At 46.7% G+C, this 144,179-nt stretch overlaps 3 protein-coding genes and 1 long non-coding RNA gene across 8 annotated transcripts in view; 2 read left to right on the top strand and 2 right to left on the bottom strand.

Moving 5' to 3' along the window:
* su(f) (cleavage stimulation factor subunit su(f)) overlaps window positions 1-58,781 on the bottom strand; it is a 60,328-nt gene extending 1,547 nt beyond the window's left edge. Inside the window, exons 1-20 of one of the 4 annotated variants that reach the window (XM_089560337.1) lie at window positions 58,689-58,781; window positions 57,977-58,072; window positions 55,215-55,310; window positions 30,471-30,503; window positions 28,190-28,287; window positions 27,888-27,989; window positions 25,549-25,675; window positions 24,718-24,876; window positions 24,131-24,212; window positions 22,370-22,596; window positions 21,951-22,025; window positions 20,371-20,514; window positions 18,589-18,691; window positions 17,946-18,015; window positions 15,994-16,090; window positions 13,978-14,082; window positions 12,848-13,034; window positions 10,416-10,510; window positions 8,228-8,291; window positions 3,634-3,899 (exon numbers count right to left, since the gene is read on the bottom strand). In XM_089560337.1, the coding sequence (XP_089416463.1) occupies window positions 3,634-3,899; window positions 8,228-8,291; window positions 10,416-10,510; window positions 12,848-13,034; window positions 13,978-14,082; window positions 15,994-16,090; window positions 17,946-18,015; window positions 18,589-18,691; window positions 20,371-20,514; window positions 21,951-22,025; window positions 22,370-22,596; window positions 24,131-24,212; window positions 24,718-24,876; window positions 25,549-25,675; window positions 27,888-27,989; window positions 28,190-28,287; window positions 30,471-30,503; window positions 55,215-55,310; window positions 57,977-58,072; window positions 58,689-58,724 (2,262 nt within the window). In that variant the 5' untranslated portion in view covers window positions 58,725-58,781. Of the gene's footprint in view, window positions 1-3,633; window positions 3,900-8,227; window positions 8,292-10,415; window positions 10,511-12,847; window positions 13,035-13,977; window positions 14,083-15,993; window positions 16,091-17,945; window positions 18,016-18,588; window positions 18,692-20,370; window positions 20,515-21,950; window positions 22,026-22,369; window positions 22,597-24,130; window positions 24,213-24,717; window positions 24,877-25,548; window positions 25,676-27,887; window positions 27,990-28,189; window positions 28,288-30,470; window positions 30,504-55,214; window positions 55,311-57,976; window positions 58,073-58,448; window positions 58,607-58,688 lie in introns of those variants that run through there. The other 3 variants (XM_089560336.1, XM_089560338.1, XM_089560339.1) reach the window with 3 other exon arrangements.
* A 13,083-nt stretch (window positions 58,782-71,864) lies between these two features.
* LOC149329609 (uncharacterized) lies at window positions 71,865-83,286 on the bottom strand. Its single transcript, XR_016285589.1, has 2 exons — window positions 81,034-83,286; window positions 71,865-75,302 (listed from the first exon to the last, which is right to left on the bottom strand). It is a non-coding gene; the product is annotated as an uncharacterized LOC149329609 (long non-coding RNA).
* Window positions 76,571-107,959, top strand: LOC149329608 (wee1-like protein kinase 1-B). 2 transcript variants are annotated; one of them, XM_089560334.1, is made up of 9 exons: window positions 76,571-77,496; window positions 95,807-95,882; window positions 98,246-98,585; window positions 99,806-99,952; window positions 101,581-101,688; window positions 102,621-102,766; window positions 104,506-104,613; window positions 105,346-105,491; window positions 107,048-107,959. In XM_089560334.1, the coding sequence occupies exons 1-9, from the start codon at window positions 76,964-76,966 to the stop codon at window positions 107,205-107,207; spliced, it is 1,764 nt and encodes a 587-aa protein (XP_089416460.1). In that variant the 5' UTR covers window positions 76,571-76,963; the 3' UTR covers window positions 107,208-107,959. The 2 variants fall into 2 exon arrangements, with proteins under 2 accessions (XP_089416460.1, XP_089416461.1); XM_089560335.1 differs by having other exon boundaries at window positions 76,785-77,496; window positions 98,288-98,585.
* A 7,227-nt stretch (window positions 107,960-115,186) lies between these two features.
* On the top strand, window positions 115,187-141,588 carry LOC149329607 (uncharacterized). The gene is made up of 4 exons (XM_089558908.1): window positions 115,187-115,375; window positions 131,393-131,581; window positions 132,990-133,146; window positions 141,292-141,588. Exons 1-4 carry the CDS (start codon window positions 115,318-115,320, stop codon window positions 141,518-141,520), a joined length of 633 nt encoding a protein of 210 aa, XP_089415034.1. The 5' UTR covers window positions 115,187-115,317; the 3' UTR covers window positions 141,521-141,588.
* Window positions 141,589-144,179: the final 2,591 nt, after the last annotated feature.

Below are 144,179 nucleotides of genomic sequence, written 5' to 3'. Positions count from 1 at the left end.
CACATTACTATGTATGGTAATGTGTGAATGTATGGTAATGTGCGTTACCATGTACAACGCTTTTCCCACTTTGAGCTACAAGTCTCATACATCAGAAACATTTCCTGGCAAATCCAGCACAGAGCTCAAGTTCAGCATGCAGACAAAAGCACTTTCGCAGAAATTTCACATGCAAGAGGAGCAGTGAGAAAACAAAAATGCAAGAAACATGAAATGCGCAAAACCAAACAACTGTAAACTTCCCTGAACAATACATGAAGGAGACAAAGAGATATTAAAAGACTACTTTTACAATAAACAGAAGGGGGGCTAAAAAGGAAGAGGTTAGTAGAAGCATTAGTAAAAATGCCGCCAGCATGTAATCAGCAGCTAGGTATTTACAAAAAGTGCCAACACTGCACCTGAATAACAGGTTCTCAAGGACATCAAGGCGGCTGGCTACATGCGAACCATCATTTCAGGCACAGCAAAAGCAGTTTTACTGGCCAATGGTGAGTCACAATGGATGAAGACTTTCATGCTTCCAAGCAAAGATACTAGTTACAGTCTAAAACAATTGCACATTCATTTGTTTTGTCAATGTTAACACCACTTCATCATTTGGTTCGCGTCCTGCTCTACAGTGAAGCAAAATACAATGCGCTTATGCATCAACTCTCGGGGGCTTAAGGCGGCATCCTCCAGTTCAGCTCCTGACGTGCTCATAAGAGAAGGGACACCCAATTTCCAGGTTCTCTTTCTTTTAATCCCCTAATAACTGTAGAAGAGGAGCGAGTTTGGCAAGATGGTAGTGATCCATTATGAAAAACAACGTGGAAAAACATGAGGACCAAAAATTCAGGGGGGCGCTATGTTGACCTAAAGTGCGGTGAGGCCTTAAGCGCGGTGCTGCTGCTTGTGTCACTGATGTGTGGTTAAGATGTTAAGCTTCGCCTCTAAGAGTGGAATGCGACAGCGTCTTGCAACGCTGCCAGGGAGTCCACAGAACGCCATCGCCCGTTTGGCTGTACGCCTTGCTTGTCGGTAAATTGGTTTCTGAGGAAAGGAAATGTATCTCTCTCGCATATCTCTGTGGACACCTGAACCGGGAAGGGAGGAAGATGGGAGTGAATGATGACACCGTATTTACGCGCCTTTGTTCACTCCAAACCATCGAGCTGGCATGGCGGAGTGGTTAGCGTGCTCGTCTCGCACTCCGGAGACCCTGCTTCGATTCCCCAACTCGACCATTTTCCTACTCGATTTTAATTACTCATCTGGTCTCACTAGGAAATTAGGTCAGTTAGGCTAACTGGTTAATTAACTAAACTCAGTCCCACTAACTCGGAGCATCACTATACCATCCCTTTAATTGGTTGCATGGTTACTAGCCAAGTACGATTGGCCCCGTTTGAAATTCGCGCACTGTGACGTCACGACCATTTCAACCAATTGAAAAGCGTGACATTTCTGTCGACAACTCCTGCTTACAATGATGAGGCATTAAAGGCTTCCGCCTTAAAAGATACAAAGACAAGCAACTAGCAATCATAGTATGTCTTCGTATCTTTTGGTCTTCATGTTTTTCCGTGTTGTTTGTCATGATGGACCCAATAGCTCTGCTCAGGGCCTCAGGAACAACAGAACTGGAGAAGCGCATGCGACTTGTGGTGTCTCTGTGTACTAGCCTTCCAATGTGATATCCCATGAAAGCCAAAAGATGAAACTGTTGGCAGGGAAACAGTGCCGTAATGATTCATCTAAAGCACACTAGAGCATATCTTCTTGAGTTCTGCCATTCTTAAGGCCCTGCAAATTGTTACACAAGCAAAAAAAAAAAAAAAACAACCTGAAAACTTGATGTCCCTTATCCTTCAACACATAAAATCTACACAATGTGTGACACGCAAGACCTGGCACCATTAAAGGGCATGTTCTGTAAACGGACAGTTAGCAAGTTAGAAAGAGAGGCCGCTTCATGCAGGCAGTTAGTGTATGAGTGCCCCAGACATTAACACCCACGCAAGCATGTACCACACACACACAACTGAGATACACATCTGTGAACATGACGGTGCAAAGAATAAAATGGTGAATGTTGCCACGAAAAATTCCCACCACTGCCAACTATGTAGCATGCCCAAATCTGGCCACACTGGTTCACTGATAACTATATAGTGCCACGGATGGTTCTGTGGAGCTGTGTGAATAGTTATGCCCGCATTTTTGGTATTCACAAAATCCATCAAAAACTGCATGCGCTCGTGGAGTGGCAAATTAGCCACTATATTTTGCCTCATTACCACTTTGCGGCAATCAGATGCAGGAGCAAAGAAATAATGTAAATGTAAGTTCTCACAACTTAAGCTTTTACAAAGTCATGACACTTATAAGTTACAACACTTATAGAGCATTGGCAAACAGCTGCTTGTCACAAATTTCTGTACCACTAAGAAGTCACCGTCGTGCGCTGAAAACAGCATCCGCGGAGATGGAAGCTTTCAAGAAGTATCAAAAGATAACATGGCAAACACCTCAAAGTCTTCAGCGGGAGGCACAAGCTTGTGCTTAATCCACCCAGGTGAGAAAAAAGAAATGAAAAGTGGTTTTGAGGAAAGAAAATGATGCAGTAACTGTCTCACATATCTCAGTGGACACCTGAACCGTGCGATAAGGGAAGGTATAAAAGGCCAAAAGGGATAAAGGCCCGAGTGAAAGAAGAAAGGAAGAAAGAGTCCAACCACCTGGGGATCTTTAACATGCACTGACATTGCACAGCATACGGGTGCCTTTTGCGTTTCACTCCATTGAACACGGCCACCGCGATCGGGTTCGAACCTGGGTACTCCGGCTCGGTAGATGAGCGCTTTAACCACTGAGCCATCACGGCGGGTGCCCAGTGAACCACACATGGCCAAATTTCAGCACACCTTCCAGCCTACGTTCTCGCCAAGTAAACATGCAGACAAAAGTGAACAGAGCACACTGCAGTATTCCAACTAAGTAAAAAAATGAAAGGTTTGTCTTGCTCATGGGCGATACCATTACTGCCATGCTCTCGCATGAGCCCAAGCGGCCTTATGGTTTCTGCTAGGACGGGTATGCACCGAGTTTACTTTTGTACACTTGCATACAGCCCCAGCACGTCCATGTAGAGCACAGGAGTGGTCCACTTCCTGATTACTGTGGCAATTTTAAATTTGGAGGGGTGATACGGGATCGAGGCAGCCTCTTACCAGGCACACGCCATCGCACAACCAGTGGTTGCAGAAAGAAAGGCTGAGTTAAGACAACAACAGCGGGTTTACCACAGATACAAATTGGGAGCACACCACCCCAGCGTTTTACATGTACAGATGCGGGCGTAAGCAAACACAGCACTCTGTTGTGTTTCAACTGCAGTCACACTGGTCCCAGCAGATGTTGAGAATCATTGTGTGGCCATGAGAAACAGCACCAATCAACACTACTACCAGCCTGTACGTGCTATGCCTCCCAATTCTGTTTGGGCAAAGCGTAAATAAAGCTAGAAGGCCACAGTGCGCTCCCTTCACTCGTGTCTGCACGTGTACACACAAACAGCCATAGTACACCTCTATGCAACAAATGGTGACGATCGGCACAAACACCATGCAACCCTCGGTTTCAGCGCACCTTTTTCTGCTGCCGTGACCTGTAGATGTCGTGAGCGGGCGGTGCGAGCCCACCATCTTCCTCTTCACTTTCATCGCCGATGCCACTGCCGGGGTTGCCGCCACCGGGACCGCCGGGGCCACCCGGAATAATGCCGTCACCACGGTGCTTGCGTTTGATGCCGCCGCCTCCGCCAGGGTTGTTGCCCAACTGTGGACCACCCATCTGACTGTGCTCGAAGAGTTTGAGGTGCTCTTTGGAGACACCGTTCTCACTTGGCCTGGGTGCTGCAGGAAGAAGAGGATAGGTCATTAGGTCATGCACAGATTTACACCCGGCACCAAAAGTTTCTGGAGCAATCGAGCTAGTTGTGAAAAAAAAAAAAGTCTTATTTCACTGTAGACTGGCCAGCCAGTAAATGATCACTGAATTGCAAAATCCCTGACAGACAAAGGCCACCCATGTCAATGTCAGCCTAGGTAACGTGGCAGCAAGAATTTTTTTGTATGCGTTTGCACCTCACTTACCCTACTACACTTGGCGACAGCTTTTCTTGGCAATGAAGGGAAGGCTGGATGGATGGATGGATGGATAGGAGCGCCCCCTTTGAAACGGGGTGGTGGCAATTTCCACCATGCTCAGCTTTTCTTTCTTTATTTATTTTTTTTTTGTTTACTGTGTTGGCAATTCTCATTAAGCTATCACCTTTATCTACGGTTTCCTACAATTCTAACCTTATGCCACATCTCTGCTTTTCAGCCACCAATCCTCCAATCGCTTTTTGCTAACTTCCACTGCAGATTTATTTACATGACCATTGTTATCTTTAAACCCTAGGGCCTCAGCAAGAGTGACTGTGCCTGCATCGACATCCGGATGGATACCATCACATTTGATTATGAGGTGTTCAATTGTTTCCACAGATCTACCACACACTGCACTGCACTGCACTGCACAGGAGCAGCTGGCGCCATCTATGGAAGCTCCTCGTAACTAGACGTAGCTATGAAATTTGTTCCAATCGAGAAAACTGCTTTGTCCTTGACTTTCAACATTCAAAGTTGGCAGTTGTGTTAGAAATATACCTTAATTAATGAATACCGACAAAATACAATGTTATAAAAGAAAACGAATAACTGCAAGCAGAAACGATAATCGGCTGAGTAGGTGACAGGTGTGTTTCAGCTCCGTAGCTTCTATTCCATTGCCAGAAAAAGTTGTCGTGCCTGAACAAGCTAACACATGAAAAGGTCAAAATAAATGAGACAGCATCTCTGTCTCCATGTTAGGTGGAGTGCTTGGCATCGTAAGGACACAGGTTTTGGAGAAAAATTTTTTGGTATGAAGCAAATTATGCAGGTGGCTTCACAGCAATGATGCGCTGCAATGTCAAGTACTCGTGAGTACCAGACATTGGCATTAGTTTGCATGGTCAAAAATTTCTATTTATGACAATATTATGCCAGCTGCTTATTGAAAATCTCAAGAAAAAAGTTACCGTATTTACTCGCATAATAGGCGCACTCGCATAATAGGCGCACCCCTAGTTTGGGCGCGAAAAATTAGATTTTTTTTATTTCCGCGCATAAAAGGCGCACCCCGAACTTGGCACTGTGATCAATACTGTATTCACATGATTGCAAGCCGACACCTCGCCACCCCCCGCTCCCCAATCTTTATTTTAACAAAGTTTTTGCTGAACTGACTACTAGTCCTGCTGCGGACCCACAGCACGTACGACATCGCGTAGAACGGCCGCACACAGTTTTCAGGGATGCTCACTTTAAACATCTGTTTGGAAAGCTTCATCTCCAGCCGGAAATGTTCCCGACTTAGGCCCGCGAAAACCTCGGCGCTTGGAGTCACATACAAAAATTTAGGGACGCCGCAGTCGCAACTGCCACACTTCTCGGCCACGTCGTATTTTCCGACCTGCCGCACGCTAGCCGTGTTCAAGAGCAAACTCCCAGCCATGTAGCTGTTAAGGTGCTTGGCCGTCGAGCTAAAACAGCAACGCTCCGCGGCAAAGCCATAAACCACGATGAACTATCGCGCTACCGTAGATCCCGGCACTTGACAGCAACAAAAAAAAACAAAAAAAAAAACGAGCTGGAGATGCTGATTGCGATATGGATAGCGAAAGCTCGCGGCGGAGGAAAACGATGATGATGATAAGCTCTACCACGGGCGCCCTCCGTGGGTGGCGTCTGGAAGCTCCTGTGCACGTGTGTGGCCTTCACGATCAAGCGCCCGTTGCGCGCAGCTGGAGCCGATCGCAGAAGCCTCGGCGCGTGCATTCCGAAGGCTATTCCCGCGTGGGTCGTGGAAAGTTTCGGTGCGGCCCTTACACGGATCTTTTTTTTTAAAATATTTTCTTCGAGAAAACGGGGTGCGGCCCATACACGAGTGCGTTTACGCGGTGTGTTCAATTTTGAGAGTCGAAAAATTTCCGGAAATTTTACCCCGCGTAATAGACGCACCCCGAACTTTGAGCCGGATTTTCTGGAAAAAAAGTGCGCCTATTATGCGAGTAAATACGGTAATAAAGACAGATTTCACAGCTATGCGCTAACCCACAGCTAATAAAGGTGATGCCTTTCATAGCAGGCACAGCCAAATAGCCAAGCAGCAACGATTACTCGGCAATCTGTGACTGTTTTAGAGGGCTCCGAAAATTTCGACCGCGTGGTGTTCTTTAACGTGCACTGACATCGCACAGTACATGGGCCTCTACCATCTCGCCTCCATCGAAATGCGACCGCCGCGGCCGGCATCGAACCCGCGTCCTTCGGGTCAGCAGCAGAGCGCCATAACCACAGAGCCATCGCAACAGCTAGTAATCTGTGACTGTTTCTTGCCAGCACTAGACAAGCAAGGTATGCATCAAGCTGCAAACATTGACGGTCATGTCTGCTGATAAGTGGAAGCTATGCTGCGTAAATCTTCTCAGATGTTCAACATAACAAAGATATAATGGTATAAACATGACGTTACAGCATATGGTACAACACACTGTCACAAATAATAGGTAAAATAAACAAAAATACCATTTTATGAATAATGAATGATTTACGATAAGGGCAAATAAATAAGCATTAATGCACACGCAAACCCATGCCAAACTGCTAACTTTAGCTACAGAGATGGTTCCAAATACTTGAGTGTTGCTAGAGCTGTCAGACTACGAATGTCACAAAAATGACTGGGATTTCCTGGCAGAAAATAATTTCACCCCTGACAGGAGTGGCTCACAAATTTCTACAAGATAAAACAAAACTGGATTTTCTGCAGCCAGGACTCAAACCCCAAACTTGTTCTCAGCCGCTAAACATCACAGCCATTGAATTGTTGCTGCAAGCACATTAGAAGTTAACCGCACTTTGGATTACTGCTTACGAGTATTAGGCCCATTAGTTCCACGAGTCGGTGCAGTGAACACACTGTACAAAGGCAAGTTGTGAAGGACATTTTAATTTACCTAGCAATGCGCAGAACACAGCATAATCAGGTGAACTATCATTCATGTTCTTCATAAAAAAGATTTCTGGCATCATATATGTTCTGCATAAAAAAAAATTTCTGGGAACCTTCTTCCCCAAACAAAAAAGAAAAACCTAGAAACAAGCTAGAACCAATTAAAAAGCTGGTGCTACCAGTTACCTCTAAAATATCCAGCTTTTCATTTCTTTCAGAGCGTTCACTATAGTGGTCGTGTTTCGAGCCTCCAAGTTATGCCGATTTCGCGGATAGAATCCAAGATGGCGGCCTCCATAGCAACAACATTGTATTAGAGTGTTGCCATGGTAACCGAGGTGGCTACATAATGGAATAAAATAATAACAGGCAGAAGCGTGATGCCTGAGCACCACAACTCTGAACTAAACATTGTTGGTTGGTTGGTTGCGACTGAGAGAAGAATGAAAAGGAAAGTGCACGGGCCTGCCAACTGGCTCAAGCCGAGCCACCACCGCTGCCACATGCAGATAGAAGAGAGTTGAAAGATAAGAGGACAGAGTAAAAGAGAGAGTAAAGACGCGCCTCCCAAAAACCGTGACGGACGCTGGCTGAAAAAACAGATACACGGCCGCAGCCCAAAGGCTGCAAGTGGATCCCTACATACATCCCTGTCTGGCAGGTATAAAAGTCGGGCCACTTAGTACTGAAATTCGTGTAAAATTTGTGGGCCAAACGTTTGCCGCAGAATGTTCTGGATGGTATCATACGATTCAGCAGTTCGCGAAGCATAAACTTACTAGTTAGGTAAGAGCGCAGCTCCCGGAAAGGATTGAAACCGGTGACCTCTGTTAGAAGTGTTACGCTCGATATTCGATCGCTGCATCAGCGTCAGCTCATTTTTTTTTCTTTTCCTGCTGAGCATGCAGATCAAACTGTACAATTATATTACCTGTAGCTTCATGTACAGGAAGTAGACTAGAGCACACTGAAGAAGAAAAGGTAAGCCTAAATTTGAACATTCACGCACACAGCGAAGCAGCAGAAATCAAAACAAAATAAAGTTGTGCGTCTTATTTGAGATAACAACGCAAGAGTCACCCCAAGACCAAACTTCATGGAGAAAACGCATAGGCTGATAAATGCGGCTGAAATGACTCACGTTTCTCTGGCAGGTTCAGGTTCCTGAACAGCTCCATCATGTCATCAACCGATACAAAGGGGCCCTGTATCCCAACATAGACAAGAAAATGCAGTTAGTCCCTAAAAATTGTTAGTCCCTAAAAATTTCGACCCCCCGGTGGTTCCTTAACATCTGCTGATGTCACACAGCACACAGGTATTTCACAGTATCAAGGTCACTGATCATAGTATTATCCTTTTGGAACAAAGGTGCACTGCAGTAATTCTAACTGTTAATTGTTAATCATGCAGTAATAATTCTCCAACAACAATAACCAATACAGTACATGCATGGATGGCTATTACAGTGAAGCGTTGTAGCGAACAGGCGAAAAATCATAAAATAGTTTGATACAGCCAAAATTAGTAACGTAAAATTTAATCAGAAACTCATGCAACAACGATGTAATTTATACCCTTGTCACACCAGCAAATTTAATGTGATTTGAACCTAATGGCATTTGATGCATCGAATGTCATTTGGTCTCTTTCGGTGCTACACAGAAAAAAATAATGTCATTCGAAAATGATGGCATTGACGATCAGTTAAAAAAAAGTACAACTGAAAGACATCAGCGTGCATAAAAGATGTTTGAAATTGTTGTCCAGTGTTTCAAAAGCGGGTGAGAACACTTCTGAGCAGTATTATAAGCTTACAATATTATTTCCGGCCATTCAGCACCACTTTAGCCATCAAAAGCCAAGTCAAGTACAAAGACAACCACAAATCCGATAAATGTAAACGAACAAAATGGCTGACATGGCGGCACGCAGAAACACGCAGAGCATGGAAATGACTTCCAGAAGGTGAACTGCTCAGTTACGTCTTTAAGTACTTTCGAGCTTAACGAACATGGAACGCCAACCAGCAAGAAACATGCAACACAAAATGACCGACGGTCGCGGGAAAGACTCTGCTTCACGCTCAGATTCACACCAATCACCAGCATTAACTTTTTTTAGCAGAACTAAATAAATACACTTTCTAAGTTTGGCAGTGTGCACTTTATTTTTTCCGCATCGCTTGTTTCTGCTGCATATCTGGTGTCCACAGTACGCATTCGGTTCGAGATCGAATTCGGACAAGTTCCCCTAACTCATTCGATGGCGAAAGTCATTCGAACCTAATGACATTACATGTTCCCGTGTAGCATTCGATTAATGACATTAGGTGCTAATGTCATTCGATTAGAATGACACTAAATTTGCTAGTGTGACAGGGCTATTAGTCGTTGAAGGGATGGCAACTCAGGCTGTCCTCACTACAAAAATGGAGAGGCCTGTTCCTAGGTTTTAGAGGAGCTTCGAAGGCGCTCGTGGCAATTCCGCAAGCCGCAAAAAATTGAGGGTCAGTTAGGCTGGCTTCTCCGCACAGCACCGCAAGAACGCAACGGCGGCAGGTGAAGTGCCAACTGGATGGTTTCCCCGCATCACAGCCATGTCACATGGAATAGGTACATCAGAGCGAAAGCTTATCGCTGTTTTCACCCCATCCGTGACCACCAAAGCAAGTGCAGTATGGTAGCTGCAAGCCTACAACCACCCACGGCGCTATTTCCATGGCACTGCTAACGGGTGCAAGAGGCATGAACGTAAGCTGACTGCCGGACTACAAGCCTACATGCTGCTGTATCTTCCGTGCAGTTGTTCGCGAGTGTGCGATAAAAGCATGAACCTTGGTGTGAATGCTTGCCACACCGCTCCTGGTCACGTGTAATGCCGTCTGCCGCCCGAACGGGCACCATTGGCACCGGGGAGTTCGATGCACTCGTTTCGTGACCAACCGTTTCGATACACAAAGTAAAAATTGCACGTTTGCTGAAAATATTTACGAACAGTTAGATATGGCCAATAGTAAATGGTAACCCCAATGTTCGATATACCAAGGTTGCAGGATAGGGCAACTTGACTTCTAACCCAATGTTTCAGCTTCAACCACTGCTCTACTCTTTAATTATTATTTTGACGTCGCACAGTACCTGAAACTCAAGCCAGCTGACACACCACAATGTCCTTTCACCAGAAATTTGTCCTCAAAGACCAAACTGCCAGCGTTCTGCGGCACAGCCAGAAGTGAGGATGCAGTCAGATGTAGTTCTTGTCACTGCCCAAACTGTGTTGGCAGCACCCAACCACGCTAAGCAATCGACCAAATCAACATCACTTACCACGAAACATGTAGGTGGCGGCAACCTCATCATCAGCTCCGATGCGGCAGGAGGCGGAGGGAACACACCGCCTGGCACTAGGTGAGCCCCGGTTGCTGCAAACAAGACAGTGCCATGAATGCAACTGCTTCTGCCCTTTAATTTCAAGCGTGCTTTTACCAAGACAACTCTATCGATTATGATATACCGAAATGGTAATGAGATTATACTTCTAAGTAGCCTTCACTAGTTGGACTGTGCCATCATGGCACAGTCTTTTTAGAGCAAGAGCTCTACTACTCGGGGTACAAGTTCCGATTTCGATGTGGATGAGACAATGACCTTCAATGCCTCACAAGGTCAAACCAAACTTAACTGCGCGGTGGTATGGCCCAATCTATGGTAGTACGACCAGGTGATCATATGAATATGACCATTGGGTACCTGACCTAGACCTTGAACCCCTGACCCTGACATTTGATTTTAGACCGTGGGCACCACATCAACAATGACCTTCAATGCCTCACAAGGTCAAACCAAAACTTAACTGCTTGGTGGTGTGGCCCAATCTATGGTAGTACGACCAGGTGATCATATGAATATGACCATTGGGTACCTGACCTAGACCTTGAACCCCTGACCCTGACATTTGATTTTAGACCGTGGGCACCACATCAACAATGACCTTCAATGCCTCACAAGGTCAAACCAAACTTAACTGCGCGGTGGTGTGGCCCAATCTATGGTAGTACGACCAGGTGATCATATGAATATGACCATTGGGTACCTGACCTAGACCTTGAACCCCTGACCCTGACATTTGATTTTAGACCGTGGGCACCACATCAACAATGACCTTCAATGCCTCACAAGGTCAAACCAAAACTTAACTGCTTGGTGGTGTGGCCCAATCTATGGTAGTACGACCAGGTGATCATATGAATATGACCATTGGGTACCTGACCTAGACCTTGAACCCCTGACCCTGACATTTGATTTTAGACCGTGGGCACCACATCAACAATGACCTTCAATGCCTCACAAGGTCAAACCAAACTTAACTGCGCGGTGGTGTGGCCCAATCTATGGTAGTACGACCAGGTGATCATATGAATATGACCATTGGGTACCTGACCTAGACCTTGAACCCCTGACCCTGACATTTGATTTTAGACCATGGGCACCACATCAACAATGACCTTCAATGCCTCACAAGGTCAAACCAAAACTTAACTGCTTGGTGGTGTGGCCCAATCTATGGTAGTACGACCAGGTGATCATATGAATATGACCATTGGGTACCTGACCTAGACCTTGAACCCCTGACCCTGACATTTGATTTTAGACCGTGGGCACCACATCAACAATAACCTTCAATGCCTCACAAGGTCAAACCAAAACTTAACTGCTTGGTGGTGTGGCCCAATCTATGGTAGTACGACCAGGTGATCATATGAATATGACCATTGGGTACCTGACCTAGACCTTGAACCCCTGACCCTGACATTTGATTTTAGACCGTGGGCACCACATCAACAATGACCTTCAATGCCTCACAAGGTCAAACCAAACTTAACTGCGCGGTGGTGTGGCCCAATCTATGGTAGTACGACCAGGTGATCATATGAATATGACCATTGGGTACCTGACCTAGACCTTGAACCCCTGACCCTGACATTTGATTTTAGACCGTGGGCACCACATCAACAATGACCTTCAATGCCTCACAAGGTCAAACCAAACTTAACTGCGCGGTGGTGTGGCCCAATCTATGGTAGTACGACCAGGTGATCATATGAATATGACCATTGGGTACCTAACCTAGACCTTGAACCCCTGACCCTGACATTTGATTTTAGACCGTGGGCACCACATCAACAATGACCTTCAATGCCTCACAAGGTCAAACCAAAACTTAACTGCTTGGTGGTATGGCCCAAGCTATGGTAGTGTGACCACGTGATCATATGACTATAACCATTTGGTAACTGACCTGGACCTTTGACCGTGACATTTGATTTGAGACAGTGGACACATTAACAGTGACCTTCAATGCCTCACAAGATCAAACGGAATTTAACTGCATGGTGGTATGGCCCAAGCTTAGCATGACTACGTGATCATATGACTATGACTAGTGGATACCTGACCTTTGACCTTGACCCTTGACATCTGATTTGAGATGGTGGAGACCATGCTTAACAGAGCTTTTGCTTATATACCTAGGTTCAAGGCATGTGGAACCCCAGCAATTTTCTTTTTCTTTTTCTTTACGCTCTTGTATTATCAACCATGCCCCAAAAAGAAGGAAGAAATGACAACGCTTGCGAGAAGGAAACAATACAGAGCGTGCGAAGTCAACAAGCACAACGGGGTACCATGGGGGTATGGAGAGGAAGAGAGAGAAAAGGAAGAAAGAGAGAGAAGGTGAAGCAGGAGCAGGGGCCACTCACGGACAATCTGCTTGGGCTTGAAGGGGATCATCTGTCCCGTGTCAGGGCGCGGGTACACGACACTCTGCTGGTCGGTCGCACTCTCCTCGCGTACCTCCCGCTTTGACGCTGGCGCAGACGCTGCCACGGGAAGGCGGGCCACCTCCTGAAGGGGGGAGGAGGAGGAGGAGGAGAGGTGGGGACGCCACTGAACACCCCACCATCAAACAGAGAAGGCGTTGAAAAAGGTCCTTTTGCACTGTAGCCACCTGCACACTGCAGCTCTTGTTACGCTGCCAGTTACTTAACTTATTTATTTGTGTATATTGCCACGTAGTGGTTACTGCAGTACGGCGAACAGGAAAACGGCAAGAACGTCTTCGAAACGAAACTCTTTATTCGGGCTGACCTGCGCCCGCAAAGAACTGAATCACTCGGTGGCGGCGTAGCAACAAGCGTGCTCGGCGGTCGTCGAACAGAATGCCCGCCGCTGTCGGCCGTGCTCTCTTTAAAGCTGATAGCGAACATTCGAGATAAAGCTTGGGAAGTTACTAGAACATTCTGGCACAAACTAGAATCTAGGCGCGTCTTGCGTCACAAACAAAGCGATAAAGCGACGTGCCGGCAGCCTTGAAGCATGAACAAATAACTAAACAAACAAACCCTACAAAGATTTGAGGCAATATATTTAATATTAAATCTGCTTCTGATGAGCTGCCTTTTGAGTTCAGAATCCAGAAAGCTATACGGATACTGCAGGAAGTTATTTTTCTACTATAGGCCATTTAACCTGCCATAATGGCTCAGCTGTTGCCGTGTTCAGATGCTCAGCACAACTCCGTATGTTCAGTCCCTACAACAATGGCCACATTTCGACAGCAGCAAAACAGAAAATGCCCTGTTATTAATATTTCAGTGCACTCTTAATTCTCTTACACACACAACAGCCACAGGTTGTGCCATGTCCACGTAGCAAAGTGGTATTCTTTTCTTAAACAAAAAAAAAGGAAGTTTGCCACACAAGCATAGACAGCAGTAAGTTCCAGGAAAGGCACTCAAATGCACCACTTGTCATTCTTCCCCTGGGTCCCCCCCCATGTTTAATCCTAAAGAAGGCGACACCCGAACCGGAACAACAAACAGTGACTGACCCTGTAGCCAAGGCACTTGAGCTCCTGTGGAGTGCACGGGTAGAGGTCCATGAACCGGTACCGGTCCACAAGCAGTGCAGTCTCCTTGCCCTCAAACTCCTTCAACTGGAACACGTTGAAAAAGGTGTTACAGTCAAAAGTACTTACAGGAACAGGTAAAAAGTTGTAAAATGGTTCACTATATCCAAAATTTCATAAATATGAAATATCCAAAACTCAAAATTTCATTAAAATTCACACAAGAGTGCCACAATTTAATCACTGAAGAGAAGGCAACTCATGTGATCCTTGCTAAAGAGAGCGTGGAGACCCTCTTTGAAGTTTTAGCACCATTTTGAAGCCGCCGCTGTGATTACAAAGGCTGCAAAAACAGAGCACCAGTGGCTGGCTTCACTGCACAGCACCACCAGCCTGCGGTGATGGCAGGCCAAGCGCCAGATAAGGTGGCTTCCCCGCATTACAGCAGTGTCGCATCAAAAATGGTAGTACGTCAGAAGTACGGTACGGAAAAATGGTAGTACGTCGGTAGTACGCCACAGCACTACCAAGCAGGGTTGCCGTTGGGAATTTTTCAAAAAGAGCCAGATCTGAAGTTAAAAGTAGCCAAAAGTAGCCAAAAGTAGCCACGCCACCTTATCTTGGCGCCACATTTGTAGCCAAGTAGAAAAGAACCATTATTATAAGCAACTTTTATTAATGAACAATGAATAATATCATTTTGAATCAACACAAAAACACAGAGTAAGTAAAGAGCGCGGAATTTTGGGCCTCTTGCTCGCCCTTCAAGTATCAGGTACGTTACAAATAAATAAAAGTTCAGTCCGCGTAGTTTATCTAGAGTAGATAGTCTTCTTGCCGGAGTAATTTTGGCACATTCTATTCAACAACTCAGCAGGAACGTTAAACGATGATGCTGTTTTTTCTTGGAGTTGTAGCCCAAATTTGATTCGCAGAATCGCCATAAGCAAGTCCAGCTTCATTTTGTTACGGATCTCTGTTTTCGTCAAGTTCACGCAAGAGAACACGCGCTCTGCATCAGCATTAGAAATTGGAAGGGTCAAAATTTTCAGTGCTCCTTGCGCCAGGTGTTGAAAAGGGCATTCGCCGCAAGTGTCCTTGTACGATGCCGCTGCGTGCCAGAAAGTCAAACATGATGCGCGTTCAAGTGCACCGCTAATTCTCTGCTGCTGGCGTATTTCAGACTCCAGTTCGTTGGAGAAATACATGCGTCGAGGACGCGCGCGCGCATCAAGGCGACCGGGACAGCAATGAGGACCGCAAAGCTTGGAAATAATTGTTCTTTTCTGTTCTTGCTTGCTATTGTTTATGCAATTGCAAAAAAAAAAATGGCTAGTAAATGCGCCAAAATAGAAGTTCAAAGTAGCCAGAAAGTAGCCAAGGAGCCAGCGTGAAATTTTCATCGCCAGACGGAGTCGAAAAGTAGCCAATTTGGCGCAAAGTAGCCACCAACGGCAACCCTGCTACCAAGTCACCCGTGTAATGCGGCGACACCCTTTGATATATCCATTCCATAGCCAACCACATTCAGTGTACAAAATCAAAATTGCATGTGTTTGTTAAACATACCATGAAGAGTTCAATATTGCCAATAATATTTAAAATCCGTGTTCATTACATTGATGTTCAACTGTAGTAATAAAAGGCAGCTTCACGTTTCACACATCACAAGCTGAAGAAAATTAGAAAGAAAAAAAAACTGAAGAGCAAAGGGAGGGTTTGAGAAAGTTGTAAAAGGCAGCTATTGTTTTCTTTTATCGGTTTTTTCGCAGGGCACCAATAAATGTGTTTTCACGCAATGTAAAAAGGCCTTTCCAGAACGTCAGCATCGTGCTCCTGTACTCCACTTTTCTGTTTCTTTCTGAAAGCAGCATAACGAAAATGCGCCATTGGTACACATGTGGCATTGCAAAAGAAAGAAAAAGAAATAATTTATGCACAAGTGCCCACGTTAAAATTAGCCCTTCCCCGTGATTCCGGCGCTAAGCGCAGGCTCACCTTCTCAATGGCAGCCGCTCTCCGCTTCTCCACCTTGAGGATGCTCGAGAGGTCGCCAATGTTGGATTCGAATTCTAGGAACCGATTCCAGATCTCGCTGCATAAGAGAAAACAGTCATCAAACACAAATCTGTCATGACGTGTGACATCTGAACCTAGCATGGAATGCATGCAACTTAGGTACCGCAGGCTATCTGACAAGAAAACAGGATTGCATATTAGCAAATTATAACAGCAGGTGAGTAATGCTAAACTGACAGTGGCTTATCATGTCCTGACCACAGGTTATGGAGAAAGCATTAAGTGGCAAACTAAGAATCAGTACATACTTAGCAAGCCACTTTAGAATAGAACCCTTCAATAGTAAAGTCACTTGGACAAGTAAAAAAAATCTTTTCAGTATCAGTGTCTTTACTATGTAAGTTGCTGATGATGTCATGGCTCTGAGGATGGCGCGTGGTAATCCAACAACTCTTACTAAACACAAAGCGTTGGTATAAAGAAAGAAACGCTTAGAGCACCTTCTATCCTGCTCTTATGATCTTATTATGTGCTACTGATTTGTTTTCGATTTTGGCCCCCAAGTCTTGTGGAGGGGGCCCGAGGTTACTTCTTATATCAAAGGGCGGGGAGGGGGGGGGGGGGGGGCAGTGCATGTCCAGAAAGACCATGGCTGCACTGCTAGTGCAGTGATAATTTGTCCTTTTTTTCCTTTCCTTACTCTTCAAAGCATTTTATTGCCCTCTCTTTCTCAGCAGTTTTTTTTTTTTTTTTATGTGCACTCCGCTGTGCACTCTGCAAGGTTTTTCCTGCCGCCCCAGGGGCACTGAAAAGCTGTGGCTTCTCCTCGCAGCTCATGAACCTAGAGGGCAAGCCATCTAGTCATTTTTATCATCTTTGGTACCCATTTGCCTTCAACTGTTAGCATTGCAATTACACCCTTACATGGCAGGTGTGCTAAGATGTCCTAGACTGCGCAAATGCTGCAATGCCGCCATTGCCAAATAGCCCTTACTACAACAGCTCCTGAATTAAAAATACTTTTACTATCAATGAAAAAAAAAAATTGTAGTCATCCACAAAAGGCGAAACTCGACCACAGCGTCACTTTACAACGCGTTTTTATATGTGCAAGTTTACCAAAACGGGGTTCTACTGCATTTGCATCTAGCTGACTGCATTTATCTCAAAGACTGCACAGCTGATAAAAGCCAGCTACCACAAAACTAACATTATAATTTCCTACTGCATTAAAGCAAGACTGTGATTTCTACAAGAATACAGTACAAAAACATGTTACTGTCCCTGCCTGGGGCCAATTAATCTTTCACATAAAAAAGTTGTACAGTATGCCAGTAACGACTTCCATCCCCACTGAATGTACTCAAGCAAACCAAAATTTGTTTGCCGAAAAGTGGAAGCTTTGTGAAGTCTCATTTCTAAGCTTGACAAATTAAGGAATGCGCAACCAAACTGCTAGCATGCAAGATTAACCGCAACACTGTCGACACTATAGAGTTTCATAGTGGCTGGTGGCGGGAATTCATATGTTTATCGATTCATATTTTTCAAAATTTTACTTCGTGCAGCCTGGAGCCAACTGAAGGCCTTGTGTGAATGTTATTCCAAACCATTCACTTTTACTCATAAGTACCATATGAAAACAATGGATCCAAACACCGGAACTGAAGTGAAAATCAAAGTGCTAGCATACATAATTCGCATCTGGCCAAACTACACAAACTGACTATTTTTCTTTTTCATTGCAGATTCACTACTATTGACTACTGAAGACTGATCATCGAGTCCATTTCAGCATCCATGTCACGCGTCTCAGCTGAGCGGTGGGAAAAATGACCTATTCTTAAATCCAGCTTTTCTTTTCTTTTTTTTTTCAGCAACAACTGAGCGTGTTTTGCGGCCAAACAAGGCCACATACGATGCCAACTTACACCGACTTCTCTGGAGGCAGGGAGCCTGATGTGAGCACCCTCTCGAACAGAACCCGCGTGTTGTTGTCCTCTGTGAGGAGTGAACGAAGACGGGCACATTAATTTGGTGCGCAATCATGCAAAGCCTCAAAATGCACGTTCATGCTTGAATCGCCACAGAACACATAACCAATCAAGTCACAGGGCTCAGGTGCTTTAATATGTGAGAGATTTGCAAGAAGAAAGGTTGCCTCTGCAACCATTTAGAGTTTTACACTCTGGAGCACAGCCCAGGGGACTTAAACATTTTACTCCACACCTTTCACACAATCCAGGCCTTTCTGCACTTCCATGAGGAGCTAAGCAATGGCACACAACAACCAGACATATCAGGTGCTGGTGCCTTAGGCTCTGGCCACTGGTGCAGAAAAAGGCCTCAAACATTCAGACAAGAATCTCTCTCAAGAGGGAGATAAGTTTATTAACAACGAAAGACAGAGAGGTTGCCCTGAGTTCTGGTCCTTTCGCCTGCTACTCTGCTCTGAGAGGGGGGGGAGAAGGAGACATACAATGGCTAGCAATGGGACAGAAGAATGAATACAGGCAACAAAAGCAGGCAGACAATGGTACGCTACTGAAATGAGTAAACACGGCAGGCACCCACCATTGAGATGTGACAGGTAGTCAACGTATGCCATGATGTAGTCTGAATTGTCCCCGTATTTCTTGAGGCCCAGCTCGAAAATCTTGAAGGCCACTGTTTTCTCCTACAAAAGAAAAAAAGGAAATTGCCAGTCCAATGCTGCCAGAATATACCATATTTACACGTATATAATTTGACAATCAATATAACATAAGAGGGAAGTTTGAGACCTCGCAATGCACACACACACACACAAACACGTGCGTGCGCGGGTGCACGCACACACACGATTATAATGCGGTCCCAGCCTGTCCGAGCCAACTGTAAGTGCTGGCATGGAAAATACGGGTAATTATACAGAAGCAACAGATACACTGATATTATCTGAGGGGCAGCACCTCTGGGCAGCACCTCTCGTTATGTGCAGTTATATGCACCTATCGTTATGCACAGTAAAGCCTTCAACGCATTAACTTAGCACGCACCCTCCCACGCAAATTTGACCGCCATCACTGGCGCGCCACCACTATTTGGTATTTCATGCTGCCCTCCACTGTGCCTACTGTCTGACCTTCATCCGACAGCGAAAGATGCATTTATGACTGAAGAAATTGAATTTTAAAATTTTCCCAATTCAAACTCGAGATGACTATGCCGGAAAGGACTCCATGATTACCATTTTGAAGAGTAAGACAGTATAGCCTAGCCTCTGGGATACGCGCCCAAAGTTCGGTGTCGACGCATGCTGTTTGCTTGCGAAAATGGCCGGCAATGGCAACACCTATGTTTAGTCTCTTGATTTTTTTTCTAGCTTAAAAAAAATCAGCATTTTCGGTAAGAGTAGTCTATTTGTCGTTAGGATGCCTCAGTCTATTAATACAGGCCCACTCAAATTTGTCCTCAAAGTTTCTTTATTATTAAAGAGGATATTACCAATTCAAAATTAGAGGAAATTCCGAAAATGTGCTACGGTGACTGATATTGAATACAGTTAAAATTCGATTTAATGAAGCGGACAATCGGCAAATTTTTAAAATCGAGAAAGGCATTTTTCGGCCCTCTAAAATTTAAAATTTTAACGCAGCGGCAACCAAAAGCTAACGTGGCACTGTATTTCTCGCAGACGTGCGCCTCCACGTATGAAGAGGCAGCCCTGAAAGGCTTGTGTGTGAAAGCGTCATGTGGTATAATAGATTCAAAGACAAAGTGGGCAGCGCAGCCGACTGCCGCGTTTGTTGTTTTGTGCCGCAGCACAGTTTGCAGCGATGTCAAAAACCTATGCCCATGGCTATGGCACGTGGATGTTACAGTAAGTGAGAAATGGCACCTTTTTAACTCATTTCTTTCCGGAAAAACTTCGTAAAATCAGGCCTGGTGGTTAATACTGTCCCGTCAATTCCGGTTGATGCGAAGCAGGCACCAGCTAGAATCGAAACTCTCTAAAAGGCAGCTTTCAGCTGATCACCCGCTTCAGAAAAACTCGTTGGAAAAAGGAAGCCTGGTCTGCATCTAAACACAAGACTGGCATGAAGAAAGGTCCCCAGAAGATCCCATGTCCAACAACTGAAATCAGCTTAGCAGGTGACATTAACAATGATCATCATCACCACCAGCCTGACTACGCCTACTGCAGGGCAAAGGCCCCTCCCATGTCTCTCCAATTAACCCTGTCCTTTGCCAGTTGCGGCCACCATATCCCCACAAACTTCTTAATGCCATCCGCATCATCCACATTTATCACCCACATTTATCAACAACGATAAGTGATAGTTAAACTGAAATGATGGTGAATGGAAGACGCACCTTGCTGCAGTAGTACTCCATGAGTGCGGCTGCAACATACACCTGGTGGCCACTCCGTGAGTCTTCTCGCGCCTTCTTGAACACAATGCGAGCAGTCTTGATGCCTTCAGCCCTCCTCGCAAACTTCATGTACTGGATGTATGCCTACACACAAGAGGACCACAGAGCAGTCACCTTCCTCTCCAAGGCGTCGCAACACAGTTGAGCTGCCAGTTGAATAGGCCGTCAGTGCTTCTTCATCATTTCCCAAAGTATACAATCCCCCTAAGAGTGCACTACACAATAGTTAAGCAGCTGCTAGCTGCTCAACTGCCCATAGCTTAAACGTCATCCTTCTAGATTCTGAAAGCAGATTCCACGGAAACATTAGGTTCCTTATAATGCTTTTTGGGGTTCCCCAAGCGCATAACTCCGTGCATGTCTCAGCCTCCATCTTTCTTTTACCCATTTTAATTTGGGACTAATTATAACGCAATTGCTCGCAGTAGACTATTTCACTACAGTCGATCCTGGATACATCAAATTTGAGTTTGATATATTGATAATTAAAAAACTTGAGGGGCTTTCTGAACCACACTTAAAGAGGAAAATGTGATGGCATTTAGGTTGCCTGCCATGGTGTCTACAATATAAGTAAAATGCTCTTCTTGCGAGTTCCTGCCAAAACTCTGTTTAGAACCAGCTCCATCACATTATATGGTATTCATTAGTCATGTTCTAGAAGGTTCAAATATCTTCCATTGTATCATCATATGGGATTATACTAATCCTACCCACTAATTCACCTTTATCATTTTCTGTGGTGAGCCTACTTTCAAAATTACAGGGGTCCTCACGTTTTCAAATTTGGCGGTGCCTTATGATTGGTCCGCAGGTGGTCCCGCTGTGTTATTGACGTCACAACCCTCTCAATTGCATTCATAGATTGCGGGGGAGTCCACAGAGTTTGGGAGTTCGGTGACACATTTGCATGGGATTTTCAAGACGATATTTGAAGAGTCCAATATAAGCAATAATTAGATATATCCGGGTTCAATATATCCGGGATTGACTGTATGCAGTCAGTAATCATTAAATGAATTTGGACATCTCTGAATGGGCAATGCGTTAGTTTGCTCATTTTCGCATGTGTGTTAGGAAGGAAGAGATTTAAGTCAAGACATGGGGTACCTGGGCTAGTTGATGCAGTTTCTTCGGTAACAAGTTAAGGCAACATAAAAGAACATGCACATTGTCCTGTCTGCCTCTCTCACGTTCATCCTATGTTGTGCTAACTTGTTACCAAAGAAAACCCCTTGCTTGAACAACACAGTCTACACTCAACTGCAACCCTGTTAAACATGATAATGGCGAGCAAAATAAAAGATGACCATGCAGCTTTCAAGTGTGAACACCGTGAAAAGGCAGCCTACGTACCCTTACCCCACTCACACATCTGAAGTCTGCTCTGTGTGTCCCAAGATCAGACCTCTCCAAAACTGTTATCAAAACCAAGTGCACCCTGACATCCTAAGCCGCCCAATAACCAGTCAGGAATTGAAATCCTAAGACAAATAAGAAAATGCGTTCAAGCACCTTACCAGTGTTGGATCGATGTCTGGGATTTCAATGAATTTGTTGTAGATTTGGTGGACTTTGTCGTGCTTCATGCGACTCTGCAAAATTAAAAAAAAAAAATCCTTATTACAGGCACGACTCCCACACACAAAAATCGGGCCCTAAGGCATCATAGACTTCGTGATTAAGGGGCTGCTTCATAATAATTTCAGCTCCCTTCAGTGGAGCTAAACTAAAAAATCAATGCAATGTAACTCTGCTGAATCACATGACAGTCTACAGAATAACGTGACAACACACTCATGACAACACACTCAATGCAGCTGCTGCGGTCGCGTTCAAAAGTGGGTACTCTGGCTCAGCAGACGAGTGCCCTAACCACTTAGCGGACCGTATTCAGCTGAACACTAAGGGTACTGAAGAATGGGAGGGGGAGAGAGACCTCCTCGAAGTCGGCGTAGGCAAAGTAGAGCAGGGTGTTCTTGCGCAGCAGCGTGGTGGTGGCCCGGTCGTAGATGGCGGCCGCCTCGTCTGAGAAGAGCTTGCCCGCATTCAGATCCCCCTTGTCCGTGAGCAGCTTGCTGGACTGCTCCAGGAAGAGGGCGGCCTCGTACCACACGTCCGGGTGGTGGCCCAGGCACAGCAGGCACTGCTCGTACGCAAACATCACTGCAGGAGAGGGGGAGGAGGCACAAGAGTGAGGGGGCGAAGGGACTGTGCTGCTTCTCACACATGGATCATTAACCCACATACGCTGGAACTTCAAAAATTTGAAGAAAAAAAATTAAAATATTTCATGATATAAAATGCTAATTTTACTTCATAATTCAGAATCGTCCTTTTATTGGTAGAAGTATTTTTCTCAATACCGACTTTTGAGCCATCCTACAGTGTAGAATACCAGGCAGACTCGCCAAATGTTACGTGTGGTAAAGCTTCAAACAATTGACATTGACTTTGAAACCATACTTTTGCATCATGTACAGTGCTGTCCTTATGACAATGCCCAAAAGATACTTGTTTTTCTTGCAGAATTACAATGCAGTTCATGGAGTCTAATTTAAAAAATGGTGTCCATAGAACACTGGCGGATTTTTCTGAACACTCACAAGGCACAAAACAGAACGCACATAACAGAACCCTTGCACAGGAAAAATTGAGACCCTTATGAGCCTGCACTAGCTGGCACGAGCTTTTACAACATAAACTCTTAGAGTTACAGAGCAAAAAAAAGGGCTGAGGCTTAACTTGGTTAAGCCTGGAGAATGCGAAGCATCATCGTGTCGCGTAATTTGGAGGCGCACAACCACAGCGACGGCGCGAGGTGGGCCCCCGTTTCTCCACTGTCGTGACGTCATCGTGTCACGTGGTGTGACGTCATGTATCACGTGATTTGGAGGCGCATAACCACGGTGAAGGGCTGAAGTGGTAGCTAAAGTTAGTATGCTTCGCATAAAAATCTGTGTCCTACATGTAGGACACTAGGCATATATGGGTTAATTGCTTGACTTTGAGAGTAATTTTTGCTTGCACACTCAAATGACTTACTACCGACAGCCACTGCAGTTGGGTGCAACTCAAGAACAAAGTGGCAAATATGCTTCAAAGGAAGCCCTCCACCCAGTGGCATCGGCCCTTTGTCATGCCATTCAAACAATCTCCTTGCCCCTGCCAGTGACAGGCAATGCCATGCCAACAGGCATTGCAAGCAGGTGGACAGTGCAAGGCAATTCCCTGAGGCAACACACCGAAAAGCAAAGGGGATATTAGCAATACCGAGGAATGCACAAAACGAAACTGGAAGTGAAATGCATCAGGCACAACAGCTATAGTTGAGCACAAATCGTTTTGAAAAGCAGCATTCCAGTCACCTCGAGCGCAGCGAACAAAACAAACAGTTGACACAAGGCCAGCTGAAAAGTTGTTCCATCTGACCAAAGAGCACAAAGAACGAAAATATAACTGCTGTAAACAGTAAACGGTTTAGAGTACCGGAACAGGTGAGAAGGGCTGGAATAAGAATGCACAAAATATCCCATGCTTGAACCCATCAGGCTAAGAGAAAGATGACTGTTGCTGCACAGTCCAGGAAGGAAAAACATGCACATGTTCTTTCTAAAGGATGCAGTCCACTGCAATGCTGGGCGATGCTTTCCTCACAATCAATACTACTTTCGTCTGCATGCAAGCATGCATGACTCACCCCTCTTTGTGATGAGGGCATGGTCGTCTGTCCTGAGGGGATTCCCTTTCTCCCAGGAAATGTACTTCTTCCACAGTTCCACCTGAAAAGGACCCAAGCCCGAGACATCAGCAATGCGACGCATTCGGACATCTGACAACGGCAACTATTTAGGCGCTCAAGACAGCTTCCCCTCACAGCAAAGGTGTAAGGGGGCGAAGCATTCACGAACAAAGAGGAGAGATTGGTTTGCCATTGCCATCGACGGACCAGATATGTAGCGAACTTTCTTCCACACTAAAGACAATGAAATTGCAGACTGAATTTTGTGAGCACTATAAAAGGAGATGTTCAGTCCTTGCGCTAGAAAATCCTAACTGACATTTTTATGAAGTCAATAAATGCCCTTACTCAACAATTTCATTTTTCAGAACTAGGCGGCATGGATCATACGTTTTCCTGAATAATGCATTTTAGTCTTGCAGCTTTTTTTTTATGTACCAGCGAGGTTTACCCTATACTCCACTTCGAGCCTTTAAAATGGACACTCTACTCAATACCAACCACCGCATATAACCAATCGGTGAAATGAATAAAAGGGAACAAACCTGTTTGGCCTCTTCTGGTATCCCCTGTGGCGGCACTGATGGTGCATTCTTGTTGAGACCTCGCGTGACTGCTTCGTACTCCTTGGCCACTCGCCGCGCATTCATGTATTCTCGACTTCGGTCGGAGATCATCTTCTCCGCGATCAGCATGTTGATGCCCTGCAAACAGTTGCAAAAGCAGGTTTTGCAATTTCCAGCAGTGAAACCCACATGGTACACTTCCAGTGAGCCATGCGCACTCATTTTGACTTTCCCCCTTTTTAAGCCGCAAGCGATGGCCTCAGCTGACACTACCAAGTGTTCCTGTATGCCCATTCACTAGGAAATAGTTGAGCTAGTTTTCACCATCTCACCAACACTGGCTCAAGAGAAGTAAAAGGATTGTGCCCATGTTTGCAGATCAGGTCAGAATGCTTTCTTAAAAATGTATTTGCTTGAATATCTACCCTTCTCGCCAGACACTCACAACGGTAGTATCTGATACAACATTGCACTTTACAATTTGCATTTGCGTACAAAGCCTCCTAAAGAACAATCAATTCATATTAACCGCAACCACGTTCGTGTGATAACCGCAACCACGTTCAGTGAGACATTGTGAGCAGCAAACAATGAGCCATGAAGCTTCAATGTTCTTCCATGTTGTTGAATCAATTAACAGTCAACACTTTACTACTCTTCAATGTGTATTCCAACATTACACATGACATAAATGAAGCAAAACACTGCAAAGTACCATTCCTAACCAGCACTCAACAGCAAAACATTAATTGCAATGAAGTTAGACTGCAATGTAAAACCGAGTGTTATGTGTTCTTAGCCGAGCCTCACCTGCTCGTAGTTGATGTACTCTTTCCAGAGCTGCTCGATGTTCATCATGGGATTGACGATGCCTCGCTGGTAGACCTTACGCACGGCCGTTATGCGCTGGTTCTCTGCATACGACCCCACCGCCTCTCTACGCCGAAGAGAGAGAGAGAGCGCACAACATCAAATGGGCACTGTTCCGTCACCAAAGCAGCTTCTTCCATGCACCTAGTGAAAAGTGCTATTTCACATACCCTCGGCCAGCAAGTTACTGCAGAAGCCTACCAACACCATTTCAAGACATCCATCACAAAGCTTATCTATTTGACCAACGAGAAACTCCAAGTATGGGGCATCTGATGCAAAGCAAATTACCACCCACCTACTAAAACTAAAAAGAAAAAAGAAACACTAAGAAACAAAAACAAAATGCAAACAAGTATAAAGAAAAAATGCTATTATCTAGAGCTAAACATGTCTACCTGTGTACACAACTATATCGTGCTGCCACTGGTTCACATTAGAAATAGAAATCGATACATCACAACAGGAGCAGAACACAGCTAATTCATATATTCATTCCTTTATTCATATATTCAATGAATGATCCACAGCGGCTGATGTTTTTTCCAGTATCAGAAAGTAAGTAATATTCAGGTCACGATTAAAAAATACGAAAAAAGAACAGTTGTTTTACACTCTGACAGAGTATGTGATTTAATTTTCAAACAAAGTAACAGGTAACATAAACTTGCTGTGTAATAGTTTAATGACAGCCTGGCTTCTTGAGCAGACACATGGTAGGCCAGGCCAATAAAATGAAAAAATTCAAGCACATGCTCAGTTTCTCTCACAATGCCCAAGTCACGGCACACTTTGAAGCAGAAAGGTCAAGCAAAAGCTGCAAGCACAAGTAAAACTAATTGTTTGCTGATTAACGATGACAAAGACAGAACTCTCGGGGTCAGCAAATGAATACTAAAGCGACCCTGAAATGATTTCAATGGGCATATTCTAATGCAACAGATCAGTAGAGGAGGTCTTTGTGCGTATTCAAATCGAATTTGAAAGCTCCGTGTGGATACTATAATTTAGAAATCATTTTTAAAAACCACTGCTCACAGTAGCTCACAACTGATTAGGGTGTGGAGGTCGCCCAGGAGGTGACCATGGCCACATTTATTTGATGGCTGCTGAAGAGGAGATAGCGGCAGAGCAGCGGCGGCAGCGTCCAGCCGAGGTGGCCGAGGTCCCGAGTGTCCTCTAGCACGTGCCAGCGATCCTTCATCCTTTTTGGCATTTTGGTGATGCCGGCCGTGCAGGTCGCTACAAGGGCGACACTTCACTGTGCGGCGTCCTTTACCACAATGAGCGTTTGCTCGCCCAGTCTGCCCACTGACGTCATCAGGGTAGGGGATGCACAGTCGGTGAGGCGTGTCACCCCAATTGGTTGCGAGCTACTGTGAGCAGCAGTTTTTAAAAACGATTTCTAAATTATAGGGTCCACGCAGAGCCTTAAAATTTGGATGGAATACCCACAAAGACCATTTCTACCGATTTGTTTCATTAAAATATGCCCATCGAAATCATTTTATGGTCCCTTTACAAAAAAAAAAAAGTTGTTCTTAAATTATTCATGCCAGATATGAACTCCAAACCCTGTACGTGTTACCATTTCAAAGGGCACATTGTCTTGTCATATGCACAAGCCAGAGATTTTTTTCCAGAAGCTGCTAATGTCAAAAGTTTATAATAAAGTAAACTGTGGAAAATAACTACAGTAGCAGAAAGCCTACACGACAGCGTATATCATCAAGTACAAAGAACACAGAAAATAGCATCAATTCTTGTGTTCAAAATTCCCTTTCACAAAGTGGATTGCACCGGTCAATCCAGAGTGACTTCACGTTAAAGTAGTCCAGAAACTGCCAGTGGAACACTGATCATTTCAACTGAAGGCTGTGCATGAAAGAAAGCTTTCGTTCCTTTGTATAACAGCACTTTAATGGCATCAGATCTCTCTCTAGCTCACAACCAAACTAGAGGAAGCCAACCAAAGGCATCCACTGAAGTTTGGTATTGTTCTAAGCCATGCGTGAAGACCTTCATTATTATCAAACAAGTAGCAGCTTGTTTTCCAATGGCAAATATGAATCCAAAAACTGAGCAGTCTAAACACAAATTCCAGTCTCTTCTCCGGATCGACCAGTGGAATCCACCGCAGAGAGTTAACGTTAGCCCCAAGTGAGACAGGGAATCTCAAAGTGTGCAAAATGTGCACGGTAGTTTTATGTGAGTGACACAAAGTGAAAACAAGAGAGCGACTGCAGTGCTGTCTCCTGCTCTCTGTGACGGACGCTTACACGCTCTTGAGGAAGTTGATGTAGTCGTTCCAGATGGGGTATGAGAGAATGTCCATGCCCATCTTGTCGAGCGCAAAGTCATATGCCTGCGCCATCTTCTCCCTGTGAGAAGACAAAGACAGACATCTTCTTATACAAGTAAGAGATGTAAAGCTTCAAATTACCAACAAAACCGCCCACTCTAAAACTGCCCCTCGCAAATCGAAGCAGACATTAGTGTCAGATCATGCAACAGCAGATGAAAACAACCGATGGCAGTTTTCCAATAGATACTCCAATAGACAGATCAAAGAGGAGCTCACCTGAAGGTTGGCAAAGACCCCTTCGTCTCCTTGACGTAAGTGAGGTAGCATCGCCACAAGTCAATGTTGAGCACCTTCATGAGGCAGCGCTGGAACAGCTGTTGCCAACAGATTACATGTCATGAAAATAAGTATATCATGCCTTGTTTCTATGTGGGCTATTAACAATACTTCAGTCACTGTCACCAATGTAACCACTACCACTAAAGGGCCTCAAATTAATGAAAACAAATTTTTAAGTTCTGAATTATGTTCATTCACTCTGAAAGGTGCTCTTTAAGGTTACACAAAGAAGATGAAACAGTGTCCAAGGTACTAGAAATGCAACTTAGATTAACGGAAAGTTGGGCTAGCCGGACTGAACTGTACATCGTAGCGCGAGTCTACGCTACTGGCCGATTTTCCAACTCCCCTCTTTATTTCAGTGATCTTTTTTCTTGTGCAGTTCTAAAGAAGACTAAGTTTGTTTAATGACGTGTCGTGACAGCTACAGTGTCCAATAATACTTGAAAATGGCATACCTGCAAGCCTCTAGTCAATAAATGATGCAAAAACAAGCTGCCACAAAAGAACAAAAAGTGGGCCAACACGCATGGCAGTGTACTAAAGTAACGATCAAAGATTTATTTTTTTCGACTCCACCCTTGAAACTGCTTTTGTCTGTGCTGCAGCTAGCAAAATGCAAAGAAGCCATGTTTTCATCACAATCAAACGAATCAGGATCACTGCACCAAGATTTTTCTCAGATAAAGCATTGCCACAGTGCCTGAAGGCAATGAGGAAAGCTCCTTACTGAAAGCATGTGTGGCACTATTTTCAAAGTATTTCATAATGAGGCAGGCATAAGAAAGAGAAGACTTTCCGAAAACATTCCAGTTGTATGCAAGTGTAGAGCTTTGGTCATAATAGATACAACTGTTGGTTAAGCTTGTCAGTTTATTCAAAGCAGCAAAAACTAAACTGTTTCTCAACATTTCCAGCGCAACAGATCAGCTAAATGTAGAGTTACAAGCCACAGCTGGATATCGCAAAACAATAAACCTTAATCAAAGTGAACTCCGTTTTGTTGAGGCATTTTCAGCAACCTGTGTACTCAAAGCTAAAATTTCTCGCATTAATAAGCGTCCCTAAACACAAGTGGCCTCTGTAGTCAACCCAACCTTCAGCAGTGCACCCCACTATCACGTGTTCAGCTTGCTCATTATGCAATGAACCTCACTGTTACCTTTCAACTTAATGAGAAATGCTGGCCATAGCTACTTCAAGCCTGCATGAAAACATCAGAGCACAATTCTGAGAGCTCAAGGTCCAGCCAATGAAAGATGGGCCACGAGGAACAACTAAAAGTTGCTCACGTTAAAGGGGCAAGGTACGACAGCATTACTTGGTGCTCAGTGAAGTATTGGGTAAGCCGCTCCCCTTCCATGCATGCTAGCTTATGCATTAGTGGTGCAATAAGCGCACCTCGTGTAAGCTACCCGTGACTGAGACAATCGCTACACTGCCAAAAGCTGCAGGGCGTACAGAGCTAAATGTAGCATGTTGTTCATTGGCACTTATGCAGCAGATACACTGCTTTTGCACAGTGAAGCTATACAGGCCCATCTGAACACTTTACTAAACACATGAACCCTGTTTACTTCCTAACAAATGCCCTCACATAATTCATGCATCTCCTACTTTAGCCACTAAAATTTGGGCAAACTTTAACTGACCACAGTGAAGATTTCATTCCGCGAAACAAATGCACCTGCCCAATTTTTTCCCAAGAAAAGTGTATCCATTACGCCAGAAAATACTATATCTAGTATTTACTTCGAATAGCGCTCCTATCTTCGTCATGCCACAGGGGATCACTAAACATCTATACTTCACCTCACAAGTGGTTCACAGAGGAGAGCAAAGCTGCGAGCATGAGCTAATTGCTTCCACAAGGTCGCACGCTACCACAACGTTGCACACTTCCACAAGGTCACACACACTCATGAGCCACCCAGAAATGCCTGAAATCCATCATTCCATGCTTACAGTTTCCATTCTACTGTGAACCACTGGCGAGGCGATGTACAGATCTTTGCTCTTTTGATAGGTTGATTCAACCTGTAGCTTTGGGTGCCCAATCCAAACTAGTTGAGGCATTTTGTATGCTTTTACTGGCAAGGTGCACAAATGGGTACAATATGCTGGTGCCATTTTCCGACTAAGTCACAAAGCAGACCCTTAATAGCCGATGTGCACTGCGCACGTGCAGCGAATAGGTGATACGAAACCATTGACCTACCTTTTCAACTCTCTCGAAATTCCTCGACTTCATCTGCAGATTTCGTGTGGGGAGGAAGGAGCACAAGGCAGTGGGAGTTACACACGGAGATGCAAACAAAACAGAAAGAGGAGAACCACCTTGAGAAAAAAAGAGAGGTTGTGTGGCCCTTCAAGAGCTGAAAAGACACTCCATGGGTTCAAGTGCCACGCCAAAAATCAAGCAATATTTATTTATTTTACAAGCTCGTTCCTTCCTCCCAACCATTAGAGTCAAATAAAAGCCAGTCCCATCAAGGAATACCCACAGTGTACTGCTTAAAGGCCTCTGGTGCTAAGTCAAGTAACACCCTGCTAACTACTCCTGTACCATTTGCAATGGCAAGACCAGAAACCATTCAAACCACACCCACACCCACACCCACACACACACACACACCCACACACACACACACACACACACACACACACACACACACACACACACACACACACACATTGCGAAATTGAGAAACGCTTCCAGGTAAAAATTTATTAAACATCGACTCCCAATAAATGTTTACCTAAATGAAGCATTTCTTAATTTCGCATTTTACCTCTAGCAACCAAGTACGTTTAGTTTATATTTTTATCCTACATATATCGGGTGTTTCAGTGAACACTTTCAAAAATTTTTAAGAATAGGCTTTTTGGGGTAAAAATACGGTTTTTGTGGCATAGTATTACCAGTATCAGCAGACAACAGAAAACCGGTAAATTGTCTTAAGTAGTAAGCTGGTTAAATAATTTTTCATAATTAACCTTGTAACTAGTACAGTAAGGCGCCTAACACCAATTAGAGATTTGTAGCCGGTCGTTACTAATAGCCGTATCAGTTTTTAGAATTTCAAAAACGCGATTACCCTTGATGCTCTGCCTCAACAAAATTTGGCTTTTTCGACTAGTTATGTGCACTTGAAAGGTTGCTTTGCCTGCATGCTTTCGAAAGCACCTGCGTTTTTGTACGATGCAACCAAACCAAATTTTGTCAAGCCACAGCGGCGAGGGTAATCATGTTTTTGAAGTTCTATAAGCTGATAAGGCTATTACTAATGACCAGTTGCCAATCTGTAATAGTTAAAATGTTAGTTATCAGAAATTAGTTAAACAGGTTACTACTTAAGACGATCCACCGGCTTTACGGTGTCAACATCACTGATAATACTGTGCCGCAAAATCCCTATTTTTACCCCAAAAAGCCTATTTTTGAAAATTTTTCAGTCTTCCTTGAAAAACCTGGTATATGTATGATACTTTTGAGGATGTGTTGAATCATAGGGAATTGGAAAGGCTCAATCAAACAGCTGAACTTGGCATAAATTTCACAGTTAAAAGGAAAAGTATCGTGGTGCTGTTGTACTTCCATTGCCTTCTTGGCCTTTCATGATGCTGGTGCACTTAGTTATTAAAGCGAAAACATTACAAGTCCCATTAGCACAAGAGCCAGCGTCCGACACCTTCCATAGCATGAAAAGCCTCAGTGACGTCACCATACTCTCGCATGACATCAGCAGTGTACCATAAGATGGTGACATCTACAGCAAAGAAAACCAACTAAAATTCCTTCCAAAGGTGCGGGGAATTGTACGAAGGACCTTCAGATTGCAATGCGAGCACGCAATCCATAGGCCACAAAACCGCGTTACTTCTTGGCTAATAAAAATGAATCTAGCGTATGCGTTGCCTTACGACTGTATGCTAATGAGTAGGTTTGTCCTTAGTAAGCAAGGAATCTTCAGTGAACCTTGTAAGAGGGCTCATGATAAGACGATGTTTTCACATTCAAAGCACGTAAGCAGTCTTAAATGTCTTTCGCAATTTTCTGCGGATTCCTCACCTATAAAATATTATAATAAAAGTTAGCAGAGTGGTTACAGTCGGCACAAACCCCTTACTTCTCACATCCTTGAATTTCAGCACTGCACGGAACATTATGTTACGCTGCTCTGCTAACAAGAAACAAATGATGTCAAGTGTACAACCAAGATATGAATGAGAGCTCTGGAAGAACTTGAGCATAGTGCAGAATATAATGGCAAAGCAATGGCAGCTCAGCGAACTGTCCTTGTGGTACTCAGCTACTTTGACCAACTGCAGTAAGCTGTCCGAATGTCAGCCAATTGAATGCTAGGCAAAGCTTTTTTAACACCCCACCTGCAAATTGCTTTCCAAGAAGTACAATACTCTGAAGTATAGATGACAATAAAACTAGCAAACAATTAAAGGTGCTTTACTTTTATTAAAGCTTTCATAGATCATCATCATCCTCATCCTGACTACAATCACTGCAGGGCAGAGGCCTCTCCCGTATTTCTCCAATTAACCCCGTCCTGTGAATGCTGTGACCACCCTCAAAAAATAAAAAGTCCACAATTTTGTTTTTCTCCTCACAGACACATTGACGTGTGAAACTGAATGTTCCAAAGTTCAAAACCTTAGTATTTTTTTTTCCTTCCAACTCTGGCCATAGCCTTCCTAGTAACTTTGCGTTTTGCTTTCAGTGAACGCATTATATGCTTGCCAGTTGATGACAAAAAAATTCCTGCACTGCTTCATGTTTCTCCAACAATACCAGAGCCTCCAAATAAGGTGAAATCAATGCCAAGCACAGCTGAGGTTGAGCACAGTAACTGCTTACTGACTGGAGCTTTTGTAAAAGAAATTTCAACAGTGGCTGCCTCTTGAAACTCGGCGGGCAAGTAGGGTTTAGTCCTCAGCACCCACCCGTCCACCTGCCTAGTAGCCTGCACCCCAGCAAACCAAAAACCTCTCAGAGACGTCTAGCTAGACGTCTTTCTGAGAGGTTTTTGGTTTGCTGGGACCCTACCTGTGCACACATAGGCAGGTCAAACCCATCATGGCACTTGAACCCTTGGAGTCTCCATCACTCTGCACTACGGAACGCATGCAAGGCACTCTCCAAAAGCATGCACACACACTCCCCATGAAACGTTGCACCCGCCCCCAATGTCCGAGCCAACACTGGATCAAGGTGGTGGCAGTGGTCATGGCACGACCTTCCAGGAAAATTTCACCACATCTGGTATGGCGAGGCTGAAAATGAATACAAAACAAACGCTCTTCCACCCAACACCACTAAGTATAGCAACCTTAAACTAATGGTGACCTAAAAAGAAAAGGTCCAAGGGAGGGCAGTAGTGATATTTGGAGAACCCGCAGGTGAAAACAAATGATGAGAAACAACACTTGTCACCACTGCCAGAAGAGTGGGGATGTTCGACGTGTTCCAAACTATGCCTAGCTGGTGCTCTTCAAAACGGAACAGCAATTGGGGTACTATTTGTATAACTTTCAGCAACAGAATGAACAGGCCGAAAGTCATTGCTGGTACTGATGCTCCCGTTCGGCTACTAACCAGCAGCTATGTCCAAATTGCCACCAGACACTCTCAACCACAAATTTATAGCAACCAATCAAGTGACAAATCCAAATGCCATGCCTCAGACTTCCAAGAAAGTTGCAATTTTATCTCATCCTCCTAGTACGTCAACTAATGAACACATCCAATAGGGCATTTAGGAGGTCTAGTAGCTGCATTAAGTGAAGAAAACAGTGCAAAGAAAGGGATGTGACACGACTAACAAGTGCTGTTAGTCGAGTCACGTCTCCGCCTTTCGCACCGCATCCTTCACTTAGCGGACACTTACATTGGCTTAGATGCCTCTTAGCAACTAGGTGCAATAACTAAAGGCTGCAAGATGGCACAGGTTCCCAGACATGTAGTACACTGCAGCGAGAATTCTGTACAAATTTTGCTTAACAGGCATTAGAAAAACTTTGAGGGCTTGGTGTTTAATAAAACTCATCAGCTCACACCCAGGCTGCAACAGGAAGAGGCTGAGGCTAAGCATAATTACACTCAGATCCTAACAGCAGACGCGTGCCAAGAAATCTTATACTACTTCTGTACAAAGGCAGCAAGGCCTGTCCCAAATCTTCACATATGCACAGCTTGTAAGTCTATGTGGTAGCATGTGCACATTACCAGGAACAAAACTGATCGTGACCAGATAATTTTTCAAAAGCAACTGCTCAAGAACTGTGGACAAGCCCGGTACCCTTTACACGTTGCTTTTGACGCCGAACGGGGCGGAAAGCGGCGCGGCGAGGCCGATCGGTCCAGACCAATTTCCGCGGCGCCCTTCGAAGCCGGACCACTCGCTTTGGACTGAATTCTCGTTGTTGCTGCCTTTTAAGTGCGTTCAATGGCCATAAATGGGGCAGCGGTCTTTCGCTTCGTCTCACCTCACCTCTAACAAAGGTATAAGTGAAAACTTGCTGTATTTTTTTTTATTTAGAGTGACGATTCTGCCGCTTCTAGGCTGAAGAGGAGAGTCGGTTTGTTTACAGTAATGGTTCCCGTCCTGACAACCAGATGGCGCCACAATAGGCTGAGTTTTTTTTTTGCATCTCTGCTAGCATACGCTGAACTAAAAGTGGGAATGCACCTGCGTTTAGCGTACGCAAGCCTGCATAAGCTTATGGTACGTAGACAGCGTAAATTTATGCTCTTTTCTCACTGTATCTGTGTACGACGCAAGCGGCGACGTGATGTGCAAAAGCGAGAAAAAGCAGCGGCACGGTGGTTCTGCCTCGCCCAGGCGTCAACAAGTGAGACCAGGCCCTAGTTTTTTGCAGCGAGCGAATCCGCTTTGCTCACCGGATTTCTGGACAAGTGTGAATGCGCCCTTAGACAGGCACTACACATGCCTACGCACGCTTCCAGCTGTGGAACATAAAGTGAAACATAAAGTGTTCAAAACAATGGGGACTAGAGATAAGTCCATTAAAAGCAAAACCATGCAATGCAGTCTTCATTACGATGAGTTCCTCAGAAACACCCAACTCCAATAGAAATTACTTGACGTAATGGCCACTTAAAAACTGGGACTAAAACGAAACTGACATTCAGAACCACTGTGGCTGCCTTGTTCAAAATGGCAGCAGAAAACAATGCTGGAAGAGTGAACACAAATGAGACTGCGCAAAGCACACCAGTACAAAACCAGCCATTGTCACCTTCTACCTCCAATGTTTTATGGGTTTATGGGGGTTTAACGTCCCAAAGCGACTCAGGCTATGAGGGATGCCATAGTGAAGGGATCCAGAAATTTCGACCACCAGGGGTTCTTTAACGTGCACCGACAATGCGCAGTACATGGGCATCTATAATTTCGCCTCCATCAAAATTCGACCGCAGCAGCTGGGATCGACCCGTGTCTTTCGGGTCAGCAGCCGAGCGCCATAACCACTGAGCCACCGTGGCGGGCTCCACCTCCATTGTGAACAGGTGATACAAAGTAATGCTGAAATGTCAGTTCTTAACATTTTCTTTTCACAACAGCTGCATACTGAACTTCCTTTGGGGATGTGTTATTGTCAGTGTAGTTAGTTATGCCACAACTAGACATCCCCAATGAAAATACCATCCAAGAGGTCTGGAAAATTGGGAGCTTTTGAGAAAGTGCCACAAGAGGCTACTCTCATGGTGTTGGGAGAACACTATAGCAATAGCTGTGTACAAGTAAGGCCCCTAATGTTCAGGTAAATACCCAGTTTGGCCCCATTCTTGCACCTTGAGCAGATTTACGAAATATCTGATTAAGCTGATCTCTAGCTGAGAATGAAACATCAGTTGAGCAGAGCTAACTAACCATGCACAAAGCTAAACGCACTGCACAGGAAACTAGCTGATGCCTTGTACTTATTCTCGGATGACTTTTGAAGCGAAAAGCTTCACTAGGCTTGTCAACACTGGGCCTGGCGTGCGCCGTGATCAATTTTAGCCACAGCTGCGCACGCCCGAGTTCGCCGCGTGACGTCACTGGAGAGGCGCAGGTGGTCGGCGGAGCCATCGCTGAGCACGGCTCCGCCGGTCGACCTTCGCCGTCATTCGCGCACTCTGCGCGTGTTTACCGAATGTGCATCGGTGCGCGCTCGGCTTCCTCGTATGACGCTACTTGCAGCCGCGTGTTTACCACAGTTACTACGCGTGCGGAAGGAGGGCTATATAACGCGCTTGCCTACACCGCTATCGTGGTGCTCCCAGTGCATTGCGCACGAACTGCAACAGCCATGACGTCAAACAAAGCATAACTGCAGCTTTTCGCTTGTATATCCAGGCTTAACCAGAGCTAAGCCACTGCCAATTTTTTTTTTTTTTTTTCGGTAAACTGTTCACAATTTTAGACTTGTTCTAAAGCTTGGCAAGTTCTAAAAAGGCATGTTTTAAAAATGAAAGGCAAGAAAGGTACTGACGGGATGTTTTAGTCGCATCAATATCATCATCATCATCATCATTTTATGCCAACATCAACATAACAGATATCAAGTGTTGCCCACCTCTAACAGCTTCCTGCGCAAAGACAGCCGAACATTTTAAACAGCAACATTGATGTTTCAAATTTTCTCAGTGTGAAAAGGGAGGCAGGTCTTAAACAGACATAGAAGTGCTGCACAGAGGGATGATAATTTATGCAATTAACTGTAACGAATACCCAAATTGGCGAGCAGTTTCAAGGTGTAACTTGCCATTTATGGGCCAGTTACTTGTAAAATAGACGAAATTATAAGTACCGCACCAAAACATGCACTTATTTTTGCTGTAAAAGAAGAAAGGGACCCAAGAATACTCACTTCCAACCCGAACTTGAATTTCAAAAGTACAGCCCAACTTTTAACCCCGAAAATCCAAAAAGAAATATGTCCCAGAAACGAAAAGCTTTAGGTAAGCCGACACATGAGAGCAAGAGCTTAAGAATGGTCACCTCTGTTAGGTGCACAGCACAGCTGCTGCTAAGACTTTTTACTCCCTGACGTAGGCCAAAATGTGTAGCAGGTTTTTGGCTTCTTCCACCCATTTTGCAAGCACTGCTTTACGATTTTGAAGTATGTTTCCCTCCCATAAAGTGGGTTTCTGCTGAACTGTCAGCTATCCAACACACACTGCAGGCGAACCCTTTGTAATGGCTCCAACGCCGTACCACACAACTAGAGCGTTCAGCAAACACATTGGGCACAAAAATGCCAAGCAGATAATTTACCAATCACGCAAATGGCCATGATGGAGACAATGATAAGGCAGGCCACAACTGCCATGGAGTGACCTAAGCAACCAAGCACAACGTGCTGAAGAGCGCACTCATTTTTAACCGCATATCAGGTGGCATAGATTGCAAGGAAACCTATATATTGGGCCAATAGCAACAACTTCTTCAAGAAAATAACTCTTGAGCAATCTAGACAATGAATACCCCAGAAGCAACCTGAATGCACATTACTGATAACTATTGGGCTTCAGCAGAACCTAAGAAGTTCGGCATACGCTTCACTACAGCCTGCAAGTGTTCCATCTGTTCAAGAGGTATGTTGCATCTGTCCAAGGCAGGCCCTCCTGGCTGTCAGTGAAGCGCCACACTAGAGAATTATGGCAGTCTGCAAGCCAAGAGTTCCACGTCCTACAACTGTCCTCGACGAAAGATGCTACAATTTGGGAGACTGACTATGCCAGGCGCGAATGTGATTTAGAACACCCTCCAGTAAACCTCCACCTTAACTCCACACAACGTGGTCCCGCCATCTTGATTTCCTATCTGCTCTTAATCATTACTTTCTTCCCAGCATCCTTCACTTTACTGGCTTCCTTGGTAAGTAACTTCGGGCAGCAAGCGAAGAACGCCTGGTAAAATTCCTCACACTTAGCAACCAGTGGGCCTGGTGACCCAAAAACAAATTTTTCTTGAAGTTAAGAACTTCCGCAAGATAATGGAAGATGTCTTCCAAGGCTAGAAGCCGTACTGAATACCATTCCACCTTCTGATCTAACATCGCCAAGCATAGAATACAACCACGGCAGCAACCACTAGTCATGTTACCGAGCACCGATTTGGGACCGCTCCATACAGCAAAGCTATGAATGCTTTGCAGCAGCTCGTATTAAAAGTTGTACCTCAGCATTTTCACCAGCAAGGATAAAGCCTTTACTTAATATCCAATTGAAAATTCTTGCTCTCTTCATTTGAACATAAGGGAGTGTGCAATGCACAGCAAGTGGTATGTAACTGTAGAGCCTGCTTGCAGTCACTCCATGCACACCAATAGTGGGCTTCAGTGCTTTTTGTGCACTCATAATGTGTTTACAGCGCAGCTCAAGTACTTTCAGTGAGCACAGCCGAAATCAAATACGCAACTTGCGTGCAGCTACCATCACACATGTTCAGCCAAAATGATGCTGAAAATATGTTCGGCAGATGGAAATCACTTATTGCTGACAGAGACCAAAGAATTCCAACAGCCTTTGTTCCACCTGCGTCGTGCTGGGCAGCCGAGCGAATTGATTGCAATTTGGGCAACAAAAATTGGAAGACGCTTAATTTTATTAATTAGTTACCTGCATCGCCCTGCAGGACATTACAGCAGGGGGGTACAGACTTAATTATAGGTATAAAACAATTATTGCAGTGCATGGAAAAATGCTTCATTCGACGTAATACATACAATGCTTGATGGCAAACTGTTCCAGTCCCCAAACAGTTCTAACAAAAAAAGAATAAAGCAAGAAAATTCCCTGACCTTCAAGCAGTGGTCCAGTCGCTTTGAGATATAATGAGGTGCCTGGATATATTGTTTGCGGTTTATGCCAGTTTTTGAATAATAAATCTCATGGAAAAATTTCAATCTGATGTACCTTCTACAGTCCTTCAACTCTTGCCAGTTATGTTTTCGTTTGCTTTCCGTCATACTAACTTGCCGATTATAATTACCAAGAACAAATCTAACTGCCCTATTATGAATTTTCTCTAATTTTCCTACACACTCAGATGTGTGTGGGTCCCAGCAAACACATCCATATTCAAGTATGGAGCGTACATGACTGAAATACAGCTGTGTTTTTAAGTTACTTGGTAAATGGCTGAAATTCCGCCGTAGAAAACCCAAACGTGATGCTGCCGTATTCGCAATATAATTAATGTGCTTATTATAAGGTTCGCCTTAAGGAGTGGAACGCGACAGCGTGTTGCAGCGCTGCCAGGGAGTCCATGGAACGCCATCGCCCATTCAGCGCGACGCCTTGCCCATTGGAAACAGCTTTGAAATCAACACACTTTTGAGGAGAGTAAATCTCAGTGATTGTCTCACAAATCGATGGACACCCGAACACCACTCTAAGGAAAGGGAGGTAGGTGGGAGTGAAAGAAGAGAGAGAGAGAAAGAGGTGCATAATGAAGGAAACGAAAATTGGATGTGAGGAAAGGAAGTTGCAGTAACTGTCTCACACATCTCGGTGGACACCTGCAGCCCCAGTTATAGGTCGTGAGTTCGAATTCCTGCCACAAGCTCTCTAACTTAACTATGAAGTTTATGCTGCTCGAAACGCTGAATGGTATATATTGCACCATCTGGAACATTCTGTCGCAAACGGTTGGCATGACACACTTTTTTCTGAGGCGTGGTGCCGGCAGCTACAACTAAGATGCCGAGGGCTTTTCGACTGAACGAGCTGTATACGCTGGCACATAAATGACTATGTGTGGGATACTGAAAAGAGCACCATAGAACTGCACAGGTAAGAGGAAGAGGCCGTGCTCTTATTCTCAACCACAACATATCGCATTAACAGCTGTCGCTGAATACTGCATTGACACGTGGTGACCGTCATGTCATTTGTTGGTGTTTTTTTTTTAGCCTTAACCTCACGGTAAGAGATATCAGGGTTGTGAGGCATCACAAGTGAGCGTGGGGTGCTAGCCTCGGTCGCAAGGATGTAGATGAGCAGTGGAAGTAGAAATTAAAACATGGCCGGGGCACTCACGTGTGCTCTACACCATGGCGCAGGGGCGCGAGTGTATGAAAGCAATTGGTTGAAGCAGCAGTAAGTTTGTACGGTTGTGTGCTTGTGTCGCTCCCCCCCCCCCCCCGGGGCTTTATGCTTGTAAACTTGCAGGGGCACCCGGCGAATGCGATAGCCGCATTTTCATACTGACAAAAGCCGGCATGACAAGTTTTGCATACGACAGCACGTCGTGATAGACAATACACTAGATCAGTAAAAACCTTGAAGACTAATCCAAGCTACGACCCGAAAGACTTATTTATTATTGCTTCTGGGACTTTTTGCTCACGGCCAACGCCGCCGACACCAACACCGGCATTTCTGTGACACGGGGCCCTTAACGCTCTCGCGTTAAAACCCTCTGTATGTCGTACTTATATCCAAGTTAAATTACACCTAACAAGGCATGTTGAAAAAAAAGAGTTCACGTCCACTTGCAGAAGTAGTCACAAATTCAACCTAGGATTACTTACTACATCGAAGCCCAGTACAGGCAGCCTCAGGGCCCAGGTGGCACTGAAATTGTTCCACAGGGTACCAAAAAACTGCTGAAATCAGCCGCTTGGGCCGCTACAAATGCAAAACCTCATTTCGAACCATTAGAGGCATGCACTTGGCTGACAACATTCCTTGCCTAGCTTATCTCTAATGTAGCCCAGTTAGCTGAAGCACGCCACGAGTGGTTTCAGAGAGCACAGAAACTCTTTTGCATACAAGGGCAGGCAGGTGGCGTGGAAACGCACCAGGGAAGCGCCAAAGCTACTTCACCCTCTCATTAGGCTGCCTGTTATGGAGCTGCGATCGACACAGCAACTTCAGTGCGGGTTGCCTACATTTCCCTACTGCAAGGCACCTATTCCTGCCAGCTTATAACAAAATCAGGCCAAACTAAATTATTAGGTAAAACAATGCAAAAAGTTGGGAAACGTTAGTGGCTACACTGATTACCCCTATTCATAAAAAAAGACAACCCTTTAAACAGATGCAAGGACCATCTGAATGTGTCGCCATGCAATAGGCGGCATCTCAGCAAATTCGCTTCTAACCTCGCACATGAAGGCAGTGTAATGTATTTCATGCAGAAATTCCATCGAGAACGAAAACGTTTTCTTCATCCAGTCGTGATAAAAAAATGATTAGGTAATATAATATCTTTTTGTCACTCTAATATACACTCCCCGACACGACAATCATCCAGAATGCAGTTTGACAGAGGTATCTGCTCATGCATCATACGATACTGCATGCAGTTATTGGTAATTTTGTCACTCTGGTGTTCCACAATTTCAGTGGCAGAAAATGAATTGCGGGTAGTTAGACAAGTCTGGATGCACAAGTTTAGATTTTTTTTGTGATGAGAAGATTAGGTGCACTTCTGAATTAGGTACTCCATTTAATTATAGCAAGGATAATACACCAGCACAATTCATGGCAAATCCAGAGGTAGAATCCTACAACCATCCTGCGAGATTGTGATACCAGCAGTGCCAGCATACTGATAAGTACAAACACATGGTTTCCAGTGGATAGGAGACACAAGAAAGCAAAGAAGGTGAGGAGAGAGATGACATATATAGGAATAAAGAAGCTGTTCCTGAAGTAACTATTATTAAAAACTAAACACCCCTCCCCAGCCTCAGCTATTCACCCCAATATGTGCACTTCCATTCAACGTTCATTGGTATTGTGCCTCTCCCTTTCCCGAGAAAATTTAACGTTCAAGCGAACACCTCAACTTGAAGTAGCTATTATTAAAGGCCAGACACTAGCCCATGTAATCAGAAGAAAAAAAAAAGAGTGTTCAAAGGAATCCAAAAGAAACTGGATTGCCTGAAGTACAGACAGTGTGTTGTCACTGCATGGCAAAGACAGAGGAAATCTGCAAAAGAAAACTATGGAAAATTTGTGCGAGAAAGGCAGGGGACGGCAAGACGTCAAATCTTCGAATCCACCTATTCCGAGATCAAACTGAAAAGGGATACCAGATGAAAGAAAGCTGCACAGATAACTTCTGCAATGGAAGCACTGATACAAGCAACCAACAGCAGTGCCCCATTGGCCTCGCTGCCAGCTTTTGATGGCGACTTAAACAAAAGGACCATATGCCTCCTTTGGCCAGGCAAATGGAATACGCTGTATACCACCATTAATTGCTCTTGCGATTAAACACTTCTGCTTGGACAAGCGATACCTTGTTTCCAGCAACTGCAGCAATTTCAAGCTGTTCCGGACAGAGAGCATTTCGACAAATGCCATTAATACTGAGCAGCAGCAAATGCTGCAGTAATGCTTTTCACAAGCCTGCTCTAGCTGAAACTCTCAAAAAAGCTTTGTTTTTTTTTCAATATTGTACCATTGCATTATTGAGCATAGTAACTGCATGGCGTATAATATATGGTACACAGCATTTGGGTCAAGTCAAATGTGGGAACTATAGAGTTTCCTTGAAAACTAAGATTGAATTGGGTCCTTCCGTCACTAACAAGGGTCACTAATTTTACCTAGTGGCGTGGGATTCCTCATCAATCAGGATATAGCTGGCAACATAAAGGAGTTTCATAGTATTAACGAGAGGGTAGCAGCTATCGTAATTAGGCTTAATAAGCGGTATAAGCTGAAGTTGGTGCAGGCCTATGCGCCTACATCAAGCCATGATGACCAGATCGTTGAAAGCTTCTATGAAGACATGGAATTGGCAATGACCAAAGTAAAATCACAGTACACTGTACTGATGGGCGACTCCAATGCGAAGTTAGGCAAGAAGCAAGCTGGAGACCAGGCAGTAGGTGACTATGGCATAGGTTCTAGGAATAGCAGGAGAGAGTTATTAGTAAAGTCTGCAGATAGAAATAATTTACGGATCATGAATACCTTCTTCCGCAAATGAGCAAACAGGGAGTGGACGTGGAAGAGCCCCAGAGGTGAGACTAAAAATGAAATAGACTTCATACTGTGCGCCCACCCTGGCATCGTAGAGGATGTGGAGGTGCTCGAAAAGGTCCGTTCCACCACAGGTCTCATATTAGCTTAGATTTGAAGAGGGAATGGAGGAAACTAGTGAAGCGGAAAGCTATTAAAGAGTTAGCGTTAAGAGGGAAGGTAGAGGAATTCAGAATGTCGCTGAAGAACAGATTTCCTGCTTTAACTGAAGACGTCAACATGTTCAAAAAATTAACGATAAACTCATAGCTATCGTTATGGAGTGCGCCGTAGAAGTAGGCGGTAGGATGGTTCGACAGGATACCGGCAAGCTATCTAAGGAGACTAAACATCTGATTAAGAAACTCCAAAGCACGAGGACGTCTAACTCCACAGACAGAATAGAACTCGTAGAGCTGTCGAAGTTAATAAATAAGCGCAAGGTAGCCGACATCAGTAAGTTTAACATCGAGAAAATTAAACATGCTCTAAAGAGCAAAGGTAGCCTAAAAGCAGTGAAGAGAAAACTGGCCATAGGTAAAAACCAGATGTATGCGCTATGAGACAAATAGGGCAATGTCATTAGCAATGTGGATAAGATAGTTAAAGCAGTCGAAGAGTTTTACACAAATCTATACAGTAGCGATTGCAATCAGACTGTTACTGAGAGAGGCAGTAGAGCACAGCAATGGGACATCATGCCAGTAACGAAGAAGGAAGTAAAGAAAGCCTTAGGAACAATGCAAAAGGGAAAAGCAGCTGGTGAGGATCAGATAACAGCAGATTCGTTGAAGGATGGAGGAGAGATTGTGCTCGAAAAACTAGCCACCCTGTGTACGCAATGCCTTGTGACCTTGAGCGTACCTAGAGCTTGGAAAAACGCTAACATTATCTTAACCCATAAGAAAGGAGACGTCAAGGACTTGAAGAATTACAGACCGACCAGCTTACCGTTTGCTGCCTACAAGGTATTTACTAAGGTAATCGCTAATAGAGTCAGGACAACCTTGGACTTCAGTCAACCAAATGATCAGGCAGGCTTTCGTAAAGGTTTGGTTTGGTTTATTAGGGTTTAACCTCCCAAGGCGACTCAGGCTATGAGGGACGCCGTAGTGAAGGGCTCCGGAAATTTTGACCACCTGGGGTTCTTTAACGTGCACTGACATCGCACAGTACACGGGCCTCTAGAATTTTGCCTCTATCGAAATTCAGCTGCCGCGGCCGGGATCGTAAAGGATACTCGACAATACACCATATTCACGCTATCAACAGGGGATAGAGAAATACGCAGAATGTAACCAACCCCTATATATAGCCTCCATTGATTACAAGAAGGCATTTGACTCAGTGGAAACCTCAGCAGTCATGCAGGCGAAAATATTGGAAGATATTTATAATGATTGCACAGCTATCATAGTTCTCCATAAAGATAGCAATAAAATTCCAATAAAAAAAGGTGTGCGGCAGGGAGACACGATCTCGCCTATGCTATTCACTGCTTGTTTACAGGAGGTATTCCGGGGCCTGAAATGGGAACAGATGGAGATAAGAGTTCGTGGAGAATACCTAAGTAATCTGCAATTCGTTGATGACATTGCCATGCTAAGTCACTCAGGACATGAACTGTAAACCATAATCAATGAGTTAGACAGGCAGAGCATAATGATGGCACTAAAAATTAGCATGCAGAAAACCAAAGTTATGTTCAACAGTCTAGCAAGGAAACTGCAGTCTGCAATTGGTAGCAAGGTGCTGGAAGCAGTAAGAGAATATGTCTATTTAGGGCAGGTAGTGACAGCTGATCCGGATCACGAGTGGGAAATAACTAGAAGAATAAGAATGGGGTGGAGCGCATATGGCAGGTTCTCTCAGATCATGAATGGTAGTTTGCCAATATTCCTCAAGAGAAACGTATGCAACAGTTGTATCTCACCGGTACTCACCTATGGGGCAGAAACGTGGAGGCTAACAAAGAGGGTTCAGCTTAAGTTAATTACAACGCAGCGAGCTATGGAAAGGAAAATGATAGGTGTAACGTTAAGAGATCGGAAGCGGGCGGAGTGGGTGAGGGAACAAACGCAGGTCAATGACTTCCTAGTCGAAATCAAGAGGAAGAAGTGGGCTTGGGCAGGGCATGCAATGCGAAGGCAAGATAACCGCTGGTCCTTAAGGGTAACGGAGTGGATTCCAAAAGGAAGCAAACGTAGCAGGGGACGGCAGAAAGTTAGGTGGGCGGATGAGATTAAGAACTCTGTGGGAATACGGTGGCCGCAACTGGCAAAGGACAGGGTTAATTGGAGAGACATGGGAGAGGCCTTCGCCCTGCAGTGGGCATAGTCAGGCTGATGATTTTACCGACAAAAAAATAAAAATTGCGGCGGCAAGTTAAATCCTAGCAATATAACTGTTGTATGTTCTGAAAGAATGCGAGGATAAACCAGGATTGTAGTAAAAAAAATTTAAGTTCCCATTCAAGCAGCAAACTGCATTCTTGATTCCTGCTCATCCCAGCCTATCAAAAATCTAACATAATGCATTCTGCAGTCTTACATTGATTAAAATCATACTTGTCACTGGTACATACCCAATATGAAAATGCAGAAATGAAAAATTAACACACAGCAGCATATTTTCCAAGCTAATTAATATAGCAAGCGTTGCTGCCTCGTGTAAGACGACTGAACATGTATTGTGAATGGCAGCAACATGGCTGATCATTCCTTCTTCCAACAGAGAGCAACACCAGTCCAGCCACTTGGCCTGACGATTTTGTGATCAAGTTTTAATGAACCATGCAAATACGAACACCATATGTTTTTGCGAAAACAGCAAAGTGCAGCTCGTGTAGAAAACTAGGTTCCAATCAACCAGGGATCTACGCAGAGTGAATTTTCGTATGTTATCAATGACATAGGTCCCTGCAAGTCTCCTAGCTGTACACGCCAATCCAGGTCATGTATGGTCAATTACCCACTGCCCCATCATAGAGCCACTGAGAACATACTGAAGCTGGTATGTAGCGACACAAAATCGTGCTCTATTAACCAGGTTACTTTGACTGAGAATGTAGTATCTGGAAGTTGGAAAAGGGCAAAACTGAAATAGTCATTGCAAACAGGGATGTCATGTTTGCAGATCATCAAGGCTAGGCTACGTGAATATATGCTTCCAGTCAGCAATCACAAAGTTTTTTCAGGCTTAATAACACACCTCTGAAACAAGTGGAGGGGAAAAGAAAAGGAGACTCTTTTTAAACCGAACTATTTTTGGAAATGCTGCTTTTGCCCCAAAACAACAAGCCAGCAAAAGCCACTAACCTATTTTTACAAAGTGTAAAAAATAAGCAGCAGCTCATGCATTTTTGCCACATTAATATGGATAGTGATAAATCTTTACTGACCCAAGCTGACGTTTCTCATTCAGAATTTTGAGCGCAGGGCAGCAGAGGAATGCAGTGGAAAAGTGCAAATGGCCGACTGATGACTCTTTTCCTTTCGGGTTTCTTGCTTTAAAGGTGCACTGAAGAGGAATCTGAACTCGTCTTTTTGCCGCGGGAACTCAATCTACACGTTCCTAGCATTCTTAGAAACTGCGACTTATTGCCCTGTGTGGCTGATTTCCCTAATTAAATCGAATTAGCGCCCGGATCCCGCCTTTTTTTTTTTTAATTCTGCCTCGTACGGCGGGCGGAGTCTACGGAGTAGTACACTCAGGCATTTTTTTCATCTGCAACCAACCGCCTATGCGGTAATGGTCAGGCTGCCTTAACAAAGATGCCAACTAGTTTCAAATACCCATTACCTACTCACAGCAATCCCAAATTAAGAACAACTCGCAAGAATATGGGCTTCACCGCACAAAGTCTGATCCTAAAGCCACGTCATATGCTTAGTGGCATGTTCATTAGTTTTCCAAGACTTACCTGGTCAGGTAACTTCACCCCACAACCAGAAAGGCTGCCCATCATACAATACCTTAGAGTAATTTGCAAATACTGGAGTAGTACATGAAGCATACGTTGCCAGTATAACTGGAGTTTTAGATCTACGAAGTGAAAGCCCAGCAATCACCTCTAATCAGGACTTCATAACCAGGGGTTCCTAAAACAGAGCGTCCATTACAAGCACGACAATTCCAGTGCAGTCTCATCACCTTGCATCGCAGTGAAGACAGTCTGTGACCACGACCACCACCTTTCCAGTGTAGGCTCGGAAATTCCCACCCAGTGCACACACCCCAGAAGAAACACAGACACAATGAATTTAAACAAACGCTTAAGCAAGGAACCCATTTAGGCAAAAAAGAACAACTCATTTATTGAGCTACAAAAAAGACGGTCACGCCCTCTCGGTGCAGCTCGTGGAATCTAAGAACAAACGAAGCCCCGTTGCAAACAGTCGTGCCGAGTGCCTATGCACAGTAAGTCTCCAATGAACTTTTATTTCATCCTTTTTTTCTTTTCTTTTCAGTTTTTTTTTTAACTCAAGGAAAGAAAAGAGACAGGACAACATGTGTTCTATGTAGTGTCACGTGATTTGTGCTTGCCATGTGCAAGTGTGGTATGTTACTTGGACGTGTGCTGTCAGTGTTTCTGCACACATCCGCACTTTCTTCCAGCCCACTCACACACACACACACACACATTCTAAGCTTCAACCATACTCTTTACAAGCCATGCAGCCTAGTGCGACTATTTCAGAAACCCCAAGCTTTTACGAAGTAAATTCTTCAGTCTCAAAGGGCCTTTCACTTTCAAATCTTGCAATCACAGGCCTCCTTCATGCAACATCGCTTACTGTTATGAGGCTCGTGTTTTCTCCCATATGTCAATATAAGGATTGCATTGTTTATTAGTTTATGGGGGTCTAATGACCCAAAGCAACTCGGGCTATGAGGGACGCCATAGTGAAGGGCTTCGGAAATATCAACCACCTGGGGTTCTTTAACGTGCACTGACATCGCACAGCACACGGGCCTCTAGAATTTCGCCTCGATCAAAATTCGGCCGCCGCGGCCTGGATCGAACCCATGTCTTTCGGGTCAGCAGCCGAGCGCCATAACCACTGAGCCACCACGGCGGCTCGATATAAGGATTTTAATCCAAAGTAATTATTTCCAGTCATGTTCTTTTAGATGCACAGTTCACTACATTCTGTTTGATGCCAGAGTAAAGTGCACTAAGACAGCACAAAAAAAAGTACCCTAATGCCTTCAATGCAGTCCAAGAGCCTCCGCTCCGCACATCCAGAAAGCTTCCTAGCTGCTTCCAATTCACGAACACCGCTGTCAAAGAGCACATTTGCTGTTGATATGGCAGTGTTGCTCTTGTTACCACTCCAGCTCATTAGAAATTTCCACAAGAAAGTTCAGACATCAAGTGTAACGTGGCCATGGATTGATGTCCTCAAGCTTTATGAATGTGTGTAGAACAACTCTGAAGAACACCACAGAGGAGTGCTATGGATTAATTTGAACCACCTGAAGTTCTGTAATGGCCACCGAAGTCGCCCGCACAGCACATGGGCACTTCTTGTATTCCGCCTCCATTGACTGAGCCAGGACTCAATCCCATATTTCAGGCTCAGCAGCCAAAATGTGAAAGTGTAGGCTTGGTCAGCGCAACACATTCCAGGCTAGCATCAACGTGCCACTGTCAAAAAGTAGCAAGCCATCACATCCAATTACAAAGTTGCAAACTAACCTGTTACTATAATAACGAAGATCGGATTGGCAGTAGGAACGTTGCTGTGCACTATGCATTGGACCAATCAGATTGTGAGTGACAAGATCTGAGACTGAAGCACCCCAGTCAACTTCTCAGTAATAGACAAGACCCAATATGGTTACGCAAACATGATGCAACCATCCAAGAGCATCATGCCATGTTCAACCAAGAGAAGAGCCAAGGCGATGTCTTCTGCTTTCAACTCCACATCTGGACCCACCGCAATGGTGCCTTTCGTGGGTGTCATCAACGTGACCACCAGCCGTGTGAGTTGTTGGCTGTGTTGCACTCACACATTGGAAGTTTCAGCTGAACATCCTTTTGCAGGCAGCCAAAATGTGGCACAAGACAGCTGCATGGCCTGTATCACCTTAAGCACACACACTCATTCACACAGAAGTTTGCGAACAAAGACTCGCCAACTGAACCGCCGTGTAACCAGTCCTGCACTCCATGTTGCTAATTTTACACAGTGAACCATGCAGCAAATCCTGAAACCATTTTTTTTTTTCTCATAGAGGGGGGAATCAACTAGAATAAAGACTTTAAGTCTTCAAGTTAGCATACCTAAACTTGAATTTCTCTTATGGCATTCATTTGTCCATGCTGTCAAGGAAAGCATGCAAGTGTAAGGTGTGCAAGAGTGGAGACACAGCCAGAAACGTGTCACACTCCTGAACGAATTTCAAGTTCAATACAGCGCACCTGACTGAACTTCACATGCTTTTGCCTAATCCAATACTCAGTTTCATACATGAGGCGCAACGCTGTGAGAGGTATGGAAGTAGCTAGCATGACAAAATAAAGGGAGGAGTGTTACTACGCGCTTGTTACGTGGCCAAGTTGCCTAAGGCACTATACAGCGACAGCGTGTCAGCAGTAAGAGCGCATTTATTCAAGCTCAGGACAAATGTATCACGTAGTAAGCCTGCAGACAGAACATTTACTGTTTGTCACTCACCACAAGGAACGCACTACTACTTTTCGGTAGCGGAGGTAGGCAGCGCAAACAACAGCGCTGTGCACCTGATGTACGAAATGGAGTATACATGCCAGCAGCAGTCCAAATTGTTCAAGCGGTGTGAAGTGCCTCAACTTGCAATTCACCCAGCAAGACCACTTGGGTCCCGCCGGAAATCACGTCTTCCGCGTAAAATAGCCAACATGGAGACAACAAGACTAGTAGTTTCCTCAACCGTGGTTCAGGACAGAGATTGGTTTTGTACCAACCTCGGTAAGTTATCCTTGTATCCCTGCGTGTCATCAAGCATGGAGGCGTTCAGTTGTGCCACTCTGTTTCCCCAAAGGGCATCACAATCCTCATGTGCACATTCACGCAAGCCACACATCCACACATCATCAAATCACACATGCACTGGACATCATGTTACTGGGGCATAGCTTGCCTGGTAGCATGACAGCTACGAGCTCTGTCATTCCGTCACCTCGTGCTGCTGGTGAACCAAAGGTTCAAGCCATTGTTGATAGCAGAGTGTTTCACACCTTTTACATGGGACTGAAGAGAACACCAACAGGTGATAGCAGGGGGGGAATGCAGCATTTGTAAGAGCAAATAAAACAGGGCCGCACCCGGCATGAAACTATGATGACGATGGCGAATTTTTATGGCACATGGGCACCTGAGGCCAAAGAGCACCATGCACATACTGCAGTTCGCGTATGCAAGGTGACATCAAAGAACAACTTACCAAGCAATCCCACCAGAAAGAAGCTGAGCACCACGCCAAGGAAAAGCCTGAACCCACTGTATAACCGGTGAGTACCTAACAGCAGTGGGAATCGAACCCCAGCAACAACTGCTCGCAAGAAAGATGCTCAAACCACTAGGCCACCACTACAGTACAGCTCAGAATGAAATTCTTATTGGTGTCAGCTAATGGAACTTTGCAAGTACCACACACAAACTGGCACAAAGCTAGGTTTCCTTAGCAAAGCTTCCGTCTAGAGTTGGGAAAGATGCAGAGCCAAATAAAATCCAAACTTGCATCTCGCCGTCTCAAAAGCAAGTGCTGAACAGGAAACAGACTCCCATTGCAGTCGGCCGCAGCTCAGGGAAAGTGTTGATGCCGAAGGAAGTGACAAAGGCAGGGACTATGCATACAAACAACCACTGCACAAAGGCATAAGGACTATGCGCAACACAGGCATCTCTCGACGCATATCAATGGGGGCTAATGGATGGAGCATGCAAGTTTCATGCAGGGGTTAACTACCGCCTATGCAGGGCTGGCACTGGATTCAGAAAGTGCAGGAATGGCCGAAGCATGACTCCCTCGTCTAAGACCAACTGCAAGGGAACGAACTTCTCACTGGACTCTGCATTCAAACCGACCACTGCATTATCCTAAAGCTACCGCTGGCTGGCTGCTAACCGCAACCAAATAAGCTACACATAAGAATGGCAAACAGTGGTTGGAAGCAAGATGCCGCGTACACCATATAGTGAAACAGCAAGGAAAGATCGGATCACACCTCCAGCATTACACCAACGAATGCATGTCCCTAACCTACCGCACCAAAGGCAAACAAGTATGCACCATATTTAAAGCTTCCATTCACACGAACACACCCACGCACACACACAAGCACACAAACACTTCATTCACCCAGTGCAGTGTTCAATGTTCCAGTCCATCAGGCAACCACAACTCATGCAATAACTACGTCAGGTGTAACTGTGTCAAGCGTAACAGTGTTTTTCCAAAAATGGGGTACTCAAAAGAGGCTCCTGACATGTGGCTGCCAAGCTGTGAGAACCTGCCCCAGGGCCGGCAGTTTTACAGCGCACGCTGAGGTAGAGTGCCCATTGAATAACGCAACTACTTATTTCAAATAAAAAAAACGCGCTTTAGCTAAGAGGAAGCAACAGCCCAGACACCCACCTAAGATGCAAGTTTACTAAACTTCAGCTACAAACTACTTGATTCAAATAAAAAAAACACGCTTTAGCTAAGAGGAGGCAACAGTCCGGACAACCATCTCACATGCAAGTTTACTACACTTCAGCTACTAAATGCTTTCACTGAATGGTAAAAAAACTACACGTCTGTGAAAATAACCTTAATAACAAGAGTTTGGAGCAACTAGCAAGATGCTTAAAAACCAAGAAATGTATATCCTACCGCGAAAGCTTTCATCTCAGTATGACCTCATGTGCTGAAGTTCCACAGATTTTACAGCAAAAAAATCCTAATTCAAGCTCTCGCTTATTCCTACCTACCTCCTCCTTCCCCTCCCCCCCCCCTTCCCCCAAAGCTAGACCGCACAAAACTCACTACACTTTAGACATCTGTATCCCAGTAGACACATTTGTGACCCTTAAAGAAGACCCCCGAGCCACAGGTGTGAACAGACTCATGACGTCGCTGTTAATCCCACTTCCCTGAGGCATTTACCAGTCACTCACGGTTTCATGCTAGTGGATTGGTTTGGTCTATGGTTTGGTTTGGTTTATGGGGGTTTAACGGCCCAAACAATTCAGGCTATGAGGAACGCCGTACTGAAGGGCTCCGGAAATTTTTATCACCTGGGGTTCTTTAACGTGCATAGACGTCGCACAGTACACGAGCCTCTACAATTTTGCCTCCATCAAAATTCGACCTCTGCGACCAGAATCAAACCCGTGTCTTTCGGGCCAGCAGCCGTGTGCCATAACCACTGAGCCACCGTGGCGGCCTATGCTAGTGGATTAACCGTGACGTCATAAGAACCATTCGACACTACTGGTTGCAGGGCATCCTTTGAGAGACATTCGCCGATGTGTTCTCGAGTTTTATCCGACTACAAGTATGACCAGATAACTGATCATACGTTAGAAGTGAAGCTGCGAAATAACACTCAAACACGACTGCCAGGTTGGCACTAACATGGCAGCAACGTTAAATGTTATTTCACATTTTACAGCTTGCATTTCAGAAATGTAAGCAAGCTGAAACACTGCGAAACAAGCACCCCACGTTCAGAGCCTCTTTTGAGACACCTTTTGAGAAAGCACGCATGGGCACGCGTGCCAGCTACTGTGATAGTACTAACAGTATAGTTGTGGGTAAGTGTATGTGTGTGTGTGTGACCATCGTGCGGGAGACAAGTCAGAGACGCCACTCAGTAACTGAGACCACAGCAAGGAAGTGAATGGGAGACCACCCTACCTAAGCGACATCTACCCACCCCACCAACCCCGAGCCAAGAAGAGAAAAAAAAAATTTATTTCTCTTCAACGAAGACTGCATAGAGAATGGTTCTAAATTATCAACCGGCACTCCGAACTTCTCTGTACGCTCGCAGTTTTACCAAAAGAACAACACAGAATGACAGCCTTCGCTGACACACACACACGCGAGATGGCTGGCTAGCAACCTTTCTGCTGTTGCATGCAACGCTCACTTTTAAAATGCTGGTCAAAGCCAGCAATTTCAAGAGTCAGCAGCGTTTCGATGGCAGTCATTGCCAATGTCAGCATTGTCAGCATTCATACATGTATGAGTAGTGAGACCTGGCTCTGAAATCTACGCCCCTTCTGACGCTCTGCAGAAGCTAGCTTTGCAAATTACATGTGACCTCCAAGATTAATCACCCCTAGCACGAATTTTTGAATTCCTTCAAGAAACTCACCTCAAGGTCACTGATAAAGTGACAATTTCTAGCCGCAACAACCACATCAAGACCGTATACCCACCCGCTGCAAGAACTACATCTCATTTCCGTTCTTTTTTTGTCATGTCATCTCGGAACAGGAACGATCTGCCGCCTGAAGCCGTACTCATCGTCAACTGCATCGACTTCAAGAAATAGACTGAGGCCATCCTTATGTAATCAGTCATCTTTCTGTATCCTGATCTTTATGTACTCTGTAACCTTTATATAATTTGCATGTAATCCGCCCATCCCTCATGTAATGCCCCACAACCGGGGCCTTTGAGGTAATAAATAAATAAATTTGCAGAACTCCTAATTCTAGACTAATAACAATTCTAACCGTTATATGGTCCATATGATGGAGCAGTTAAGAAGCACACCGACTAAAGTAGACTTTTAAATATTTCTGATGACCTGCACTTACTTAAGGGGGGACACTGGTCTTGAAAAAAAAATTTTTATTAATGAAGTCACAGTTACAAAACCTTCAGGGAATATGTATTTTTGTGTCCTGATTCTAAATATGTAATTTAATTTCATGTAAAACAATTCCTTGAGCACTTATGCACTTTTTATGCTAGTATTTTGTGGAGAGTTTTGAAGAAAATTTGCTGCAGGAAACTCGCTGAAATGTATGCCATCGGGTTCTCTTGACACCAAGGAATACAATAAGGGTGAAATTGTCTTCCTGCCTATCATAGAACTTGAGTTATAGAGTTTTGAAGTTGTCGCTTCAGAAATGAGAAGGAAAGTGTGTATTCCTGCTTCTGACGTGGCAGCTTCAGTACCCTATTACTCAAGTTCTACGAGAGCCAGGATGATAATTTTACCCTTATTGTATTCCTTGGTGTCAAGAGAACCCAATGGCATACATTTCAGAGAGTTTCCTGCAGCAAATTTTCTTCAAAACTCTCCGCAAAATACTTGCATACAAAGTGCATAAGTGCTCATGGAATTATTTTACATGAAATTAAATGACATATCTAGAATCAGCGCGCAAAAATACATGTGCCCTGAAAATTTCATAACTGTGGCTAAATTAATAAAAAAATTTTTTCAAGACCAGCGTCCCCCCTTAAGTGAACCAAAATTGCAGTTTATGAGTGTTCTGGCATTTCGTCTCAAGTCAGAATCCAGTCTACATCTACAGGGGGTTCAGAACGCACTACCTCACACCCTGGAGTAGAACATAGTAGCCGCAGATCCATAGCCAATGAAACAGCCAATGCGTGATTGCGCAAATGGTATTGGCAAGAAACTCTGCCAAGCAACAAATTCTTAAAATCTGGCTCGCATGAAGAGTTGCATGCACTGATTCGCAGCAGAAAGACTGTGCCACAGCAGCTCTCCACAGGAGGAACACACACCCACACAACTCAAAATCAGCTGCACAAAAATGGCAAGCGCCAAGAAACAAGGCTTAAAAAGAAAGAAAAAAAAATAAACGAAGAGGCTGTGTCGAAAAAGCAGACTCAACGTGAAGTGGAATGAGCGAGCCAAACTCAAGAGGACGGAAGGAGGAAGGAAAAAGAAACAAGTGAAGGTAGAAGTGAGAAATGTGGCAGATACAAAACCTCGTGTTCAATGTAAATCTTCCAGTAGCGGCCGGCATTGGGGAACTGTGTCACTATCTTCTCGTAGAGTGGACGGGCCTCCTCAATCTTCTTGTTCTGCGCAGCAGCCGTGGACGACGGGACGTCGCAGCACATGTGGAATGAAACAAAAGTAAAAAGCAGCAGAGGAGAAAAGCCATTAGACAACAGTCCACATTCACAATACACTTTTAACACAACATTTTATTTTACTTTTGTGAGAAGCTTCACAGGGGTTCAAAGTTCAGATCAATGGTGTTCATACCCCCATTTTGTGTCCTAATACCACAATTGAAGATATCATCCGCAGTACTCGTTTCAAGAACAAAAGCACCGTGCCAGCTCACCTCCTATAGACACCACGACCCCCAACTCAAATTTAAATTGCATTAACAATGCACGCTTCAGGTTCAAAGGCAGTTTAGCCAAAGAACAATCCTTGTTCACACTCTTTAAACAGCAGTGCTTATAACTCCAAGAATGCAAAAGAAAAACAATTACTTCAGAAGTTGCCCATAGTATGCCAGTATGAAATCCCTGATCAAAGATTTTTAAGGATAAAAATATCCCATTTCGAGGCACAGAAAATACACAGGTCTCATTTCAGTCAACAAAGCAGCCAAGCTTTGCATTTTACAGCCCCACAGCATAGCGGGCAGACGTTACTAGATTCTCCCTTTTGCATCACAGGCATGCAATGTGGCTGCTAACCAGTCCTACTAGCTTTGGAAGTGTACAAGTACAGTACAGGATTAGTGCAGGCCACAATGCACACTTGTGGAGAGCAGCGCAGGCTCTGATAGCCTCCTGCACAAGCATGACGCTAGTGACTAACTGCCGTGAAGTAGATTCCGCAAATGCAGGTGGATGAACAGACACGTTAGAATGATTCTGTCATGGCTGGCACATGTTCGAAATTTTTTCACAGACTGCGATGCCGATAGTTACCCCTCGTGAGCTACTGCACAGAAGTGCAGCTAACAAGTGCTGAGACCAGCCAAACTATGGCTTGCTCTTATGGTTCATGGGGGTTTAACGCCCCAAAGCGACTCGGGCCATGAGGGACGCCGTAGTGGAGGGCTCCGGAAATTTCAACCACCTGGGGTTCTTTAACGTGCACTGACATCGCACAGCTCACAGACCTCTAGCATTTCGCCTCCATCGAAATTTGACTCCTGCGGCTGGGGCCGAGCCCGCGTCTTTCGGGTCAGCAGCCGAGCGCCGTAACCGCCGAGCCACCGCCGGGTGGTACAAAGTGTGAGGATGGAACAAGAGCATTAAAAAAAAAAAAGAAGCAGAAATGCACAAAGAAACACAAGGTGCCCTATGCAGACAGCCCAACAGGAGTTGTGCACGCGTGCCCATTTACGTGTGGAATACTCCACTTAGGGCACACAGGACGCTGTGGTGATGGCAGCCAAACTGAACATGAGCATTTCGTTTAAAAAAACAGGTGCCCATCTACTTGTCCGGCATGGAACTTGCACAGATGTGGCTCACCTCACCTGCAAGCCTCACCTGCATGAATGCAGTGTTGCTGAAGCGTCGAAACAGAACAGCACGAGAACTTGCTGCAGTGTTTTATATCAAGAAAAGAGACCACGATTGTATTCGTGATCCTTCAGTGGTCCTACACTACAGTGAGGAATTTTTTCTCTATGTGCTTCTTTCGGTAACAGACTTAAAAGAAATAGCACTCATCCCGTCTTCTCACTTCGTCAGTGCCTTGGTTTATAAATATGAGCATACAAGCTTAGTAACAAGTACTCCTAAGTTATATCCCGTGTGATCAACAAAAGTACAAGCTCAATTCACTTGCTCCATCTGCAAGCTAAAGCTAATGCAGCTCAGCCAAAGACAATTTACAGCCTCAATGCCTTATCAGCCACAATGCCATGTAGACCCCTTCCACAACACTGCTATATCAACCACTTTTCCTTCAGCAAATTCCTTAAAGCACACAGGACATGCTTTGATAACTAGGTCTACGCCCAGCAAACCTGTGACTGCACATTGAAGAGGCGTGGCCTATCATTCATATTTACACTGTGAAGGCCATTCAAGCTTAAGCAGAGTCCTAAGCTACTACTATAGGTCATCGACCGAGACAAATGAAAACTGCACAGTTAGACTTTTCAAGCCACCCCATTTTCGTTCATGTTGTTGCTTCCCCTAAAATGTCGTGTTCCCTCGACACATGAAAAGGAAAAAGCAGCCAGTGCTACCTAAGTGGCATCTCCTTTTTCCACACATTATTAGGTAATATGAACTTGAAGCCCTTGATAAGCCATTTTTCTTGTACTGGACTTCCCAGCAAAACTGGCACAGTATTTCTTTGTGCAAGCTACCCCGAGGAGTGAAGTCTGGGCAGCGCCATCAGTAAGTACTAATGTGAATTTGATGCCCTTGACAAGCCTTTTTTCCTGTACACAGCAAAACTGGCAGAGCATTTCTCTGTGCAAGCTACCGCGAAGAGTCAGTCTGGACCGCGCCAGTACTGCCATCTACTTGTACTACCTCAAATACCAACTTCCTCATGGCTCGTCTTGCAATCAATGCATTCCTAGCGCACCGTTCTTTTCAGCAAGTGAACACAGACACCTTGAAAAAGGTACCCTTCGCGCACCGCACGAATAATGAAGCCTAAAATTCAAGTCTCACTGGATCGAACGTCGCGCACGACCAGCTCGAGCGTAGCGTGACACGTGCAGTCCGCTGTACTACACAAAGGCAACCCGCCTCACCTGGGCGTCTCTGAGTAGAATGCTCCAGGCTTCCACGTCGTAGACATTTTGTTCGAGGCGCTTTTCGGCGTTTTTCACTCTGTCCGGAATGTATCCCTGCACGGCAAAAAAACAGAGGAACACGAAATCAGTCGTAGCGCGGCAGCTCGATGCCCGCGACTTCACGACCCCGACACCGGTAGCCTGCCTGTTTCGACACAACTACCGTCCGCAGCAATTTATTTAGCTGCTGGAACACAAAATAGCTAAGTAGGTTAGCAGTCGGTTCCAGGGTCCGTGGCAGAAAAAGTCTCGCCGTAAACATGGCAAAATTACAGGCGACGAGAACATTTTGACAAGCTGCGGTATTTAGGCTTAGAGCAGCTTTAAACTTTAAACAGCCGCTTAAACTCGTTCGACGTGCACAAAACAATTCGTAGGAAAAGAATTCTGCCGCACGCAAGAAGCTAGAGGACAGAAAGAGTCAAGTTACCTCCATTTGAGGCAATCCTTCGCGTTTTGCGCCAGAGAACATTCCGCTCCGGCAAGATTAACAACCACGTAGCATAGCCAAACAAAAACAAGCGCTTCCGCCTATCGTCGCTGCAATCGCTGTGGACGACAGCGATGTTGGGAAGCACATCGTTCCACTCGTTTGGCTGTTTAAAGGCAAAATCCGATATGGTTTTGAAGTGAACTTCGCTCGACTAGCTTTGTTCAAGACAGTTATTACCTTTTTCCGCCTTTTGCTGCGAGATTTTGGCGCCATTTTTGAATTGGGAGTTCTGCGGTGATGCGGTTACGCTTCGCACAAGCAGCGTCACTGCAACGACTGTAGTGCCGCAGTGACTGCAGCACCACTAGCAGTTTCTCCCCCTGATGGCATATCAATCCGTTCCTTCGATTCCTGATTATTTTTCTTCTTTTTTCCCTCAATTTCAGGGGCTGAAAATTTGGCGCCGTGTTTTGAGTTCAGAATCGGTTACAAAACGCGTTTTTCAGAAACCGTTCCTCCGAAAACGAAAGAGGGTTTATCTTCAGGACTTCATGCCAAATCTGATCTGTAATCCGCGCTACTTTTAGTCTGCACCGCACTGTACTTGGGTATTTAACCCAAGTGTCTGCTACAGATGCTGCGCACAGACCGTGGCGACGGCGTCTTCAGAGCGGGAGGATGCACAAGAAAACATTTAATTTCCGAAGAAAAGAAAAAAGTGCCATATATCTGGATTTTAACCTCCCAAAGCGGCACGTGGCCTATGAGGGACGCAATGTGGGAGGGCTCGTGAATAATTTCGGCCACCTGGGGAATTCTTTCACCTTCTTTCATGCATTTCGCTCCATCGAAATACGGTCGTCACGGCCGGTATTCGCGTTGGAAAAAAAGAAAAAAAAAAGGAGAGCTTCCGAAGAAAAGGACGATGAAAATATGCCGGCATCCGTCTGGTGGCCTTTATTTTATTTAACCTGTCTATTTGTTTTACAGAGAAAGCAGTCCAACTGACTCCCCCCTGGGAATCTGACGTTGAAATTGAGCTATAAAGTGAAGCTTCCAGCTCAAGCGAGGAGCCCCGCCTTTTAGAAGTGCCACCCACAAGCCCCTCCTCATCGCCCCCCGTTGCTGGGGTGCGGTTCTGTTGAAAATTTCGCCCTTATGTCGCGCTCAGCTATATATAGGATTTAAAGTGACTGTTTTCTAGCCAGAGAACTGTAAGAGAACTGTGATCTTTCGGATAAGTATAGACATTCTGTATATTCCAAAATGTATTTAATATTGCTTTGCACGTTAAAGAACCCCAGGTGGTCGAAATTTCCGGAGCCCTCCACTACGGCGTCTCTCATAGCCTTAGCCGCTTTGGGACGTTAAACCCCATAAACCAAACCAATATTGCTTTCTTTTTGGATGCACCTTGGAAAGTTTCGTTAAAAATTTTATCTAAAAAAAACTTGATTTCGAAAATAAAATTTCTTGGGAGGTATGAAACTGTAACGAAGATTGTGTATTATTAAGAACTGTGATTAATTAGGTTCATTTTGATGTACTGCAGTGAATTTGAAACCTCGTAGTTCATGGACAAAAAGAATTGAACGAAACCGCCCAAAATATGGCCATATTTTCTATGGTAGGGAAAGAGTTGATCTGGGTGCAAGTAAGAACTGAGGTCAGTTGGGTCGGTCCGGTCAGACAAGAAATCTAAGCACGGAGATCCCTCGGAGGCCTCATTCTGCGAATTTTTAAAACTACTGGCGAGTTTGAGTACGCGTTTTCATGCTGGCGCCTGCACGATCAACTATAACGCTGCAAACAAATGCACAAAGTTCACAGGCCTCATGTTTTAATCCAGCATTTAATCCTAAAGAAGTGGGTACCCGGCGGCACTGGGGATCGAACCTCGAACCTCCCGCGTGTGAGGCGGGTGCTCAAACGACAAGAACACCGCTGCGGTAGAGCAACACATTATATAAAACGTAAACAGCAACATTGGAATTCCGTCTTTGGTGCATAATAACAGCGTTGTAGCAGACGATTTGAGCAAAGCTGAACTTTTTAATGCATACTTTCACTCAGTATTTGTCAGTGATCAAGGAGATCTCAATCTAGTCACACAAGACTTCAAACACTTGCCGGAAATGGAAGATATAATGATAACTGAGACGGGTGGGTTGGCGCTGCTGTCTAATCTAAATTGCCATTCTGCCCGCGGTCCAGGCGGTATATCTAATCATATTTTGAAGCTATGTGCGATAGAAATAGCTCCATTTTTGGTCACAGTATTCAATAAATCCTCTGTTGCTTGTAAAACACCGGAGCATATAATATATTCTGGTCTTATGAAGCACCTTAATGGTACTAATTTCTTCACTACAGCTCAACATGGTTTTCATTCGGGCCTATCGTGTACAACTCAGCTCACTGAATTCATCCATGATGTCGCGGAAGGTCACAGATAGGGGTGTTCAAATGGACGCAGTTTTTCTTGACTTTCGCAAGGCTTTTGACGTGGTTTCGCATTCTCTGCTCTGAACTAAGTTATCATATTTAGGCATACCTTCTAGACTTCTTGGATGAATTCAAGATTATTTATATGCACGGCAACGAAGGGTACTTATAAACGGTGTCACTTCGCAGCCTGTTCAGGTTTTATCGGGCGTGCCGCAAGGCTCGGTTCTTGGGCCTTTGTTATTTCTTGTTTTTGTAAATGATTTGCCGAGTGAACTGTGCTCCCGTGTTAGGCTTTACGCCGATGACTGTGTTGTTTACCGTACTGTCACGTGCGCAGATGATAGCATTCTGTTGCAGTCTGACCTTGACAAGGTTTGTACGTGGTGCGCGGAAGATGACTCTCAACCCAACTAAATGTTATCTCATGCAGTTCACAAACAAAAAAAAAGATATGGAGCATCTATAATCTAAATCAATCTGTTGTACAGACAAAAGACAGCGTAAAGTATCTCGGTATCACGTTTACAACGAAGTTGGATTGGACCCCGCACACGTCGACACGATAACTGCCAAAGCTTCCCGCCCCGCCACGGTGGCTCAGTGGTTACGGCGCTCGGCTGCTGACCCGAAAGGCGTGGGTTCGATCCCGGCCGCGGCGGCCGAATTTCGGTGAAGGCGAAATTCTAGAGGCCCGTGTGCTGTGCGATGTCAGTGCACGTAAAAGAACCCCAGGTGGTCGAAATTTTCGGAGCCCTTCACTACGGCGTCCCTCATAGCCTGAGTTGCTTTGGGACGTTAAACACTAATAAACACATAAACTCTTCCCGCGTTCTCAAGATTTTTCAAAGAACCTTCCAACATACAACTACATGCCTAAAAGAAACATTGTACATTGCGAATGTCAGGCCAATTCTCGATAATGGATGCTTATGTTGGGACCCGTTCACAAATATTTTAAAAGACAAGCTAGAGCGAGTTCAGAAGCGGGCAGCAAGGTTCGTAGCTGGGAATTATAACTTTAGGGTCAGAAGTTCTGAACGTCGGGAAGCTCTTGGTTGGAAATTATTATCCCACCGAGGAAAAGTTTTGAGAATAAAGTTTTTGTATGACATCTACAATAATAAAACAGATATTAATAAAAGCGTCTATTTAAGGAAGCCTCACTACGTTTCGAGTAGACGGGACAATACGATGAAAATTAGCGGGTATACCTACCAGATTAATACACTTAAATATTCCTTTTTTCCCAACACAATAAATGACTGGAACCTGCTGCCTAATGAAGTATTTGAGAGTGAGAATTTCCAGGCCGCAATTGACAATGCAATAATCTGATTACGCTGTTCTCAGTGTTGGTTCTGCGTCTCGGGTGTAATCAGAATACTTTTGTCTTTATTGGAAGTTCTTAACATTTTTCTGTAACTTTTTTTCTGTTTTGTCCTATTTTGCTGTATTGAATTTTACTGTTAATGTACTTACCCCCCCTCCCCCTACATTAATGCCTCTCAGGGCGCTACAGTTACAGTTGAACCTCGTTATAACGAATTCGTTCGATTTCGTTATAACGAAATCTAATGCGTCAGCCGGCCTCGCCAACGCTCGCCAGTTTCTTCGCGTCCCGCACAAGCTTCTGCACCTACAAGACGAGCCTTGGAAGAACAGCGTCACAGAGGACAGGTATCGACATATTTCGAATATTCCGATGGCTCTGAAGACGATAGTGGCCACGGCAAAAGCGAGAGCTCGGCGGCTATTCGGTCGCAAGTCCCCATTTTGGTTCGCCTTCTCTCATTACAAATGAGCACGGGGGGGGGGGGGGGGGGGGGGTGGGGGGGGGTGAATGATGGATACACCAGTCAGAATTCGGCCGCCACTTATCTTGATCTCGTGGAACCAGCGGGATATTGGTGCGTCGTCAGGAACATGAACGCTTCAGTCGAGACCGCATATATCGAACCCTGATATTTCGAATTATTGGATATATCGAAAAAGCATAGTATCGCCGGAAATTCATGTCTAAAAGTACAGGAAGAGTGCGCAATATATCGAACTGCAATTTCCTCAGTAGCTCAATATATCGAACGGCGCGTCGCTTCCCTGCAAATGGCGCTTCTCACAACGACGCTCTTCGATCACTTTTCACTCCCAAGCAGAATAGCCATTACTTCGTTGTATCCGTTATATGGTTATAAACCGCTTTGTTATTTCGAAGTTTGGCAGTATATTTCGCCTGCTCTTACTTAGCTAAAGCAAGAATGAAGTAAAGCTCCTTTGGACGGCCGCGTTTCGATAGAGGCGAAATTGAAAAGGTTCCATGTGCACTGCGATGTCAGTGCACGTAAAAAGTCACCAGGTGTTCTAAATTACTTCCCAGCTCTTCATTACGGCGTCCCTCATAGCCTGAGTCGCTTCGGAACTTGTGCACCACGTACCACATGCACATACAAACCACATATTGCCATTATGTATGCAAGTAACCAAACAAACAAGTGAATGAAAAGAGTCCCACATAGCAGGCAAGTATCCCCAAGAAAGGTCCCCAGCCCCCCCCCCCCCCCCCCCCCCCCAAACCCACCCCTATTTTCTTAGCAACTCTCCTGTTGGGCCTCCACCGTACAGCACCACCACCCCTCCCTTTCCCCTTTCCGATACAAGAAACTACCTCAGGCCCCATCCGATTGGCTATTTGCCGTGGACGGATACAACTAAAGAACGAAGTGGCAAATGCCCCTCAACGGAGTGTTTCCAGCCAAGGGCATCGGTCGATTTTCATGAGGTAGTGGTTAATCCTCTGTCACGCTAGCTTATCCTGTGGCACTATAGATCACCCACGGATTATCCGCTTCTTCATCAAGATCGGCCGACATGCTCCATCGGCTGGAGTACCTCCTTTGAAGGGCATTTGCCGCTTCGTTATTGAAACTGGAATATAAATATGTAGTTGCATTATCCCAGCCCGGAAGACGGTTGATGTATGCGTTACAATGCTTCTCTGCAATAAGCGCGGAACAACAGAAAATGAAGAAACAGAGCAAGAAGAAAAAGATGTGGTACGTTAATTTCAACAGTCAGTTCACCCTTGACGAAACGAAAGACGTCAGCACGGACGTCGTTACAACAACCGCCTCAAACGCCCGCCGCCCATACGTGTGTTTGTTGCGCAACAGGCGAGTTTTCCCTTTCGGAGCAGGTGGCGAAGGTATACGGATGAGCAGTGGCCTTGAAATCCACTCTCGCCGTTTCGAACGCCTGCGGCGCTGCTGTGCCGTTCGCGCGCCACTTATTTTAGCACGCAACGGTTCCCCGCTTCAACGTTGCAGAGCGCGAACGCTCATGCTTCGTTGAGAGACGCGCTCATTAGTATGCGCCAACGCTCTCCAGGCACGCCGTGTAGCAGACGACAGCGTACAAACACGCTGCATAAGCCGGCCACTTGCGAATTAATAGCAGACGACGCGGACAAAAGCAGACGATACGCGCGTCTAAGCAGACGAAACAAACAGCAGCGGCAGAAGACTGTGCCCAGCGAAGCGTGTTGATCCGCCGCCCGCGGCGCAAAGCGGTCATTAGGGCTGGAGCGGTGAATGGAGTTCCTTACGAAACGGGGTTGGATGTTTCGGTAACAACGCCATGGAACACAGGGCGGCCTGCAAAGGGCGACTTTATGACCTAGCTGACCCGAATAAATTGCGCCGGACGGTTTAGCGCAGTGGACGGGACTTATGTATGTGGGTCACCGTGGGAAAGTCAGCCTGCGCGGTCAGGCTTGAGTGAAATTTAGCGCGAAAAATGGCGGCGTGCGAAGTTTATAGCCTTCTGCGAAAGGGTTGGAGCGCCGCGTCTGTGTAATCCTTACGTGGGAGAACACGAACCGTTGAGAGTTGGGGTCTTGATTGCGTTGTTGTCCTGACCAGTCGTGACGAGGCAAAACAAAAATGGTGGAGGTGTGCAAAAGGGTAACTGCCGATTACATCAGAACTGATATCCGAAGAGTATAGCCGTAATAAGTTTTAAAATTCAGAGCATATAAAGTTTGGTCTGCTCCTATCAGGCCGAAGAGTGACTATAGCACCGCCGACATTTGAACCATCTCCCAATTTTAAAGTTTAAAATTGTCTCGATTCTAACTGTTTATTTCCCTTAGTTTTCAATGCTGTTTCAGTAAAATCTTTAGCCCTTTGCTCACCTAGAGCTTGAATTTGAGAAAAAAAGGAGCAAAAGTAGGATCTCCACGAGCTCCCACTACCATGCCCAGCTGAGAAACATGACAATTGACAAGTAAATTCCTGGTAGTGTCTGTTGTTTTCGCTACGAGGCACGCCTGTATGAAATCGCCATTTTGGACGACACGTGAGCGCAAGTGTCTTCATTTTCGGTCATTCTGCACGTTTACGGCGCACACTAGGCCCGGAAAAAGAAGTACCACCTATAGGATATATCATGGATGATCGCTGCATACAGCTAGATAAAAAAAAAAAAGTAGCAGGAAAGATCAATGCTGATCAATGCGTATAGTACAGTGGTCAGTAAGGCATGTTGACGGGCTAGTTGGTTATTCATGGGTGGGTTTTTTCCCAAGTTTCAAGTACAGTGGTCGTCCGCTGTTTCTCCTCACTTTTGTTTATTGTTTGCTTTTCCCCAACCTTTCCACTCTACATGCGTGCACAGAATGCTCTGGCATACAAAACCTCCACATGCTCTGCACCCGCTGTCATGCATGTGGCCTCAAGGATGAAAACGTGGGTAATTGCCGCAAGTGTTGGCGCGTCCGCCAGCCGTCACACCACGGGCACAGCATTCGATGAGAGCGCCACCGCAATGCAGTGCATCCACCATTGTGCGGAGGTGCGGAGCCAACACAGACGACACGGGCGCCCGCCCACAGGTGGCGGCGCCGTTCCATCTCTGCATGGGCGCTGTACGTTCCGACTGAGCCGTTGTTTTTGGAGGCGTCATTAAGACAGGCCACTTGCGAATCTGCGCCGCCACTACACAGCAAACAATGGCTCGGGACCATTCGAGTCAGCTGTGTACGTTGTGCAAGAGCTGAAACGATAACGGGCCTAGGAGGGGTGAGTGGTCGGTGGGGGACAGCTGCGTTGGCGTCATCGTTAATGTGTGGGACTGCCAGCTATTGCCTTTTTCCGCCAACCGCTTTCAAAAGTGAATCTGGCGTTTCCAACTTAATTCTAGAGCGTAACGGCTAACATACTGTCAGCTGCACAGTGAGAGACACGTCGATGCGGTCTGTGCAATTGGATTGCATACAGCAAGGTGGGCATTACGCACAGTCCCCGTCAAAAGTATACAGCCCAAGGGGTTTGCTCTAGAGCAGGGGTTCTCAAACTTCTTTGCTTGGAGGAACCCCAAAAGCCTTCAATAAGTTCCAAGGAACCCCCCCCCCCCCCCCTGCTTTCACTTACCAGCAATGTTGTCGAGTGCATTTTTGCAAAGAGAGAGTTGCAAAAGTTAAATGTTTATTGCACAGATTAATACAAATACTAATGTGATGGGTGGTACTGCTTCCCATTTGAGAGCAAGTCAAAGCGTGGCTCAGTAGCACTCAGAGCCAGTCTCATATCAGCTGCCGGGTCAGGGCCGGTGAGGGTTCTCGCGGAACACAAGAAGACAGCCCGCGGAACCAAGTTTGAGAACCCCTGCTCTAGAGGCTTGCAGCGTGCCTCGTAATGCATCATCAGCGACTGTAATCTCTCGAAAAAGAAATGGCTTCACTTCCTCAGTTCTCCCGAGCTTTGGACTGATAGATGTGCCAGGAAGCCGCGCTAAACAGATTAGAAGCGAACCCCTTGGGCTGCATACTTTTGACGAGGTCTGTACGTCATGTAAATTTAACGTACGTAAGCTAAATTAAAAGACGGTTAAATAATCAAATGAGCTAATCAACCGTTCTAATTTCCGGTTTTAGGGTACAAGATTATGTTGCGGAATTGAAGGCTGTCAATACCGAAGGCGAGAGCTTTTTAATTTCCTGGTTTGGCGCTGTGGTACAAAATATCGAGCGTCAAAAACCCGCTGCTTTTGTAAGCTCGTTGAGTTGGCTTTCTTGCATTGCACATATAGAAAATGTGGTTTCTATGCGTGGTGTCAATGTCACCGAAATCACGTTTTGTCTTCTTATACACCATAAAATGCACAAAGTGCATCTGTATTGGCTGCTTTAAAAATTAGCCATTAGCGGCTTAACATCATTTTTGTTTCATTTTTATTTATTTATTTACTTACCCTTTTGGTTATTTATAGTTTCCTTGAACAATTTAATAAAGGATCACGTAAAAGGTGCTTTCCTTCACCTTACTCAGTCCGGGACTCTATACAAAATGTACGTATACCAAGGAAACAGAGCGTTGTGATCGGGGGCCCAGCCAGCGGAGACGGGCGAACCGGGCTGGTGCCATCGGGCTACGCTGATCGAAACGCAAGGAACGCTGGCATGGGGGGGGGGGGGGGGGGGGGGTGCTTCTGGAGTCGGCGTCGCCGTGAACAAAGGCGTCTAATCCCCTTCGCCGGGGATGCTGAATGCGACCTCCCAAACTGCGCATTCCCGTGGACTGACGGACTCGACACCCAGTGGTGGCGACGGCGGAGGCGACGGCGGCGCCAACCCTTTGCCCGCGTGCGTCCTGAGCCGCCGACAAAGCGGGGGTGGTCACGGCTGATTGTCCCTTCCATCCACCTCAAGAGGTCACCGGTGTGAGCCGTCAGCACTCGCGTCTCCCGCGATCAGGATCGCCACACAGCAGCCGACGACCTTTTGGGTCTGGTCGGCCCGCAGCAAACCAGACTGCAAGGCGCCAAGTTCCTCTTTGCCAGTGTTTGTGTCTGTGCGGTGTGCGCGGTCACGTGGTGAGGGCGGAGCCTAAGAAGAAGCTAAAGGCCCATTGGACGCTCTACCAGCGACCAGATTTCCTGGCTAGGTTCCTATGGAATATGAACTGGATTTAAGCCGCGATCTGTCGCGTGTGAACGAGCTTCTTCCCTGACCCTTGGTCTCACTCTGTTTATACTGTAAATAATGTATAAATAAACCCTCAAGTTCACTGCGACTCCTGAAGACTTCCCTCCGCCGTCTGCCCACCTCACCCTCATGCGGTGAAGACCACTGCTCCAGATCCACCGAGCACATCAGTACCCTGCATGCGATGTCTTATCCACGCTGCGCGGCGCTGATTCCACCTCGAATCGCCAGGCAAGGTGTCGCACCAGCCAAAGTTACGCAGGACGCTTAAGACTAAAAGCAAAACGGTTTTGTGGTGTATCGGTTGCATACTCGCCTCGCAATCTGAAAGCTCTGGATTCAATTCCCCGCAGCTTCGAAAGAAAGATTGTTATTGTTCTATGCCACGCCCGGTGACGACGTCATCTGGGATATTTGGGACCACTGCTACTGGTTGACGCCGACACCGGGTTGGAAGATGGATGGAAACAATTTTATTACACACACACAAAAAAAAATTCTTCCAGGGTGGTCCCCTACTGGTCCAGGAATCCACTGGCTTGTGCTTCACGTAAAGCCCGATCCACCAGCCATCTCTGGCCGGCGGGCTGAGCGCTCCGTAAAGCAGCCTCCCAGGAAGAATGAGTGGGATTGGGGATGGGGGGTACTGCCTTTGGGGAAGGACATTCCCAAAGGTAGTGGAAAAGTGTGGATCTGGGCACGCCACAGGTGTTACAATCAGGAGGAAAGGTGGGATGAAAGCATGAGAGACGGTGGAGGGAAATGAAGCAGCCTGTCTGTAAATTTCGGCCACCTCTCTCGACCGAACGGTTACTCTGTCGTGGGTCCCTGGGCATGCCTCTATCCCCGGTAATGAGCGCGCTCATGCGCTGGCCCTAGAACTCTCCTCCCGGACCCCGGATGATCAGGCACCCAACCCTGCGCAAGAGGCCCCATCGGTCCTCTCTACATATCATCAAATCACCACATTCTACAAACTCGGCCGTATGACACTGCCACCACCCCACAGTACCTTGTAGCCCTCATCCAGCGCCACGTGGCGACAATTGCAGACACCGGGTTTCGTTGCCTACGAGCCCTATAATGCTCGCGCATTAAAACCATAAGCGTCACGGCGCGTTACGCTATAGTTGAGCCCTGCGGTTGCAGTGTTTGTCGCCAGAGAGAGAGAGAAAGAAACACTTTATGTGGAGACAAATCAAGTGCCCAAGCTTCGGCGCTGCGCCGGGCTGATACCGCTTACCTGTTGCCGCCGCGGGTAATGGATCGTACCCATTGTTATTTCCGAGATCGATTTTTGAGATGCTTCAGTCTGGCATTTGACTCACACGCAAGGCTGCATGTAGAACTTTATTGTAACGAAACAACAAAAGGTCCACCTCAAGGGTGGGCTCCTACTTGTCCAAGAGTCCATATGGGCCTGGCCTTCACGGAGAGCTCTGTCCACTAGCCATGCTTGGCCAGCTGGTTGAGCAAGTAGCAGAGCGTCCTCCCACGAGGAGGGAGATGGGGAACTGTTCTGGGCTTGGGAGCATTCCCACGGGTAGTGTATGAGGGTGGCCTTGGCCGCCATACATGTTGAGCAGAGCGGGAGGGTCAAGGTATACGGTGGTATCGATGAAGGAGGTACCGTGAGATGCTGCAGTTTGTCTGTAGTTGCCGCCAGACAGCAGCTGTACTTTGAATCTAGTGTACGGTGAGGTGTTGGGGTGGTGGAGTTGAAGTGCCTGTTCGACATTGTACATAGCTGTACAGAGCGGGCAAGATAAGCCTCCGATTCAATGTCACTGACAAGGGAGTGTAATAGTTTGAGACCTTCTGAAATAGAGTTCTGATTTTCCAATATTAATTAAGCACACTAGAGAGGGATTAAACTGATGGGCAACTCGAGCCGTTCGTAGTTACTACATCTTAGTACAGAAAAATGACTGCTCGGCTGCTGACCCGAAAGACGCGGGTTTGATCCCAGCCGCGGCGGCTGAATTTCGATGGAGGCGAAATTCTAGAGGCCCGTGTACTGTGCGATGTCAGTGCGTGTTAAAGAACCCCAGGTGGACGAAATTTCCAGAGCCCTTAACTACGGCGCCCTTCATAGCCTGAGTCGCTTTGGGACGTTGAACATTCATAAACCAAACCAAACCAGAAAAAGGACTGCAAAAAAAATAGGAGCAATTTTGCAGAGAACACATAACCTCAGGTCCGCACTGCGATTAGATTATCAGCTTCATTATTATGTGAGACCGCCGTTTCGCCACCTTGAGACAATCTGACACGCTAAACTATAAATTTCCATACACTCTTTTCTCTGCTCTACATTTGCATGTATAGTGAATGCAACGTTTTCGTGCTCGCACAACTACATGACACACTTCACGACGATGGAAAGACATCAGTGACACTTGGCGCAGACTCTGATAAATTAATTGCCCACGCGTGACAACGAAATTCGATATGCCAAGCACACGCCACTGGAGGCCATGAATGCCATTGCCAGTTGTGATGCAAAGAGGGAACTCCCAAGAGCATATCAGCTTCACGTCGTTTATCCAGCCGCGACACGGCATATAAAGTTCCGGCTCGATGCATAAATTGAACTCCCACAGAAGGTACTGCCCGTATAAAAGAAGGCGCAGATAAAAAGGTAAAGAAAAAAAGTTCCACAGTAGTCTGCCCTCGATTCTCTAGAGAATTTAGAAGGACATGGACAACATGAGAAGAACACGTGACTGCAATGCACCAACTAAAGGTCTGTGCTCTTGAATTTAGAAGAGATGTTTGGAGCTGAACTAGATAGGGCGATAAGGATATATAAATTACATATGCGCTCCATGCAGACAGCTGCTGCTGCTGTGTCTGCGTGACTTCGGTAGGGCTCATATGTTGTTATCTCGAATCCTCATTACGGAATACCCGCAGTGGATGTGCATACGTAACTCAGTGCAAGGTGAGCCTTTATTTCTTGGTGCTGAGCCAACTGTAGGCATTGTTAGACACGCCGCGCACCTCCTATATACCTGTGCACGTAGACGCGTCACCAAATGCGGTGACTCACGCCTCGCGAAAGCAAAAAGAGGTATACGAAAAGGAAAAAAAATAGAGGTCATGGTCAGGTTTGTCGTCAGCGTTGCGCAAACTGTCGTGGTAAGAATGAGCTCTATAGATCTGCCAGCGAAAATACAGTCGAGTGGATGAGCATACGGTTTAGCGATAATACATCACGGCGTTTCTGAACTGTCCCTAAGCGCTAAAGATTGATAGTTTTTCTTTGTTTCACACCATATGCGGGGCTCATGAAGGAAGGAAAAAAAAATTACCGAGGGTACCTGGGAGTACTTACCTGAATTGAATGCGAAAACTTTTTTTATTTATATTCAATTTTCATCTTCTTCCTTCTAATGACACGCCTACTGATTAGCATGCAGTCGTAAGGCAACGCATATACTATAGTTCGTCTTCGCTCACTTAAAGCAGCGCGGTTTTTAGGCCTAAGAACTTTACAATGCTCAGAGCGAGCAACCTGAATGGATGCCAGTGTTGAGTCGTCTGACAAACTTCAAGCGTTTTTGAATCACAGTGTAACCTCGGTTACGGTTGGCGCTTTAAATACTATTGTATGGTTACTTTGTTCGGCTGCTGCTGTAATCTTTCTTTGACTCTGAACAGAAAACAGATTATCAGAAACAAATTTGTTTGGTTTGGTTTATGGGGTTTAACCTCCCAAAGCGACTAAGGCTAGGAGAGACGCCATAGTGGAGGGCTCCGGAAATTTCGACCACCTGGGGTTCTTTAACGTGCACTGACATCGCACAGTACACGGGCCTCTAGAATTTCTCCTCCAAAGAAATTCTAGCCGCCGCGGCCGGGATCGAACCCGCGTCTTTTGGGTCAGCAGCCGAGCACCATAACCGCTGAGCCACCGCGGCGGCGAAACAAATTTGTGGTCTATAGCTTGAGTGCTCGTCTCGCAATGTAAGAGGCATGGGTTCAAATACCGGCACCTTCGGAAGAAATTTTATTTTTCTTTGATACCACGCGGTGACGTCATCAGGTACTGTTGGGCCCACTTTTGCTGTCAACGACAACACCCGCTTTCGTAGCTCATGAGTCTTATAATGCTATCGCACTGAACAGCTCTGCCGATGAGTCAACTCATACGACTCTGTAGGCAGACCACATCCATCACATATGGACCTGTCAGTCAGTGCTCCTCCATATCCTTTTCTTCGTTTTTTGTTCTACTGTGTACCCAAATTCCGCGGGCTCAGGTCGCTGGCCTAATTCTGGACAACAAAAATTCCACTTACTGACGTCGCTGACCTACTTCTGCCCAACCCATATTCCGCCTGCTCAGACCGCTGGCCTAATTCTGGACAACCAAAATTTCACTGACTCACGCCGCTGACCTAATTCTGGACAAACCAAATTCCGCCTGCTCAGGCCACTGGCCTAATTCTGGACAACCAAAATTCCGCTGACTCACGCCGCTGACCTACTTTTGCCCAACCCATATTCCACCGACTCACGCCGCTGGCATAATTCTGGACAACAAAAATTTCACTGACTCACGCCGCTGACCTAATCCTGGACAAACCGAATTCCGGTGACTCACGCCGCTGACCTACTTCTGTCCAACCCAAATTCCGCCGACTCACGCCGCTGACCTAATTCTGGACAACCAAAACTCCACTGACTCACGCCGCTGACCTAATTCTGGACAAACAAACTTCCGCTGACTCACGCCGCTGACCTACTTCTGCCCAACCCATATTCCGCCTGCTCAGGCCGCTGGCCTAATTCTGGACAACCAAAATTCCGCTGACTCACGCCGCTGACCTACTTTTGCCCAACCCATATTCCACCGACTCACGCCGCTGGCATAATTCTGGACAACAAAAATTTCACTGACTCACGCCGCTGACCTAATCCTGGACAAACCGAATTCCGGTGACTCACGCCGCTGACCTACTTCTGTCCAACCCAAATTCCGCCGACTCACGCCGCTGACCTAATTCTGGACAACCAAAACTCCACTGACTCACGCCGCTGACCTAATTCTGGACAAACAAACTTCCGCTGACTCACGCCGCTGACCTACTTCTGCCCAACCCATATTCCGCCTGCTCAGGCCGCTGGCCTAATTCCGGAAACCAAAATTCCACTGACTCACGCCGCTGACCTACTTTTGCCCAACCCATATCCCACCGACTCACGCCGCTGGCATAATTCTGGACAACAAAAATTTCACTGACTCACGCCGCTGACCTAATCCTGGACAAACCGAATTCCGCCGACTCACGCCGCTGACCTAATTCTGGACAACCAAAACTCCACTGACTCACGCCGCTGACCTAATTCTGGACAAACAAACTTCCGCTGACTCACGCCGCTGACCTACTTCTGCCCAACCCATATTCCGCCTGCTCAGGCCACTGGCCTAATTCTGGACAACCAAAATTCCGCTGACTCACGCCGCTGACCTACTTTTGCCCAACCCATATTCCACCGACTCACGCCGCTGGCATAATTCTGGACAACAAAAATTTCACTGACTCACGCCGCTGACCTAATCCTGGACAAACCGAATTCCGGTGACTCACGCCGCTGACCTACTTCTGTCCAACCCAAATTCCGCCGACTCACGCCGCTGACCTAATTCTGGACAACCAAAACTCCACTGACTCACGCCGCTGACCTAATTCTGGACAAACAAACTTCCGCTGACTCACGCCGCTGACCTACTTCTGCCCAACCCATATTCCGCCTGCTCAGGCCGCTGGCCTAATTCCGGACCACCAAAATTCCACTGACTCACGCCGCAGGCCTAATTCTGGACAACCAAAATTCCACTGACTCACGCCGCTGGCCTAAGTCTGGACAAACAAGCTTCCACTGACTCACGCCGCTGACCTAAATCTGGACAAAAACCAAAAGAGGGTCCCAACCCAACAGGTCCCAACAGGTGGACCAGGTTTTCGCTTATCCTCCGGAATGAGGTCAGCGTCATGAGTCAGTGAATTCAGGTGCAACAATGAGTGTCCATGGTGTCCCCACGATTGAGACGCCGAGTACCGTTTCAGCTACAGTTTGCAATTTCGCTAAAGACGTTGATAGGAGCTGTATGACTGCAAGGACGTTCACCACGGGGCAAGACGACCTTTGAGAAGAGATAAGTCGCCCTTAGCGCCAGCCTAGCTTCTTGCCGTGATAATCTCTCCTTTATTCCGTTTCCCTCCCGCAACAGATAAACTGGCTTTCATATGCACACAAGGGCCTTCTGGTAGAAAGAAACAAATTTATGCTTGAGCTGGCGCTATGCATGATAAGGACTTCTCGTGCTGACAAGTGCGTGTCCGTCTGGCATTTGCTCGTATACGAGGCAGACCGATAAGGAGGAGTTGGGAGAAATTTTATGACTCAGCTCCGATACGAGACAGCGTGATCATGACACTTCAGCTGGTCAAGATGGTTCGTGACGCTGACTAAGATGCTGTTTGTGGAATAAAAACGGCCCACGCTGCCGCACGCAAACTCAGTTCCATTGAGAAGGATTTATATACAGTTTTAAAATAGGGGCTTGTATAACTAGTAATTTAGATGGCGTTTAGCGGCTTGTGAACAACAAAGGATATTATGCTGGGAACAGAAAGTTATATTGCGCTTTACTTCAAAAAAAGAATATTTTATCTATGATGGAGTTTGTTTAAACAATGGTCCATGTTTTAAAAACACTGCACAATTTAAGTGTGTTGTAAGAAATTGGCAAACGTGAGATGATATGTCTTCACGACACTATCGCAGGATTTTTTAAAACTTGTTCTTGCAGTAGGTAGGTAGGTAAAAACTGTATTGATGTGATTTTCTCTCACCAGTGACCGAATACCGTCTATTTTTTTTTTTTTTTTAGCGTGTGTGAGTGGTATATGTGCTTTAAATGCGCGAAAGATAAGCAGCATATAGGCTTGCGATATCTTATAACCTGCCTATAGCTTTCGTGGAACCCTTAAATACGCGGAAAGTTTAGTCCGTGGGTCGATTCGCTAGTCACGGCAGCCATACATTGATGGAGGCTACCTAAGAGCAGCGAGATTTCACCATAATCTGATAATGGTTGATTCCCCAAACATGCTCGAATCTGAGCATTATCTTTTTGAGATAAAATAGTTTGGATTACGATACTGAAAGAGGCTTCCGCTTCCTTTGCTGACGGTAGGAAGGTCTCCTAACTGTTAAATTGCAATTAGCCTAATTGTAGAATTAGGCGAGCAAATAAAAACAAATAAATTAGATGTATAAATTTAAAATTCGAAGGAGCTATCCTGCTCGGAACTCAGATTACTCCATTATCATCTCTACAACTCTAACTTAATCTTCTTCCTCTGCTTCTCGATGTCTCCGTCCTCATCTTCACCGGCTCCGACGCTGGGTCACTACAAGGAAGAAAAAGAAAGAACAAACAAACATCGTAATGAAGAACGTGAATCTGTTAAACGACAAACTTTACTCCTTTGCATGGCTCCTAGCTTGAATGAGGCCAAGGTCAACCTAATGCGCTCGAGGAAACTTTTGTATAAGAAGTATACAGTGGCTGGGCGCAGCGCTTTTGAAATACTTTCAAAGATTCCGCCCAGAAACCGCTGAGGGGAAATGCGAACCCCGAATCAGGCGATGCGCGATACTCGCCTCGCTGCGGGCGCACGTGTTGCCAAAACATTACGTACACCCGTCGTCTGAATCTTGCGGCGGACATTCCCCGTGTCTTTACGTCATCGGCCGAGCATTCGGGGCCACTGAGACGAGGCAATCCGGTCCAGACCGGCTGGAGATTATTACTTCTTTTCTCTCCGTCTCATGTTTCACTCTCTCTCATTTCGGCGGCGGGACGCTTGCGAGACGGAGAGCAAGTGGTGACGTCAGCGAAGGTCGTCGTCTGCTAGCAGACGAAAATACACCCGGGGTAAGCTATGCCGGGAACGATGAACTCAACTTGCTTACAAACATCGCCATATGGGGCAACATATATGATGAGCATTCACTCCATGGATAAATAACGCAGGGAATGGAGGGGGAAACGCTTTAAATTGGAAGGGTGTACGAGCGTCGTCTGAAAACTATTTGAACCTGGATCAGTTAGTGGCGGCCCATTATTTGTTCTCGAAATCAGCGCTATAAAACCTCGCGGGAATGAAAGAAGAACATGAAAGCAAGTTTTTCAGTGAGTTCCTGTGTTGCTCGCAGGAAACACTTTACACTTACTAAGTGTATCCAAAGGAGGGGGAAAAAAAAGATCTTGAGTCATTATTAATGCCATCAAAGACTACATTGACTTAGTGCTGGTGGAAAGAAACCCAGTGCGCGAAGGATAGAGGCTGTTGACGAAAGGTTTTCAGGGATAGGTTTATTGAAATCACTGAGAATTTCTTGATCCGCGCGGTGTAAGAGACAGTTGCCTGAAAAAGCAAGCAGAAATATAGGTCAGCTGTGTATATTCTTCTACTCTGGTGAGATGTGAAGAAGGAATCAGTGAAAAGATGACTGGGCAAGCGCGGATAGCGTGTTTTTAATTAAGTCGGGGCGACAGCAGTCAGTTTCCTGCGGCAAACATGCGACTAGATACCGCTCCAGTTTGACGTCAGCTCCGTTCCTTAACGGATATGAGACGCCAATTGACCCCATTGCCGCGAGGATGAATGGTAAATTGAACGAAAGACGGGGTGCCCCGCTCCTTCCAAAGAATGGGACGCCAGCGCAAGGACCCCGTAGGGGAGAAAGACAAAACAGCGCCGCGCGCCGCACCGAAACGGCCGTTACGAACACGCCGGCGCGCGTGCAGACGATACACATTTCGAATCCGGCGCGAGGGAACTGACGTAGTCCAGGGACAAGCATGACGCTTCGGTCGACGCGCCCCGCCATTTGCCCGGAGCGAAACCGGAACCGGCATCGCGGCGAGTGCGATTCCCGATTGGCCGAGCCCGATTGATCACGTGCGTACGCGTCACGCGAGCTCCAAGTTTCGGCGGGAGAACGATTTTTTTCAGGGTACTACCGGCGGCGGAGGCCGGAGGGAAAGAACGCCTCATACGAACCGATGCTTGCCGCTGGAAACAGTCCGCCGACGCCGTTCGCTCCGCGTCGCCTCGCGCAAGCCGTTCGATCAACGACTCCCATGGACGTGGGGCAGGAAGATGAAGCCGCCGGTTCCGCGGTCCACCTCTCCCCGAAGACGCTGTTCCGTGACACGTCCGCCGAGTTCGACGCGCGGCTCGACTCTTCGCCGCCGTCGTCGTCGAGCGACCTGAACAGCTCCACCGACTCCGGCGTGGTGCGCTCGCTGGAGCGATCGCCGTCCGTTCCCGTGCAGAAGGTGATGCCGGTGCCGCGACAGGACACGCCGCCGTACAAGCGCATCAGGGCCCTGCGGCTGTTCGGGTCGCCGCAGACGCCCAAGACGCTGCTGCAGCGTGCCGAGGCGCCTAGCACCCAGCATGTGAGCCGACAGCGGTTGCTCCAGGTTCGGCCCTTGCAAGCCGCGGTCGTCAACGTGAACCCCTTCTCTCCGATGCAAACGCCCCCGCCGGAGCCGCCGGCCAAGCGCGTGCGAAAGTGCTACAGCATGCTCAGGTGAGTGCATCAGCAAAGTCATCTGTCAAACGCGACAGCCTGGACGAAGCGATCGGCTCGTGTCGAACTTTCAGCCGTCGCCGGGGGATGTTTGAATCGTGCGAATCGCCACAACAGTGACGGCTGCGGCTGGGTTTGATAACGACGCCGAGTGTTTATTCGAGATCACAAACACGTCCGTTCGCTCACTAATCAGTCTGCTCGTGCCAAAAGGGGGCGGTGGCTGACGCCCCCCCCCCCCCCCCCCCCCTCTCCATCCTCTTCCAATCGGTGTGCTCATGACCGTGCCAACCTGACTGCATGAATTTGGCATGAGAGAATCAGTGTCTAGCGCAGAAATGTTATGCCGGCCGGCTCTCAGCGCTTTATCGAAAGACCCTCGGAGATTCCCACGGAACCCCCTCCTCAAACCGTGTTTACAGAACTGAGTGAGCATCGACCTTGTGCTAAAAAAAGAAACAAAAAAACCTCGAGGAGGAGGGGTGCTCCCCGCATAACCTCCCCCTTATGTTTTTTCAAACTTCATCAAGGCACTGCGCCTTGCCGTGTCTTTTTATTTTTTCGTCCGCAAGACAGTCTCCCTTTAGCGGTATCTGTATTATCAACGGTCGCTCCAAAAGTTCTGCATCACTATATTTAGCTGCGTACGCCAGCACAGCTCGTCGTTTGAATACGTCCCTCGGGAGTGCGCGGAAAACACTTCCAACCCACTACTCTCGCGGAAATCTTTCTCGGCCGCTGTTTACATTTCGTCCCATTCAGACGAGCGTTTCAGCGCTATCATTTCGCATCTTTCTGCGACGTCGGTTTCAGCAGTACGTGCTCTTTGGACGCTGCACAAGACAACAACGCACGCTTGAACCACGTTGCGCGATGTATACCTGTATAGCGCTGACGTTTCAAATGGCGCGTCGCGCCCGCCAGCGCAGCGTCTACGGTGGCAGCAGGTTGTTGCAAGAGACCGCCTCGCGGTGTCGACTTTCCGCTGACACCTGTTCGCGGCCGCCGCCGCTCAAGCAAAACGCCAACCGCATCGTTTTTCCACAGCGCCGCCATGTTCGTTTCCAAGGCAGCCGCCGTCGCGTTTTCGAGGAGAGAGAGAGACAGGCATGCAGAGAAAGTGTGCCGTTCGAGGCGGTCTGCTGCCTCAAAGCCTTCTTCGCTTGACCCTCCTCGCTTGTTCGTCTCCCTCTCCTCATTCTTTACATTTCTTGACAAATTTCTGGCGCCCTTTTGAAAGGATTGACTTGTCTGGACATGCTAACGAAACCGGCTAGTTGAGTCCAGTGTTGCGTGCCGATTTGTGGACGCCGCTAAATTGGGCGGTGCGATTCATTTTGCAGCGAGCGGTTTCGTTTTTGATCGTCTGTCAACAGTCCAGCTGACTCCCGTTTGAATGCAGAGTTGCGAAAACCGTTGAAATGGGCTTATCTGTGACGAGGCTGGCGGTGCGATAGCTGCGGCGTGAGGCGCGCGAAATTTGAACGCGGCCTCGTCTGAAGTTCGCTCTCTCTCGTTCTATGAACCAAGCGCTGTTGGCTTTGCGCAGTTTGATTAAAAAAAAAAAAAAGAAACTCGAGCGCTTGGCAGCGTTATGTTTAAAAATAAAGTTGGTTCGTGTTGCTATGCGACGGATATGAAGGCGTCGATCGCCGCGGTTCAGGCTGTTTGTGATGCAACGCAAGTGCTTGAATTTCCGCAGTTGATCTGTGGAGGATACGAGCAGATTCCTCGAATTCCAGGGGGCTGGCACAAGCCTTATCTCGCTCTACCTGAACGGGGCTCCCTGCGAGAAAACGATCACCTGCGGAATTTTGTTTGCGCTTTCGCCTTCTGGGTGGGAAAATGAAACGGCTGTGCAATTTCGTGCTACCATGGCTTACGTGCGAGATGTGTTTGTATTCGACTGAAGGATTCCACAAGAGCTGAGCATAACTTTTTTTTTTTTTGTGTGGCCTGAACAGCCGTATTGATGATTACTGTAAACTCGCTAAAAAAAAAAAAAGCTTTTTCCGGATACTGCAACACGGTTACTAGGTGACAGCAGTCAGCAATACAGCTTTGTCACAAACCCCTCAAATAAAGCACAAAAAAGTAACAGCAATGCCAACACCTCCGCAAGGTAATTAGCCTCAAGTGAGGCGCCGTTGAAATACATAAAGCGGTTTATGCGTCAGAGCATCGGTGGGGTTGCTTCCACTGGGTAGTAATTGTTAAACGAATATTAAAGAATTCTGCCGCCGGTTTAGTTCGGTGATTTCAGCGAATTGCGGTTACCTGTAGCATGGCAGGTATTGATTTTAATATGAACGGTAACCATTAACGTGGAATCCGCTGCCTCAACTCGCTGTGACGTCATAGCCACTGTTTAACAGAAACACTACAGGACAAACTCTGTGTGTGATAAGGTGCTTAACAGACGTAAGCGAATTCCACGTGGCAGTATTTTCATGTAACTAATTATGCATCGCTCCAGAGACATTAAAAACACGCAGCCAAAAATTTGGTGTCTCTACTCATATTAGTGGCAGTGTTAGCGCAGCTTGTCAAATTAATAGCATGCCGGCTTCGATGGCATGCGCCTATTTTCCCCTGAAATATCGCCACGATTCAGCAGATGTGCACACTTAGTGCGCTATAAACGCGAACACGCCTGCATGAGAGTAAATAGGGAGTAAAGTTATCCTCTAGCGCACTTCCTTTAATAGAAAGGAGTGCGTTAGGGTGCCAGCCCACGCAGGCAACCCCGGAAACGTCAACCGAGCAGGCCGAACAGTGGAGAGGGATTGCACGCGGGACAGACTAATCAGCTACAATGAAATCACGCTACACTACAGAGAGGAAAGGCTCACATATCCACCACCACACCCTCACGAAGGAACAACAGACTATATGGAGGCAACTCCAGTCCAGGACGTTTCCTTCACCGGCCTATCTGGCACTAATACACCCGGGTCAATACAAGCCCGAATGCTCTCTTTGTGGGGCTCCGAGAGCAAACTTTGGACACATACTCTTCATATGCCGAGAACTCCAACCACCATCTCGCTGGAACCTCACAGACCTAGAAGGTTGGGAGATCGCGGTCTCTAGCTCCGAGCCGGCCTCACAGAAGAGGCTGGTGAAATGGGCGGAGAAGGTCGCCAGAAGTCATGGACTGATGGCCACCAACCGGGATTAAGAACCAAGCCAACCAAACCTCCCCTACTTCCTTCCCTTACTTGGTTCATCAGTAAAGTTTTTACCTACCTACCTACCTACCTTGCTACGGGAACTGGGTTAGGGCTAAAGCTCTTTGTGGCCGTTAGACAGGCTGCGTGCAAGTCTCCAACATTGTCTTTTTTGCTGCCGTATCGATTGCCCTCTTTGTTTCTAGATATCGCGCCTCGTATGACCTCTCTTGCGAGAAGTGCGCAGCGATATAACGAAAGCAAAAAGCACTTCAGCGACTGCCGTTGAAGGGCTCCGTGCTCTCACAGTCCGCGGTTTCCCGATAAAAGTGCTCGGATGAAAACAAAAGTGCTGTCCGTAACTCACCTTATATTCGCCGATAAGCTCTCCTCCGGTGTAGTGATGGCCCGTAACGGATGCCGAGCGCTAGGCCTAGCCTTGCTCTCGTGTCGTCGTCTGCCCACGGAGAATTTGGATAATTCATTCCAGGCCACTCAAAAGACGGGAGTGACTAACGCACTGTCACGGGCTTCTTCTGGAAAAGGCGTAGTTGAGGTAGTTTCTGGACGCAGTTTGGTGGCGTTTTCTGAGGTAATTCCAACTTCTGCCGGCCAGCACGTTCGAACACACATCGCACACTTTGTTGGCACCGACGACTTCCGACACATCACTGCACTGGCTTCGGTGACACGATGTCGTCTGCGAATGCTTCGTCTGCTTCGCACCGCGGGGTCCGAATGCGTACCGGCTCTTGGGCGGACGTCAGAAATTATTCGTTGCGAACACCGAAAACTCATGCTGTCGTGAAGTCCCGTCGTTGCTTCGAGACCTGCGTTGTTCACACACGTGGTAGATGGATCTTGCGAGTGAGTACTTCGGAAGCCTGCGTCTCTGCTGCCGGCGAAATGTCGTCTGCGCGTCTGGAGACTCTGCTGCTGCGTGTCGGCAGCACCGTCGATCCCTTGCAGACCGAGGGACAGGTTTTGGGAGGTCCCTATTTTTGTGTACCACGCCTACTGCCTTTTGTCGCGCTGGTTCGGACAGGGGAGAAATTCCCCGAATTCCGCCGAGCAGGAAATGACTGTTCGTCTCGGAATGCGTAATAAGAGCCTAACAACTGCCCGGAAACGAGGCGACGAAAGGGTGGGGGGGAAGGGACGGTGCGGCTAGTTTGGCGGTGAGGCTTTGATGTCGAACCGCCTCTCGTTGTTCTGAACCTTTTCAAAGGAAGCCGACGACCAGAATTCGGTAAAAAGCAGAGGCGAGGTCGGCGTACTTCAATCGGTAGCGCTTCAATTTCCGCGTTTTTGTTCGGTTCGGGGAATAGTACTGAGAAATTCCAGTGCTTTAATCTCTCCGGTCAGCCGCTGCCTGCCTAGCTCGGCTGGTAGAGCACGGCGCGTGACGTGCAGAGGTCGTGGGTTCGGCTCCCACCAGGTGCACTTGATTGTCTTTTCTCCCGCTTTCTGTGAAATTATCTCCAACCTGAAGTGAACATTTAACCGATTTCTCACTCTAATCAACGTGACACCCCCGTCACGCACACACATGCAGCCTTCTCGAGTGCCTTGCTTGGCTTCAGTGGCTGTTGGCTGCTTTCACATGCTTTTGGCAATGGTATGAGCCATCCCCTGAACCACATGTGCACCCAGAACCGATTTACTCGTTATTAGTTGCCTTATCTTGTAAAGTGTTTGCGCAACAAGAAACGTCTTAACCGGTTTCTCATTTTGGCCGCTCACTGAACTGATGATGGTGGTGGTGGTTGGAGGTGGTTTATTAAACATGGAAGAGAAATAGCAACCAAAACCAACGATGATAAAATATGTTTTGCCGTAGACTATCGCTTGTGACTTGGACGTCCGGTCTGCCGACGACGGAACCAAAAGGGACGGTTGGGGCGACTCGTATGACGGAATAAAGATATATGCAGGACGGTAAGAATAGATGGCGGAGAGGATTACTGTTTCGGAAATATCTGCAGGGATCGCATTCGCGTCGAAATAAAGATTGCGCTGGTGCAGTTCAAAACTCGACTTTAGGGAGGGGTCAATGCCATCGTGAGCCTTGCTTGATGAGGCCAACAGCAGTGTGCGCGCCTTGTTCACATTTGGTGGTGAGAATTTTATTTAGGAGCATACGATTTTTTTGGCCGAAAAAAAAAGTGCTATAATTATCGGCGGTCTGAAACTGAAATGAGATAATTACCGGCGGTCTGAAATGAGTGTGCTCGGTGACAAAGGTATTAGAGCCTTGCCTGGCGACTAATACCCGTGCCACACGGACAGATTTAATGCCATTAAGTGCTTACTGCCTTAAGTTTTAATGGCATTCGTGCGGTGCCACACGCATAAATTTAATGGCATTAGCCTTACTGCCATTCGCGACCTACTGAGTTCGCCACAACTCATTCGCCCGTGCAATGTGTACTCTCGTTCCCATTCCACACGCAGAAAAGCATGCAGCTTTGTCAGTTACAACTGCCTAGCCCACTACAAAATGGTTAATTCTTAACTTTCAGCCAGGTGAGGCACCTAAACCGCATTTTCGATGCGAAGAGCGCCATTTTAACCAGCCTTATTGACTGGTACTCTCGACTTATGTGCTGACATGCGAGTTTATGGCTACTTTTTCGACTTTTAAACAGGAACAGCCGTATTTTCTGGAAAATCGTTTCTACATTACATTTGAACATCATTCCCGATATATTCTGCTCATTAGGAATGTATATTAAGATGAAACTTTTTACTACCTTGCAAGCGTTATCGTCATCGTCACTTTCGATAATGGCATTAAAAGTGGACGTGCAGCACCAACTCCGAAAATAATGGCATTAACAAACTTAAGGCCTTAAGCATTTACTGCCATTTCTTGTGCGCGTGTGGCACGAGTATTAGTCGCCGAGTACTGATGCCAGCTAATAGAACGCATCGGCTTGAATGACTTCGCCGAGACATTTTTGATTTTTTCTGCACGCCTGCGCCCGCAAACCTTTGCTGCAGTCACTAGGTTTACTGTCGAAGCGGATTTTTTCTTCTGCTGGACCATAGTGGAGAGTAATCAATGAATTAAAAAAAAAAAAACGCTCACGAGCTGTGGCTTGTGGCTGGGACGTTCTGATACCGAACGCGAGGTTACAGGTTAGACTCCGACGGCCGCATTTCGTTTGAGGCGGAATGTATGGACGCCCATGTACATACGTATTTTCATTTTGGGGCTCGAAATTATCCAGGAGCCCTCCGCTACGGCGCTGTTTTAGAAAATCCCGAACGGCTTTTTTTTTTTTTCGCGCGTAAAAACCCGCTAAGCAAGCAATGGACAAAATGTAACAGGAAATCAAACGTATATAGCTGCTTCTGCCTGCATTTCAGATGTTTCAGTGGAGCAGGTAACAAGAGCAACGTGAATCATAATCGAGCTTCGATGCAGGAAACGAGATGCGACTCACGAGTGCGTCTCATCCGGTGAAGTTAGAACATCCGTTCATTCCCTCTTACGGTAGCGCCACCGCACGCCTTGTCGAAATTTCCAGCGAAAAAAAGAAGTGCAGTGACGTCACTGAAAATGACGTCAGAGGGCGACGCCCGGAGGCTCTTCTCCTTAAAAGGCCGCCAGCGCCCGGTATTTCCGTGTCGTCTGCTTCAGACTTGCCCGAGCACGTCTGCGATGCGATTGCCGGAACCGGCGAAATCCGTTCTTTTGTCGCGTCCGTGAGCAGCGCGGTTTTATCTTCGCTGTTAGATTACTTCGTCTTAATCTTTGAAGGGTTCTCTTCACTATGCTTCAAAGATGGCAGTCGCTTGACGCAGAGCCTCGATTGGGATGAAAGCACTCAAAATGCAGACTACTCCAGATAAAAGACGTCACAGAAAAGAAAAATTCCTGTGTTTTACGCCTTTGCCTTGAGTGAAGTATTGATAGCTGTAGCGACGTCGCTCGCACAATATCTCCCATACTTGGAACCAGCTCGGTGTGGTTTTTATAGCCGCAGTATCATGTGCGGCTTTCACAGTTAAATTGGAAACGATCTGAGGAGATACCTGTGAAAAGAAACGCTCAGAAGCGCCTAGCATGGCGATCGGCGTTCAGTAAGCTGCGTGAAAAAAAGCGAATCTTTTTTTTTTATGCATAATGATAGCTCGCATTTTGTTGTTGTTATCGTTGTGGGTATCCTGTAACGGATGACCTCAACTGTATCTCTTTTGCGTCCTCCGGCTTTTTTCACGCTCACGGTGAGCGGAGAAAAGCTCTGGCACGCGCCAAACTGCTTTTTTCCTCGCTTCGACTATGACGATAAAAAAAAAAAAAGAAACCTTTTCCATCATACGTGTATATTTAGTATGCGCCATTCCGCCTACACCGCGTGTCCGTTATTCCATTCGAATCTCCGATACAGCGAAACATCTCCATCATCCCCTCGATCCCACGGTGGCACGTCAGGTGTTGCCGTGTGCCGGCGTCTTGTTTTTTTTTTTTTTTTTTTTGTCCGATCTCCTGGAAGCTCGAGTTTCGAACGCAAATCACTCGTCCCGCGCGAACTGCGAAGGGAGGAAGAGTCGTTGCGACGGCACTCGTCGAAGCCGCTCTTCTCGAAACCATTGTGTGTGTTGGCCCGGTTGTTTGCTTTAGCGTCAGCAGCGCAACCCGCATCAATGTGCCGAAAGGCCCGCATATGATTGAGATATTACTCACAACGTGTTACCTTGTCATCACGCTTTCGTCGTTGGAGCGTGCATAGCGCGCGCGTGGTCAAGCTCCGTTCTGCGTTTTTTTTTTTTTTCATTTCTCGCTCGCGCACGTCCGAAGCTGAGCCAATCCATTTTATCTATCCGAATACAAACGGTGCCGTCTGCTTCTGCGGCCTCCGTGACTGGTGTATATAAATGTTAGCAGACGACAAGAAAAGCCGGTGAGGAAATTTGCGCGCACCTGCTGTTGAATCTTCAAGCTTGCGCCTGCTTGCACCGAGGTTCTCTCTTCTCACCGCGTCCGTGTATTTTTACTTACTTATTTTTTTACCTACTTGTGCACGCGAACCATTGTTTATCTCGATTCTCACGCACAGCTGCCGTTGCACTGGCAGTCTCCCGCCGTTCGAAAAATAAAACGGACAGGTTTTTTTTTGCGCCCGTTGTTCGGATGGGTCGCATCGGCAGGTGCATCATCGTGGCGTCGGCGTCCGTGTTTTTATTTTTTTTGTCGGTGTATCGTCTGCTTTTGTCACGCCGCTTCGGGGATTGCGTCTGCTGTCGAAAGAAAGCTGCTTCCTGGTTTTTCGTTTGTTTTTTCGCGGCCTGTTTGTGACGAGATGCGCGGGATAGAGGAGTTTGCCGTTTCCTCTTGTTTTTGCGGAAAAACCATCTGTATTTATGTGGAAAAGGGCGGGAAACTTGGCGGAAAAGGCGGGCGACTCTTCGATGCGCTGCTGTTTGCGCGTGGTTTCAACTCTAGGTCTTTTTAAATTTTTTTTTGTTCCTTAGCAGCGTGCCTTTTCCGGCGGGTAGTTTGCAGCCGTCTTGGTTGTTTTGTTGTGGGTGGGTGTTTCGCGGGGTGCCGGTATCACTAATTTCAGTCTTATTCGAGGCTTATCTGTGCCCTCACATAGGGCGGACTGCTTTTAGCGAATAAGTTTTCCCGCCGAAAGAACTAACGGATTAGTCCCGTCTTTATGGTTGGGGCCGTGTTCTTTGTCGGCGTGTAGTGTCCAGAAATTAGCGTCTTGCGTTCAATGAATACCCGATTGCAGATCTACGATGGTAGCAATACTTTTTAGTTGTAACGGGCGTATTATACGACGCATCGTTTATGCGTTAATGACCTCTGATCTTGAAACAGTTCAGTTTCGGTCATTCTTTCGTTATGCTTTAGTTCGCGATGCTGGTTTTACAGCAGTAAAGCCGTATTTATGCCTTTACTATCGTCTCGCATGTGTGCTTACTACGCTATCGTGACGCGTTGACTGCATGCTAACCCTATGCCAGAACGTAATACCGCGTCTATTAGCTCTTATGCAAGCCGAACCAGCGCCACCTGTAGGTCCTCTTCCAGCAGACGAAACAGAAACGCGTCAGTCACGTCGTCTGCACACTTGACGCTAACGCTTTCGTCTGCTTTCGCCGGTGCTAATGCGTTCGTCTGCTTTCGGCGATCACCTTGTCGAAAGAGAAAAGAACGTTGGATGTACGACATATAAGGGTAATTCCGCCCTCTACGGTTCATACCACTTGCCGCCGATGACGTCACGTCGTCGATCACGCGTCGCGAAGTCTGTGCACGTCACGACGCGGCTGGTGGCCATTCTGGCTCGCATCTATCTATCTGGCGTGCGTTGTTTTACGAATCAAGACGTCTCTTTTGTTCCAAGGGGGTCGTAAAGTTTTATGTCGCCGGCCAAAGGTCCTCCCGTTGTAGCGACCTCCGAATACGGCCAAATCGTGACTTTTTTCCGCGGCTTAGGGGGGGGGGGTCTGTATTATAGCGTTTGTAGGTACATAGCTGCTTTTGTTCGTTTACGACCTATATAAAAGTTGAGGGCCTTTTGTTTCACGATGTTTGCCGAGTCGCGGACGACGTCGTGGGAGAATTAACGCCGTTGCTTGTTCGGGCATATCGTGTCCAACGACTGTGGCGCCCGGATTATTCGAGGCCGGCCAATTGGGTTGTAAATGCGCTTTCTCGGTAGTACAACGGTTCGACTTGTTCGTGGTGCTGAGCGGCTTTCCGACAGTTTTGCTTCTTTTTTCTGCCGGGTCAGTCGTGAGGCGATCGTTAAGAAAATACCGTTGTAGCCCGGGACACGTTCATGTTCCCATCAGCTGTGGATGGTTATAAGATGAAAGCTATCTGTGCACGTATGTTGCGTTACCAGCTTTGGAAGCTGGATGAAGCAGTAATGAAAACTGTGTAGATGTCATGCGCATGTATGCTGTTCTGGCGTAATGAATCACGTAAGATACCGTGTGTCGGGTTCGTTGCAGTATAAGGTATACGATTTCGGAGAAGGTAGGTAGGTAGGTAAAAACTTTATTGCTGAACCAAGTAAGGGCAGGAAGTAGGGGAGAAAGCCGCTTCCTCGCAAGAAGCTGCGTTTTGGTCCTGACCACAATGCGTTCGTTATATCCGGGAGTTTATTATAGCGGAACTCGCTTCTGTAGCCGTTGCGCCGATGTCTAATTGAAAGCTGCGCTTTGGCGCCCGTAGGACCTTGCGTTACCAAACGTAAACCGTGGCTTATTTTTTTTTTTTTTTCAGTATGAGTGAGAAGTGTACATTTAATCCATTTCACATTTATCGTGCCTGTATATAGCTTCAGACGCGTAGGTTTTCTGTCTTTATAGCTTAAATAAGAGTGTACGGAATCCGAAAACCAAGTGCTTGAATAACATCGCAGCTTCATGGCCAACGGTCAGTCCTTTTTTTGCTAGGAAATTCTGTATATACTTTCTATAGCACCGCCCCTCAAATAGGCCATGTCGTTTTGGGACGTTAAGCCTCGTATACCATACCTGAACTTTCTAGCAGCAGTACCAGTTCCGCACAGTGATGGTGTGGTTTCGGTCTTCTACACTTCAACCGCTTCGGCATATAAAGTGCGCTTATTTGCATAAATTCCGCCAGAGGTCGCCTGTTTTATAGTTTCAGACATTTAAACGCGTGTTTGATTGTTTGTCGCGCCTGTCGATGCATATTCGGGTTTCATTTCTCGCGTGTTTACCAGAAAAATAATAAATAATATTGTTACCCCGTGTCTTGACGTGGTGCCCGGTCGACCGCCAACGGCCTCCCCGTCGTGGCGCGGGTGATCTGCATGCATAGTGGACCGTGAACAGTGCGCGCGGCCCTGTTCCGATGCTGTTGCCGGTCTCCCGACTCCAGGTGGGACGGTGTTTTTCCCGATGCCTCCTCTTTCCGGTGGGTAAGCGAGCGAGGTCGCATCTGCGTCCGGTCAGCTGAGATTGTGTACGCGACGCGGTCCGTTGGTCGGTTTTGGACCAGTCGCCCGTACCCCCCCCCCCCCCCCCCTCATCTGCATCCCACTGAGGCGCGCGCGACCTTGTGTATGTGCGTTTGTTCGTCTGCGCTCGTGGTCGGCAGTTTCGTCGTCGGCCCGTACCGACTAGCAGACGACGCCCGCGCTATTCGCTTTTGTTCGTCTGCTACTAGCTGTATTATAACGCATCCTTGCATGGTTTAACAAAGTTTACTAACGGGTTTGGACCTAAAGTGACCGTGCGAGTACAGCGTTAGGAGCGTTTTACAAAGTTCGTTTTTACGATTTTGTTTCGAGTGTAGTGATCGCGGGCGCCGTGAGACGCTGCTTTCCTTTCTTTCACGGCAATAACATGGCTTTTAATCACAGCAGCGAAAGCGAAACTATCTTTCTATAGACAAGCGTCAGGCCGTGACGTCACGGAGATGCGGCGGCGCTGGTGTCAGCAGTGACTTTCGTTGTGTAGGCAAAAGCCGGTACCGTGTGCTGTGGGTATGCCATGCTTGAGCGTTTTTGAACGCATTTTGCAATATTCCGGCGAGCTGTGGTGCGCGTGGTTGAACCGCAATGCTCAAGAAAGGCAGCGGCACAAGTTTCCACAAGTTTATCTCATTTAGATATGGGCCAAATGCGATGCGCAGCGGCCGTGGAGCGAAAAAATTTCGGCGATTTCGGCTGCGCGGCTAGTATTGCATTTCTGCATCGAAATATGATAGTTTGCGTCTCTTAATCCGCATGTTTCTTCAGTCGCGCGGCGAACAGTGCAAGAATCAACGTCTGCAGTTTGTTCGCGTTCTGTCGGGCTCTCATTATGAGAAGTCTGGACTCGACATTCCATGTGGGTGTGACCGTAAATTGAACGCAGGGGACCGTTTTCAGGTGACAATCACCCGGACTACGTCCCGAGCATCTCTTCGCGCTACAAAAAAAAAAAAAAAGCTGCTGCCAGTCGCCTTCAGCATTCATCGGGCCACAAAGCGCGACTTCGAAGCAGCACTGTACTCCGGTAGCAGGAATATACGACGCGTAGTTTTTTCTCTATTTTCGCTTCCACGAGCTTCAACTTGTACGTTTTTTCACCACCTATCCTAGAAAACGTTTAATCGTCGCTAAGGCATCGGCAAAATCATGCAGCGTTATTTCCAATTTTACCTGAATTTTACATTTACTGGTCGATCAGAACCTGGCGAAAAGAGCAAACACCAGACCAAAAACCAGTTATCAAGCAGAATAAGGCCTCCAATCAGAATGACTTAAAATATTTAGCTCTGCAGAGCAAACGTAACTTCGTTGTAGCTCGAGGTAAACTTCTGTCCATTCGCCTGCGCACCTCTCTTAAAGCCAGGCGAATAAGAAAATCATTTTCAGAGATTACCAGTGAAGGTCGCATTTACATGACTCATTCGAAGTAACTGCATGACTTCAGTGTCCAGTAGTTTTCGGCGTTCTCCGCACTGAAGTGGCTGGACGAGAGCAGGCACATCACAAAGGTTCGTCATGGGAGAAAGCTGCCTCCCGTCGTCCTTCTTCTTGCACTTAGCTATCGGGTATGCTGTATCGGCCCAAATGTTGAGACTTCAGACCTGTATACCTCGTGCTTTCTCGGTTTCACTTAATAAGTCGACCGCCGTAGCCGCGCCGTTGCTGCCAAACACAGGAGCGCAAAAGGAAGCCTATGCAGCGCTTCGCCAGATAATTCCGTCTGGCGAACAGGTTGAAAAAGTGCTGAACTGCTCTCCGGTCACCAACAGAAATGTTTCTAGCCACAAGCGACGCGCACGCTTTGAAATATGCGCGCACGCGAGTTGGTTTCGAAGGCAGCATCGCTTGGCGCGGGGTAGGCATGCTACGTTTTTGCCTACACCCCGCGTCGCTGCCGACCGCAGCGCCACCTTTGTTTACAAACGTGACGCTTGTCTATACAATCCGGCGTCTGTCGTGATGGTCTTTTCGGTAATTAATAGTCTTTCGGGACTGTGGTGAACAGCCGGTGATGAGCTTGTCGTCCCTTCGCCTTCGGTAGTGCCTGGCCGTGCATTTTGTGTAAAAACTATGCGTGCCCGACTGTCTCCAAGACCTGTTAGTCCATCGACAGTCGACATGTCTGTCCGTACATCCCCATTTGATGTCTTCTGTAACATGTCGTTGCTTGGAAACTTTGACAAACGTTCATCGCTGAATAACTACGACTTCCCAGTCGTCATTGACAACTCTTTAAACTTGCCTGCTCAACCGCTTTGTTTATCAAATACGCCATTGGCTTTTCCAGATGTTGCGAGTGCTTCGGTACCATCGTTTGCGCAATGCACTTAGCAGAGTTTGTGTCGACCGTCTGCCGATCTCGTCTTCGCGTTGCTGCGTGGAGAGCAGACGACACGAATGTGGTTTCGGCCCCTGGTCTTGGAGGTCATAATCCAGCGCACCACAATCTCTGAGGCCACGGTTCGTTGGTTGCCAGCTGAGCGGAGGGAGGGATGGGCTGTGCACACATACACACAAATGGCGCGTTTCCTGTTGTCCTCCCAGGTGGTTGTGACACGTGCCACGGGCGTCCATTGTACGCACGGGACGTAATTGAACCCGGCAGCCGACAACGCTGCCACGGGGAAGTCCGCCGAGACGGAATGGGTCTACGGGGGGGGGGGTGCTGACCTTCCCCCGCCTTGTCTGCGAGCCCCTTCTTCGTCTTTTGTCAACAGCTTCCTTCGGACGAGGGAGAGGGTGACGTCCCGACGGGTGCCCAGACGGTCTCTCCGCAGGATGTCTTCTTTTTCTCGAGGAAAGCAGAACGTTGAGGCTGTGGGTGCGTTAACGTCGTCTTCCGGCGTATTCCTTTATCCTCGCCTCTGCAAGGGGTAGGGGTTTTTCAGTACACCGGAAAAACCTTGTTCACTGCGGTTTCGCTAGGCGGTGGACGTTGCATTTGTCGTTAGGGGGGCTCTTGTCCGAGCAGCCTCGCCGCGCGAAATATCAAGATTGGTTTTATTCATGTGGTACTATGCTCCCCGTTTCCTTGCCACGTGCGAACAAGCTCCAGCGACTTCGTATACGTCAGAACAAGCGGCGAAACCCGCGATAAAGGCATCCAGTTTTCGTTACATGTGGTAGACAACGTACAGCCGCTGAGCGTAACGGGTGTAACACCTACGTTCCACGCGTCACGCTTAGCATGTTAAGGACCTACTCTTTGATAGACAGGCTGACATACAGACAGAAGGAGGGACGGATAGAGATAGACTGATAGATAGTAGAAAGAAATAGAGAGGTTGATAGATGTACAGAGATTGATAGATGCAAAGAGATAGATCTATGTAGAGAGATAGATCCATGTAGAGAGATAGATCCATGTAGAGAGATAGATCCATGTAGAGAGATAGATCCATGTAGAGAGATAGATCCATGTAGAGATATAGATCCATGTAGAGATATAGATCCATGTAGAGAGATATGTACAGAGATAGATATACGCGTAGACACTTGAGGCCGTACCCTTTGCTTTGTAACGGGCGGGCCCTACTAGGTTGGGCGCCCGGACCAAACGGAGGAATAAACTTCGCAGCTACGCGAGGCGATGGAGCAGAAGCGTAAACACTTTTCGATCACCATCTTTCACGCCTCATTTTTCGCCGGCGGCGGCCAGTCTTTGCGAATTTCACGCCGCATTGACTTCACGCGGGAAGCAAAGACTCTGTGCAAAGTAGCGGCCGTCGCGTGCCGGCCAAATGTCGTCTGCGGATGGCTGCGTCCGTTATGCGCCGCCGCCTTCCCTTTCGTTGTCTGCTCTCCGGCCCTCAGCAGACGACGCGGTTGCGAGCAGACGGATTTGCATGAGACGCCACGTCTGGCAACTGTCGGGGATACGCGCCGCCATCTTGCTGCCGACTCTTCCTGCGCGCACGAAAGCCCTCACAATGTACATGGATTACGTAAAAAGAAAAAGGGGTTCAAAAGCGGGAAAGACTGGCAGACGACTTCCGCTTTTTGAGCCGCCGCGGGCGGCAGCTAACGGAGCAGACGACGCAGAAACCTGTTCCGCGTTTCTTCCTTTCTTTGTTTTCTCTGTTCTGTCTAATCGCTTGTACGTACGCGCAGCTCTGTAGGCCGGCATGTGCCAAATGTCGTTTCTACATGGCCGAGTCCGTTAGGGTCGTTTGCGTTGGGCGGCTGTCTTTTCCGCCTCGCTTGGCCGACCTTGGCGGACACGGACTGGCGGCGAATTTGGCTTTGACGTCGCTCGGAGTTATTTCGCCGTCGTAGCGCGCGTGGCCGTTGGACTTGTTCTTGATGCGATGATGGTTGCCACACCGGCTGCTTTTCTTTTTTTTCTTTGTTGTTGGTCATTCCATAACGAAATGATGGAATAATTATTCACTGACATTCACACAGGCGCAGGCGAACGGCTGCACAGTTAAGCTACACAGCTTTCGCACACTTCTTAGCAAAGAACGTGGACAAGCGTTCTAAGTTGGCGTACGCATTGTTTACGCTTTGTGCCGAAAGCGATTCGCTATTTAACGTAACAGGCAGTTAGGCGTATTGCCTTCAATCAACCTTCCGCTGAGGGGTTCGTTGCCCCTTGAGCGGAAGGTTGGTAATTGAAACCACGTGAGTGACCACACGTGTGGCAGCTCCTTCAGGATGGGCCGAACGTAGTGCGATGGAGACATTGAAGAAGCGGACGTAGTGTGCGACCTTTAACACCACCTCGGTGACCGTTGGTTCGCATCCCTCCTTTCTTATCCACTGGTTGACACGTGACCCGATGAAACCGTTGGCTTCGGTCGATTACTGCCCCCCCCCCCCCCCCCTCCCCCCCACCTCACCCCAGTACTTCCTTCCCCCTTTTTTTCTTCCTCTTAAGCCATCAGCAACTAGACGTCGCGATCGGGAACGGCTTTTTCAAGGTGGCTGTACCAGATGAGGTGGCGGGGTGATCGAAACGGCCGACTATATCCGAGCGGCAGAACCGTTACGAGTAGCGGCCCAAAGACGACATCGCAAGAAGGCGACAATGGCGGCCAAAGTCTCCTCCCGCGAACCTCTCTGTTCTCCAATAATGCGACCCTTCTCTCCTCTGGCACCGAATATCCCCTTTCCCCAACAATGCGTAACGGTCCCCCGCCGCCGGAGTCGATCTTGAGGTGACCCCCTCCCGCCTATCCCGCTCCGCCTCCCTGTCCGTACGCCGCATCTGCCTGTCCCGGCTTTCACTGATTTCTTTTTCCCGCCTAACCGTCCGAGCGCGGCGCCGATAACAAACAAAAAGCGCGCGTGTGTTGGCGCGCGCGCAGCGGACCGGTGTCTGCGTCGGCACGCGACTCTTTCCTTATTTTCTTTCATCGGTGTTGTCCATTGCTGTACCACACCGGGCTGGTTCGAATTGGTGTGGTCGCTAGCGCCACCTAGCGGAACCGCCGCCGTGTTCGCGCGCGCGCGCGCCTCCTCCTCTCTCTATTAGCGTTCGCGGACAGCTGTTCCTCTCCTCCTCCTCCCGTGAGGTCGCGTTCCCGCGCACCCGCCGTCTCTAACGGAATTAAAAGAAAGAAGGGCAAGAGAGAGAAAAAAAAGGCGCGAATGAAAAGAGCGCGGAACGACGGTTGGGTTTGCTTGCGGTGGGAGCGTCGAGTCGCAACCGCCTGTTGCACGCGGTCCGTTGCGCGCGCATTGCTGCGCTAGCACAAGGCGTTGCCCTTCATTTTGAGCGGCTGTGTGTTGGAATGTTGGCGGGTTACGGCAGCGCGCTTGCGTGTTTGCGGTGCGGTGTGCTGTGTCGTGTCTGCGCACTCAGCGTCTTTTCTCCAGAATTTCTTTTCTTAGCGTTTCTGGTGAGGTTCTGCAGAGACATTTTCCAGACGTACTCTCTGCCAGACCTCGTTGAGTCGTTTGACTGTGCTTGCCTTTATATACTCGTAGCGATTGCACGGCTCTGGGTTTCAAAGTACAGTGGTCTATCAATGTTGCATCAGTTATCTGAGAAGTAAACAGATAAGGAATGGCAAACAAGTGTGCCTAATAGCAGCTATCCTTTTTCATACTCTTGGTATCCGCAGCATTCAACTATACGCGTGGGAATAAATGCGTCGCATTTTCTGGAGCACCAAGTGCAGTATTCCATGCTCACTGTAACACTGATGTGTAAATGAGCTGCCAATAAGGAAAATGTGCGAGTCAAGCATTGAATGAACAGGATGCATTGTGCCTTCGATCCTCCTCGATTAAAGGAATAGGACACCAAATTTTAGTTGTGTGTTCTTTCGTTGGAAGGATGTGCAGGACTTTAGCATATATAGACGCCCATGCGAATTGCGGCAAGATGAGGTAAATAATTTACCATTAAATTTTTTCCTCTCACATTTCGGTTGCAACAGCCGAACAGTGGCTGCATGGCATAAAAGACGAGTTGAGGTAACTTAACTGGTGCATACAAAAACTGCAGTATGATTGTTGCGTTCTTCGTTTTAATTCACCTTAACTCGTATGCAAGCCTGCTCAAGTGCTAGAATGACACAAGTAGCGGTTATATTGCCGTTGTTGTAAGCGTCACATGACCTCAGCTTGTCTTTTATATCACAGCCATTGTTCAGTAGTTGAAACCAAAACATGAGAGAAAAAAATCCAATTATAAACTATTCAGCTGGTGTAGGGGAAATCCTTTTCATGATTCGTGTATACTGATGTATTGCCCACTTTTGCAAAGAAAGAAAACATAAAAAAAATTAACTGTGTATACTTCTTTAAGTCTGCATCCCTACAGCACTTACTGTGCTCTAATGTATGATGCTAGTAATTGTTGGCCAATAATTTTGTTTTCTGTGCATAGATTTGCATAGATATTTATGCTGCTATATCACATCCATATGAAATAGTTATACTACTAATAGTTAAAGTAGGTTGACTTATATGATTATTGCAGCATGCACTGGAAACAAGTTAGAGATAACACATTGGAGGCTTATGTAAAGTTGTGATGCCACTAGGACCAAAACAAGTCTTTTACAAGTGCAGCCTAACCATCATTGAATTTATCTCAATTTCTCAGATGTTCTGACTTCGAAGTCAGTATCCTGCATTGGTGACACTGTCGGCTTCATTGCGCCTCATTTCTCTCGATTGTGGTTGCATATATGTTGTGCTCTCATGTCGTTGCAGAACTCCAGAAAATGGGGCCTCTGGTGATGCCTGGGACTATGAAGACCAGGATGTTGAACAGGAACAGTTCGTCAAGGTAATCAGATTACTGGTTGACTTCAATTTGATTTTGTGGGCGTGGAGTTCCTGTCATTCATCCGCTAATAGGGGATATCCAAAATTTCGCAAGTGCGCTTTCCCACATAACTATGTTGCCCCAAACAAGATGGCCGATTTCGCTATAAATTAACTACGTGGGCTACAGGACAGGCGCTAAAGGTGTGGATAGAGTGTAAGAAACGTATTTTGGAAGAATCAAACAAAAAACCAGTCTTTCTTGCTTTGTTTCAGCTGGAAACGCATGGTCAGCCATCTTGTTTGGGGCAACATTGTTATGCGGGAATGCGCACTTGCGGAATTTTGAATATCCCCTATTGGGTAGACTAGCCGCGTAAGTTGGTTGGACCCCCGTCCTTGCATACCCTATACTCAATCTCACAAGTCCCCGCACTGGAGCGGGAGGCGTGAGCGTCAGAGGATGGCATCTAAGCTTTTGGGGCTTGCTCTTGAGCTTGCGAAAGCCGTTGCCTCGAAGCTCCTCGCTTCTGCTCCATTGCAAAAGGTAGTGAGGTGCAGTACAGGCTGTGCATAACTTGTACAGGTGCCTCGAAATTGAGAGTATTTTTCGGTTACTGGAAAATGACGTTTGGGTATTATGCGGCGAGAGGAAAACTAGCTAGAAAAGAGGAAAAAGTGTGCTTGTCGCACATAATTATGGAGGAATTATTAATTGAATGCTCAAACCCTGTTCCCGTTCTTATTGGATGGATCTGTACCTCCACTTCCATCTCTTTTTCCCTCTTTTTGCCTCTGTCCTCGCTGTGCATGCCTTTCCTTTGCTCATAGCCACCTCTTTTGACTGGAATCGAGTTTCATATACATTGCCACTCATAACTGCAAACATAGAGTCCATCACTTGTAGCCTTATGGTCAGGTGTAGTGTAAGCTATGGCACTTTTGTTTTGATAACTTTCTCTTTATGTGCCAAGGCTATATTGCAGTTTACAACCGTATGGTTGAAGTGAACAGTGCAGCAAATGCACGGCAATCTCTGAAAATAACATTTTACATTGTTTAGAGAGCGACGAAGTGAAACTATTTGGTGATTATTCTTGAATTTCGTGCAAGGATGAAACTGCCTTCTTTTTCAGCCATTCTGTTGGCAACAATGAGTGCAGGTAGTCTTCAATTGTAATGGAAAGACACGGGCCGTCACATAGCTGGAAAAACAAAAACCCTGCCTGCTTTTCTGTTTTTCAGCTGTAATTCTATTCATTAATGGGCTTAAATGGCTACCAGTGGGCGGACACTGGATATCAGTGAAAAATAGTGACAAAAAGATGCAAGCACAAAGTGTATACCCTCAAATGAGAATGCGCATTAAACATCCAGATGACGATGTGGAACACAAAAGTAATAATCACGACAGAATGCAGTGTATGGAAAACACATTGGGGGATTCCCCTAAACATTTGGTCAACATTGTTCCCACTTCGAGTTATGGATCAATTTGCTCTTGCCCTACCATAAGCTTGCCGTCCCGGTTAGCTCGGTACAGCAACTGCTCTGGTGAAGCGGTGGTCCCGGGTTCGAACCCTGGACCAGAACGAATTTTTCTTTAACTGCGAAGTCTTTGAGAAAGCTGTATAGCTTTCCTTTATAGCTGTATGGCTGCGCTTGGGTGGACGTCAATGAGTAATTATCTCCCTTATTAAAAACACATTCAGGTTTACAGGCACATCGTTGCTCATTAAACTACAGACAGAGACAGACAAGAGAGAGAGGGAAAGGCAGGGATGTTAACCAGAAAGGATTCCGGTTGGCTACCCTGCACAGGGGAAGGGAATGAGGGGAATTAAAGAGGAAAGAGTGAAGTAAAGGGAAATAATCACAGTCTGTCAATCAAGGCAGTCTCTCTCAAAAAGCGAAAGAGTGCCTTGTAAGCCTTGATGGCAGTTGACTGTTGTGGCCACGGACCGAGGATCTTGGCCTCTGTGAAAGGGCGAGGGTCCAGGCGGTCCAGAGCACATCGCAGCTTATGTCTTTCGGCTACAAAGGCAGGGCACTCACACAAGATATGGGTGATTGTCTCATCACAGGCGCAGTTCACACAAGAAGGGCTGTCGGCCATCGCGATCCGGAAAGCATACTTATTCGTGAAGGCAACACCGAGCCATAGACGACACAGTAGTGTTGCTACATGACGTGCTACATTACATGGAAGACGGAGGCGCAGTCCAGGGTCCAATGTCCTGAGGCGACGGTTGCACAACATTAAACTACAGAATAACATTTGTTACTACAGTGATGAAGTGACAAGTCATTGGAAGTTTGACAGCTAAATGAGGCATAGGTTGGAGGAAGGTTTGTTGATATGTGAAGTGCATGTGGATTTTCCAGGGATGTCGAAAGCAACCGCTCAAAGCTGTGTCACCCCTGCAGACGCAGCGCATCACGCGGATGGAGCCCGGTCAGTCGCGCTACGAGTCCGAGTTCCTCGAGCTGTCCGAGGTGGGCAGCGGGGAGTTTGGCAGCGTGTACAAGTGCCTCCACCGACTGGACGGATGCGTGTACGCCATCAAGAAGTCGCGCAAGCCCATGCGGGGCACGCAGGACGAGAAGACTGCTCTCAACGAGGTCTACGCGCACGCGGTGCTGGGCCAGCATCCACACGTCGTCCGCTACTACTCGGCCTGGGCGGAAAACGACCACATGATAATCCAAAACGAGTTTTGCAATGGTGAGTGGGTGGGTGGGTTGTTGTTAGGCAACTCGGCATGCAAGATTTACAGCGCAAATGGGAACAAGGAAAGCCGGCATGCATTCCATGGCCCCCAGGCGAAAAATCTTAACTGGTCAAACTGGCTTAAGGAACAATTTCCCAGTTGATTCCAGTTGTTCCCAACTGAGTTCCAGTTGCATTCAACTGGTATCCAACTGGAATCAACTGGGAAATTGTTCCTTAAACCAGTTTGACCTGTTACGATTTTCACCTGGAAAGGAAAAAGTTTTTGGTTGGAGATGTGTGAGAGTTTGTTATAAGGAAACAGCGAAGACAGCTCTAATTCTGGTTGTTTGGAAGAGCAGATTGCTTGTTTTTTGGTGACCCAGTTGATGTTTGTTTGGCGACAAAGGGCACATTTACCGCTGATAAAGTGGATTTAAAAACAAATTATAGCTGATTTAGCATGGTTAGCCCAAAATGAATGAGGTGCGCTAGCATGTTTTAGCTATTGTTTTGCTGGTTATGGCCAGATTATGGCAAGGCACATGCAATGTGAGCATTCACGTAGCGATCACTTCTGCACGAGACTTGATTGCATTACAGTATCTGTTATAAATGTCCATAACCAAACATAGCACAGGTATCTTTCCAAAGGCAGCCTTGTTTCATAGTGTTTGCCATGAAGTGTTTTGCATAGTTGGCCAAAAAAAAACCTGCTGGCAGGTTGCCATGAGCCAGAGGCTTAGGACAGACAAACATAGGCAATATCTGAGACTGGAGGTTTCAGTGCAAGTGCACTAAAATGGGAGTCTTTTCTCACCATTATGTTTAAAACTGCCCAATGGACTCTGAAACTCCTCTGGATGTCCTGGGGACGTCCAAGACGTCCTGCAGACGTCCAGTGAAGTTCCAGTGCCTATTGGGTTGCGACGTCAGCACCAAAAAACACATTTTGTTATCACTGTTTGGAAGTGAATGGTTGTGTAGTTTAACCCAGAGATTCGTAACAAAAAGAGGTGTTTGTGCCATCTGGTGTTTCGATGTCGGTGCACGTTAAAGAACCCCAGGTGGTCAAAATTTCCGGAGCCCTCCACTACGGCGTCTCTCATAGCCTTGGTCGCTTTGGGACGTTAAACCCCATAAACTAAACCAAACCAATTCTTGGTCTCCTCTGGCACAGTGTATCCTGCGATGCACTCATGACGAGCGGCGGGTGTTGTGTGGTTTCCTTGCAGAGGGCAGCCTGGCTGATGCGATTGAGCGCAATGCGCGTGAGGGCAAGCGCTTTTCGGAGCCCGAGCTCCGCCGGATCCTGCTGCACGTGGCTGAAGGGCTGCGCTATATCCACTCCCAGAACCTGGTCCACATGGACATCAAGCCAGGTGAGGGAATCAAGGAGGCCTTGCTTTAGGTCTGGAGGCAGTGGTGGTTTCGCTCTATCTGTGATATGTAGTGTGTCCGATCCTTTCGCAGCCATCAGGCTTTTCCATGACTAGGTTTACTACTGCATGCCTTTGGAGCTAATATTTGTCATGTCTGCAGTGGTGGGAATGCTGTGCCAACTGCACCAGCCTGTGTTTCTGCATTAAACCTACTACATGCTGCTACAGTTTGCGTTATGTCTACCACGTGGTGATATTGGGTTTTTAATGCTGTGCTGATAGTATTATATCACCTTTAATGAATGATAGCTGGAATGGTTTTTTGAAAATCTGAGGCTTTTCGAGGATTCGAATGTTTGAAGTGTCTAAGTGAACAATGTCAAGTAGTTTTGTGCTAGCGTTTATGATGAGGATGTCTCTGATTAAAACAGCAGCGATGTTCAGGCTTCTCGTCTTTGCATCGGAGAAATGGAAGAAAACTCGTGATGACATCATTGCAGTCCAAACTTCAGATTTCGGCTGCCTTCACCCACATGCTTCCATGCGTCGTCCAACGCTGCCAAGCAATGTTTCGTGAGCTTTATTTTCAGTGGTGTTGCTTTTCTTCCTTCAAGTAACCATTTCCTCGCTGCAAATGTAACACCGCCATGCATGACATTGGTACGGCCACTGCCTGGCGCTGTGCACTGTGGGGAAGCCTGAACTCCTTTGGCGATTATGTCACCATTTCAAATCCTAACACAAAAAGACTTCACATTCTTTACCTGCTAGTTTTATACATTTGACCGCTTTAAGCTCTTAAGGGGGGACATGGGTCTTAGAATTTTTTTTTTATTTACAGACCAAATGCAATGAAACTGCACAGCCTTATTCAGTTTCTTCTGCTGATTTCAAATATGCAATTTGTATATTTCTAGGCCAATTAGTTCCTGAGATATTAATATATATCATGCCATTGTCTGCTGAAACAATAGAAAAAAACTGGGCCACCAGAAATTTAATTTTAATATGTGGGTAGACACTACAATGTGTGAGGAATGCAACGCTGGAAGCAGTTTTCAGTTTTCTGTCCATGTGGACAAATGGGCTTATAGTTAGTTTCATGTGTGTCGTGTGTTTTCTGGCACTGTATGTCTGGTTAACTCACTTGAAAACTAACTACTAAGCCCATTTGTCCACATGGACAAAAAACTGAAAACTGCTTCCAGCGTTGCATTCCTCACACATTGTAGTGTCTACCCACATATTAAAATTAAATTTCTGGTGGCCCAGTTTTTTTCTATTGTTTCAGCAGACAATGGCATGATATATATTAATATCTCAGGAACTAATTGGCCTAGAAATAAAAAAATTGCATATTTGAAATCAGCAGAAAAAACTGAATAAGGCTGTGCAGTTTCATTGCATTTGGTCTGTAAGTAAAAAAAAATTCTCTAAGACCCATGTCCCCCCTTAAATTCTAAAACCTCTTCATTTGTCCTTTAATGAGATCTGTCTTGCAGTAATGTATGGTACATTGAAATGACAGTCTCAGCCAAGATGTGACCATTTCACCACCTATACATGGTTCCTTACTGCCGGAGTGTCCTCATTGTCTTTTCGTTTTCTTTTTTTTTAATCCTGTGCAGGAAACATTTTCATCTCAAGGGTGCCAGTCTCCATACTTCCTGACAGCTCGGACGATGGTTTCGACTCCGGCTCAGAGGCCCCGACCGAAGAAGTCGTCTACAAGATTGGTGGGTGTGATGCCATGCACGGTTAGCTGTGCCCATCTTTAGCATAGTGTGTGGATGTATCTCCTGTTGAAACACTGTTGGACTCTGCTTAGCTGCTACTTCTGACAAAAGTTCTGAGTTCAGTTTTCATGCTGACGTAAGTCAGTCTGTGTTTACTTCACTAAACTGTGTGCAGTTTTGTGTGCAGTCAGGTGGCTGCAGGTAGGTGAAGCAGCCCTAACTTGCATATATACCTGTTGCGCTACTGTGATCATCGGCACTTACTGCCTGCAAAATGGAAAAGAAAATTCAGAAGTATTTTGCTTTGAGTAAAGAACACAGGCACTCAACAAATCTTTGCAAGTTAGTCACTTTTGCTTGCTTCAAGCATAAAAGGAGTAATTTTGTGACCGCAGGCAAAATGAATTGCCTTGCTTTAAATGCTTGCTTGGTTGCCTCGCCTTAAAAAGACCGTGAGGACAACGTGAGGTTGGCCTGAATAGATTGATATGACATTCTAAAAACAGACCACTGTCACCAAAAACTGGGCTCCTATGAGCTAGAAAAGAAAAAAAAATCAAATACAGGTGTCGCCACTAGTGGCCGATTTCGCAAACAAAGTGCGTGCAGCGACACCATAGTTTTTTCATGGATCTCTGAGGCTATGCTACTGTGCCATTCCTTCAAAACAATAGCAGTCAGTCCTCAGTGTGGACGTGGCAGGTTTAAACCAACGGTGGAAAATTTTTAAATCCAGTTTTCTCGGTCGTAAATGGTGTCTTTACTGCCGGGCAGATGTTAATGTTCCCAGAAAAAGATATTCAGTTTATTGCTTTGTGTTGTCCTCGGTGTCTCTATGAAGGTGTTGCTAAGTCTTCGGGTTGACTTAACGTGTAGAGTGGAATGAGCATGTGTTTCATCGCCATCTGGCTTTTGTATGTGCTTATACACAGGTGACCTGGGCCACGTGACGTCGACCAAGAACCCCCAGGTGGAAGAGGGTGACTGTAGGTACCTGTCCAAGGAGGTGCTCCGTGAGGACTACTCCAACCTGCCCAAAGCGGACATCTTTGCGCTGGGCCTGACTGTTTTCGAAGCGGTGAGTCAGTTGTCGACTGGGAAGTAGCCCACTTTCGTGAACCCGCTGCATTGGCACACTGTGACATGCCGTCCCCTTGTAGCCCTGGTCACTGTGGAACATGAAACTCCCACACACCATACCACTTTTGTGGGTATCCTAGAGTAGCTGGGTTACTGAAGGCGAATCGCACAAATACTTTCGGAAGACTGTTAGCTGGCCAACCCATACTAGGCTTATGCCCTCTAGTTGAGAGACAAGTCTTTTCGTGGTGGCTGACTCCTGCTGTTCTGCCACCGTATAGGCTCGAATCAGCTCGAAGTTTGAGAGAGCTTCCGATCATAACGCTGAAATCGGTTCAGCTAGTAATTCAGTTTTTGTCACTGTAGTAAAACAGGAAGTACCCCGCACAAACTCATCTCTTTTCACTCGCGGATGATGGCGAATTGCAAAAGGTGCCTGTGTGAGCTGCGTGATATTGGTTTGTGTTAAAGAACCCAAGGTGTTCAAAAACTGATGCTGAGCTTGCCACTGAAGTGCCCCTTACAGCCCACTGTAGCTTCAAAACGTTAAACTATACGTGCAGCCGTTCTCTGGTATGTCTCTGCAGTGATCATAACGACTTAGTTAGGAAGTGAGTGACTTGAGTGAAGTGAAGAGACAAATTAGCAGTTGATTACACTCTGACAGGTCTGTGGTTTGGTGGCAGAGCAATTGCATTCATGTCCTCTCCATGAAAGTGCTTGAATGAGGACACAGCCGTCATAAAGTAGACCATATTCTGTGACGTGGAAGCCTTTCTTCAGTGTTGATTTCTTATGATACTCGTTGTTGGTAATGAACCCTAGTCTGTCGCCAATCGTGTTGCTCTCTTCAGCCTTATTGCTTCTTCACACAGGAGCTAAATAAATAAAATTGGCAGCTTGAGGTTCCGACGACACTCAGAACATCTCTTTGGGGACGAGAGTACCAACTTTTTCTTACCCTCCACTACGGCGTCCCTCATAGCCTCAGTCGCTTTGGGACGTTAAACCCCAATAAACCAACCAACCTTTTTCTTGTCATGTCTGCATTTGATGTCAAGTTTGAAATTACATTGCTGCCTACATTCCCGTCAGACACCGCGCATATAACACACGTCATTTGCAGTGTTTTCTAAAATACTAATCAGTTCTGCTGCCTGTGTGCCGTTGGGAGTCAGAGACAGTACTTATTGTGCTCACAAGTAATCAGCTTATTAAGAGATGGTTAGTGCCTAAATAACTTCTACCATGAAATTATTTGTAAATTTAAATATATATTCAATTAAACATTGGTCACAAAACCTGGCATGCTTCTGAAGGTACAGAGACTCATAGAACAGTGCACGGAAGAAGTTTGGGGGGGGACTGTTGGACTTGAAAAATATATTTTCATCAATGCTAACAAGGCAAGCTTTAGGTTTGGAGAGGATATGTCGTGAGTGTGCGAGTGTTGGGCATGAAATCATAAATGCTCGTTGGCCTCTCAGGAAGGTTGAGTGGGGACGGCTGGTGTGGAAGACTGTCATGTTGTTTACCCGGTTGCGAAATCTTTCCCAGCTCAGCTGGTTTATGGAACAATTTCCAGTTGGAACCAACTGGAACCCAGATGGATCCAACTGGAACCAACTGGAAATTGTTCCATAAACCATTTGGGCTGGGAAAGATTTTTGCCAGGGTCCAGTTAGGCTGCAGCTTCAGCAAAACCTGATTGCTTGGTGTTTTCTTTCCTCTGGACAGGGTGGTGGTGGTCCGTTGCCCAAGAATGGCCAGGACTGGGTGGCTATCCGCAAGGGGAACCTGCCAAAGCTTGACCACTGTTCTCCCGAGTTCAACCAACTTCTTTGTGTGAGTAACTGTTTCATTGCAGTGTGTATCGTATGCAGAGCAGGGCTGTACAATGTTAATCTTACTGGTGCATCTTCTTCAACCTTTGCCCAAGTCTGTCCTTGCAAAGAAAACTTGTTTCATCTTCATTTTAGTTCCCTAAAGACCCGCTTTTTTCGGAGATATTACATGTTTCTTGGAAAAAACAGCGCTAAACGAAAGGACAACGAAAAAGAGTACAACAGGACCGGCGCTGTTTTTCCAAGAAACATGTACCAACTAGCTCAACTCTCCGTTTTATTGGAGATATTACATGAGGAGTGGGGTTAACATAAGAGAGTATAGCATCCTTTTTTCACGATGGCAGGTGTGACGTAACTTTATCCAGGAATATTGATGGGCAGGTGATGGCTGTGATTTCATGGGGATGGACGTTCCACTCGCTTGCTGGTTAGAGGGAAAAATGACTTGGAAAAGGTACTAGTACGGGCACGTTGGCGTGAAACTTGCAATGGATGGTTGATGCAGTGAGACGTGCGTGATGACAATGCGTGGATGTATGGTTGCTGTTTGAGTTGGGAGTAATAAAATGACGAGTATTATTTCAGATTGGCCCTATCAAAAAACAATGAGAAAGTTGAGAAGAAAGTATTGGGAAGTAGGCCTCCATACAGGAATAGTTTGTTGCTTTCACCTTGACTAGATCATGATGCTATTCACTGATGTTCTGGTGGATGCGGCTTGTTCGTGCAGGAGATGATCCAGAAGCTGGCAACCAAGCGTCCCTCTGCGGCCTCCCTACTGCACCACCCCGTACTGGTCCCCAACGCATGCAAGTCTCGAGCGCAGCTTCGCAAGGAACTCAATGCCGAGCGGTTCAAGAACGAGCTCCTCTCCAGGTTGGTTGCCTTGCTTTGCACCTCGTTTGCATACCGGAAAGGATGCCTCAATAACAACGCCTTGCCACCGCTTGTCCTCTAGCAGCATTGTTCTACTGACAGGGAGTCGGTTTAGGACGAGCTCGCCTGAGAATAGCAAATGATGCACCTTTCGATTTCATTACTAACAGTGGTAATAAGGGAGTAATTACTCATTGGCATTCACCCGAGCGCAGCCATACGGCTACAAAGGAAAGCTATACAGCTTTCTCAGAAACTTCGTAGTTAAAGAAAAATTCGTCCTGGTCCGGGGTTCGAACCCGGGACCACCACTACAACGGAGCAGTCGCTCTACCAACTGAGCTAACCGGGACGGCAAGCTTATGGTAGGGCGAGAGCGAATTGATCAATAACTTGAAGTGGGAACAGTGTTGGTCAAATGTTTTAGGGGAATCCCCCTAGGTGGAGTAGATTTGTAATAAGGGAGTAATTACAAATCTACTCCACCTTGGGGGATTAGATTTGACCAACACTGTTCCCACTTCGAGTTATTGATCAATTCGCTCTCGCCCTACCATAAGCTTGCCGTCCCGGTTAGCTCAATTGGTAGAGCGACTGCTCCGGTGTAGCGGTGGTCCCGGGTTCGAACCCCGGACCAGGATGAATTTTTCTTTAACTACGAAGTTTCTGAGAAAGCTGTATAGCTTTCCTTTGTAGCCGTATGGCTGCGCTCGGGTGGATGTCAATGAGTAATTACTCCCTTATTACAAATCTACTCCACCTTGGGGGATTCCCCTAAAACATTTGACCAACACTAACAGTGGTGCTGCGAATTATCAGGTACAGTGAAGTAAAGTTTGATAGACCAGTCATCCTGCTACTTTGACATCGAAGATTTGCAATCATGTGCTGTGCATGCAAGGGCCCTTGTGAAGTGATTTTACATGTGCTTCTTGAAATTTATGAGGACAACCATTTGAAGATTTGAACTGTTCTAACGGAGAAGTGATGAGATCAGTTATGACTTGATTTTAATGGCACAAGAGCAACTTTGGCCGAAGAGTACCACGGCACAAGGCATTTTTGTTACGCAATTTGTGGTCAAGGACCAGTTTTCCTATACTTTTCACCAAAGAGAAGCTCAGCACGTTGCCAGGGGACAGCTTGTAACAGCTGGAAACCCAGGGGTAGCTGGCAGCACTGGGAATTGAACCCCCACACCTCCCACATACAGTAGAACCCTGGTAATGTGGATTTCGTGGCAGCGGAGAAAATGTTCTAATTAACCGAATGTCCATTTATTGAGGGGATCAAAAAGTAAGTGTTTTATAGGAACACATTAAAATTGTGTACTTGTGGACTACTTCGTATGAGAAATTCACATGGTAATAACTGTTGTTGCGAGTGTTATCGAGTGTGGTAATAATTGTTGTTGCAAAGTAATATAACTGGGTATGCGAGTGGGCAGAAGAGGAGAGGCGTATAAGCACAGAGTGGCCATGTGAAAAAACAAAAAAGCCGATTTGGTTGCAATGAGAAAAGCTATGGCTAATCTCCGTTCGCATGTTTGCTCGCAGGAAACTGGAAGAGGCCTCCATGTGCCTCCAGGCTCTCCCCATCCTTCCTTCGTCCGTGGAGATTAGCAGCAGTGTAAGCAGCAACCGGGGCCGCAACAACCGCATCCACCGGCTCATCGGCAAGAAGGCCAACCGGAGCCACAGCGTGACCAACTTCTGAAGTCGATGCCGCCACCGCTGCTGTGACAGCTGCTCCACTACCCTGTGTCCATTCCACATCTCGGTTTCCTTCCCTCTTCTTCGTTTCACTCATGGCATTCTCCATTCTGCACCACCACCACCATTACTACCCACCACCTCATCGCCATTGTCGTTGGATCCTCTCTGACCTGGTCCGAACTCTCCGGGATTTGTTTCCTTTGTACATGTTCTTTGTGCGTGCGTGTGATTTGCAGGAACCTGCCAGTTGTGGTTAAGTTAATGTTGTATGTCGCCTTGAGACAAACGAGCCTGCGGAGTCAGCGGCCGAGGTGCAAGGCGCACATGGTGGTCAAGGAAGTTTATTGTGGAGACCCCGAAGAAGATGAAGCGGGGGTTCATTTTTTTCTTTATTAGTCTATTAAAGATCTCAGTGGTGACACCCATTTCTGATTGTGAAAGGAAAGGGGTGGCTTGTTCCTCGCAGATTTATCTATTTTTTTATCTTTCCACAGATTATGCAGCACAGAGTTATATATTACCCATTTCTTTTTTGTTTTTATGAGGAGTTATCGTGATGCCACCAGAAAGAAAGTGCCTTTTTGTGAGGATGTTTGTGCCATAAGTTATTTGACGAGTTTATGACCACAAGTCGGTTTTTGTGTAAATAAACAAGAAATTTTGGACTATTCTTTTAATCATAGACAACAATTGTATAATATGCTGTTTTAAGCCAAGTCATCATAGAGAATAAATTTTATCTATCATTGCTTCCATTGTGTGTCTTGCTGCTGTTCGCCCAATTGTGTTTGGGACTCGTGGCTGGCATGCCATCAAATCCAATGGATGGAACTGCATAGCTTGGGTGACAATAGGTCGAATGTATCTGCTACAGCTCTAGGCTGGCAGCCTACTCTATAAAATGCTGCGGTTTTGTGACAGATAAGCTGAACCCCCTCTTGCCGTACAAGGCAAGAGGGGTATTCTCCTCTTCACTTTGACACCTACCAACTGTTGCAAGTGGCAGCTGGCTCTTCTGTGTACTAACCTTGGCAGGTGACAGGGTTCTTCCCATGGCAGCCATCTTCCAGTCTCCCCCCTAAAAGAGGGTAGGGTGATCCTTACCACTTTGACACCTGCCAACTGTGACAGGCCGCCACTGGCACATGTACCAAGCCTGGCAGGTGACAGGATCCATGGCAGTCACCTTCCTATTCCTCCACTTTGCCACCTGCGAATGGGGGCAGGTTGCAGTTGGCTTTCTGTGTTCCGACCCTGGCAGGTGGCTCTTGCAGGCAGGCAGCAAGAGCTATCTGCCAATGCTGTAACATGGCACACATTAATACAGTTGGCAGGTGGCAAAGTTGAGAGACCGGAAGGCAAGAGCCATCTGCCAAGGTTGGAACAGTGAAGAATCGGCTGCGACCTACCACACTTGGCAGGTGGCAAAGTTGAGAGACGAAGGCAAGAGCCATCTGCCAAGATTGGTGCCTTGGAGAATCAGCTGTGACCTTCCACAGTTAGCAGGTGGCAAAGTTGAGAGACCGGAAGGCAAGAGCCATCTGCCAAGGTTGGTACATGGAAGAATCAGCTGTGACCTGCCACAGTTTGCGGGTGGCGAAGCAAGCTTAGAGACCGGAAGGCAAGAGCCATCTGCCAAGGTTGTAACAGTGAAGAATCTGCTGCGACCTACCACACTTGGCAGGTGGCAAAGTTGAGAGACGAAGGCAAGAGCCATCTGCCAAGATTGGTGCCTTGGAGAATCAGCTGTGACCTTCCACAGTTAGCAGGTGGCAAAGTTGAGAGACCGGAAGGCAAGAGCCATCTGCCAAGGTTGGTACATGGAAGAATCAGCTGTGACCTGCCACAGTTTGCGGGTGGCAAAGCAAGCTTAGAGACCGGAAGGCAAGAGCCATCTGCCAAGGTTGTAACAGTGAAGAATCTGCTGCGACCTACCACACTTGGCAGGTGGCAAAGTTGAGAGACTGGAAGTCAAGAGCAATCTGCCAAGATTGGAGCATTGAAGAATCAGCTGTGACCTTCCACAGTTAGCAGGTGGCAAAGTTGAGAGACCAGAAGGCAAGAGCCATCTGCCAAGGTTGGAACATGAAGATTCAGCTGTGACCTGCCACAGCTGGCAGGTGGCAAAGTTGAGAGACTGGAAGGCAAGAACCATCTGCCAAGGTTGGAACATGAAGATTTAGCTGTGACCTGCCACAGCTGGCAGGTGGCAAAGTTGAGAGACTGGAAGGCAAGAACCATCTGCCAAGGTTGGAACATGAAGATTCAGCTTTGACCTGCCACAGCTGGCAGGTGGCAAAGTTGAGAGACTGGAAGGCAAGAACCATCTGCCAAGGTTGGAGCATGGAAGAATCAGCTGTGTCCTGCCACAGGTGGCAAAGCTTAGAGACCAGAAGGAAAGAGCCATCTGCCAAGTTTGGAACATGGAAGAATCAGCTGTGACCTGCCACAGTTGGCAGGTGGTAAAGTTAAGATACCAGAAGGAAAGAGCCATCTGCCAAGTTTGGAACATGGAAGAATCAGCTGTGGCCTACCACAGTTGGCACTTGACAAAGTTGAGGGAGAGAGAAACCGGAAGGCAAGAGCCATCTGCCAAGCTTGGAACATGGAAGGCTAAGTTGAGAGACCGGAAGGCAAGAGCCATCTGCCATGGTTGGAACATGGAAGGCTAAGTTGAGAGACCAGAAGGCAAGAGCCATCTGCCAAGGTTGGAACATGGAAGAATCACCTGTGACCTTCCACAATTGGCAGGGGGTAAAGTTAAGATACCAGAAGGAAAGAGCCATCTGCCAAGTTTGGAACATGGAAGAATCAGCTGTGGCCTACCACAGTTGGCACTTGACAAAGTTTAGGGAGAGAGAAACCAGAAGGCAAGAGCCATCTGCCAAGCTTGGAACATGGAAGGCTAAGTTGAGAGACCGGAAGGCAAGAGCCATCTGCCATGGTTGGAACATGGAAGGCTAAGTTGAGAGACCAGAAGGCAAGAGCCATCTGCCAAGGTTGGAACATGGAAGAATCACCTGTGACCTTCCACAATTGGCAGGGGGTAAAGTTAAGATACCGGAAGGAAAGAGCCATCTGCCAAGTTTGTAACATGGAAGAATCAGCTGCGGCCTACCACAGTTGGCACTTGACAAAGTTGAGGGAGAGAGAAACCGGAAGGCAAGAGCCATCTGCCAAGCTTGGAACATGGAAGGCTAAGTTGAGAGACCGGAAGGCAAGAGCCATCTGCCAAGATTGGAATATTGAAGCATCAGCTGCGGGCTACCACACTTGGCAGGTGGCAAAGTTGAGAAATCGGAAGGCAAGAGCCATATGCCAAGTTTGGAACAAGGAAGGCTAAGCTGAGAGACTGGAAGGCAGGAGCCACCTGCCAAGGTTGGAACATGGAAGAGCCAGCTGCGATCTGCCACGGTTGGCAGGTGGCAAAGTGGATAGAGAAACATCGCCCTCTACTCTTCTAGACTTCAAGGAGGCAAGTGTGTGACACCACCGGCTCTTCATTGCAATGGGGCATTTATTCTACTGCATAAAGGCCGGTTCACATGCAAGCGACTGAGCGATTGAGCGGCGCGTCGCAGCAAAAATTTCCAACTTGTTGAAACCTCTCAGCTCATCGCAGCGACGACTCAAAACAGGTTTTTCCGCCGCGGCGACAGAATTAGCTAGCATTTTCGCTTGCATGTGAAACAGGCTTAAAAGAACATCAGACTAAATCTACCTACCAAGAGATTGAGTAATTCCACAAATTGTGTGTGCTGATGTACAGTGTCATAAGAGCAAGGGACAAAAAGCCAAAGAGAAATTCAGCAAATCTGTAACTGAATTGCTTCTGTATTGCACAGATTACCAGTGCAGTCAACTGTGGAACCACAAATGTGCTTACACAAATAACAGGGTGAGCCCCAGCAGGATAATTTTTGACTAGATAGCCATTTTGAGGGTAATCTCTTTGTTGCAGCTTAGCTCATGAAAGTTTTGACTGCTGAAGGACTGCCATTATCAGTTTCACTTCTAGCTCTATATTGAAGTGCCTATGAAGAAAGTATGTACTTGAATATGCTGAAAAGGGAGGGCTTGGGTGCAGGTGTCATTGAATTACTCGGAGGATTATATCAAAATATGATGCTGATACCGCACCCTCACATGGAAACAATGTAAAGAAAGCTAGAGGGCTCTAATTTGAACTTTAATCTATGGGACAGCTGAAATCAACACAGAAATGAGCAGAGACTTCAGAGCCTTGCGAAAGTGGATGACCATCTTAACAGCTGACGGCGAGCGAGATTCAGAGCGACCAACGCTTATTTGTTTGTAAGGGTCTAAAAAATCTGAGTTATATTTCAGTATAATTATGGAAAAATGGGGCATTATCTCATTCAATGATGTAAAAGGACTGTAGTTAGACTGTGTCCATTCAACAAGTGGTAATACTGAAGATAGACAAGTGAATATATATCTGGTAAAATGGGTGAATTAAGGCTTTGCAAGAAAGGCTGTAGAAATGGAGCAATAATGAAACGCTCAGATTTATGGGGCTACAATAAACAGGAAGTTGCGTTCCGTATTTTAGGAGGTAATGGCCCCAGGGCTTACTTTAACTAAAATAGGGCAGTGCTTGAAATCGTATTGAGCCAGGGCTGGAAACTAATCGGAAGACATCATGGGCTACATTGCGCTGAGTGAGCCCACGAGAAAACTATAAATGAATGTGTTCAGAGTTGTGGACTGGGCAAGTTTTGATTTCAGACAGACGCAGAGTTACCCTAAACAAACGAACGAAAGCAGGGGCAGTCGTACCAGCAGCTCCATTTCTCGGCGCAGAAGGGAAGGGGCCACCTATGTTTCGGGTCCCGCGTACGTCTGTTCATATTGCGTTGTCGTTCTGTCACCGGCTAGTGCTGCCAGTAAACCTGTTGAAATGCGATCTTCTGGTATGGCGTCGCGGCATACGACGCGTACTTTTGATTAATTCCCAACGAGACAGGCAATGTACCCGACCCAAATGTATAGCATGAAACAAAACAAATGCCAAATGCCACGTGCCGCTGTGCGAAAACAACGCTAAATGGGCAAGAAAAATGAAAATTCACAAAGCAGGACCAGACAGATTCTCTCAGAACCAGAACATACAAAAAAGTATAGACCAACACCGTGTTTACAAACAAAGTGGAGGGTTCACGGCAGGCGGATCCGACTGGGGCTGTAAAGTACGCTTAGAGTCCATAGGATTACATGGAAGCAAAAGTTTTCAAAGCAGATTTCTTATTTCGCAGCGCGCCTATGATGTCGTCCCTTTGTAAGAACAACCGAATTCATCCTAGAACATGTTCTGAAAGCATGAAGCGTCACTTCGAAGGCGATGTATTTGTAAAACATCGCGTTGCTGGGTGTACGGGGCGAGCGCCGCCATTTTTAAGTAAAACATTCTGAAATATTTCTCGTGTCACAGAATACCCATGGAGACGGCTTATAGCTAACAGTTGGCAATCAAGTGCTTTGAGGAAAAGTGTCAGAAAGTATATGCTGCCTATCATTTAGACGCAATATTTTTAAAACGCCACAATAGATCTGTGTTGTGAAGCTGGACATACGCTCTATCCTCTGTTTCCCCGAATCACGCAAGCTTCTCGTGTCGTCTGACATTTCTACCGCGCACGCTACATTCCCTCGCAAATGCTACCGTTCAAACGACAGCAAGGTTTACATTGAGGTCAATCCTCAAACAGCGCGATAAACGAACTACGCACTGCAGCAGACGACTATAGCACTGTACGTGATTACACGGAGCCTAAGGTGCCTCGATGCGCGCCCTCCATTGCCTTCGCTCAATAAAGAGACGTGTTATGGATCTTTACTCAGTGTAACGGAGAGGTGAAAGGGAAAGTGGGAAGGATGAGTGATGAAAAGAAAGTATTTGAGACGCGTGTCGCCACCTTTTGGAGAGAGATTGCTATCTCTGCCAGTCGAGACTAAGGGACAATATAATCCCTCCTTTCCCGGAAGTAAGCGGGGTTTGCTCTCCTCTTCCCATCGGTGATCAATTGCAGCGTTCCCGTTCACGCTGATGGGGCGGTGCCGTGAAAAGGAAAGGAAGGGGGGGTCCGCTCTCCCTTTCACCGATCGAATGATCCCTGCTTTAGGCTGGAAAAGGAGGAGGAAGGAGAGGGAAGAGTCAGATTTGGTGTACTCATGATGCCCCTGTGGCATAAAAACAAAACAAATAAAGAACAAAATGCAATAAGAACTCCAAGTGGAGTCCACAGCAGCTCTTTTTCCACTTCGAAATGGCTGTCATTTCAACTCGCGATGGAGCATGCGAAGGAGCATGGACTACGCTCTCTGCTACTGCATTTAATGTTGCTCGAAGAGATGGTCGCTTCTTAAAGAGCGCTGAAAACGGCTCTCAATAAAGTTGCGGTATGCCTGCCGCCGCTTCGCGAATATCCTTCAGCAAGAATTTTTCTATGTGATTTGCAGAAGCTGTGTTATCTGTCGTCAAAATTTGGGTTTCAGCGCGTTCACGCCGGGGACGGAGTTACACGTCTCACTGGCCGCAGCCATGGTAGCTGCCTGACGCCTGAAAGAATCTCACCCATAGCCATCTCTCAACTTGTGTACGCAGGTGCGAGCGACGGAGGAGGGTGCGAGCATGAAAAAAGTCACCGGAAAGGGTTCGCCAACTTTCGCACGTGATTGTGGGTTCTCTGCTTTGTGTAGAGTGTATTATTTGGCTCAGGTGTTCATGAAAACACAACGAAGTGATTGAACGAGTTGATGTGCTCTCCGTCGGAAGTAGGGTGCCTCGATGGCCAGCGCGGACATCAAGGTCCATCAAGGCACCCTAGTCAGAAGGTGCTTCAGAACCCCTTTAAGGCAAATCTGGAACGATGGCCAATATGTATGAGGAAGAAGAATGAACTTCATTCTGAAAGGCTTCTTGACGGAGCCAGTGTGGCTCGCTCCGGGCTTCCTTCTTCTAGTTTAGGGACAGACGAGTTCGCCTGAGGAAATGAATGTTTGATTAAGTAATGTCTGAAGAAACAACCCTCGAACATCGAGCCTTCCGCTTTTCAAGCTCGCGAGTCCCTGAAGTCACTGCGGTATTTTCTGAAGGCGGTTGGCCACAGGCTGAGAGGTTATTGAGTGTGCTGCAAGCTACACGTGGGGCTATAGCCTTAGGATTATTTTGAACGGCCAGGCACTTTTATTTTTGGTTATTTTTATTACCCCATTCTCTTCTTTGTGAGCCGGAATCAGGCACATCGCGAAGGGAGGCTAAAGAATTCTGTCAGTTAGCTTCTTTGCGGAACTGAGATGGATATCAGAAACTTCTTGAAATTTAGTGAATTTACAGTGATTAAAAAAAAAATAAACGTTGGGATTGGTGGTTGCTTTAATACTAGTTTTTGAAAATAATATCACTTTTAGACCTGTACTCCTCAGCACTGCATGCTGTCAAATGCTGTCGAGACGTCACTTATAGTAGAAGTAAGAAACGTGGACATTTGTAGCTATGGCGTTAATATGAAAGAGTTCATGACGGTGCTTGTACATGACGAGGCAATCTGTAATCAAATGTTTCGGACTAATTAAGCGGGCTGTTTTTTATAGAATGGTTTTTTTTTAAAGTTTGACTCTGCTAACACCAGAGAACTGAAGGGAAACTTGAACGGCGTCCATTCGGAGACAACTCCACTGTCGAGCATGCAACCACCGTTTGCCGTGTCGCGTGGCAGATACGTAGCTGAGTCACGCGTCTGTTTTCGTCTGCTACGCGCGCATAAGCAGACGACAATGTGTCAAAACAAGCGTGCAGACGACGCATGTAAAAAAAAAAAGAGAGAGAAACATTAGCAGACGACCGCGGTCCGCGCCTGCTTGCGGTCCGATTTGACCATCGCCGCAAGCAGCTACTGGGAGAAAATGTATGCGCGGTCATCCGGTCGTTCTCAATGCCGACGACGTCTCTGAAGCTGGTCCTCCCCTATCGGTGAGAGGTCGTGTGTAGACGGCGCCCATATAAACGTGCGCCCACCTGTGCGGAGCCGTGAAAATAAACCTGACGGCTTACGCCGAGTGCCGTCAGGGACTTCGAGCATCGCGAGGCCATGCTTCGGCGGAGTACGGGACTTTTGCTTGTAGTACTACTGGTCGCCTGCGTCCATGGTAAGCACCTAGTAGATAAGCGCTGTTTGACGATATCTATAGTAGAAATAAATAGAAAAGAATGCACTCGGGAGTCGGGCCAGTCATGTAATGCAAAGAACCGAGGTAACCGGTGGGCTAATATCCTCGTCAGATTCAAGAAAATGTTCGGCCTGACCGCGTTAATCCAGAAAGATATATCAAGCCTAGGCGATCCAGTGAATGTACAGTCTTTTCCAAAAGTAACCAGGCTGCACGGTTTGGTTCTTAGTCGTATATTAAAGCTATTATGCAAGCTCTCAAGCTGCAAATCTCTGTATGGTAAGGAGAACCCCTGCTTTCACCTTCAAAAAGCTTTTTGTTATTAAGGGAAGCCGTAAGGGCTCTACTATACGAATGAGAAGCAAACCATGCAGCCTGGTTACTTTTGACAAAGGCTGTGCAAGCAAAATTTGGCATCCGTACGTCAAACTTTTCTTCTCTTACGAGTTTTCTCCATGCTATCTGCTACGGGCCTCCGGGCTATACATAAACATGCAACAATGTTTCATGGCGTATAATTAGTTGAATACATGCGTGACAGAATCTGTGTTTAAATCAAAGTGACAAGAAATCGCGTCGAAAAGCACGAGAGCTTTGGGAGCTGTTTGGGCGCTGGGAACAGAAATCTGGTTTAGACGAGTCAACCAACTTGGGAGGCTGCTCAGAACGCGCCGTTCGTCTCACTTGTTGAAAAGCTGACCACGTGGTAGTATATTGAGTACTCTTTGACTTCCAGTGGCACTTAAGCTGTAGGAGTGATGCGTCTTGCGCAAAAGACAAATGTGCACTAATAATGTGCGCCGGGTCTGACGAGGATATGCACTTGGGCGAGTTATGTAATGCGAAGAACCGAGCTAACCAGTGGTTTGTCAGGGTAACAGTCGTCGATATAATAGTATATGTAATGTAGGGGAAGAAGATGTAGGCAGGAGAGGCGACGGAATATGAGATTGCCACATATGCCGGGACAAGGTTGCTGCGCCTAGCGAAGGACAGGGCTGCGAAGGCCGTTTGCTGCAGCGATTAGTATAGAACGTCGGGTATTGCGTCGCATAATCCAAGGTGAAAGCAAGAGGTTTTTTCTAAACACTGATTCAAAATACGCGCGTCTCTATTGGAGTCGTATTTCGCTCATTATCTTGTAAACTGCGACTTTCATTATTGGCTATGCCTGGCATATATTGCGCCTTGGACAGTTGTACTACCGCAGCGGTGTACGTGTGGGAATCCGCCTCGCATGCGAGAAGTGCGGGGTTCGATTCAGTGCTACCGGGTATCCACCGATGAGGCCCCCTGGCGTGGTGTTCATTTCCTCAGCTCTGAAATGCCAAGGAAATTGGTCTGTAACCCCACCTTGAGTGGACGAAAACACTTTGTGCCATGGCGGTCTTTGGCCGAATGCTTCCCTTGCGCCATAAAAGTACATCATCATCAACAGCTTCTTCTACTGCTATGCGTATAAGACAGGACAGTCTGCACATTTACAAATTATGGACCGGACATCACGTTGGACGTTGAAACGGGTGGCTAACAAAACTCTCGCCGCAGGTAGGACTACGTGTAGTTCCGGGTGAGAGTATTTGAAAAAAAAAAAAAAAACGGCTTCCGCAACTGTGTGGACGTTCAGGCCTTCTAAGAGCGATGTGGCGGGCTAGTTGGTAACGCATAACAGCTCAGGTAACACAGCAGAACGAAGAAGGACACACACACACGGGCGCTGACTAACGACTGGTCGGCGCGGCAGTCGCGTAGACTTTCATGTGTCCGTTCAAGGTTGTTCATTGATGATGATGATGATGTCCTCAGGTTTAATTCACTGGTCCATTTTTAATAGCTTTTAACCTCCTTTTCTCCTGCTTCTTTTTTCCCTAGTGCGAGTATGCTTGTATCAGCCTTTTTTGGCCTTGTTTTTATCGTTTTAGTGTTTTATCGTTTTTACCTGTTCTTTCCATAATCACGGCCCTTTACACCGTGTTTTTTTTATCGCTTTTAGCCTCATATCGTGTCCTGTTTTGTCGTCATCTTCGTATTTTTTGACATAACTACACTGATCACCGGCGACCCTTGTCGTCAACCTTCCAGTTGTTAGTCAGCGCCCGTGTGTGTCCTTCTGTTCGGTTACCTGCTCTGTTCCTACAGATATACTGTAGTATACATCCACGGGCGACGGTATGGTGAGGGTGCGTGGCGTGACTTCAGCACTGAACTTTTTTTTGCGACTTAGCGCCACGGCAGCACTCGCTGCTACGGCCAATAGGTATAAGCGCTTCTAGTCCTTCGATGGATCAGTCGTGCGAGGGATTCAACTGAGTGCCCGCCGCTTTCCGGCGCCCATGTTCCTCGTGGCTTGAAGGGCCCCTGACCAGGGTCTGGACATTTCGCTCTCCTTTCAACATATATCCAACCTCTTCATCCTCTACGCTGGTATGCGAGCGTTCGCCGTGAAGTCTCAGCGAGCGGTTATCCATTGTTCCATAATTTTTACTAATGGGTGAAGGGAGGGCGTAGCCAACGCGCTGAGGCAGTACGGAATGACTTCCGTTTGGTTTTCGCACACATACAAGCACACACATACACAAAAAAAACATGTCCATGTATGCTTCAGCGTGCCCTTTGTGCTCTGCCGTTCGTAGGCCTTCACCAAGTTCATATTTTTCTACTTTCGAGAGCTAGCGGGTCAATCGTCTTCGCAGAAAGCTAATTCAAGTCAAAAGAGAACTCCATTCAAATTAAGACAACTCGATGTTTTGGAACCTGCTCGGTTCCTTCATCAGGTGTGAATTCTGGCGAGTTGTAACTTGGCTTTTTAAAACCCTTTGGAAAAATTACTGACGGTTTAACCCTCGCAAATGCGTTTTATGTGCGATAGCAGTTTTCCTCCCTGTGTAACGCTGTCAGGCTATACGAAGAGCTCCATTTTGCGCGGCCAAGCTTTGAGCATGGTTTCTGTCTGTACCGGAACATTAACAATCGGCTCCTTGATCCCGTATTGACCAGAGAGTTGTACAAGAGTCGGTGAAACTGCATGAACGAGATTCGGGGCGAGATCAGCCGTTCCGCAACCGGATTTAACGGAAGGAAATTTGTAGGTTTGGTTACTCAAGAAGTATAATAAATGAACCATTTGTTGTCTCAAGGACATCTTAGAAGTCGTGCACACAGCAAAACCACTTGCATAACTCACCTCGGAAATGGCTGTCTCTATCACGCCGAGCACGTTCGCAGTCACTGGAGTTAGGTCTCGCTTGTGCGAGAGTCGGTCACACACAGAACACGCATGGCCAAATGGATTGTCCAGGAAATCCCGCTTGAAGATGTTTGTCGCGGCGACATCCTGTCGTTTCTCCGCTTTCAGCTTCCCTTGAGCTGCCTTAGCCAAACAATCCGATTTCAGTCGAAGGGCTCTCTGCTCTGCAGTTTCCGAAGCTTGTCGATCCTGTGTTTCGACAGCGCGACATTCGCTTCTGCTTGTGGATAAGGACATCCGCATGTAGTCGCTGAGCTCGTTCTTCAAAGTTGGCTACATCCGCGTTTACACGAATGCGACACAAGTCGACTCCAGATCCCCTTTTTGGTTTGGTTTGGTTTATGGGGTTTAACGTCCCAAAGCGACTAAGGCTATGAGAGACGCCGTAGTGGAGGGCTCCGGAAATTTCGACCACCTGGGGTTCTATAACGTGCACTGACATCGCACAGTACACGGGCCTCGAATTTCTCCTCCAAAGAAATTCAACCGCCGCGGCCGGGATCGAACCCGCGTCTTTTGGGTCAGCAGCCGAGCACCATAGCCACTGAGCCACCGCGGCGGCTAGATCCCCTTTTTGAGGGAAAGAACAGGTTTTGAGAAGGAAAGGCGTGACTCGTCTCCTACTCTCTTCCTCGACGCTTTGAAGTGAAACGCTTCACTAGGCTAGTCAACTCGAGTCTGGCGTATGCTCCGTGATCAGAATTAGCCACAGCTGCGCATGAGCAGAACCGAGGGACGTCACAGGAGAGGCGCGAAAAACAAACAAACAAAGACAAACAGTGCGCCAGGAAACCCTCATATTTCGGTGGACACCCGAACCGCGCCGTAAGGGAAGGAAAATGTAACTCCAGTCCTCAAAAAGTGGACTGGAGTTGCACTGTACTGGAGTCGACTTCTGTCGCATTCACGTAACCGCTGCTTATGACTGCAGGATCAGTCGACTCATGCTGTTGTTGCCTTCTTTTACTTTGGTGATTCACCAACGCAAGCCAACGCGGTGAGCAATCCGCCAAGAGAGCTTGCGCACGCTGTGAAATCGCGTGTGGCGTGCGTCAGTCTAGGCAGCAAAGGGAAAATGAAAGTTGGTATCTTGAAGGCTTGGGTCAGAACCGTAAATGCCATTCCGTGGCAGAATATAGTCTGAAGACAACGGGGACCGGGCCAACAAGTTCCCACAAAGGAATCGACCCCTCTCTCGGGTATTGAACGCCCGCACCAGTACGTAGAGAAAGAGGCGGTCAAGGAGCGGACTCACAACAACAGAAGAATCCGGCGTGCGCATTCCTGTGCTCCTCCGGCTTCATCCCGACACAGGAAGCCTTTTGTTGCGAAAGCAACACTACGCGAGTCGCCGAGCCATTTCGCGGAGCTGACGAAAGGCCATACTGCGCGAGGACGGCGCACAGCTGGCGCGCCGCCGCCGTCGCTGCGCGGGCAGACGTGCCGCTAGGGACCCTAGTGCCGCCGCCGCGCTCGCCAGTTGCGCATGCGCAGTAGCGGCGCACAGCTAGCGTGCCGGGGCCGCCGGCACGCCAGCTGTGCGTAGTGATGTCACTTGCTCCTCGCGCATGCGCAGTATGGTCGTGCAACAGCACGTGAAACGGCGAGACTGTGGGCAGTGTTTCTCACGCAGCAATATATGGCTACGCGCAGATGTTGCTCTCGCAATCCTCCAGGTTTAACCAGAGCTAAACCACAGCCAATTTTATGTTCGCTAGAGACCCATTTAGTGCTCTCGCACGAAATTTTGCGCAGATAGATTGGTCACATTTGTCGTCATCTTGCCGCGCCTCAACAGAACTTATCAACATTATGTTAGATTTTAATTTCTTTCAGGTGATTAACCAACCCACTCGTGGTTCAAACATTTTAGATTTAGCTTTCTGCAATGCGCCCGAAACGATTAACGAAGTCTTGCTCCTTGACGGTTTTAGTGACCATAAGCTCATTCATCTACAACTTAATGTCCCATTAGCGTTTCAAGGTCTTACATCCAGGAAAATTCGCGATTACAATAGAGCTAATTATAGAGATATGAATATTGCACTTAACGATTTTTTTATTCAAACGTTCTTGCCCTCATTTGCGGACAGGTCCGTCGATCAGAACTGGGTACTTTATAAGATCATGATGTCCAATCTAGTTTACAAATATTTATTTATTTATTTTATTTATTTATTTATTAATACTGCAATCCCAGGAAGGGATTTTCGCAGGGTGAGCATACAGAATATAGGTAAGTACAAATATTAAGAAAAAAAAGTACAAAGGCCACAAATTAATAATAAGCAACAAAAACACAACAGCAAAAATGAAAGGCTCAATGACGTAACACAGCAAAAAAGTACAATAAGGTTTGGGGCATATAAACACACTACTATCAAGTCATCAGTGAACATGGTCAACAGGGAATTAATTAAATGAAGAAAGAGCACCAAAACGATCACGATATTAAAATCAGGTCATAAAAAAATGGGAAACGGGAATGCATGACAGAGGACATTATTGTGCACTGAGGTTGCCGATGAATGATGTTACAGATAGCTGTAGGACTTCGTCGTTAGTAAGTTGATTCCACTCCGTTACTGTTCGCGGAAAAAAAGAATATTTAAAGCAGTTATTACGCTGGGTGAAAGGGGTGATTGTAAGATTGTGACGTTGTCTTGTAGAATAACCTGAAGAGAAGGATATTAGTCCATCAATGTTAATTTTAAAATGACCTTTGACCAATTGGTATAAGAACTTTAGTCGAGCAACGCGATTCCTTTCGGTTATAGATATTAAAGCAGCCCTGTTTAAGAGGTCACTTACTGATGTGCGTCCATAGCTATTGTAAACAAAACGTACTGCTTTCTTTTGTATTTTTTCAATTTTATTTACGTTTGTTTTGGTGAATGGATCCCAGATTATTGCCGCATAATCTAGTATTGGAAGGACAATCGATTTATACGCTAGAAGCCGAACTCGGGGTGTGGAAAGTCTCAATGCACGCCTAAGAAAGAAAAGTTTACGGTTTGCATTATTTACAGTTTGATCAATGTGTTTAGTCCAGTCAAGGTTGTTAGTAATCCATAGCCCTAGATATTTGTAGTGTGAGACTTCGGAAAGAATATTGTTATCAAATGAATATTGGAACATCAGTGGACTTTTCTTGTGAGTGATTCTCATATACACGGTTTTTTGAAAGTTGATAGGCATGCATCACACCAGACATTAATTTTCTGAAAAGCCTCATTAAGTTTTACCTGATCTGACATGTTTTTAATTTCGGAGTATAGCACACAATCATCTGCATATAGTTTAATATTAACAGGAATGTCTTTCACGATGTCGGTAATGTAAATGATAAACAAGAGTGGCCCAAGCACTGAGCCCTGAGGGACGCCAGAGTCAACAAAAACAGTTTGAGAGGAATGTTCCCCAAAAGAGACATATTGCTGACGGTTACTCAAATATGCTGAAATCCAATTAATGATTTTGTTATTTCTGAGTGTGCTATTAATTTTGGAAAGCAGTTTTTTGTGAGAGACCTTATCAAATGCTTTGGCGAAATCCATAAAAATGGCATCTGTTTGGCTACTATTGTTAATAGCATTCGCAAAATCGTGTATAGTCTGAACTAATTGGGTACAAGTAGAATAACCTTTCCGGAATCCGTGTTGGAAATTTGTAATAAAATTGTGTTGTTCAAGAAAATGGGAAATGTGGGTGTGTATTATGTGTTCCATAATTTTGCAAACTGTCGATGTTAATGAAATCGGTCGGTAATTATTAATGTACTGTTTGTTTCCATTTATATGAATTGGTTGAACTCTGGCTGTCCTCCAGTCGCCCGGAACCTGTCCTTCGTTTAGAGACCTAGAAAAAATTATAAACAAATACTTGGACACCCATTCTGCATACCTCGTTAGGAATGCATTGGGTATTTTATCAGGCCCAAGGGATTTTTTTACGTTAAGATTCAAAAGCATTTTAGTTATACCCTGTTCACTGATGACAAGATCAGGCATCGGAGGTAAGCATGTTTCGAACACAGGTTGTATGCCATTATCCTTAGTAAAAACGGATTTGAAGTATTCGTTAAAGGCGGTTGATATTACCTTTCCGTCATGTGTTAATGTGCCATTGATTTCAAATGCATGAGAATCCCTAGATACTGGTGAGATTGTACGCCAAAATTTTTCAGGTGAGCTAGTTATAATATGTTCCCTTGGTTTCAATTTCAAACGACAAATCTAATCCATGGTTCAATAGATCTCTCCGTCGTCATCGAAACAAAAAAAAGCGTTTGTACAGAAAGGCTCGGTTGGTATCTACATCGGATGCTTGGAAAAAATACAACGATTGTCTGAAATCTTACTGTTCGGCCCTCCGGGCATCAAAGAAAAAATACCTTTCCCATGACCTACCCACCCTCCTAAAATCTAATCTCAAAAAGTTCTGGCGTGTGATATCTCCCGACAGTACTACCAACCAATTTTCACTGTGCAGCGACGATCACGTGCAGCTTTCGGAGAGTGAATGTCCCCAAGCATTTAACAGATACTTTGCGTCAGTTTTCACTCGGGAAGATCATTCCAACATACCCATTGTTCCTGATCATGATTACCAATTTATGGCCCCTATTACCATTACCGCTGAAGGTATCGCTCGTCTCATTGCAAATCTTAAGGTTTCCTCATCAGCAGGTGTTGACAACATAAATTCTAAAATATTGAAAAACACCGTATTGATCTCCAGTGAAATTCTATGCCTCATCTATCAGCAATCATTATCATCTGGTTTACTTCCTACAGATTGGAAAATTGCTAAGATCGTTCCGGTGTTCAAAAGTGGAAACAGAAATTCACCAGAAAACTACCGCCCCATTTCGCTAACCTGCATTTGCTGTAAATTACTCGAGCATGTTATCGCTTCCCACATTTACTGCCATCTGGAACTTAATTCTTTCTTTTTTCCTAATCAGCACGGCTTCCGGAAAGGTTTTTCTTGTGACACCCAACTGCTAGAATTTACGACTGACTTGAATTTCAACATGGATGCTAACCTTCAAACTGACTGTATCTTTTTAGATTTTGCTAAAGCCTTCGACCGTGTTGCACATTCCCGCTTGTTCTCAAAATTGTCTGCTCTGTGCCTATATTCTTTAACACTGTCATGGCTACGTAACTTTCTTTCATTTCGCCAGCAGTTCACTACAGTTAACAATTTCACCTCCCCACTCAGTGATATAGAGTCTGGCGTACCCCAAGGCAGTGTTCTTGGCCCCTTATTGTTTCTAATATACATTAACGACTTGCCCACAGACATATCTTCTTCTATACGACTCTTTGCTGACGACTGCATCATTTACCGGCCCATTAATTCTATGCATGATCACCTTGCCCTCCAAACTGACCTGAACTTAATTTCAAATTGGTGTAGTAAATGGCAAATGATGCTCAACTCATCTAAATGCAAGGCTATCTCTTTCACCCGCAAGCGTACTAATTCTAATTTCTCGTACTCCATTGAAGGTACCGCAGTGTCTCGGACATCATCTTATAAGTATCTAGGTATTCACCTCACGGATAATCTTTCATGGGCCACACACATTCAATCCATCTGTGCCAAAGCTTCAAGATCACTTGGGTACCTGCGCCGGAACTTGCGAAACGCCCTTAATAACGTGAGAAAACTCGCTTATTTAACAATCGTGCGTCCTCAACTAGAATTTGCTTCACCTACGTGGTCCCCTTATCAAAATTACCTGATCAACATGCTTGAATCCGTACAAAATAGAGCCGCTCGTTTCATCACACAAAAGTACCACCCCCAGTCCAGTATCACTAAGATTAAACTTGATATCTCCCTCGAACCATTACATATTCGTCGCTCCATCGCTCTTTTATGCTTACTTCATAAATATCGTCACAGCACCAGGCCATCTCCCTTGCCCCTCGAAGAGCCTTCACGCATTTCACGCCGCCTACATAATCAGTATAGCATTCAACGCATTTACGGAAGAACCCTAGCCATAGAGTAATGCCCTAGCATTCAATTCATCTGCACTTCCACGTGCCATTATTCTTTGGAATGATCTTCCCAACAGTATCGCATCTATCGGCAACCACCAATCATTTCAAGACCAGCTGCACAAACATTTTCTTTAACGACATTGTGTCTTGTTTCAGGTTGTTCTGTGTCCTTGGTTCCCTTTTCTTCTCGTTGGTATTTTACAAAGTTTTTGTTTCTTGTGCAATTTCAACCATTTGTATGTTTTTTATGGCTACTGCTTTTTCTTTTGATGTGTATTGGGCACATGCGATGCATTCTTGCTACTATTTTAATTTTTGTTGCCCGCGGTGATGTATGTCTTGTAGTTTCGTTTTGCCCTGTATATTTATAATTGTGTTTAATTTTTGCCTGGTATCACGTGTTGTGTTTAATTTATTCTTCCTATTTGCATAATCTATTGTTTTTGCCCCCCTTACTCAATGCCCTTCTGGGCCCTGTAAGGTATTTTGAATAAATAAATAAATAAAAGAACAGGCCAAAGGGCGCTGCCATATGGAACACTGGGCTACACTCGTAGCGCACGAAAGAGTACTATAACTTCATTTGGAGACCATTGCTCGGGCGCACTCGCTGTTCCCTGCATTGTCAAGCTAGCAGGCTCATGAGAATCAGCCGACGCCATTGGCTGGAAAAGGGTCGGTACTTTGACGGGGAAAAGCCGTTTCGTTCTAAAGACCCTGAAGAGGGCGCAGAAGGAGAGAAGCGTGGCAAAATTGTTTGACTGTTATGGCTGCAACTATAATCAGTCTTTTCGAAAAATTTCGGCGACCGTGTGTTTCGGGAGCTACGCCTCACAGCCAGCGGAGCATCACGCATTAGGGACTTTTAAAACAGGGGACCCTATCGATTAGTGAGCATGCGCACTGGCGCCTCGCTATTCCCCTGTTGATATGGACCCATTACTTTAAAGGCCCTTATTTTCAACGAGATGGTAATCACGGGCCCTCACGGGAGCCCACAGGTGATCGCGGGAGCTTGCAAATTGTGGCAACGAACAGCGACGGCGTGAACCCCTTGTGTACGGTTTTGACGGCACCACATACTGCGCGGGCCCACACGGGACGGAGAGGCAGAGAGACACCGCTAGACTCAGTTGGAACAAAACAGATATATTCAAGAATTTCTTATCATCGCGTACATGATGCAGAGGCTGGGGTGACCAAGCTTACATGCTGCTGCGTTGGCACCGGAGTCTTCGTCTGAAGGAACGGATAGACTACAGAGTTGACATTGTTCGTGGTGGTAGTGGCTTATTAAAAAAAAAAACAGTGAAGCAAAAGAGTGTTGCCGGCCGCGGCAATTGCTATCTCATATCTTAAGCACCCGAGCTGCAGCCGGCGGAAATGAAAGGGAAAGGGAGAGGATAGTGAGGAGAAGTAGACGGGAGCGACAGCAAGAAAGGACAGGGGAGAGCTTTGTACACTATTTACAAAATACAAAAGTGATCAAGTTTGAGCCGCTCGCGCGCTAATGTCCAAGCATTGTCCGAAAATAAGTGCGCGCGAGCGGCCACTGCGCACAATCACAAAAGATGTAAACCAAGCTGGTCTTCTGCCCCGTAGGCTTGGTCGCTTCGGTCGCTTCGGGCGCCGCAGGATTGATTGCCAGCCGTGACGTCTCGGACATTCCTCGTCATCCTCCCTGACTGGCTTTTTCTCCTTTCTTTTCCCGTCGCACATTCGGGCGATCCTTCTTTCCGAGCTGGAGCGTCTCCCTTGCCCTCCTCTAAACGCCATCGAGTGCTGCATTCCCCGTCTTCCTCCGCATTTTCCCACCGGCTCAAGCCTTTTCTCCTCTGGCCGGCGCCGCTGTCACTCTTCCCGGGGGGGGGGGGGGGGGGGGGGGGGGGGGGTGCTTAACCAGTTGAATGTCTAAAGATGACAGCCAGGCCGTCGACCTTCGGACCCACAATGAGCCTTGGCCCCCGACACCCGGAGATTCCAGGCGCCATACAGTCTGTCGTTCAAGCGCGTCCGAGGTCCCACAGGGAAGATGTCTGAGGTAGCGGCCTTCCGAGAAAGTGCAGCGCACTGTCACACGGTTTTACTGAGAAAGCTCTGCGGAGTACGAGGAACGGCGCAGTTGTCGCCAGAGTACACGTTTTTAGCATACCGGACTACGTCTCCGCTAGTACGTCTCCGGTATGCTAAAAACGTCTAGTATCAGCTGACCAGTTTATTAATCAAAACGAGATTGCAGTGCATTGGGGTGTAATTTACAGAAATAGTTTCCATTGTTAACACTTTCTGCACTATTCTTTCTTTACCCGCCGCGGTGGATCAGTGCATACGGCGCTCGGCTGCTGACCCGAAAGACGCGGGTTCGATCCCGGCCGCGGCGGCCGAATTTCGATGAAGGCGGAATTCTAGAGGCCCGTGTACTGTGCGATATCAGTACACGTTAAAGAACCCCAGGTGGTCGAAATTTCCGGAGCCCTTCACTACGGCGTCCCTCATAGCCTCAGTTGCTTTGGGACGTTAAACCCCAATAAACCAAACCAAATAAACCAAACTATTTTTTCTTTAAACAAATATTTTTATTCTGACCTCAAGAAAAACAGTTTGTTAGTTTTCCAATGCAAAACACAAGCTGTTTATGACGGGATTTTTCAGGTAAACGCCCGAAGGATTGTGGAATAATTTTCCGTTCCGAAAATGCACAGTGATGTCGAAATTTAGAAGAAAAATTATTTAATTGCCAGAGGCAAATTCTGTCTGAAAAAAAAATGCAGGACGACGCGCTACCCAGTTCACAGTTTTGTGAAATATTGTTTAGTGAGTTTGCTATATGACATAAAAAATTAACGTACTTGTGACAAAAATGATGCTAAATTCGCCTGAAGCAAATAAAGTTCTGTTAGGTGCAGCATACTCTCAGAAAAGGCGAGCTCCCAAGCGTCTTCTAGGGTTAAACTGTGTAGCGGGACGGACCTCTTGTAAGTACAGTTGAACCTCGTGATAACGAAGTCGCAGTGGCCCGGCGATTACTTCGTTAATGTTGACCGATCTTCCAAGGGGAATCGTCATTCCTTCATTATACCCATTTTTTGGTTATAAACCGTTTTGTTATAACGAGGTTAGGCTCCTTAGAATTACGCCAGGCTTTAATGCACACACGAAATCAGGATGTATGGGTCATACCATTTTTTCGTAGCAACTATAAATTGCAGTCGCTAGCTCATAACCTTCCACGTACCTTAAACGCATTTCAAAACACCACTGGCTATAAAAGAAACTACGGAACTACTTTGTAAGGTTGTAAGTAGTTGTGTACTATTAATATCATTATTATTATTTGCTGTGTTGTTTAGCTCGTTGTGCTACTTGTGCTTGCTTCGTTGTTTGAAGGCGTGTCATTTTCGGTTGTCTGTTCGTTCTTGCTTTTTTTCTCTCTACAGCTAGGAATTTCATTACATTTGTATGTCACTGCCTCTGTTCTATGCTTTCTGTTTTTACCATTTACTGTTATAACGTCCTTTATAGTTACTGATGGTTTAAAATTAGTTGTCACATGCTGTACGCTTTGCCTTGTATTGGTTCGTGGACTTCGTCAAGCTGCGTTAGCAGCTTTTATCCAGGAAACCATCCAAGAAGTGTCTGGTGAATAAATTGAATTCAATTTAATTGAAGGAGTAAATTACAAAAAGCAGCAAGAAACGACCCCGAAATTGATCAGATAAATTACATGCCCGAACAAACTTGAAGTACACTGCGCGCAGTTAGCAAGATCAACTAAAGCGAATAACGCTATGCACACAATATAACAATTCACACATATTCAAGGACAAAAAAAAAATGTCGCAGGGCGCCTATAAACATGGAATAAATAAAGAGCTTTTATAAATATATATTTCATATAGCTTTTTAAAGCCTCACAAGGTTGAAGAGGACGTCATGGCCGATGGTAAATCGTTCAATGTTATTGCTACGAGGAAACCAATCGTTTATTTTCCATATATTTAGTTGAAAATATGGGTCGTAAGAAGTTACTTGAGTCAGAAAACCAAGTAATATATTAGGGCTGGAAATGCGCGTCTACCCGTCACACAGAGAATGTTTGGATTATTAGCCAATATATAAGCTATAGTACATAAACTATACCTAATAAGCGTTGAGAGCGGAGGAATTTTAAGCTAGTGAAAAATTAGAAAAGTCTGAGTGTTACAAGGGCTAAAGGTAATTCGGACGGACTGCTTGATTCTGAATGTGTATTAGCGCGGGTGGTGGTAGTGATTTATATAAAAAAAAAGAAAAATAAAATAAAATAAATAAATAAATAAAAAAAGTGAAGCAAAAGAGTGTTGCCGGCCGCGGCAATTGCTATCTAATATCTTAAGCACCCGAGCTGCAGCCGGCGGAAATGAAAGGGAAAGGGAGAGGATAGTGAGGAGAAGTATAGAGGGGAGCGACAGCAAGAAAGGACTGGGTAGAGCTTTGTACACTATTTACAAAATACAAAAGTAATCAAGTTCGCGCCGCTCGCGCGCTAATGTCCAAACATTGTCCGAAAATAAGTGCGCGCGAGCGACCACTGCGCACAATCACAAAAGATGTAAACACTATGTACATAGCCGCGCGCACACATAGCGTCCTGTCACGGACTAATCGCGCGCGCGACACACTGCACTAGCGGCCGGGGTGGGGCGCCCGGCCGCGTATACCGTCCGAGGTAGGTGGTGGTAGTGGTTTATTTAAAAAATAAAAAGTGAAGCAAAAGAGTGTTGCCGGCCGCGGCAATTGCTATCTAATATCTTAAGCACCCGAGCTGCAGCCGGCGGAAACGAAAGGGAAAGGGAGAGGATAGTGAGGAGAAGTATAGAGGGGAGCGACAGCAAGAAAGGACTGGGTAGAGCTTTGTACACTATTTACAAAATACAAAAGTAATCAAGTTCGCGCCGCTCGCGCGCTAATGTCCAAGCATTGTCCGAAAATAAGTGCGCGCGAGCGACCACTGCGCACAATCACAAAAGATGTAAACACTATGTACATAGCCGCGCGCACACATAGCGTCCTGTCACGGACTAATCGCGCGCGCGACACACTGCACTAGCGGCCGGGGTGGGGCGCCCGGCCGCGTATACCGTCCGAGGTAGGTGGTGGTAGTGGTTTATTTAAAAAAATAAAAAGTGAAGCAAAAGAGTGTTTCCGGCCGCGGCAATTGCTATCTAACATCTTAAGCACCCGAGCTGCAGCCGGCGGAAACGAAAGGGAAAGGGAGAGGATAGTGAGGAGAAGTATAGAGGGGAGCGACAGCAAGAAAGGACTGGGTAGAGCTTTGTACACTATTTACAAAATACAAAAGTAATCAAGTTCGCGCCGCTCGCGCGCTAATGTCCAAGCATTGTCCGAAAATAAGTGCGCGCGAGCGACCACTGCGCACAATCACAAAAGATGTAAACACTATGTACATAGCCGCGCGCACACATAGCGTCCTGTCACGGACTAATCGCGCGCGCGACACTCTGCACTAGCGGCCGGGGTGGGGCGCCCGGCCGCGTATACCGTCCGAGGTAGGTGGTGGTAGTGGTTTATTTAAAAAAATAAAAAGTGAAGCAAAAGAGTGTTGCCGGCCGCGGCAATTGCTATCTTAAGATAGCTGCAGCCGGCGGAAATGAAAGGGAAAGGATAGTGAGGAGAAGTATAGAGGGGAGCGACAGCAAGAAAGGACAGGGGAGAGCTTTGTACACTATTTACAAAATACAAAAGTAATCAAGTTCGCGCCGCTCGCGCGCTAATGTCCAAGCATTGTCCGAAAATAAGTGCGCGCGAGCGGCCACTGCGCACAATCACTTACACAAGAAGTAAACTGTATGTACATAGCCGCGCGCACGTAGCGTCCTGTCTCGGATTAATCGCGCGCGCGGCACACTGCACTAGCGGCCGGCCGCGTATACACCAACGGAGCGTTCCTGTCACGCGTGCACTACCTGGCGAAGAGCAAGCGGGAAGTCAAGCCTGCCTGCTCGATGAACACACAGAGGCTCAGTATTAGCGCGGGGCAAAATGGCGATTTCAGGCATGATCCTATGACGTAAAACAGTAAAAAGGTGATTATGAACGAAAGTGTATAGTAAAGTGTGATAATCGGTGGTTTTCAATTTCTGTCACAATTACAAGCTCTCACATTCACCACGCTGTCCAAAGAGAACGGCTCCGCCGCGGTGGCTTAGTGGTTACGGCGCTCGGCTGCTGACCCGAAAGACGCGGGTTCGATCCCGGCCGCGGCGGCCGAATTTCGATGAAGGCGAAATTCCAGAGGCCCGTGTACTGTGCGATGTCAGTGCACGTTAAAGAACCCCAGGTGGTCGAAATTTCCGGAGCCCTTCACTCCGGCGTCCCTCATAGCCTGGGACGTCAAACCCCAATAACAAAAGAGAACGTTGCCAAGATCGGCCCCAGCCGCAATGGACGTGTGGTCTAGGTATCACGTGCTCTTCGACATGTGCCAACTGGGGTTATTTGTTTGCTTATTAATGCTTCAAATACCAATTTCATTAGGTATTTGCCGACTGGTGCTTGAAGCGGCCATGAGTAGAGGGCGTCTCGGTGTCAGTGAGCAGATTGTTCTATGTGGTCCATTTCGGCCTGGAAGGCCATGGAAGCAAGGCAATGGGTGGCGGGCGATAAGTGTCACAGCCTTCCAGTATAATTCCTTAACGAGCTCACTGCCTTTGTGCATTTGTTCTGTCACAGCCCGGGACCAGGACCTGTTCCCGGGCGTTCGGAGGCCCAGGGCTGCCGCGGTGCATCCAGACCCGAGGCTGGCCGCCCTCCGGATGGCCATCGAGACGTCGCTCGGTTCCTCTTCGGCCGACGGGAAGAGGCCCCGTGTGGCCGTTCTCCGAGCCGGGGACGCCAACGGACTCAAGATAACGCGCAAGGGTACTCCCGCAACACTGCACATTCATATCTCTCGGTCTTTAGCGAATACTGATTCGTGCTCTCTTTGATGAGAACAGCATTGCTGTCAGCGCCGACGTTGTATGTGGTCACTCTTTTCGCCTGCTGGTAAAATATTACCTAGGTGGTCGGAGCTCAAGAGCATGTGTAAAATATGAAGGAGCTATAAGTGCAGAAACAAATCTCCCGCATTTTTGGGCAACTGCTCCCCCCCCCTCCCAAATATTTGTTTGTCCTGTGTTTTAGTGCGTGTCTCAGTCTTTTTCCCTACTTGCCTCCGTGTGCGTCTGGTTGCCTCCAAGTATGCGTGTCTGAGCGTGGGTGGCGAAGAGTATGCTTGTCACAATATGGCCGTAGTTGCTTTTAAGCATCTGCTACTACCTAATTGAGCTCCTTACTACAGTCGCATACAAGTAGAAAAAGCGGCTTTTCCCCGTCAAAGGACACCCGTCCAGCCAATGGCGTCGGGATTCTTATGAACCTGCTATAGTGAGTATAACGTGACAGTGCATGGAGGGGACTGTCCCCGAGAATGCATAATGGAGACTATCCACTCCTTGCATTGTCACGCCAGCAGGTTCATGAGACTCGACCGACGCCATTGGCTGGAAGGGTCCTTTGACGGGGAAAAGCCGCTTTTTCTTGACTTGTATGCGACTATATAGTTGCAGCCTCAGCTACTTACTATTACTTGATACTACTACTATTATACTTGATACTACTATTATTACTACTGCTACTACATGGTTTATGGAGGTTTAACATCCCAAAGTGACTCAGGTTATGAGGGACGGCGTAGTGAAGGGGTCCTGAAATTTCGACCACCCTGGGGTTCCTTAACGTGCACTGACATCGCACAGTACACGGGCCTCTAGAATTTCGCCTCCATCGAAATTCAACAGCCGCGGCCGGAACCGAAACCGCGTCTTTCGGGTCGGCAGCAAAGCGCCATAACCACTGAGCCACCCCGGCGGCACTACTACTGCTACTACTGCGCTACTACTACTACTGCTGCTACTACTACTACTACTACTACTACTACTACTACTACTACTACTACTACTACTACTACTACTTACTACTGCTGCTACTATTTACTACTGCTGCTACTACTACTAATATTACGACTACTACTACTTCTACCACTACGATTACAACAACTACTACTAATACTACTACTACTGCTGCTACTACTACTAAAATTACGACTACTATACTACTTCTACCACTACGATTACAACAACTACTACTGCTACTACTACTATTACTACTACCACTAGTACAGCCACTACTACTACTATTACTACCACCAGCACCTCTACCTCCCCTACTTAATCACCACCACTACTACTGCTGTTGCTGGCGGTGACAAGGCTGTCGCACCGTGCAGTGGGTCAGCGGGGCCCCAAGCCGACCTGCCGAGGCGCCAACGAGGCGTACGCCGACTGCGGCGCCGACTGCGAGCTCGTGTGCGGGAGGCCCATGCCCGAGGGCGGCTGCCGGGGAGCCTGCAAGGCCGGCTGCATCTGCAAGCACGGATACATCAGGTGCGTACGTGTATGCCTCGGTGGCGGACTACTCACTGACAGTGCGCGCGCAGCGAACATATACGTTTGCCTAAGCGACTTTGAGCTACCGCTGCCCTTCTGAGCTTGGCGAGTTACCACGTCCAACGAGGAAAATGCGCCGCCATGAATATATCAGCCAACTTAGACCGTCGTATACAAGGCGCGTAGTGCTCAGGCTTCCGCGATTTCTTACAGCAAATATATTGCATCATCATGACGTAATGCAGCTGCCGACGTCGAGATGAGTCAGCGCTCGCACGAACCGCTCTTATGCAAATGTAAATGTACCGTGAGGAGAGAAAAGGCGCAGCTTAAGGGACACGTGAACTTTGCCGTGAGCGAAGGGATGAGGGATGGAGTGAAAATATATAATGCATATAGTTAATCATTCTTAACGCAACAGAGAGAAGCCAGAGACGCAAGATAACGACGTTCATAGGCGCTTTAGCGTGCTAGGATGTTAAGAATTTATGCTGATTTCTGAACGTCTGAAAACAATAAAACTGCAAAAAACATTAAAAAATAGACAAAAATTGTGTGTGGTCTGTCATTGGCAAACACGAAATATTCCTCGAAATTGTAGGTGCCCCCGAAAGTGCAGTTGAGGTGCCCACTGACCCAGGCATGCGCGTCTTCAACTTTTTCATCGTCAGTGCCAATTTGCCCAATGTACACGGGTGGGGTATGCTCCAGTGCCGCGTTTCTGCAGCAATGCTGTCAGCGCCAACACATATTGCTCTAGTGCCTTGTTTCTGCCACAACGCTGTCCATGCCAACTCATGCTGAGCACATCTCTCTGTCACTACCGCCACATAGCTCAAAGCGGGAATATTAGTTTGATAGTAGCACTAGTTGATAAAGAAGACTATGTGCAATGCCCAACCGGAGAGTGTGTTACAGTTTAACACGAGGCGGCTGCATTTGCGCAGTGGCCAGTGAAACCTGTCTGTTCGCGCCGCTACGGGGTCTAATCTCAGTCACGGATATTTATTCGATTCATAGAGCTTTTGCACGAATAAATAGAAAATTTAGATTTAGATTTCAGAGTTGTCCCATAATCTGCGTCCGTAGTAGCACGCTAAAAGATAGCACATCACCATCATTATCTCACCATCGTCTCACGTCTCACCATCATATCTCACTCATCACCATCAGTATCTGCCTTACTACTTCATTGCGCGAGAAAGGTCTCCCGTTTCCCCCCAGTTAAAATGGCAGCGCGATGGTGTTGCCGGATTTAGGGGTGCCGAACTTCGAGAGTTCAAAATATCACGGGAGAGGAAAGGGCATGGAGACGCTAAAATTCGAATTTTGATTCCAGATAACTCCGCTTACACAAAACGCATTGGAACAACTCTTGCTGGAGGATATTCCTGAAGTCGCGTCCTTTAACACCCCAGCTATACCAGAAATTTACCAAAAAAAACTTGTTGCAGGGTCCTTTCAACGTTGCACCTGTTGTTTTTCTTCCCATGGTTTGCTGCGCTCTGCTCAATTTAATTTCAAGCTATTTCGTCAGATTCCAAATGCCGGCCACATAGATTAGCATTATTATGTACTATTGCATCGGTTATTGTAGTCTCTCGTGTCCAACATTTTTGGATAAAAATTTGCAACATTGAAATATTATAAGCTCACTGTTTTGGAAATACTGAAAGTAATGGTCCATTCTTCCCATGCTAAATCTCTCTATTAAAGTTAGTCCATCCAGTAGTTGAGACTGCCATACAAAACCAATGAGGAACCTTTATGACGATAGCAAAAACGTTGATAGCAAAAAATGCAAGCCTGCTGACGGGACAGATGCGGATATATTAACTGCTGTAGTGAAATGTTACAATAAATGAAAAAAAAATGCGCTTATAATTTGTCTCCCGTTGAAAAATGCTTTTGTCCAGAATTGTTGGGTATGTAAACACCGTCGCCTCGCCACACACCCACGTGCACTACAAAGACGCTCCGCCATTTATATAATTCGTGACCATCTGCTGCGTACTAGAGCCGGGTGCCAATTTTCCAGTGTTCGCACGGACCCCTCTCCTCCTCTTGTGCAACGTCTCGAGCTTAAAACGTCGCTGATTTCAGCGAGCCGCTTCCCTGCCAACTTCCTGGTCAGCGCACATCCTCTCCACATGTACGTATGTGTCCTTGCAGGCACGTATGTGTCCGTTACGACCAAAGTTACGACGGGCGACTCGATCGCCTTGCTCGCGTAATCAGTTAGACTTTCCCCTCGAGCATCTCATGACTGCGAGCGGAGATTCGATACGAAAATTGCTTCCATCCGGGCACCCTATGACGCTTTTATCAAGGCATATAGAGCCACGGCTCAGGAAGTGACGTCACAGTCGTATCTCGCGTTTTCCTTTACCGGAATCCGGTAAAGTACAGTCATAATAGCGTCAACATCACCATGCCTGCATATCATGTCGGGCACAAATACAAGTTATCGTTTGATATTAAGTCAGAGCTATTACCTTGTACCACACTGTGTGCAACAGGCCTTTGCTTCTACGAATCCAGCCCTCCCCACCTCCCTCACATCATTTGTCTGCAGATGAACTCAGAACTCCTACCCTGTAAACTTAGAATAATTAATGCTTACGCGCAATCGCTAATTCCTATAAGCGTATTGCACTTATGAACGTTAGGGAAGGTGCATCGATTTACGCAATAGACCGAGTGGCCTCATAAGGACGTCAATATACGTTAGCTTATTAAAGCTGGCTTCCGTAGCTTCGAACGAAACTTCGACTATGACGTCTTAAAGACTTCCGTGGGCCGTCGCAATTGCTTTCCCCCGAGTGATCGTTATATTGACGCATATCCTGTCGGCCGCAGCAGTTTTCGCGAGGTTTCGTTCATTACCAGGAATTCTGGACAGCTTACAGCCAGTGCCGCTAAGCCTACAGCGGACCACCACGTTCTTTGCTGCAGCCACCTCCGGTCGTTATCTTTCTTTCTTACGTCACGGATGACATCAACGCGCTATTTTGGAATTTTCAAAGCTATGCGCCACATGGTGGGAGCCAAGGGAACTAGAGCTTGTCTCGAATTCCTGGTAACGTGACAGAGCACGAGCAGTAAAAGTACTTGTAAACTGCATCACAAATTTCCATGTTTTCCCGACGAGTACAAAAATATCGAGTTCAGTCCACCGTGAGTAAACGCGAATGCGTTTATTCAAGATGGACTGAACTCAGTTGTGAGTAAATGCAGATGCTATTGTTGTTTATAACATCGCCGCTGCTAATGGCGTTGCTGGCCGCTATCATTATTCCTGGTTTTCTTTCTACTGACAGAATATCAGTGCTGCTATCTAACTTAATTTGATACACTTGAATTGTAGTTTTCGTCATGCTGCATCGTATTTGAGTATATACCACACAGCTTTTCGACGGGACAAGCCAAGGTTCTTACAACAGCTTTCAGATTGGGAAGCCTCCAAGTTTTCTTTTTTTTTTTTCAGAAAGCGAAGAATTGCACTAGATTGTCATACGGGGTAGTGTTTTACTGTTGTGTTGTTGCTCCTGATCCTAAGTTCACTTGACACGTTTAAATCGGAAAACTGAGGTTTGTGGAAAGATGCGACGGTTGTGGGAAAGTTAAGCATGAACTGTGGGGTACAGAGGAGAGCGTCAACACATGGAGAGTTCAGCTGATGGGTGCTGAACAAGGGTCATCGACCACGGAGAGCGGCCATCGCAGCTGACATAGAAAAAAAAGAGGGCGTGCTTAATCATGTGCTCCTTCCCAGGTGCGCTGGACTGAGGCATAGCGCAGTAGTTGTCACCGTTCCTCTTACTGCACCACTCGAACCTGTCCGTAGAGTGTGTGTATACAGTGCGCGCGAGTATCTTGGGTGTGCGTTGCCACATCACTTTCATCCTTGCTCATCTGGAGTCACCTACCAGATAACTCCGTGGATATAACCTCTCCAGGATTCATAAAGAATTCTTCCTTCGCGAGTCAGTCAGTCGGTCGGTCGGTCGGTCGGTCGGTCGGTCGGTCGGTCGGTCGGTCGGTCGGTCGGTCGGTCGGTCAATCAATCAATCAATGGGTAAAAGAAATTGCATATGTCGCTTAAAGTTTTTCTTTATATTAATGATTAATAATTTCAAGTTGACACCTCTAATATCCTTACTTATTCCTCGGGGTACCAAACTAGAAATCACCATTCTCTTTCCATAACACCACTAAATTCGCGAGTTAATTGTTCTAAATATTCTTTTTTCCAAGGACCATCACTGATTGGAATAACCCCACAGATGATGTTGTCAGGCAGACATCATGGCATTTGTTTCTGTATTTTTGTATCTTAACACACTGTTTCCCACCTGCTATGATCTTGAGTACAAGATCGCAGTATCCATAAATAAAACAATGAACAAACTAATTAATCAGTCTCCTCCGCAATTCTCACACTGTCGCGTCCCCACAGCTGTCTACAAAATCTTCTCTGAAATTATTTTCAAAAATATGCCTGCGATTTTGCCTTCTCTTTATTACGTTGAACCTTGCAGCGCAGCAGTTTCATTATGCTGACGTTCGTGACACCCCGCGAACCTCTCTTCACCTAGTCTGACCTCCCCTGGTTTCATCAAGGCAGCCAACTTGGACGCCCTTTCCTCCTCACCCTCTTACAGGAGACGCCTACATCCCCCTTCTTTGACCTTTCAACCTCATCCTCTTGCATAAGGCGCCAACGCCCTTCTCCTTTGACCTTCCCATCTCTTACCACGGTACTTACTGCGGTACGGAGCTGTAACTTATGGAGTGAAAGCTAGAGCTGTCAAAAGATGCAACACTAATCTCCACTAAGAGGTTGCAACGCGAAGGCAGTATACTTTATGACCGTCAAGGAAAATTACCTTTCGGTGTTGATGACGAGAGAGAATTCCGCGTGTGGATAGAATTGCATAACCAGGCCTGGGGTGCGGCCTGATCTCGGTGACCAGAACCGACAACGCACTCCCTCACCAGGATTTGGCCACCCTGGTGCGGTACTTCGCCGCAACCTTCTATGAACAACCCAATTAACCTTCGGACCTCAGCCCCAGCGGCTGCGGAGCAACTGACCAAGGCGGCGGTCAGACCTGTGACGCAGCCGAGGGTGCTAAGAATCTCCGTCTCCGGACGGGCCACCATTGGAAACTGAACCTGGCAACGTTTAGCGTTGTTGTTGTTGTGACTGAGAGAAGGACGAAAAGGAAATTGCACGGGCCTGCCTACTGGCTCGAGCCAAGCCACCACCGCTGCCACGTGCAGATAGAGGAGAGTTAAAAGATCAGAGGAAAGAGAAAAAGGAAAGAAAAGACGCGTCGCAGCAACAACTGCGTCCGCCGGAGCGGACGCTGCTCAAAAAACAGATAAGCGGCAGAAGCCGCGCTCGCCGAAGCGAGAACAGATACACTTTTTTAGCGCTAGTACCTTACCCAGTATACAAAAAATTCAGGGGGCACTTTCACTGTCTAAAGTGCGTAGAGGCGAAAGCGTTTTCCGCACCACTTTGACTGCCTCTGTGGCACTGTTGACGTCACCACGGGATGACGTCGCACGCAATTAAGTACTAATTACTAAGTAATGGTAAATAATTAATTATTGCCTAATTACTGGTTAATGGTCAAATACGAATTAACTGCTAATTAATTACGCTTTAGCTTCGCCTTTAGGAATTAATTATTGCCTAATTACTGGTTAATGGCCAAATACGAATTAACTGCTAATTAATTACGCTTTAGCTTCGCCTTTAGGAGTGGAACGTGACAGCGTGTTGTAGCGCTGCCAGGGAGTCCACGAACGCCACCATCCGTTCGGCGCGATGCCTTGCCCTTTGAACGCAACGCTCTTAGAGGAAAGGAAATGGTGCTGTAATTCTCTGTCATCTCGGTGGACACCTTAACAGCACCGTACAGGAAGGGAGGAAGTGGGAGTGAAAGAAGATAAAGAGGAGCAGTAATGAAGAAAATGAAAATTGTATTTGAGGAAAGGAAATTACACAGTAAGTGTCTCACATACTTCGGTGGACACCCGTCAAAATCGTGACGCCTTTGCCGACAAGCTTCTGCTGACAACCTTCTGTCGACAACGATGAGGCATTAAAGGCTTTCGCCTTAAAACTGTATCTTACCGGCGCTCACCTATGGGGCAGAAACGTGGAGGCTAAGGAAGAGGATTGAACACAGAGAGCTATGGAAATAAAAATGATAGGTGTAACGTTAAGAGACAAGAAGATGAAAGAGTGGGTCAGGGATCGAACACAGGTTATTGATTGAGATCCTAGTTGAGATCAAGAGGAAGAAATGGGCTTGGGCAGGGCATGCAATGCGAAGGCACGATAACCGCTAGGGTAACGGAGTGGATTCCAGGAGAAGGCAAGGGTAGCAGGGGGCGGCAGAAAGTTAGGTGGGCGGATGAGATCAAGAAATTTGCGGGGATACGGTGGCCGCAACTGGCGAAGAGGGGCCTTTGCCCTGCAGTGGGCGTAGTCAGGCTGTTGATGATGAGAGAATAAACTGCACATCAGCACATGAGATGGGTGACAGCAACGTTTGAACCGTGATCTCCGAGATGGGGTGTCAAGGCAGTGTTTACAGAACTTACCTGAGACCTGGCGCGTAGTACGTTAGGGGCCATGTATGCGCAGTATGAGCGCCACCGATGGACCGCCGCGCTACGCTGCACCCTTCATCCTGCGCATACTGACCGTGGCGTGATGGTAAGCGGCGTCGGTGTGGATCCTTTTTTTAATGCGAAAGCATTTCTTGTCTCATGAGTGGCGTGTGCAGGACCTGTAGGCAGAGCGTGTCCTCAGAGCGCGTCCGCACGAACTGTCAGTCTTCCATTATAGGGGTAATTGAAAGAATAGTGGATTAAATAATCCCATGATTAGCATGAATAAGTAATTAAATCAAGAAATTGCAGCTATGTAGTCTCTGACTGGATCTATTTATTTCACGGAAACCTAAAAAACAAAATAAAAGCGCAAGCGAAGTCGCCACGCAACTGGCTAAAAGGCACTCCACACGTCAGTTGACTCCTACCTTGAGCGATGAGTGAAAAAAAAAAAGGCAGGAGCCGGGACGGTTAATACGATTTAATTTATAGAGATCGGCCGCACAGGACAATAATTGGAAGTTTCAAAGCATGCTCGGAACCTGTAGGTCGAGTTACCGCCGAGTTCAGATTCCTCTTTAGCGCACCTTTAACAGCTGCGCTGTAAAAATATTGCTATAGGGATCACAGCAGTGGCGGGTGGTCCTGGCACAAGAGAAACAACAGGGGAGCGGTCTGGCCCCAAGGTCCCAGTAACGCAAGGTTGCCCGGCGCTCTTAATCGTTTTTGTCTTCTGAGCCGGACGATGTTGTCAATTGTGCAGTGAACTGTCGGGGTCATCGCGGTGTCTTAGCTTATCCCAAGCCCCAAGCTTCTTTAGAGGGATCTGGCAAGAGTTCTCAGGGAGGCTTGCGGACTTCGCACTCCCAGATCATGTGGTCGAAGTTATATTTCCCACCATGACATCGGCAGGAGGGGTTGATATCCTTATTTACGAATTTAGATATGTACTTTGGGTTGGGGAGGGTCCTCGTCTGTAGTTGTCTCCACATTACTTGTTGTCTGGTCAGTGTTTTATGGGGTGGTGGAAGTGTTCGTCTTATTGGTCTGTAATGTGCAGTGAGTTCGTAGTTCAAGTAGCGCAGCAGTGGCCTAGTGGTCTGAGCATCTGCCTCGCATGCGGGAGGTGCGGGGTTCGATCCCCAGTGCCGCCGGGCACTCGTCCGTGAAACAATCGGTATAAGCTTTATCCTGGTCTGATGCTCGGCTTATTTGCGGTGAAATGCTTCGGAAATCGGGCTTTGACCCCACCTTGAGAAAAACAAAAATACCTTGTGCCATGGCGCTCTTCGGCCACAGATTCCCTTGCGCCATAAAGATTCACTATCATCATCATCATCATCATTAGAGTCGCACTCTAATGTCGTCGAATGGGCCGGCGTCGCCAAAGGGGTCTCCACGGCCTGCGGCACGCTATCTAACTTGCCTTAATCCCTACGCTTATGCGCAATAAAGTTTTGTCAGCCTCAGCAATCAGCTGTATACCCCGTGTGCGTCCCCCCTTTCCAGGTCATCGGCGGACGGCCCCTGCGTGCCGGTGTCCCAGTGCCAGCCAGACTGCGGGCCCAACCGCAAGTTCGAGCTGTGCGCTTCTCTGTGCCCCCCAGTGTGCGACCTGAGGCCCCGGCCATGTCTCCGCCTGTGCCGCATGAACGCCTGCGTCTGCGCCGACGGGTACCTGCTCGCCAGGAACAGCACCGCCTGCGTACCCAGGGACAGCTGCAGGAGATTCCTCTGAAGGCGAACTTGATGCCGGACTGGCTCGCGCACTGTCGTCACTGGTGAAGTGACACAGAGACCATGCAGGATAAAGGACGCAAGGAGTAACGCAAGTCGTGCCCGTGCGTGTTCTTTGCACTGACCTCTCTGTTGACCTTCGCAAGTCACTGATGATGACACTGGGCGCACACGAACTTGTATAGATGGCTTGCGCGAGACCATAGTTTCTTAGTATTACACTCTAAACAGAAAGGTTTATTGGTTTATTGGGGTTTAACATCCCAAAGCAACTCTGACCATGAGGGACGCCGTAGTGGAGGGCTCCGGAGATTTCGACCACCTGGGGTTCTTTAACGTGCTCTGACATCGCACAGTACACGGGCCTCTAGAACTTCGCCTCCATCGGAATGCGACCGCCGCGGCCGGGATCGAACCCGCGTCTTACGGGTCAGCAGCCGAACGCCATAACCACTGAGCCACCGCGGCGGGGCAAAAAAACAAAGGAGTTGAAAGGGAGTAAGCTATCCTCTAGTGCACTCTCTTTTATAAAAGGGAGTTCGCAAGAGGACAGTTTATTTCACTTTTACTCCCATATAAAGGTATTCTTGTTTAGAGTGTACAAGGAAAACAGGCGACATTGCACTTTTTTCACCATGGAGAGGAACAGGAATGCCGGGAAGATGAAGTTTCGTATTTGGCTTGGCCATTGGGCATGAAACGTAGATTCATCCATAACTATACGACAATACGGCTCTTCTAGCGGCAAACCTCAAATAAGTTCGGTGAAAGCTTTGATACCAGCCTGACAGTCGTGTTTTAAATTTATGGAAGAAGTACAAAAGGCACTGTTAAAATAACTTCATCTGTGACCATGGGAGGGCATCTCGGCGCAGCTTTCGATTTAGAAGCAGAATGCGCATTTAGTCCCAGTACTATCATCATCATCGTCGTCGTCGTCGTCAGCCTGACTAAGCCCACTGCACGGCAAGGCCTCTCCCATGTTTATCCAGTTAACCCTGTCTTTTGCCAGTTGCGGCCACCGTATCCCCGTAACTCCTTAATTTGATCCACTACCTCACTTTCTGCCGCCCCCTGCTACACTTGCCTTCTCTTTGAATCCGCTCCATTACCCTAAAGAACCAGCGGTTATCGTGCCTTCGCATTACATGCCCTGCCCAAGCCCATTTCTTCCTCTCTATTTCGACTAGGATGTCATTAACCCGCGTTTGTTCCCTCACCCACTCCATCCGCTTCCGATCCCTTAACGTTACGCCTATCATTTTTTTCTTTCCATAGCTCGCTGCGTTGTCCTCAGCTTAAGCTGAACCCTCTGTGTTAGCCACCACGTTTCTGCCCCATGGGTGAGTACCGGTAAGATACAGCCGTTGTATACTTTTTTCTTTAGGGACATTGACAAACTGCCATACTATAACCAAGCTAGAATAGAAACCTTGTCTTTCCGGCATTCCCAGGGGGCATGAACGGTGGCACTAGCTTCCTAGGTGGGCAACATTGAGACGCTCTATGGCACGGGACCATGGAGGAAAAAAAACTAAGGAGGGAGCGTGACGTCACGCGGCCAGCGTTCGCAAGCCGAGTGTTTTGAAGTCGTTTTCTCCCTCAGTTTTTCGCTCTCCGAGTCTGTCCTCTTTGTGTTGGTTCTGGTATGTTTTAGTGCGCGCGTATGCGCGACCCGCGGCGCGGGCGTCTACAGCAAGGAAGTTGATCTACAGATAGTCTGCCGCGCTAATCGGCGCATGCGCGCGCGCAGCGGGGCTAGACTTTACCGCACGCTATCACGTGGTACGATCACGGGGGGGGACACACTCTTTTTTTTGCTATATCTTTACTTGTAAAGGCTAGGCTTCAAGGGCGTCCGCAGAATTTTTTGCAGGGGGGGGCCCCATTGGTTGTTGGCGCCGGAGGGGGGGGGGGGGGGGGGCATGTTCGTAGCAAAAAGGCACTATTTGCGGTATGAATTTATTTATTTATATATAAATAAAAAAAAGTGAAATACACACATGAAATAAAAATTACAAACAGCAAATTAAAGTGTGGCTAGGAGAGATACATTGCAGTTTATCAACGAAGAAACAATTAAAATTAATAAAAAATCCAAAAATATACTGTCACTTCGTGGAAAAGAGTGCTCAGTATTGCTGCATACGGGTTCTCGACTCACCCGGATTGATGACCAGCACACAGCACAATATGGTCACAAACACGCAACTACAGTCACTCAGTCAGTCTTCCTTGAACAGCAACTGTAGACTCCACGGATTTTTCTGGGCGAATTGCGTGATTACACGGGTGATAAATTCATTTCTGTGCTTCATTACACGCTCTCGGTGCACACTCGTCACACACATTGATTGGAAAAACGGTTGAACGCGTACGTTGAAAACAAAAGATGTCTATACATACAACGAAAACTTATTTACAAGATAAATGCACGCTCGCAGCTTCATACACCTCGCTCCATCTTGCTCGCGCATCCGCACAGTCGAGCAACCGCACGCACACTGCTCGCCGCTCGTAGTTTTCTCGTCCACTGTCTTGGTTGTTCTCAGCTTCGTTGACAAACGGCCACTAAAAACACCGAAGCACAAATACAGAGGCGCGCACACGTGCAAGGGCTTACTTCCGTGCGACTTCCGAGGGGAAGGGACACACGCCAC

Source organism: Amblyomma mixtum, chromosome 9 (assembly GCF_055824585.1).
Source record: "Amblyomma mixtum isolate Tamu chromosome 9, ASM5582458v1, whole genome shotgun sequence".
Taxonomy (NCBI): domain Eukaryota; kingdom Metazoa; phylum Arthropoda; class Arachnida; order Ixodida; family Ixodidae; genus Amblyomma; species Amblyomma mixtum.
The sequence above is the reverse complement of the archived record's forward strand: the minus strand, read 5'-3'. Positions and strand labels throughout refer to the sequence as shown.

Bases quoted from the DNA above. Each gene is read 5' to 3' on its own strand.
- LOC149329608 (XM_089560334.1), top strand. From the start codon at position 76,964: ATGCTTGCCGCTGGAAACAGTCCGCCGACGCCGTTCGCTCCGCGTCGC. The intron at 99,953-101,580 runs GTGAGGGAATCA...AATCCTGTGCAG, and splicing joins CCACATGGACATCAAGCCAG to GAAACATTTTCATCTCAAGG. The intron at 104,614-105,345 runs GTGAGTAACTGT...TTGTTCGTGCAG, and splicing joins AGTTCAACCAACTTCTTTGT to GAGATGATCCAGAAGCTGGC.
- LOC149329607 (XM_089558908.1), top strand. From the start codon at position 115,318: ATGCTTCGGCGGAGTACGGGACTTTTGCTTGTAGTACTACTGGTCGCC. The intron at 115,376-131,392 runs GTAAGCACCTAG...GTTCTGTCACAG, and splicing joins ACTGGTCGCCTGCGTCCATG to CCCGGGACCAGGACCTGTTC. The intron at 133,147-141,291 runs GTGCGTACGTGT...CCCCCTTTCCAG, and splicing joins TGCAAGCACGGATACATCAG to GTCATCGGCGGACGGCCCCT.